Source organism: Thamnophis sirtalis, unplaced genomic scaffold, assembly GCF_051295495.1.
Source record: "Thamnophis sirtalis isolate CommonGarterSnake01/CBP01778 unplaced genomic scaffold, rThaSir2_p1.2 scaffold_2, whole genome shotgun sequence".
Classification (NCBI taxonomy): Eukaryota; Metazoa; Chordata; class Lepidosauria; order Squamata; family Natricidae; genus Thamnophis; species Thamnophis sirtalis.
Genome location: NW_028261382.1, coordinates 70193550 through 70304286, shown reverse-complemented (window position 1 = coordinate 70304286; position 110737 = coordinate 70193550). Strand labels below are relative to the sequence as shown.

Sequence of the window (110737 nt, the reverse complement as noted above, 5' to 3'; positions counted from 1 at the left end):
CCCTTCCACCCTCCCTGACAAGGCTCCCTTTGTGCCTGACTAACTGGGGGCAGTTGGGAATGGCTGGCAGCGGCCAGAGGATGTGTCAGGCCTCCCAGAGCTCCTACAGAGTGATCCCTCCCAACCTGGGCAACAAGGAAGCTGCTGCAGCCAAAAACTCCAATGGATCCCACGCAGGACTTTCCAGGTGGGACAAAGCTTAAAGCAGTTCCTTTGATGGCTTCCTGCACAAAGGGCTCATTTTTACCCCAGTGACTCCTCTGTATTCCCTGGCTACAGGCCATGCTCAGTTCCCATTACATCCGAGGGAATAACATGTAGCCTTGCCCCGCTGGTGCTCTGGGCTCCAGGGCTCTCAGCCGCTCCAACTCTCACAGGGCAACTGTTAAGCATTGGAAGTTCGGCTTAGCCTCTTGCGCAGAGCCACTCCTGTCCTCACACCTGCCTGCAAGACCACAAGGGCCGAACCTGGGCTGTGGTGTCCACAGGGATGGTAAAAGAAGGCATGAAGGCGGCCATCCTGAAAAAGCAGGGAGAGCTACGGTCCCACCATCATGGCCACCATAGGGACCTCTTTGCTGCCTTCCTAGCCTGAAAAATCAGAAAGCACAGGGAACCTTTGCATGGGATGAAGCCACAGAAGGCTGGAGAGGGGGACCAGTAAAATGAAGCCTGCATATCTTATTGCTGTGCCTGGCTTTGGCTCTCATGCTAATGGTTTGCTCAAACTATATTTTTAAATAAGCCATTATTGGTTAGATTTTTTTTAAATTAAACTTTTTGTTCAGCTCTGGGCAGCTCATGCATCACATTAAGCCACATCAAACAAGTCACACCTGGCCTCCGTTCTATGAACTGTGGTTCCAGAGCAGATAATCGGGGTGCAAAGGGCTGATGTGGTGAGTCTCACTGTTGGGGCAAAGAACCACCATTGGGTAAATATTTTAGCCCTTCCAAGTTCTGAATAAGGGGGGGGGGGCTGTGAAGTGTCAGAAAAGCTCAGCTTGGCCTGGGCAAAAGTACAGAAGTAAACAAACATACACAGAGAGAAAGAGGGAGGGAGGGAGGGGGAGGGGAGAGAGAGAGAGAGACAGAGAGAGAGAGAGACAGAGAGAGACAGAGAGAGACAGAGAGAGAGAGAGAGAGAGAGATCGTCCTCAGAAGATGGGGGGACAAGCAGTGGGGCACTGCGAGACCTTATTCCTGTCTCAACATGAGGTTGCGGTTGCTCAGAGCCTGGATTGGCAGCTTCCACAAAGCCGTTTTTAGCTCCGGGTGAAAGAAAGGATCAGGAGGATTCCCTTCCATTCGGAAAGGTCTGGTGGTCTCCTGGATCACAGCCAGTGGATCAGCCCTGCAGGGTCTTTCAGACCCTCCAGAAAGGAACGGATTTCCAACCGTCTTTCTGGTGCAGTTTCAGCATTGTCTTTTTTTTCTAACTCTGCCATTGTTCCGCAGAAGTTACAGTTCATCATCTTAACTTTACCCATCTGGAGGCTGTTGTGTCAAGCGAATGGCCCTGTTTCTACAACATGCCTCAACAATCCCATTTGTACACCTACATGATAAATGAAGCCTAATCACTGGGTTCTCCAGCCTAGACCAGTTGTGTGAACCATATTCTAGCTTAACGCATTGTGTGATCACAAGCAGGAGAGGTGCCAGGCGAGGCCCCTGGGGAAGAAGCTTGCTTGGTGGCCTCTCCTGTGGCCCCTTCGGAGCCCTGGGCTGCTCTGGGCTGGTGTCCTTTGCCGGCTCCCCTTTTCTATACGAGGAGCCCCAGGGGAGCCACACCCTGCAGGGCCAAGGGCAGAGCACCATCCCCCCAACCCCTCCTCTTTAGAGGAGGGATTGGAAGACGGTGGGGAGGGGGAGTCAGGGCTCACAACCTCACACTTCTTTTTTTTATTGAAAATTTTAAAAAGCTTTTACAAATATTTACCTCCCCTCCCCCATCCTCCCCACCCGAACCCGTTCCCCCCAACCTTCCCGTCCACCCCGAATTCCCAGAGCAAATACAGGGTATAAATCTTTAACAATCATATTCTAAAATAAACTAAAAGAAAGTATCATCTTTCATTTGTGCTTTAACTCCTCTTTTGTTAGGCGGACAACCTCACACTTCTTCACTGCACAGACACCCCCCCCCCATCGAAAGCCAAGCTGGCTCTTCAGCCCTCTTCAGTCTGCATAGCGTGCTAAGCCCCCGTCCCCGAGGCCGTGACTCATGGGAGGCTGGCTGGGAGGGAGCAAGAGGGGCGAGTGATGAAAGGGGACTTGTGGCAGTGTGATGCTAGGGAAGGGCAAAGGGTTGTGACATCACAGTATGTGTTTTGCTGTTTTAATATCAGTGTGGTTGCGAACGACAGTCTTTGAATCATGGCCTGGTTGAGCATGCAGGAGGAAGTCACCAGGCAGCCTCCAGCAGGATGCCATGGGGAGCCCCCCTCCCCCCAGTCTGTGTAAAGTGGTTCTGTGTGCTTGTGTGTGACCTGGTGCATGTTTGACATGTACCCTCCGACCCCACGGAAAGACAGAGATAAACTGGGATGACAGAGCATCCCAGATTGGAGGGTGAGCCAGCACCCCCTTGGCCTTCTGCTCAATGGATGTTTTCTGGCCATTCAATCCACAACAGCTATTTGGGGAGCAATGCAACCACTATAGCAACTAGGGGAATTACAGAGTAGGTCAAAAAAGTCAAAATGGCAGGCATAAGGGAGCAACTGAAGCTCTGCCTCTTGCATACCTGGTGCACGGAAAAAGACATCTTGCCCCGTTTCTCCGCACCCTGCAGGACTTCCCGGTGACAGACAGCCATTTAGTGAAAGCGCCCACCATAAGCTTGCAGGTCCTAAATGTGGCCAGTTGGTTAATATTCCGTTTTCCCAGAATTAGCAGGGGCCCCTGATTTTTCAACTCTTCCTCCTCTGCCTCCTCTGCCTCCATCCCGGCATCAGGCTCTTTCCTGAAAGGGAGGGATTTCCTTTGGCCATCCCTGCATCTCTTGCTGGCCAGAGCCAGGCCAAACGCTGCCCTTAGGGCTGGAAGGCATTTAGACACAGACCCCTTCCTTTGGGGTGGCAAACATCCCGCTGGTCGACTGTGGGCAGAGGAGCAGGAGGAATGCCTCCCGGCCTCTGGAAACATTGGGTTTCCTTCCTGCTCAAAGACCTCCAGACGGACTTTGTTTTGCCTGGTCCAGGAAAGGCCTCCATTTGGTCCCTTTGCTGCCTGGAGAAGCTTCCGTGCCCTGCCCCTTGGGGTGGAACCAAAGCAGGAGCGTCTCCTGTGCGGCTGCTCCCCAACGCCAGCAAAAGGCGCTGCTTGGGGATGGCCAGAGAGGCAAATCACCAGAAAGAAACACCGCATGGAATGCCACTACCTTGGAAGTGCAGCTGGAATGCATGGAATCGGAATGCCCAGAATGGACGGTGTGTGCCTGTGAGGGCTAAAGATAGCAGACGAGGCTTCTTTTCCGGAAGTGGCCTAAAGAAAAGGGAGATCAGCTGCTCAGTGAAGGTGGCAAAGACGCTGAAAGAAAAACCCATCACCTCCTCCTTTGCGGCTGCCTGTTCCCGCAACAGGTGTGTGTCCCAGCAGGCGATTGTGATGAGCCAAAGAAAGAGGCAAGACTGTGTCTTGAGACTGTGGTCAGATACTGCCAATCAGTATCAGGCCTGTTTGGAATCGGGCCATGGAAGCGGTGGGCGAGCTCACATGCATGCACAGCTCCATCTGCACGAGTGACCGATGGGAGGCGCCTCCAACCAGTGGCTCCTCCTCACTAGGAGACTGCAAGACAGTTTCTGTGGTGGTGCTAGAGCTCTGGGAGACAAGGGAATGGCCATCTTGCTCCAACTGGGACCTTTGAAAGGACACTGAGTTTGTATAATCTAATCTAATAATGTAGCTGCATTTGGAAATAGTTTGTTAATTGGTTTTCAGTTATTAGGGACATTTGGCTGGGCAAGATTTTTGCAGCACCAGCCGAGTCTCCTTCAGTCCTTAGAAAAGGAAGTTTTACATATAAGTTTCTTCTAGCAGATGTCAATTAACAAGTATCAGCTTTCATGAGCTGCAATAATGTGGGTCTAGGGTGGCAAAAATAAGGACTCTGAGAAGATCTTTTCTGAAGAATAACTTTTATGCACACACCAAAGCTTTCATGAACTGCATCTCACTCTAATATATGCACATTTTATTTAAAGGATGCAACTTTTTCCTTTGAATAAAAGTTGCATCTGGTGAAATTTGATCTGCAACATACAAAGGCTTGTACGTTTTAATAGCATTTGTCCATTGGAGAAGATGCTACCAGACTCCTTCTGAATTTTGGCTACGGTAGACAAATATAGCATTCTCCTCACCATCCCAGCCATCCATTATATATCTGTGAATTTAAACCAGCTGAGATGCTACTGGCCAGCTTGGGGGCTCAAAGGGGGGCTTGAATTTTTTTAAAATGACATTTTAATGAGGAAAATGCGTGGTGTTAGTATGATTCTTTCCTTTCTAACATATTTACTTATTTTTCCTTAGTAGTTAAAATAGATTTTTGTCTCTGCTGGAAATATGAGAGAAAATGTGGAAATTTGCAATTTAAAGCATTTCATGTGGATTTCTCCGCTCATCTAAACAATGCAGTTTGGAAAAAAAATACTTTCCATTAGAGCATCCTTGGCATTTTTGTTCTACAGTTGGAAAGAGTCACAGCAGGCAACTTCCCTGGAGGCTCAGGGACTTCGCTCTTTCTTGAGGTAACCAGCTCTTCTGAGAGATTTTCCACCAGTGCCCCAGTAACCCCCTGTGAGGAAGAGGGGGGAGAAAAGAGAGCCCCCACTGTCTCTTTGGGAAGAATTCAAGAGAAGAGGGGACGGCCATTTGTCTGAGGTGATGTAAGGTCTCCTGTTTTGGGAAGGGGTTGGAGTAGACAACCTCCATAGATGACACTGGAGAGGACTGTAGGGCTGTCCCTTCCAGCCCTACAATTCTCTGTCTATGTCTACTCTTCCTCCTTTTCAGTAGGTTTACCAAAATAAAATGGCTGCTGCCTTTTTTTCAGACTCCTCTTGACATTCACCTGTTTTTAGGCCTCAGGTGATGAAAAGATCACAACTGAGCTGGTCAATGAAGCTCCTCCCAGATCTCGGATCCAGCCTTATTAAGAGAGCCCAGCCAGGGCAAGAGGGGCTGTTCTGCCACCGGGTGCAATCTCATTCGAGAGGGGCGACAAGTGAAGGGAGCTCCAGGTGGGGCTGGAGCCGAGGCCTGCTCGGACGTAGCAGATTCCTTGGACGCCAACTTTATTTCAGCCCTTCCCGTCCACATAGAAGATGCTCCACTTATCATGCTCCGTCCTTTTGACTTCAGCAGAACCTCCTTTGGACAGCAGTTTCCACTGTCATCATGTTATGCTTGAAAACTGAAAAGCAACAGGAGAATGGCAGGTACATCATTCCATATGCAGAATTTCAGCCGGGCTTCAATCACAAAAAGGCAAAAATGGAATTCAATGCTTTGTTACAAGCACTCCTGGTGGCTGCCTTAGAATGAGCCTCACTGTTATCCGGTTAAGCCAAGGCTTTCCAAACTTGGGAACTTTAAGACTTGTGGACTTCCACTGAGAAATTCTGGGAGTTGAAGTCCACAAGTCTTAAAGTTCCCAAGTTTGGACACCCCTGGGTTAAGCTCTGGTGTGGTTGATCTGTTGGAGCATCCAAGGGGCAAAAACACCCAGTTGGACCATGAAAAATGATTCATGGTCAACTTGGAAGGTAATCTCTTTTGGGAATAGGATCACCTCTTCCAGCCTCTTTTGGAAAAAGTCAGCATATTTCTAGGGTGCATCACCATTATTTTTAACCCTGGGAGATCTTGTTATGCTAAAAGGACACCAGGGCACTAAGTTCAAATGACACAGGTGCCCTCCTAATTTCTCTCTCTCTCTTTCTCCCCAATATACCTGTGCACAAAGGCGCTTGGCCCTAACCAACACCTCCAGAGCCCCACTTTGAGAGGCACAAAGCAGACCGAGAGCATTTTCCCTAGAGATCCCACTGCAAACATGGAAGCTTGTCTGGCCAGACCAGTGGGGGAAGGGGGGGGCTCCCACAGTGGCACAACATCTGATCCTGAGGCTTCAGAATGCACTGTCCCCCTCCCTCGTTTAATGATGGCCCCCCAAGGGAGGAGGGCTCCAGGCTTGCTCAGGATGAGACTCTGCCTGGGAAGAGGTTGCTGGTAGGCTTCAGTCCAGGCCAGCGTGGCTCGTGGGGAAGGACCGGGTCAGACCCGCCTCAAAGTGCCCCAGAATCTGCTTGAAATGCTGCCTGCTTGTTCCTCCTTGTACCATCCTGGAGGTTTTGGTGAATTATTGAAATATTTTACTCGCACTCATGGCCAATCTGGTTTTGCCTTAGTATGGTTTGTGATTACAAGTGTGGATTGGTAATTGGTGACGAGGGGGGAATTCCTGTAGCCATGCAGCTATCTGTTTGCTGGGTCCCTTTTTGGGGGGCCAAAAGCATTCCTTTCACTCCTTTGAGGTGGGAATTGATAGAACTATTGCGCAATGTGTAATTGGCACAAAGTGACAGCTGCACAACAATGTGGCCATCTAGTTGATGCGGCCCCGCCTTTCTGTGGCTCTCAGCCCCGCCCCAAGCATCGAGGGGGGCCCCAGTCACCAAAGGTTGCTCAGCCAAATATCTGGTGACTGAGTCACCAACCTCTGCTTGAGCAACATTTGTGTGTAAACACAGCTTCTCTTAACCATGTAGTAAGGGCAGTGCATTCCAGGTGCTCCGAGTCGGATATATTAGAACCTGTTCCAGACTGGCTCCTTTGCGCTTCCTGGTCTGCTCTGCTTCCCATTGTCTCAAGCGGGGGAGAACATTGCTCCCCTCCAGCCTCCGGGGGCTTGACTCATTCCACAGGAGTTTTCAGAGTGAATCAGCACCGGCTGGGCGAGATCGACTCCTCTGACCCCTGCATTAAGCCGGGTCCTTCAGGAAACGGGAGCCAAGTAGATTTAAGGCCATTATTCAGCCTTCCTGGTCTCCAGGGATAGTAATGCAGGTGGGGAAGCCACACGGGGCCAGGAGCAGGCCCCATGGTCCCGTCTTGTGCATAACGATACCATCATGCAAATGCGAGGAAAATTCACACTGAGGGGAGTGATGCCCTTTTCTCTCTCTTCCGTGGGACGAGGGAGGTGGGACAGGGGCTGCAGGAGTCCAGGATCAGCCCCACTTCCCTTAACCTTCTTTCCACCTCTATTACTGGGATAATACATTGGACGATGGTTTGTTCAAGGGCAGCATTCCCATGAAATCCTGAATGTTTTGATATTTAGACATGCTTATCCAACAACTCTTGATAGACAATCTGAGTCATGTAATCTGCCTCACCTTTAACTCTAAGGCATAAATCAGGGACATTTTTAGAGCAGAGTTGAAGTAGATAAGTCAGTGCCTGTCAGGTACCACTTTTGATAACCCGTAACCCTGTGATGGCTAACCTTTTTCTAAAGGTGTGCCAAAATTGTGTGTGCACAATTTGCATGCATGATTCCCCCCCCCCCCCCAGCATGCATGTGTGCTCCCTGCACAGCGGGAGAGGGGAGTTTTTGCCCTCCCCAGCTTTCTGGAAGCCTGGGGTGGGTGAAAATGGCCTCCCCCAGCCCTCCGGAAGGCCGAAAATCAGCTGGCTGGCATGCGCATGCACCCCAGAGCTGAGGGCTGCCATGCTGGCAAATATGGCTCCGCATGCCACCTGTGACACACATGCCATAGATTCACCATCACGGCCATATCTGATGGGTCAGGTCTTTAATTGAAGATTCACAGCCGCCATCTTGCCTTTTTTGACTTCTGAGGACAGCCCTGTTAACAGAGGCTGGAGAGTCACCAGTTGGGGAGGTTATCAGCACGATTCCTGCATGGAGCTTGTAGTTTTGATTTACAGACGAAGCCATGCTCTAATCATTGTCTGTAGTCAGCTAGGCCTCTAAGATCCTTCTCAGAAATGGAGCCTCCTTCACTCAGCTTGTGACAGGGAGATCTTTTCTGCCGCTGACTCCTGGGCTGTGTGTGAGATCCGTGTTGCTTCAGAGGGTGGGCGGTCTGCCCAGCCAGATAGGCTCTCGGCTGATGACCTCAGCCTGGGCGCAGCACCGGCAAGGCTCAACCTCAAAGACGGGGATCCCTCTGGAAATGAGCTCACCCTGAGCAGACTTGCGTCTTGGTGGGATCCTGAAGGCCAGAATAAATGGCTCTTTTCTCTCCAGGCTTCTCCTCCTGCACGGAGGCACCTCAGCAAGGCCGCTCCACTACCACTTCTTGGGCTCCAAGCCAGGGGGTGAGAGGTGAGCGGCTCCCACAGCCTGTATGTGGGGAGTGTGGCCTGGCTCCTGCCCCAAAGACTCCTAGTTGGCAAGGGCAGGCCTGCCTCCCACCCGCTGCTGCCTGGGCTGCAGGGCTGGCAGGCTCCATGGCCGGTCAGCTTCCAGGCTCAGGAGGAGGGATGGCTGCCAGCTGTGGGCCTGGGGTGGGCCCGGCCTTCTTTGAGGTGGGAGGGGAGCAGTCTTTTGGTGATGTAGTGGAAGGTCTCAAGGTGGAGTTATGTGCAAAGTATGCCGTGACACATTGCCTCATGCTCAGGATTCCATCATTTTTTCCTCAGCTTTATAGACGTGTGGAGGTTATTTATGGCTGCTTTGGAGTCAATGTTATGTTTTGCAGCTTTTGTAGGCTTCCCAGCAAAGGCTTTGCAGTCACGGAACAGGAAGGAGGGTCCGTTACGAGCCCAAATGAGGCCATCATTGGCCCAGAGATGGGAGTAAAATGACCGATTGCATCCTCCACTTCATTGGCACGATGACCTCCTATGGCTAATGGATTAGATCCCGCTGGACCATCAAGAGCCAGCACGGGATCCTTTGAGCAGATTGTCCATCACAAGGGACGCTTGCCTAGGCCTGTGGGATCCCAGATGCCCTGCTTGATTGTTGGCTGGGAAGAGGCGAAGCAGATCACATGGCCAGCCTTGCCAACTGTGTTTTAAGTTAAACCCGGGCTACTTTTCTTATCACAGTCATTACAATCACTCAGCCACCACTGCCCCCTCTGCTCCCACTGGTCCTCAGGAGGAGAGAAAGTGCTGGAGGGAGGGGCTGTCTCCTTGCTACACCTGTGCCAGGTGTCTTTAACCATTGTGGTCTGCCATTTGGGGTAGAGGGGAGGGGACTCTCCCCAAAATCATTTGTGGCAGCAACCAAAGGATGGCTGGCATCTGAGGGGCTGCCACCTGCTCTCCTGCCCCCTTCAGCCATGGCCCCAGGCAAGAGGCATCCTAGGATGAAGTCATCTGGGCTCTGGGAGTCAGGAATGCGACCCTGCTAATTGTGGAGGTTGAAGTCATGCGAAAGGCACATACTCAGCCCTCACCACCCCACCCACAGCTCCTGGAGACTTTGCAGGCGCTGAAATATCATCCAAATGAAGAAAAAGGAAGACTTGCAGAAAGGCCTCCTCCGAGCAGCTGGGAGGGAATAGCTCACCTCAGCCCCTTCCCTGGACCGCCTGCCCCAAATGGGAGAGATCGTACAAGTTTATACCTGTTCATCTTCTGTGTGCCCTTTTCATACAAATGTGTTGGTCCAGAAAATGTTCTAAAACTGTCCTTCCCTTGATTTACAATACACCATAATCCATTCTCTTATGTAGCAAAAATTGATCCACCCAGATACAAAAAGGGACATCAGCAGATTTGAAGGAGTCTCAAGATTTGAGGAAGCATTTCCCTTTTTTCAGAATTCTTTTTTTAAATTTGGGGAACTTCAAAGCTAGTTTAATCTCAGCAGAAGATACTTATTGGGTACAAAACCTCTGTGCTGGGGGAAGGAGTGGGAAAGTGGCTGGCAGAGGACTGGCGGGGCCTGGGGGCAATTCGGAAGGGCCTGGCAGGACATTCCCTCATGGAGGGGTCCAGGAAGAAGCAGCAGAAGCTTGGGGGGGTGGTTCTTGCCCGGCTTTCCATTGGGCACTGATCCCTCCTCTCTTTCCTGCTTGGGATGATCTGGGAAAACCAAACACACCCAGACGTTGCCCTGGAGATCCTTCACAATGAATATCAATACACCTCTGAGGAAAACCACAGATTAAGGAAGGAAGGAAGATAAGGTCCCCAAGGTCCCCGATCAGGCCCAACAAGCCTTCGATTCACTTCCTTTGAAAACCAATCCAGTCTTGTGATTCCTTACTCATTAAGAAATAGGAGGATGGCATAAACCTCTTGCGTGAGGTAAAGTGGGCCCAGATTCCAAGCCCTTGTTTCATGATATAATCCATGATATCAACTTCACCCTCTTGGGCAACTGTAGATGACCTGGCCACCAAATTACCAAATTGTTCTTATCCACAATTGCTTCACCATTGGGGAGCACAAGGATTTCCAGATTGCAGAAGATGTCAAAATTCTTCTGATTTTGTAGCTAGGTTGTGGACAGGGCCACACAGGCTGGATTACACTCACAAACCAACCATTGCCCTGCAGAGAAGGTGGGATTGCTGTTTCAAGCAGCCGACTGGCCTCAATGCCTGTGGATCTCAAGGGTCAAGTGGGTTTGCTACTAACGTACCTGCCTCCCAACAGCGTTGCAGCAGCCCTCCCCTCGCTCCTTGAGTCGGTAGCCGAGCTGGCAGTTGAGTTCCCCAGGCTTATGGTTCTGGGGGACTTCAATTTGCCTTCGCTCGGTGAACACTCTGATGGAGCGCAGGAGTTCATGGTTTCCATGACAACCATGGGCTTGACCCAAGTAATTCGGGGCCCAACCCACTCGGCGGGTCACATGCTCGACCTCGTATTCCTCTCGGAGCAGTGGAGTTGTGATCTTGGTCTGAGGGGTAGTGAGATCTTACCCCTGTCATGGTCGGACCACTACCTACTAAGGCTTGACTTTCGGAGACCAAACCCCCACTGTAGGGAGGAGGAACCGACCAGGTGGTTCCGCCCCAGGCGACTTATGGATCCCTTGGGGTTCCAGACGGAGCTTGGGGTTATTCCTGATAACTCTCGCCCGCAGTCCGGCGGAGACTCTGGTTGCTGCTTGGAATTTGGCAGCGACGGAGTCTCTTAACCGGATTGCGCCTCTACGGCCGCTCCGAGGCAGTGGATCCAGGAGGGCCCCTTGGTTTACTGAGGAACTCCGGGAGATGAAGCGCCGAAAGAGACGCCTAGAGCACAAGTGGAGATCCAGTAAATCCGAATCGAACCGAGCACTTTTAACATCTTGCATCAGAGAGTACATCCGGGCAATCAGGACGTCAAAAAGAACTTACATTGCCACTCTGATTGCTTCCGCTGAGTCGCGCCCAGCCTCCCTGTTCAGGATAACCCGCTCCCTGCTAAATAGGAGGGATACGGGTGATCCTTTGCAGGGCAGGACTGAGGATTACGTCCAATTCCTCGCGGATAAAGTTGCTCGGTTTCGGGCGGACCTGGACTCCAACTCTGCAGAACCAGCCGAGGCACTAAGGGATAATTTGGTAGGTCATCGCTGGGTTGATTTTCGGGCTGTTACCCCTGAGGACGTGGACAAGGCCATGAGAGCTGTAGGTGCCTCCACATGCGTGCTGGACCCGTGCCCCTCCTGGCTGGTTGTCAACAGCAGGGAGGTGACACGGGGCTGGATCCAGGCGGTTGTTGCCGCCTCCTTACGGGAGGGGGTCTTTCCCCCCGCTTTAAAGGCGGCGGTGGTGAGACCCCTCCTGAAGAAACCATCTTTGGATCCAGCCGTCCTAAACAACTATCGTCCAGTCTCCAACCTCCCCTTTGTGGGGAAGGTTGTTGAGAAGGTGGTGGCCTTTCAGCTCCAGCGGTCCTTGGAGGAAGCCAGTTATCTTGATCCATTCCAGTCAGGCTTCAGGCCTGGCTACAGCACAGAAACCGCTTTGGTCGCATTGACCGATGATCTCTGGAGAGCCAGGGATGGAGGCCACACCTCCATCCTGGTACTCCTCGACCTCTCTGCAGCTTTCGATACCATCGACCATGGTATCCTTCTGCGACGACTGCGGGAGGTGGGGGTGGGAGGCACTGTTTTACGGTGGTTCTCCTCTTACCTCTCGGACAGATCGCAGTCAGTGTTAGTCGGAGGACAGAGATCGACCCCTAGGCCCCTAACATATGGGGTGCCGCAGGGTTCGGTCCTGTCCCCCCTTCTTTTTAACATCTACATGAAACCGCTGGGCGATATCATTTGACGGCACGGGATAAAATACCATCAATATGCGGACGATACACAGTTGTATCTGTCCGCCCCGTGCCAACTCAATGAAGCGATGGACGTGATGAGCCAGGGCCTTGAAGCCGTTAGAGACTGGATGGGGGTTAAAAAGCTTGTACTCAACCCAGATAAAACCGAGTGGCTGCTGTGCTTCCCTCCCACTAATTGGCCAAGTGTTCCATCTCTCAGGCTGGGGGGTCAAATATTACGCCCCTCAGACAGGGTCCGCAACTTGGGAGTCCTCCTGGACCCACAGCTGACTTTTGAACACCATTTGTCGGCTGTGACCAGGGGGGCATTTGCCCAGGTCCGCCTGGTGCCCTACCTGAACCGGGAGGCTCTCACAACAGTCACTCGTGCCCTTGTGACCTCTAGGCTGGAATACTGCAATGTGCTCTACATGGGGCTGCCCTTGAAGAGTATTCGGCGACTTCAGCTGGTCCAGAATGCAGCTGCGCGAGCGATCGTGGGTGCGCACCGTTTCACCCATGTAACACCTATCCTCCGCGAGCTGCACTGGCTGCCTGTTGATCTCCGAGTGCGCTTCAAGGTGCTACTTGTCACCTACAAAGCCCTACATGGTATTGGATCTGGGTACTTGAGAGACCGCCTACTGCCAATAACCTCCACTAGGCCGATACGATCCCATAGATTAGGCCTCCGAATTCCATCAACCGGCCAATGTCGGCTGGCAACTACCCGGAGGAGAGCCTTCTCGGTGGCTGCTCTGACCCTCTGGAACGAACTCCCCGTGGAGATTCGTACCCTCACCACCCTCCAGACCTTCCGCGTAGCCCTTAAGTCCTGGCTGTCCCGACAGGCCTGGGGCTAAAGATTTCAACCCCACTCGAATTGCATGACTGTTGTGTTTTTAATGATGTATTGTTTTCCATGTTTATGACTTGTTTGTCCTCCCTCCCCTTGAGTTGTGAGCCGCCCTGAGTCCCCCCAGGGAAAAGGGCGGCATACAAATAAAGCATCTCAATCTCTCAATCTCTGATCAGAATCTGTAGGAGTCCCAAGCCAATTGCTAGGAGAGTATCAGGAAAGGTCTTGGCTGTTGCTGACTGTCTTCACAATGGACGTCTGGTTGGCCATTATGGGAATAAGACAGTGGAATAAATGAGGCCTTGGTCTCAGCCAGGACATCTCCTACATCTTTGTTTCTCAGTCTGAAGGACTTTGAGAGGTATGGACTTCACTTCCAAGAATTCCCCCGAAATATTGTCCTGCATGTTCTTCTCTGTACTGAAGACTAAAGACTTTACACAACTTGACTAAACTTGGTACTGAATTGATCCATTTTCTCTGCGTGCGCAATACATTGACCCATCAGCTAATTAAACAGGCTAGCTTCACACACTAAGGAGGCACAAAAACACAAATTAAGGTTAACACTAATCAAGCATAGGGTCCTGCATGAACGCATCTGCTAGATTACCAATGGTTTTAATTAAACTTATGTTGGATAGGCACCAGTCTTCAAGTCGGTCAAAAGCCTTCTGTATTTTGAGTCTGTCTTCCAGCTATTGGCTGGAAGTTATTGCCCCTCGCTTGGCGCCATCTGAAAATTTGATGAATTCCCCCTCTTTTCCCTCATTTAAACCATTTATGAAGAAGTTGAAGAGCACCGACCCTCAAACAGAACCTTGAGATAGTCCACTGCCTGCTTCTCTCCATCTAGAAGTAATTCCATGGAGGTACATCTGCTGAGTGCAGCTGATCAACCAAATGTGAATCCATCTGGTGGTGGCATTATCAGTCCCACATTTTTCTATCTTATCCAGAAACAGGCTGTGTCTGCTTTGTTAGGCCTTATGGAATAAAGTAAAGTAAGTACTTACTTTAAGACATGTGGACTTCACTTCCGGAATGCCCCAGTGAGCATGGGAATTTTGCAGAGTTGAAGTCCATTTGCCATTTTTGAAAAAAACTCTGGGTTAGAAGATTGTAAGATTGGAGCCCCAGTTTCCTTCAATTTACAGACATCATGATATATCCAACACCAGTTTCCTATAAAGCACACCCTCCCCCAGGGTAAAGTTTTGGACACACAGTGTAGTGATCACCAATTAATATAAATAGCCCTTGGCTTACAAGCAGAATCGAGAATGAAACTTCCATTGCTAAGCGATGCAGTTCTTAAGTCAGTTGTACCTGTTTTTACAACCTTTTTGCCACAATGGTCAAGTGAACCCTGTGGTTGTTAGGCAAATCTGGCTTCCCTCGTGGATACAGCTTGTGAGAATCCAGAAGTCACAAATGCTGATCACATTTCCCCAGAACGCTGCAGCCAATGTAACTGCCAGTTGCCAAGCACCTGATTTTGATCATATGACTGCAGGGATGGTCATTAAAGAAATGGACGTAAATCAGTGATACAGCTACTGAATATGCAATGCATCCACAGGTATTATAAGTGGCAGTGGTCCCAGAGGCCCTCCCAGCCCACTCCCTCCAGGCTGAGTCCCAATACCCGGCCATATAAGGACTGGCAGCTAGCCAAAGTCTCCCAGCAGGAGCCCTGAAAGCACACGGAAGCCCCGTGGGAATCTGCAGGATGCTCTTGCAATGACTTCATGGCCCTTAATTTTAGAGCATTGTCTAAAGACTCACGGAGGCCCACAGAGAAGACTGCGGGTAACCAGAACCTGGCCTCCGAGGGTCGGGCCTCCTCCTTTGGGTGAGGGGCTATTCGGCCGTTGTTCTGGTGGCCTCTTCTCCCTTGCGTTTCAAAGCTATTTTCTTCCTCCATTCACTGCTGTCATTTATTATTGCACACATTCCTCACATGGGTGGTGGTGGTGGTCTTCCTACCCTAGTGGGGTGGGAGCGGGGGTGAAATTCAACAGGTTCTGACAGGTTCTGGAGAGCTGGTAGCGGAAATTTTGAGTAGCTTGGAGAACCCGCAAATGCCACCTCTGGCTGGCCCCAGAGTGGGAAGGGAATGAGGATTTTGCAATATCCTTCCCCTGCCATGCCCACCAAGCCATGCCCACAGAATCGGTAGTAAAAAAATTGAATTTCACCACTGGGTGGGAGAGAAAAATTATGCAGCAGCAGAAGAAATCCAAAAATCCAGAAGTGTACAATAAAGCACCCAAGGGGCAGAGACGTTTTGGTCTCCTTGGAACAGAGATTGAGGCCTGCTCGGATGATGGAACACGTAGTGGCTTTTTGCTGAGCCTTGAGTGGCTCCAGTTCTGCAGTCCTCTGCCCTCTGCCTTCCTTGGGAAGCTCCCGGGTGGCCCTGTGCCTGCCATCCTCCTGAAATGATTGGGACAAGATTATTTCAGTCAAGGCAAAACATTGGCCCTTGCTTTCCCAGAGGCTTGGATTTTATGGAGGCTCCCAACGGGGCAGCCTTCAGACTTAACAGAGCTTTGAAACCGCCTTCAGCTCTAGTCTTTGTATAGTGCATGTAAAAAGGGGAGGGGGCTCCGATAGTGTAGTTGCACCCACCATCTTGTCTTTTTTTGACCTTCCCTGTTCATTTCAGACATGGCAGCCAACAATGATTTTCTATCTAATCTGAACTTCCAAGGAGCATCACAGTTGGCCTTCCTGAGTTTCAAGCAGAACCTCTCACAGCCACGTCCACCTGCTATGTTCAGAAGAATCAAAATAGCAGCTGGATGGTGTGATTGAAATTGCACATTACGACATAAAAAAATGAGCAGAGCTTCAGTTTCCATCTTGGCCTTCGTGACTGTGCTTTGGAGACCTCTTTGCCGTCTCCTTCCGGGGTCCTCCTTTGAGACAGACCACAGGGGAAGTCAGTGGGCTTCATGACTTCAGGGCCCCCTGGAGGCCTTTCAGTGGCCCCGGAGGTAACTGGTTGGAGACAAGAGATGGGCTCACAGCTGGCAGGCTTTTTCTGTGTTTTGGAAGAAAAGAGCCCAGTTGTTTTGGCTCCCATCATTCATTCCATGGGAAATAAAACCCTGAAGCTCTGGTCAAGCGCTAGTCAAGGGCCTCAGAAGAAGTCGGACATCCAGAGCCACAGAAGGACTTGCTGGCAAAGAAACCAAGGAAGCTTCCAAAGTAAAACCAAAACATTGCAGCATACTTGAAGGGACAGATCCAAAATCCTTATTTCCGGGACAAAACCTTGTATGTGGCTCCCCCTGCTGAAACCCCTTGGTGGTGGTTGGCCCCAATTCCTTCCGAGGAGAAAGGATTCTGTTCTCAGCCCCTGTGGAGCATCTTAGGTAGGTGGGTGAAGGCGACCTCAGAGGCCTTCCAGTTGTTTGCCACCCCCAGCAGAGCAGGTTGAGGTGGAGAGAAATCTGCAGAAATGCTTTTGGCTTCGTGGTGGGAGGCTGGAGCTGAGAAAAGCAGCCGTCATCCTCCGTTTGTGCCAAGGGCAGAGCAGAAGGGCTCCCCACTCTGCCACTGCCGGCCCCACTCAGTCCCCTTTTCTTCGCTCCCCAAAGGAGGGAGCTTTTGCTGCTCAGGCATGCACGGTCATGAGGGCTCATGAGGCACCTGTGGAACAGTTGAAGCAGCTTTCTTCCTTCAGTTTAAGCTGAGGGAGGGGAGCCTGGCATCGGCTTTCAGTTGGGATTCCTGGTTGGAAATCTTTCCTCCCATTCCCATTGCAAGCAGGCAGCCTCCCTCCTGGAGACCCGGGGTCCATCACCCAGGACAGCTGCTTGCAGGGGACCCTGGGGAGAAGACCCTGATTTCCTTTCCAACCAGAGCTCTCTAGGAACCAATCAGAGACTGGCGTGTTTGCCCTGTCTTAATGTTACAGAAGTTAGAGATATACGTGATGTCTATGCGGTAGATATAATGCTCCCTCCTCCTGCTTTTCCCAACAACAACCCTGTAAGGTAGATTAGGGAGAGTGACTGTCTAGAGTCCTCTCGGGAGCTTCCATGGGTGAGGGGAGAATCTGGTCTTGGATCCCAGATCTGGTCTCCCCCAGCCCTAGTCCAACAGCTTCACAGCTTCTTGAACGAGCCCTTCACCATCTCAGCTAGAAACAACAGCAGTGTGCATCTACTTTTCAGAATTTCTCTCTCCAGCCTTTGGGGAGATCACCCATGGAGACAGATAAAACAAAGAAACACAATTATTTTCTTGACATGGTTCCATCAAGCTGGAGCTCACCTTGATCTATTTTCAGAAACTTGGAGATGATTGTCATTATTTTTCAGGAGCTGTGCTTCTTATTTAGGCTGCGAAAAGGCTACAAAGAGCCCTGATTCTATTTAGATTCTATTTAGAAGAAGGAAACACAGCAGTGAGTTTCAGATTTTCAGCAGGTAGCAGCTCCAGAAAGGCTTCACCTGGGCACTTTCCATAAGAACGGTGCCCCACTGAGGACTGGCGTGGAGAGAGGCGCATTGGCTGTCACCCCAGGGATGCGGACTTCAGCGCTGGCCCTCTTGCCTGGACTGGAGCCCAACCTCTGGCCCTGAGTGGGGCCATTGTTCATTCAGGAGAAGTAAATGTGGCTGGGCAACCAGGCCAAGATCTTCAAAGAAAGTCCATCAATGGCTCTCTCAAACCAGAGCAAGATGTGGCCTCAGCTTCCTTCCAGGGTGTCATGTGCTCCGTCTATCTGGGCTTTCCTGAACCTCTTGACCCCTCGTTGCACATACTGGCTCAGTTGTGGGGACTCTACCATCTATTCTGAACTCTTGGCTGCTGCAAATTGTATTTGGCCAGGATGGCAATTTTGCAAGAATTATAAATGAGTTAATGTCTGCAAGAGGCACTTTGAAGACATAATGTGTCTTTTCAGCAGCAACCATCCCTTAGCCTTGCAAGAAAGAGACTTCTCTTCCAGTTTAGGTTCCATCCTGTTAATTGTTCTTTGACATAATACTTAGCATGTACTTCAGGTTTATAAAGTACTCCTGCTTGATTTAGGCAATCCTCACAACAGACCGGTTGGGTAGGCCAACTGTTGCAGATTTCAGCCTGAGGTTAAGGAAGGGGACAAACTTACAGGAAACCTCCCAAAGAGAGGCCTTTCCAGATTGTGCTTGCTTTACAATTGCCATTCCTTCCAAACAGCCTTCCCTTCAAGCACCAAATTGTTTGCTGAGCAGGATTTACTTGTAAGCAAATGGTACACAAGGGCTATGCATTGTGTAGCTCTTTATTTATTACACACACTCTGACTCAATGAAGAAAACTAGACATTTCAAAACAATCACTTAGGCAATCATCAACCAGCTAGTGCAATCTGAAACTCCATTGGAGGCCAAAGGAGAAATAAAACCAAGGTGGAAAACAGGCTACAAAGGGAAGGACAAAAAAGTCAAACTGTAGCTAAACTTCTGCACAAATAAAAGAGGGAACTCTTTGTTGGTGTGATTTGACTCATGACTGTTTCATGATTACATCCCATGAGATAATCATGAAATAATTGTGATGTAATCATGATATGATTACATTACAATACAAATCAGCATTAATTCATGATTATATTGCAATGCAAAAAAGACCCTCAAATCCTAAGAGTGCCAGAAAAGCAGCAAAGATAATTAGGGGGCTGTTGTGGGCTAAAACCTACTGAAGGACAGTTGCAGGAACGGGAAAAGTCTACTTTAATGAGAAGGACTGAGGGAGACATGATAGCAGCGCCACCCCCACCCTCCCCTTGTGGCTTTTCTCCTGCCCTCCCCCACAGGTCAACGTCCGCTAATCGGAATGAGAAAGAGCTGGAGGGGACCTTAGAGGTCTTCTAGTCCTACCCCCCCTCAAACAGGCGACTCTATACCAGTCCAGACAAAAGGCGGAACAGCCCCCATGACTGCTGGAGGGGGCCCGCCCAGGGGACCTTTTCCCCCCCGCAAGCATCACCTGGCTCCTGCGGAGGGGGCGGGGCTTCCATTTGGGGCGGGGCCGACTCCCCCTTCCTCCCCCCCAGCCGGGGCGGGGCTGGCGCGGGGGCCCCTCCCGTCCTCTGCAGCAGCGGCGGCTCGGAGGAGGCGGAGGGGGGGGGGAGAAGGCGGAGGGGGGGGAGGAGGCGGAGGGGTCTCGGCTGCGCTCCCCGTCCGGCATGGCGGAGGCTCAGCAGCTGCGGGTGCAGGAGGCCATCGACGGCATGGTGCAGGGCCTGGAGCGGGAGCACATCCGAAAGATGCAGGTTGGCGGCGGGCGCGGCTCTTCCGGGGGGAGCGGGCGCCGGCCGAACCACGCGGCCTCCCCTCCGGCGCTGGAGCCGGGCGGGAGGCCTGGCCGGGGCCCCGCAGCGCTACCCTCCCTCGGTCTTCGCGGGGGTGGCGGCGGCGGCTGCCCGTCCTTGCGAGGCCTGACAGGGGCGCCGCTGCCTCTCCTTCCCTCCTTCCCTGCCTGCAGGGCCTGATGTTCCGCTGCAGCGCCACGTGCTGCGAGAACCCGCGGGCCTCGATGCAGCAGGTGCACCAGTGCATCGAGCGCTGCCACGCGCCGCTGGCCCAGGCCCAGGCCCTGGTCACGCAGGAGCTGGAGCGCTTCCAGGTGAGCCCCTCTGGCCCCCACAGAACCCCGCCCCCCCTCCCAGGCTTCGGGAAGGGATGGCCGCTCCCCCAAGGACCCCGGCTGGGCCTCGCCTCGGCTCTCCGCCGCTGGGTCTCTGCGGGCCTCTTTGGCCGGAGCGCCCAAAGGCTGGTGGGCCCCTGGTGGTCAGTGGGGTCAAAGTTCGGGCGGGGGTGTTTGTGGGTGTCTGTCAGGCATAAAAAGAGGCAGAGGCTGGACTGGGCTGTCCCGGCCGCCCTCCTGCCTTGCTCTGCTTTCCCTGGGCGTCCTTCGGGGTCTTAGGAGCAGCCCTGCTGAATGAAGGGCTGGCAGCAGAGTCCTTGCATCATTGCCCCTTGGGGGGGGGGGGTTGGGCCTCACCCCAAAGTTCCCCCAACCCTGAATTCCAAGGGAGCCTCTCCTTTCAGGGATCCGGAATCAATCTATCTTCCTGTTGCGTGAGGACAAGATACCCTTTGCAGGGAGCCTTCTGGCTGGGCTCCCCTGTGCCCACTTCTCTGCTTTCCCCCCACAGAGCCGCCTCTCTCGCTGCACAATGCACTGCAACGACAAAGCCAAGGATGCCTTGGACTCGGGGAGCAAAGAATCGCAGGTGAAGCTGCAGCTGGAGACCTGCGTGATGAAGTGTGTGGATGACCACGTTCACCTCATCCCCAGCATGACCAAGAAGATGAAGGAGAGCTTGGCCGGCATCGCTCAGTAATCCCACCCCTGTGCACAAACCCAGGTCTGGCTAGGAAGGGGGCCGTGAACTCAATGAAACTAGGAAACAAGAGTGGGAATAGGTCGGGCGCTTTCTCCAGGGTCAGGTGGCCTAGGATGCGCCTGACCTCGTGGGAGAAAGGCCCCCAGCAAAGTTGTCAGTATGGGAAATGGGTGGTTGGTTTTTCCTTGGCTCAGAAGCCCAGGAAATTACCCTGACTTGTTTTGACCCACTCTCCCGACCCTTGTGCTGATCATGGAGAAGGAGAGGTGAGGAGGTACTTTGTTATCAACCCTAAAGTTTATTCGCTTGTTGTCTTAGCAGGGCAGATTCATTTAGGCCGGTTCAAATTAATACCACAGGTGCTCTATAAAGACACAAAATGGCTATTCCTAAAATCCTGCTCAAAGAGAGAGGTTTGCTCTGGGTCTTGTGATGTAATTGAGTGACAGAAGGTACAATATTAAACCTTTTGAATTCCCCAAAGCTGCTGGGAGCTTCTATTTGTGCTTTCATCCAAATCAGACAGGGTTTTTTTTCTTTGTCTAGGCAGCAGATATGGATTTGTGCGTCTTAATACTTCCTGAGTAGGGGAACATGCACTTGTGTGCGTATCCAAGTCTGGGCGAGATCTAAGCAGAGGTTTTGTCACTGGCGGCTGGCATGTTTTGCCACCCACTCAAGACGAGAGATTCAAGCAGGAAAGGAGCCATCGGAATCTGGAAAGCTGTACTGCTTAAGTTTGCCGAGTGAGTCAGAAATGAAGATTGTAAGGCGGTTTAAAAATGCCACATCAAAATGTGAACTTTGCTGTCAAAATCTGTGAGGCCTTTTTAGTCACTCCCAAACAAATGTTTATTAAATTTTTAAAATCTAGTAGAGTTTCACATTATTTGCCTTTGGTCTGTGTTCATTTCGATATGGAGAATTTCTGTATTTGGCCGAGTAACCTTATTGGCTATTCTCAGGGCACCGTTAGGGTTTCTTGCTTGGAAAAGTGAGCTGGAAAGAATGGTCCCCTCTCTTCATTGCTGGATGTGAGGGCAGAATAAATAGGGGTAGTGCATATATGAGAGGAAAGGAAATGCTGGTGAGTGATTGACAAAAGTGATTATTCCACAGTTTAATGGAGTGAATTGTCATGGTGCTTAAGGCTTTGTGACCTAGAATAGTCCCACTGATTGTGAAGGGGCAGAAAAGTTAGATGTGGAAATAGAGCTGCAATATTAACACAGGGATTTTCTGATCGGTTTCTCTCACCCAAGTCAATTTTCTGACACACGGATGGTCATGGCACACACCTTAAGGCTCCAGCATTCCATTACTTGAGCTCTGCCTGTTACTACTCTGCGTTTAGTTCTTTGCTCCTGGCTGTAGAGTCAAGTGGTAGCTCAGCTCTGGCTGAATGGAAAAGAAACTTGGCTGGATTTGGGGAAGAAATTGAATTTCCTCCCCAGAGACTTCAAAAACCAGGGAATGCTGGTGACTCCACTAAACTTATAGTGATCTGTATTTCAGAAAGATAAAAATATGCCTAAATGCTTCACAGTCACAAAAGGTAAATGTTCTGTTTGTGCAGAACATGTTTATTTAATGCACATCCCATTTCTCTGGCCCCATTTATCTGCAGTGATCTCTGGAAAGTCAAGAGAATTCCCTGAGTCAGGGTTGCATTGCTTATAAGTGTCTTAAGTACTGTGCAGATTGCCTAGACTTGGACAATTGTGCACTGCTCCAATCCACAGTGGATCCATAATCCACAGAACCTTTGGATATTGGGGTTGCTGCTTGGGAATCTTGTATCTTGTTAGTAAAATAGAAAATATTACTTACGTTGGAAAAATATTGATCAGCAGCCAGCTTAAGATCCCAATGTTGATTTAAAGAAAAAATGGCCATCCCTGTTTTTTCCATCTCTTTGAATATAAATTATTTTCTAAAGATGTGATTAAATACACTTTAAATGATTAAACCCTTGTTGCCTGAATTTTCTATGGGCTGCATTCTGATTTCAGCAATTTCTAGATTAATATAAAATGAATTCAATTGCCACGATGTTGGAAGACCTCACAGTGTCCAGTGTCTTCCAAGTCATTCCCTTGCACAGCTGTTAGGGCAGGAAGTGACTTGCCACGGCTTCCAGGATATTTTTCAACCAGGGCTCTGCAGCCGCCTCCATTGAGGTACTAGCCTGGTCTGATCCTTTCTGGGGATCAGCCAGGATTGCCTAGATTGCCACCTCTTTTTAGTGGATTGTAACCTAGTGCTGAAGAAACTTCTTGAATATGTCTGAGATACATTTTTTTTTGTTAAAGCACTAATTATTTACTATGGTATTGGAGGTAGCCGAGGCTAGCCTAAAGAAGGGCTATTTATATACCGATAGTTAGGCTAATCACAACAGACTTAGTACAGCAAACAGTTGAATGAATACATCATAATCTGATTGGGTATGTACATACATGTAAAATAAAAATTTGAAACATTGAAAAATAAAAATACATTATTATTATAAAAAAGATGGATGGGTGAAGAACAAAGCAAGGGGATGGGAGTGGAATCTACCATCAATTCAGTAGCAACCTCCCTCCAACATGCAACTCCCCCATTGGGTCCTAAGTGTTTCAGTCCATTTCTTTTGCCACAATGTTGTTGTTTTTTGTCTGTCATTGTGTAGAGAAATAATTTATTTTGGATTTGTGGAAGGGGGAAGTGACCTGCCTGAATTGATGCCATTTTAGCTTAGTTCAGCAGCCTGAGTGAAGCCAGCCAATGTTTGTTCTTTCCTCCTAATGGGAGACCAGTCCTGTTTGGTTTTCCCATCCTGAATACTCTAGTGGAGGAGAGTCACGGGCCTTTGCTTCTCAAAAGGGTAACTGGAGGTCCTTTCTGGCCCCTTCAAGAGGAGGGAAAGGTAGTCCTGCTTGGAAAAGGTCTCCAGAAAAGCCGCCTGGCTCTGCCTGCTCCCCTCTCCCCCAGAGGAGTCCAAGAGACATCAGGAGGGGAAACTGCCAGGGGAGCCTCTAGTGCTTGGAACTACACCAAGGATGTCCAAACTTGGGAACTTTAAGACTTGTGGATTTCAATTCCCAGAATTCCCCAGCCAGCTGGCTGAGGAATTCTGGGAATTGAAGTCCACAAGTCTTACAAGTTTTCAAGTTGGGGGTGGGGGGAGAAGGTCCAACATGCCGGGAGGGGCGTTGCAACCGGCCTCCCTCGCTGGCAGCGGCCCTTTCTCTCCCGGCAGCCTAGCAGAGAAACGGCAATCACCCAGCATCTGCTGAGGACTGAGAGCGCCGCTGCGGAAGAATACGGGCCAGCAAAAAGAGGAATTCGCGGAGGCACGTGGCGCGGGAGACGCGAGCGCCAGTGTGCGACTTAAAAAGAAAGCGGAGAGCTCGGGGATTGGTGGCTAGGGCCGGATGGCCCCGCCTTTCGCGAGCCTTTGGGCGGACTCCGAGTTAGTCAGTTCGGCCGTCCTTTGCTGTTGCGCCTGCGTTCGAGGCGCCTGGTGATTGGGCAGTTAAGTGCGCGCCGTGGTGACGTCCCAGCGCAGCGGAGACCTGTAGACGCTTCGCCAGACGGTCGTCTTGGAAGAGGCAGGATGAGCAAAGCGCACCCGCCGGAGCTGAAGAAGTGAGTGCGCGCCGCGGGGTGGCGGCGCGGGGTAGCGCTGGGGCACGCCGTTCGGAAGCGCCGCGGGTCGGGGGCGCGGCGGCCAGAGAAGCGAGCGGAAGGACCTAATGGGCGGCGGGAGCACCCCCTCAGGCCCCTCTTCGGCCCGTCATGCATTGCGCGGCGTGTGGCCATAGAGCCACTTCGTTAGAAGTGCCTTCCTCGACCCACGTGCCCCTTCCCTTCTGGGCCTGCGGGAGTTCTGGCTCACCAACAGCCAAGCCCCACCCACCACGGTCCCCTCCCCATTCGCTTCAGCCCCACAAGCGCTGGAGCCTCTCGGCCTGGGAGGGGTAGGAAAGTGGGCATTCCCTCCCCCCTTCCTGGTGCAGAAAGGCCTCGCGGGGGGTCTCCTGCTGCAGAGGGCGGTCTTGGCTGGGGCTGGGCGGCTTTCCTTGTCGGCCTTTTTAAACCTCTGTTCGTCAAGAGACGCTCCTTCCCCCAGTTGATGGATTCTTCAGAACAGCCAAGTTGGAAGGGTCCTTAGAGGTCTTCTAGTCCAGCCCCAATGCTCAAGCAGGAGACCCCATTCCGTTTCAGACAAGTGGCTGCCCAGTCTCTTAAAAGCCTTCAGTGATGGAACGCCCACAACTCCTGGTGGCAAGCAGTTCCGCTGGTTCAGGAAGTTTTTTCTTAAGTCCAGGTTGCTTCTCTCCTTGATTGTTTTCCATCCGTTGCTTCTTGTTCAGCCTTCAGGTGCTTTGGGGGATAGTTTGCTCCCTCTTCACTTTGACTGTCACACAGTCATCTTCGTTGCTGTTCTCTGCACTCTTTCTAGAGAGATGCAACATCTTTTGTGTGTGGTAACCAGAAGTGGTCTCAGGGTCCCAAGTGTGGCCTCACTAAGAACTCATAAAGCAATAGGATCACTTCATGTGATCTTGATGCAGCCCTGAACTGCACTCACGTTTTTGGCAGTTGCAGCACATGGCTGGCTCATATACAGTGGTTGCCCACTAGGACAGCAAGATCCTTCCACAGTTACTGCTCATTTTGAGCTCATTTTGTACCTGTGCATTAGGGTTTTCTTTTCTCACCTCTGGATTGTATTTTGTTGGATAGGGTTCAGTGTTCAAATCTGGTTCTTGAGCCTATCTTCTAAGTGTCACCTGCAAATTTGATGATTTCCCCTAATATCCCCTCATCTAAATTGCTTATGAAGAGGTTGTCCTGAGCCTAAGAAAGAACCTTGGGGTGCCTCACTGCATGTTTCCTTCTATGTCAATGTAGTTATGTTGAGAAATATGCATTGAGTGCAGTCAGTAAGCCATTTATGAATCCATCTGGTGGTGATGCTGTCTATCCCAAATTGTTGTCTCTTGCCATTTGTCAAATGCCTTACTGAAGTCCAGGTATTCTATGTTCACAGCTTATCCCTGATGCACTAATTTAATTACTTTGTCAACGAATGCAATGAGATTTGTCTGGCATGATTTGTGCTTGATAAACCCATGTTGGCTTCCAATAATAGATTAGTATGTTTCTAGGTATTTGCAGATCCCTTACTTTATCTTTTTCAGGATCTTTGAAGATATTGATGGCAGGTTGATTGGTCTGTAATTTTCTGGGTCCCCTTTTCTCATTTTTAACCACATCTGCTCTTCTGCTATCCTCTTAGTTCCCTAGTGCTCCAGGATTTTTGAAAAATGTGGTTCAGAGGTTCTGAGATCACATCTGCCAATCCTTTGGAATCCTGGAATGAAATTCATCTGGTCCTCTTGATTTGATTTAATCTAATCTATCATAGATAGATGTTGTCTTACCATTATTTTCTTGTCTATTTTGACTTGTATTCTTAATCTGTCTTTTACAATATTGCTTTTGTTAGGTTGGATTAATTTTCCCTTTTATGTAAAAACAGATGCAAAGAATGAATTAAGCCATTCTGATTTCTCCCTCCTACCCATCGCTTGCATGCCATCTTCTCTCATTAGTGGAACAGTCATTTCCTTGACTTCTTGTTTTTTACATTTGGAAAAAACTTTTTTTGTTACTTTTGACATTTGTTGCAAGTTTTAGTTCATCCTGAGCCTCAGCTTTTCTGACTTCCGTCTTTGCAGATTCAGGCTATTTGCTATTATTCTGCCTTAGTTTAGGTGTCCCTCTTTCTATTTTTTATACTGGTCCGTAAACTATCCATCTTTTGTTCCTGATTATGTGCCATCAAATAGTTTTTGAATGCTTGGGACCACATATTTTTTTCCACAACCGGACAACTTACAAACTTTATTAAACCAAATATAAATACAACAAAAAAGAACGATGTAATATAAAAATGAGGGAAAAACAATAGAAAACAATTGTTAAAAGCTCAAGGAAGTGGTGAATTAGTGAGATGGCTGTATTGCCTACAAAAACTAACTCTACTACTAGTAGTAATAATGTTCTTAACTGCTGATTTTTTGTGATTTCTTTTTATTCACTGGTCAATCACACCCTGTATAAATAAATATGATTGATAGAAAAGACTACAATTCAGTCCAACATAAAATATATAAATCTCCCAGCCAAATCCCACAAAACAACCCGTCTATATATCCATTGGTAAAACTCTTCTTCGGGGCCTTGAGTCTAAAAGAAGCTGCACATTTGTTCCTGTTCTTGGAAAGGGACAATCTTTCCTGAGAGGAACTTCCTGGTGTGTCTGTGCATTTACTTTTCTTGCACCTCCGTGCGCTCAAAACTTTGGAATTTCCCATTCCTCAGTCAGGAAATGGATACATACAAGGCCAGGTTGCGAAGAGAAATGACAGAAGCTTTGTAAAATTGTTTAATACGGTGGTCCTAGGACAGCTTGGTGCCCTTCAAGACACTCTGAGGGGTACTAAGAAATCAAAATTATTTGCCAGTCTATTTTAAAATGTAATACAATATTAAAATTCCATCAAATAATTGCGAGAAGTGGTGGATCCATCAATTTTAATTTTTAATACAATAAATATTGATAAATATAATTCATGCAAACTTTTCAAAGTGGGATGGGGGTCCTGTGAGAGAAGATGTTTAAGAAACACTGGTTTAAGAAAATGGGGTATGAGTGCAACCTTTCCCCGTTGACAATGAACCTCTTGATTTGTGTCTCATTGCTGCCCAACATGGAGAGAGGCTTTCAACTACATAATTAAAGCAGCGTGAAGTTGAAAGAGAAAAGTCATAGCCTTACCCCAAACAGCAGGTCAAAACAGCAGCCCTAAAACAGCCTTGTGAGGCTAGCAGGTGCATTATCTTTTTTAAAGGCTGTGAACCTGCCTTTATTGAGATAAAACCAGTTAATTTTTCTTTATTATGAACTTGACTTGCATGAGGCTTATTTCTTCTCTTTTGAATTTTTCAGGTTTATGGACAAGAAGCTATCATGTAAGTGAACTGATTATGTTAAAGATTCTGTTTTGCAAGGAAAAAACTATACAATTTATTTTTTGCCTGGTTACCTTGTGTAAATGAATTTCCTACAATGGGATCACTTTCCCTTATTTCCTCTGTTTGTTGAATCTGTTTCATCACTTGTCCAAATATTGGTCTTTTATGCTCTAAATGTTTCATTAATTTTGTATTGCTTTACATAATTCATTAATGGTTTAGTCTCCCTATATCCATTTTCCTGTATCTCTGTCTGTTCTTTGCAGTAAAACTAAATGGAGGTCGACATGTTCAAGGAATATTACGAGGTTTTGACCCATTCATGAATTTGGTGATAGATGAATGTGTGGAAATGGCACCTGGTGGACAACAGAACAACATAGGGATGGTGGTAAGCAAAAATGAATTAAGTTATAAGAATTGTTGAAGCTGCTTTGCCAGGGAAGGGAATGTTAAGGCACTTCTGCATTCTGTTATGGCACAGCACAATATATATACTCTTCCATGTTCAAGAACTGAATAGAGTTGCCATATAAATCAACTTGTGCTGATTCTAGTAGCAAGGAAGCAATTATTTATTATTAATCATTTGCATTTTGTGATTTAGGTCAAAAGTTTCAAATTCTCCTTCAGGCACTTTTGACACTTAAGAACTAGTACCTTTGTCAATACTCTTAGATTGGGGACACCAGAAACAGTCAACAAATTGTCAGCACCTCTTCATTGGGTAATTAGGAAAGAAGACCACGAGACTCCATAGGTAGAAATCAAGTGTACTTTTACTAATTATAAATGATTAAAGGCATAGTGAAGCGAAGTCTGATTATTTAGGCACGGAAGTGATTGATATATAGAATAACCCATTCCCCATCCCTTGGCATCACAGTTACAGTCCAATCATAATTCTCCTAAGTGTCAGGTGTGAGATAACTTCAAAAGGCATCACGAAGATGGAATGTCGGTGCCCTTAGTCTTGGCAGGAACCTCCTACGCATGCGTAATCCGACAGGCAGCAGAGCTCCAGAATCTTCCTCCAGCACAATTAGTAAACCCCTCCCAAATACCATGCCCTCCCTTTCCGTTTCATGGCAGCCGAAGCAGCAGCAAAGCAGAGGCTGACACAAATGCTATCCCAGTGGAGTAAAAATACTCTTATGAAAGACTAAACAATCTGTCATGGATCTTTCTGGATTGCAGTTGTAAAACAGTTCTCCATATCACCTGTCTTTAGCCATCTTGAAACTAGTTTGATTTTTTTTCTTGAAATTCATTCTTAGGTATGCTAATGATAATTATTTGTTCTGATTTCTAGGTAATACGAGGAAACAGCATCATTATGCTAGAAGCCCTGGAACGAGTATAAAAAATGAAGTACTTGCTGTTACTACAGTGTGCGGAAATTTTATTATTATTGGTTCTACAGGATCATTCCATGTTTACATTTTTTTAAAAAATAAATTCTTAAAAGTTGGTATAACTTGCTTCACAACTTCAAAAAATTAATTTGGGAATATATGAAATTTGAAAAAATGACTTTAAATCCATGTACATGAATGGAGATAGGATAATATTAGTGTTCCACATAACACTAATGGCCTAATAAACAAGTGAACAAAACAATTCCAAACAAGTTGAATGAGAAATGAACCTATGCTGGCAATAAGCCAGCGTCCTAAACATTCAAGATCCTGTTTTATGACTTTTGAGAAGTCCTTGACTTAGGACCAGTTGTTAATCATTTTGAAAGTACAACTGCTTGTAAAGGGGCTGTCATAAAATGTTTTGCTTTGGTCCTATGATTGTGATCTGGGTGTTGGCAACCTGGTCACACAACCGTTGCCAAGCAACCTGCAGTCATGTGATAGAAAGGGAGTGGGGGGAGACACACACACACACACACACACAAGTCCCTCATACAACCACAAGGCAGGCATATCCCTTCACCAACCTGCTCCCCCCCCCAGCATTACAAAGTGTGTATATTGTTTAATAGACTGCTAAATTGGCCACGCCTACCCAGTCACGACCACCTAGCCACACACTTCCAGCCCCTCCCAGCAGTCTGAGGAACCGTGAATTGGCCCCTTGTTTAAAAAGTTTGAGGTCACCTGACCTGTATAATCACTTAATGATTGCTGCTAATTAGAGCCAGGATTGCAGTCATTAAAGTGATCATGTGGATGTCTTGCTTAATGACCACTTTGCTCAACAACTGAGAATTTGGTCCTCCAAATTGTAGCCGTAATTCAACTTGAACCTCCCATAATGTAATCCTCTTTGGTTGTATCGGTATGACACCTTTTTAAAATTGTCAATTGCAGATCCTTAGCCACGCATTTGGAAAAAAGACACACCACCACCGCAAGAATGTGTTTCCTTCACTTTTAATAGTTAGAAAGTATACCCAGTCTGTTACCTGTAAAATGCTGCTACCCAGTTCTCTGCCTAATGCAGTCATGAGTGGATGGCATGAGTAGTTCACAGAACCACACACCTGGCAGTAGAGGTATGTTTTTTCCTACTGCTTTTAGGTAAAAGAAAAGCTGCTTGCCAGTACAGTTTTCCTGACTGCCTGAATAAGCATCAAAAGGCACAAAGATAATTTTGATTAATTCTTCTCTCCATTTTATAAATACTTTATTTTCTCTGCTCTCAAGCTATATTTTTTAATATGAAGTTTGATCTAGTGGTGAAGGCACCAGGCCAGAAACTAGGGGACTGTTGAGTTCCAGTCCAGTCTTGGGCCCACAGGAAGGGGTTTAGGCAACAAGCCAGTATCAATTCCCATCACAGCCAAATGACTCAACACTCGGTTGGTGTGCTACTTCTGTGTGGAGTTTGTCAAAAGCCATCCAAAACATCCAATTTCCTTCCCCTTCAAAAAAAGAAGGGGCTTATTCAGACAGATATTTCATAATTTCAGTGTGCTGGAGCAGCTGAATTCTTATAAAATACAAATTTTAAAAGGCATCATTTCAGTTACTTGAACAGCCCAATTCAGATTCAAATTGAGCATATTCATTTTCTTGTGTCATTCCCCAAACTAATGGATTTCAGAATTGTAAAAATATCTTTCAATCAAAAGTAATGAATTGTTGGGAGTCATTATGAAACTAAGTACATGAAGTCTCTTGACAATTTTATCCAGTGGTTTTAAGAAAAATTGCTATGTAAAATACCTAAGTTGTGAGCCCGAAGGCTTTATTCAACGTTTTTCATATGCCCCCCAAATTACTTACAAGTGATTTGCAAAAGAAATCTAGAAGGTACAGTAGTTTTTAAAAGGCTGTTGCCAAGAATTCCCTTTAAGCCTGTTTTCTTGGAGTGCCAAAGTAGGATAAACAGCGATGGTTGCAAACAGAAGCTTGAAACATCATTTTCAAACCCTTTCTTACCTCACTAAATATATTTTGGCCCTTGTAGGAATGTTCTGAGCTTAAAAGTATCCTAGGTACTGCCAAGCGAAGACATGTGAAGCATAACATTTTGGGCTGCAAATGGAGCATTTCAAAGTTCAGACATATTGCGCACTGATACCCAACACCCAAGATACATTGCAAGTTTCCCACACCCTTCAATGCCTCCCCCAACCCTTGTCGCGCCACGTCAAAGCTCTGTCTTGAGTCTCTCATGCAAGTCCTCTTGATCAATCCTATCCATCTTCTTGTACCAGTGGTGGTGAGCCAAGAGGGCCGCGTTTTTGGCAGAGATTGCGCTCATCTCCATGGCGCTGGCTGCCCATTCTATGGCATTGACGTAATACATGTGATCGTGGAGAATGAAAGGTGGGCACTTCTGTGGGGGGCTGTAGTGTGGGTAGGCCAGCCATTTCCGTACTTCCACCAAGTCATAGGAGGAGAAAAGCAGCTTCAGTTGCTCATCTGTCAGCAGCTGACGGGAGAACACTTTCCAGACAGGAGAGCCCAGGTGGGTGTCCTTCACCGGGGAAACCACCCCAAGGCTGCTGACAAACAGGTGAGGATCTTCCATCGTGAAAATGGTCTGCAGGTTGAACTGAGAAGGATCCCGATAGCCAAAAAAGGAAGCATTGATGTGCCCATGGACAAATGTGGCCACCGTCTGGTGGTAGGGAGTAGAGAACTTGGGGATCGGTGGGTCAAAGTTGCGGAAAGTTATGTTGGCGATTTGGCGCTGCAAGGGAGTAGCGATGAGGAGGATGTCGTAGGCACCAGATGTTACTCCAGATGTAGCGTTGTAGGTAACCTCATATTTTTTTGTCAGACCACCTTTGAAACAACCAGAAAAAAATAAAGCAGTTTTGACGTTACTGCAAGTTTTACTGCCTGAGATAGAGGGGTGGGGGGTGTTTTCCCAATGTGAAAGGACAGGAGGCATTTTTGTGCTGGCTGGAAAGTTGACTTTTTTCAGAGAGCAGCAGGGTGCCCAAGGCTGCACGATTCTCAAGCTACTCTGTTTCCCCCTCCAGCCACACTCAGAGATAACTTTCTCCATGTCATGACCGCCGTCAGTATAATGGGTCCCAGGGCTCATTTCACTCTGAAGCCGTGACCCAATCAATTAACCTGTCTGTGAAATTTCATCATCTCAAAAGTGACAGCAAAAGAGTGTTTGCTGTTCAACTATTTGATCTTTGGTGATAATTCTTCCCAACAATCCAGGTGGTTTGAAAGGAAGGAGTGGAAGCCCCTCCAGGTTGTGTTTGGGGGACAGCAACCCCAGGCTGCTCCCTCTTCCCCACCCCTCTTCCACTCTGGGGCTGCCGCTTCTGAGGTTTTGCTCTGGGATGGAGCTTTCCATGATCACTCTGTTCATGGGGTCTCAGCTGATGTCCCACCCAACTTAAGTGGGTTTTAAAATGATTTCATTTTTAAAAATGGGGAGCTCGCCGGCAGCAAAGCCCTAACTTCCAGTGCTGCCTCTTTTCCCAGCAATGACATGGCACTCGCTTAAGACTGCAGAGGCCCATCAACTCCAGCTCTTGTGGCCAAAGAGGAGGGATTGAGGAAGTGGCGGACCCAAAGTTGTGGAGAGCAAGAGATTTCCCATTTCTTTTTTCAATCATGCACAACTTCCATGCTTGATAAATGCATCTCATTTTGCAAATGTGAAATAAATAACTAAACGTGAGACAATCACACCTGCATGGCCCTTCAGCCTTGTTTTTGTTTCTATGGAGATAACAGGACCAGAAATCAGCTGGGCTTTGGAAGCATACAGGAGGCCTGTACACACCAATTTATTGCCTCCTTCTACCGACCAAAGTCCTCCACTTGCTCCAGCCAAAGATACAGCTCCTGCAAAGAAACGAAGCCCAGGAAAAATGGTCAAAGACACCTAAACAAGACAGTAGCTGAGACTAAAGTGATTCAGTGACAGGGTCAGAAATAAAACTAAGCCAAAAATTTAAATACCGCATTATGGCTTTAGAAAATATGTGAACCCAGCCACTGGACACTTGTGTTGATGACTTACTAATGAACAAGCCACTATGGCTTACTGGGTAATGTGCAAAACCACCCATCCTATAATGCAAGAAGGGAAGTAAGTGTGATGTTCCATTTTCAACTGGCTCTCTTGTTTGCTACCTTTCAAAGATGTATGCAAAGTCCTGTTTCGGGGAGGGAGGGATTTGTTTCCCCCATTCATTTTTTTGCACAGGGACATCCAGAAACTGAAGTTCCCCAAAATGCATGCCTGAGGGTCTTGAACCCCCTGCGTGAGAGAGAATGCTGGCTAGGTAGGCTGAGTCAGGCTCTCTTCTTCTGTTCAGGTCAGCTTTATTTCAGTTTTAAAGCAAGGGTTTTTTTCTTCCTTCTGTTCAATCATGTCTGATTCTCTGGACAGGTTGCTGCAGTTTGCAGGACTATCTGGACAGGTCGCTGCAGTTTTCTTGGCCAGGTTTTTCAAAAGTGGAGCAAGTTGTGCAAGAAGCACAAGTGGATGTTCAGTGGTACAACATTAAATTTGCTACTTAGGAAGGAACAAGCGCCTCTTACCTACAAAGCCATTGATGCTGGCACTCTGCCCATAGTTGACTCGCATGATAGGGGTGACCATCTCATTAATGAATGCCTGAGAAAATCTGGCCTTTTGCAGGGACTCATCGATGGTGTGGTTCAACATGTGAAGGAAGTCCGCCCCTCCAAGGGCATGGAGCAGGTTCTCAGGGCTGCTGAAGGCGTAGTCGTGCGACTGGTACCGATAGATTCTGGACAGAGGGGGGGAAAGGGGGGGAGGTGTGAACTAGCTAAGGATCTTGCAACGGTGCAAAATATATTAAGCAGTGGGGCAACATATGCTCTCAATAATGAATATCTGAACTATTTTGAGTTGAGGTTTTTGAAGAAAACAAAACCAGGGCTGCCATTTATTATCCTTTGATAGTATCAAGTAACATCCCCAAGCTGGTCTCCTATCATCCCCTAGATGATGAAGACAGTAGAAATCCACCATACTGGGGCTGTTGTATCGAAGAGAGTCCTGGTTGTGCCAAACCTCTTCCATTTGAGAAGTATGGAAGCCTCTGTGCTTTTAGGAACCTTCAGTGCAGCAGAGGTTTTATTGTAACCTTCCCCAGATCTGTACCTTGCAATAATCCTGTCTCTGAGCTCTGCAAGCAGTTCCTTTTGCTCTGCTACAGTATGCACCGTTAGCTATGAGGCCTTCTACAGAGAAATCCAAATCACCTCCAATCTATTTATTACAGGTCAACTCCAAGATGTAGGAACATATCAGCAACAGTTATGAGAAGTTGGAGACACCAGAGATATATTTCATGTATTGTTGCAAGGGCTCTGAATGCTTATGCCAATGTGATATTTCAGTTTTTTCTTTTTAATAAATTTACAGACATTTCCAAAATTCTGTTTTTATTTTGTCATTATGCGGTACTGAGTGTAGATTAATGAAAAAAATGATTTTTTTTGTAGGCCATTCATTGCCAGTTTTACCTGCTGTTGGTCTTTCCCTTATCTGCAAATCTGGTTTTGTCTCCACCTCTTTTATTGAACATTCAGGGGCTTCATTGTTTGGTGCTCATACTAGAATCTCCTCTGAGCAACCAAAGGCTGTGTTTGAGATTTCAAAAGGCAAAGAAGCCCCCAAGCTGAATTCAGCTCTTGGGGGCTTCGTAGCTTGGAAACTACGAAGGGGATGGCCAGCTTCCTCTTTGGGGTGTTCTTTGTCTCGCCACTCTACCCTGTAGTCTCGGCCACCCATCCAAGTATGAACCAGCCTTGACTGTACTTACTTTTCAGAATTAGAGCAATTCATGAAGCTTTGGTTGATTAATTGATTTAAACCAAGCCATCCTGTGGCCCCCTTCACAATTATGATATGGTAAAACAACACAGCAATTTTAGCCAAGCAATTTCCTGGTCTTTTTCTTTCCATGGCAGACTGAAGCCTTGCTTCCCAAAAATAGAGGGGCCCAGGGAAAAGCAAAGTGCCTTTCATTCGAAAATAGTGAGCATTAAATCAATTGAACCTGGTAACAGGATCACACTCACCCATCTAACCCACTGATAAGAATTTGGGGGAGGGAAAAACTTTGGGGCAGAGGCTGTGCCAGAGAAGCCACAACACCTCCACCCCTCGCCCTGCAGTCCTTTGTTTTGTGCTGCTCACCTCATAAACTTCTCCAGGACTTCCTCCACCCACATGTAGATGCGCAGGGGGTTCAGTCCATAGCGCCACAAGAGCTTCAGGAGAGTCCAGACATACCAGCCGCTCTCCTCAAAGACAAATTCCTCCCCATTGTAAACGCCCATCAGCCCATTGTCGCTCTGAGGCACAGAAAGCCCTGCGGATCCAGAGGAAGAGAAGGCAACTTGAGAGGGAGAAGAGAGACCCGCCCAATGTCCCACCCAGCCTTCCGAGGTCCTCCCTGCAGCCCCTGGCCCTCCACAACCACAGGCACACAGACTAGCCAAAAGAGAAGCAGGACGCCTTCTTGGGTATTACTTGGACAAATACAGATTGTACGTCATTTCAAAAGAATTACACTAAGACATGGAATGAAATTACGGAGAACATATTCATATGGGAGAAACTAAAATTCTCAAAAGTGGGAGGAAATTTCTGTGACAAAAATGATTGTTTTGCCTAAAATGATGTTTTTGTTTCAGATAATATCTGTTTTGACAACTGAAGTACAAGGCAAGCAAGGGCAAAAAGATCTATCTAAATTTGCATGGAAAGGGGAAAAACCCTGTCAAATACAAAATGTTACAAGATGCAAAGGGAAGAGGACTGGATTTACTGGATTTGAAATACATTTTGCAGCTTGTTGGTTTGCTTTGGATGAAAGAATGCCTGTTGCTGAGAAATCAAACTCGTTTAGAAGGGCATCGAATGCCAGGGAATATTGAGGGTAGGATCATTGAAGTTAAAATGGACTTTAAAGACCACTTTTATTAGTTTTTCCAGAGGAAGAATATGGATGCAAAGTAAACCCAAGCTGGGCCCAAAAACCCCTCTGTGGACCTCGGCACAAGCCCTTTACAGAGAAGGAAGAGGCAAAGAGAAACTGCTGACATGGCAGGAATTATTGGAGAATCTCCAGGGGGAAGAAAGAGGCCATTAGATCGGGAGAGCAATTCAGGCAGTTGTCCCAAAGAGCCTGTCTCATCCCAGGCGCCGAGCCCTTTGGAGAACCCGCCGAGCCCCCTTCCTCAGAGGGGGGGATTGGGTAAAGAGAGAGAGAGAGCCCCCCCTTCCAACCAGGGGAGGGAAAGGCCCGGAGGGAGGGAGACCCTCACCCAGCTCCTTCACGAAGTGCTTCAGGTGGAGGTTGAGCGGGTGCAGGACGGCTCCCCCCGCTTCGTAGTCCCTCCCTTCCAGCTGGACGGTGGCCAGGCGGCCCCCCACCTCTCCCCGCTCGAAGACGTCGATCCGCACCTCCGGCCCGAACTTCTGGCGCAGGAAATAGGCTGCCGAGGAGCCCCCGATGCCGGCCCCGATCACCCCTGCAAGAGGCAGCCGCGTCGCTCCCTTCCCCAAAGCCCCCACCGGAGACCCCCACCCCTCCCGCTGGACAAGGCCTTCCTCGCCCCCCCTCACAATCCCCCTGCGAGGTAGGGCTGCCCGAGACCCCACTCGGCCCATCCCCAGCCTCTTCGGCCGGCCCGTCAGCCCTCCTGGGGACTCCGTGCCCGGCGCCAGGCCGCGGGAGAAGCGGAGGCGTCCCCGGCGAGCGAGGACTGCGGGCCAGAACCCCCACCCCACCCCCGCCCGCCCGCCCCGCGCGCCTGTCTACCGATGCGGGAGGGCGGGTGGCGGAGCTCCGGCGGCCCCGAGGCCTCCCCGCCGCAGGAGAGGAGGAGCAGCAGCAGCAGCGGCGACAGGAGCGCCCGTGGAGCCATGGCCGAAGGAGCGCGGAGGGAGGCCCCGCCTCCTTCCCCCTTTGCCCCTTCCCCTCCCCCTGGAGTTGCCCTGGTGACCGATGGAGCCTCCTGGAGCACCCGCCTTTCATTGGGTTGGGAAAAAGGCAACGTTCAGAGTTTCCTGTGTAGAATATTCACTGATTTACAGTTTTTATACTCTACCTATTCTTTGGACTCTAGAGCAGAGGGCTTCAAACTTGGCCACTTTAAGACTCGGGGACTTCAACTCCCAGAATTCTCCAGCTTGGGAATTGAAGTCCCCGAGTCTTAAAGTGGCCACGTTTGGGGAGCCTTGCTCTAGAGGATTCTAAAAGAGAAGTAAGAAATGAGGTTTCCACTTATAAGTCAATTTGGAGGAATACTTTCTTTCTTTAAAAATAAGTGTCTTCTTTTCTTTGCAGAGCCTCAAAAGTATTCTTTTCTTGGAACAAGTAGATTAAAAAATGCACAAAATATGCAGATCGTATGTGTAACTTTATGTCTTCTTGATTTACATTCATTTTTAATGTGATATGAACGTCTTTCACATTCAGACAAGGCATGTTTTTGACACAAAATAACCCTTGTCAAACTGAGAATATTCATCCTTGCCTTTATATCAATTATATCAGTATAATTCGTTCTATTTTTAATAACTGCTATACCTTTTTAAATAACTGAAATATAATTGGACTAAGTTCAGGGATAAACATTTTTAATTAGTAAGCTATCTAAAAGATATGGACATTTTGTGAAGTATTTGGGAGTCTGTGCTTTGACTCTCTGGATTCAAGTGATATTTGGAGATGCTGGAAACTTTTTAGAACAGTATTTTACAAGGCAATTTGGTGCATGAATTTTTGTAAGAATTTTCTATTCAATTTAATATGTAAATTTAGTTCAATTTTTTTCTATCAATTAATTGTTGCTTTCACTTTGGAAGAATTCATTTTAATAATACTGTATCTGAGGGTTTATATTCTTAAAGCCTTTATAGGCAGGTTGATCTTCAGGCCCTGCTTTCTAGACGATTCTTCCCAAGCAAATTTGTAAGAGCGCCGCTGGTGTAGTGGTATCATGCAAGATTCCCATTCTTGCGACCCGGGTTCGATTCCCGGGCGGCGCAATCTCCTTTTGCCGCTTCATTCAGGACCCCCTTTTTTTAGCGCCCATCACCAAATTTGCCTACTTCCTCCACCAAATGATGACTTGAATCTATTTTTTCTTTTTCTTTTTTACAAGAAAGGAAACAAGCGGAGCTTTTGTACAGCAGCGGAGATGCGATCTGTAAAACAGCAGTACCGCGCAGGCGTTCGGGAGAGGCCTCGCGAGATCCGCTGCCCGAAAGGACGCCTCCAGGGGAGGCAGGATTGGGTGAGCCGCTGCGAAGGCGGGGCTTCCTCGGGCGAGTGCACTGGCGGGAGACGTTGCGCGTGCGCGGAGGCGCCTTTCCGTCGGCCGGCCGGGCCTCTCCGCCCAGCAGCGCCATCTTGAGAGGACGGGCGGTGGGTTCGTTGTCCGTCGGGCCTACGTGAGGGCCGCCTCCTTGCCTCGCGGACTCTGCCCGCGGGTCGCCCACGCCTGACCGGTGCGGCCAAGGCGCCGCTGCCGCCGCTATGGAAGATGAGATGCCGAAGACCCTGTGAGTCTGGCGGGAGCCCCGCGCGCGCGGTGGGAGGACCCCGGCCACGTTGTTCCCGCGCCTTCCCGCCGCGAGCCTGACGGACAGGCCTCGGTTCCCGCTGCGGGTGGCCGCCTCCTTCAAGCGGTTCTTCGGCTTCTCAGGCCGGGTCGGGATGCCCGCCGGGGAACGGGGCCGCGGCCTCCCGGGTGGTCCGGCGCCCCGAGACGCTGCTCCGGGCTCGCCTCTCCCGGCCGCACGGGCTGGTTTGGAGCGGGGAGCCTGCGCTGGGCGGTCACAAGGGAGGATCCCCGGCCCATCTAGGAGGGAAGCGGGAGGCCGCGGGGCCTGCTGGGAAGCATGGGGCTCCGTTCGTGGGTGAACCAGGCTGGGCGGAAGAAGAGCGGGAATGGCGTTGAGGCGCATCTTCCCTTGTGGCCTTAAACCTTTCCAGGGGGAAGAGTCTAACTTTCCAGTCCCGCTTACCGGGTTCCGTTTCTTTTGTCCCCAGCTTTCCGTCTCCGTCTTCTCTTTCCTGGCCCCAGCCTCCCTCATGACGGTCCCTCCCCAGGAAAGGGGGAAGTTGGGCTGCTCTGGCGGCCACGCACATGCCCGGCACTCCTGCTCTCCTCCAGGGGTGGGGGGAGTTTCAGAGAGGTCTCTGGCCGGACGGGGATCGCTTTCAGCCAGCTGGGTTGCCCTGCGTTTCGTTGGCGGCTTCGCAGAAATTGCAGAGAGCGCAGCCCCTCCTTTTTCCGAAGGAGATGCCAGGCGCTGAGCAAAAGGCAGAAGACGCCGCCACCTTTTCTGCCTTCTGTCGAGTTGGGTTACGTGTTGTAGCCAGTCTCCACCCCCTCCCCCCACAAAAAAGGTTCAGGAGTGTTAAACTGCGGTACTAAATGCCTTGGTTTAATTATGTCGATAATTCCTTAGCCTATCCTAGTTCCTAATCTAGGTTTTAGTTTATACTACCTTCTGTTTGGTTGCTTTTTATGCTGATCCGTTATATATTCATATTTTGTTTTAAAGAAAAATGTTCAGCATTTTTACCCTATTTTGATACCCAGGAAACATTTGGTGTCTATGAACATGAAGGGGCCCCTCATAGGCTCTCAGACAAAAAATACATTTCGGTCTTTAACTTTCCTCATGTTGACATATTTTTATTGACCCATTTGCATTTTAGTAGCTTATGCTTCTAATTAGTTTTCTCAATTACTTTCTTTCACGCCCCACAGTTTCTCAGCCAGGATGGCCAATAATTACATTATCTGAGATTATGTGGATTGAAGCTGAGGCTATCTGGAATGACTGGATTCATAAGGAATGCTGTAGTTGAAAGATGAGGGGACTTTAACATATTGCTAGTCAAACCTATTAGCACTTTGACATTTTGTTTATTTCAGGAATAACTTAAAAATTAAAGTTCTAATGCAATCATTTAAAACAAATACCAAATATAAACTGGTGTTTAATCAATTATTGGACATAGAGCTTAGAACAACAACTAAAAAAAAGATCTATCTTTAAAGGACCTTTCCAGGTTCTTCATAAAACTTCACACCTATGAGCTTAGTTTTTACATATGATTATTATCCCTTCTTTTAGCATAGCCTCCGTGTTTCTTCTTTAGCAGGCAAGACTCATTTGAGAAGGAGGTATTAAGAATCCAGCCACAGGGCATTAAATCAGTATTGACTGTGTGTGGAATCGTATCTGTAGCCTGTGGAGCAGCTTTTAAAACAGCTGGTACATTTTGCACTGAGTAGCTTTTCAAATCTCGTGCTGAATATATTTTGATGGAGTCATCTGCAGGTCACAAACCATGAAAAACAATAACTAATTCCCTGTCCTTGAATAGGATATGCCTTTATTGTACCAATGAAAGCTTGTAAGAGAAAGTATACCCTCAGAATCTCAATTGTAGCCTGGTCCTCTAAGACTGAAGCTGTTCCCAGCAGTACCAGTGTATGTTTATGCAGAAATGAGCAGCTTCATTCTTGGAATAATTTTGTATTTAATTCATAGATAAGTAGCAAATAAAGTGCAATAATTTCTTAAGACTTAAAAAATAAGGCAAACATTAATGTAAACTTGTGAAACCAAAAGTTAAATTTAAGAGGCTATCAAGTACAATTTTTCTATTGTCCTTTACTTGAAAAAAGTTTAAAATAGTTAAATAACAGGTCTTTGATGAAGAGTTAATACTTAGCAATTACAAATATAGAGCAAAAGAAATCCAAATTTTAAAAAGATAATATCTGAAAGATAAATACAATATGGATACTTTGTAAAAATACTACTAATTTTGTGCATAATATAAGAAATAAAAGTCTTAGAAGTTTTCTACAGGTAGTCCTCGCCTTACAACCATTTGTTTAGTGACCTTTCGAAGTTATGACACAAAAAAGTGATGTATGACCATTTTTCACATGACTGCTGTAGCATCCCCATGGTCACATGATCAGATTTTGGATGCTTGGCAATTAATTCATATTTATGATGGTTGCAGTGTCTCAGGGTTACATGATCATCTTTTTCAAACTTTTGACAAGCCAAGTGGGGAAACCAGATTCACTTAACACCAGCGTTATTCATCTAGCAACTTCGAGAAAGATTGTAAAGGACAAAATTCATTTAATTGTCATGCTTACTAGCAGAAATGTGGACCATAATTGTGGTTGTAAGTCTGTTAGTAAGTTTACTATCTGTAGCTCGAGCAGGAGACCAACAAATGGGTGGCCCAATCTCTTGTTTGTGCTTATTTGCACAGGCTTCATTACTGCTGTTAGATTTTAATTTTGGCTTTGATCAATACAGATTTTCAAATCAGAGTGTAGTTTTGTTCCTTAGCTCAGTCTTCTAAATACCTTCTTAGATATTTTAATAATTACTAAGCTGGAGGACAGTCTGGTGCTCCCTCTGCTACCCTTTTGTTATGTAAGATTTACAAGTTTCAATGTGTATATTTTACAGGTACGTGGGGAATCTGTCAAGAGATGTCACCGAGGCCCTAATTCTCCAGCTGTTCAGTCAGATTGGACCGTGCAAAAATTGCAAAATGATAATGGATGTAAGTTGATATCAGATAAGAATTTTTCATGTGCATAGAACTTGGTTATATATCGGTTAAAATTATAGTGTGTTTGTGTACTCATGCCTATGGACAGGAATATTCTTAATTAATAGTACCTGCTTGGTGTTAGATAGCAGAATTCAAGGGAGGTTGGACTTTCTTCCCATAAATTCACATACTAAGAAAGAAAAAAATTGACCAGATAAATTGCTTTATTTAACCAATATGCCAGGTGTGCAGTCAAAGTCCCGTTTTATCCTAAGTCATGGTTGTCCAACCTTTTGGCTCACTTAGCCTGCATTGAGTGAAGAGGAATTGTCGTGGACCACATGTAAAATATATAAAATAGTTAATCTCTATAATTAATAAGCTTGCTTTGGTTTTTTAATGTTTTTGATTAGCTAGCTATCCAGGACTGCATGTAGCCCATGGGCCACAAGTTAGACGTGCCTACCATAAACATACACTGCTAAATAAAACTAGAATCTTTAATCTAGAGAAGTCCTGGCAAGTTATGGTTTGGTTATGGTTTATTAAACTTGTATGCCACCCTATTCCCGGGGGGACTCAGGGCAGCTAACAAACTCATAGGGGAGGGGTAATACAAAAAACAAACAAGACAGAACAATTACAAAAAACAGATTAAAACTCCTCAACAGCCACAACAATTCGAGTGGGGCTGGGAACTCATCAGCCCCAGGCCTGCCGGAACAGCCAGGTCTTGAGGGTGGTGAGGGGTCCTAATCTCCACGGGGATTCCAGAGGGCTGGAGCAGCCACAGAGAAGGCCCTCCCCCGGGGGGTCGACAATCTACACTGACTAGCTGATGGAATCCGGAGGAGGTCTAATCTGTGGGATCTAATTGGTCGTAGGGAGTTAATTGGCAGGAGACGGTCTCTCAAGTACTCAAGTCCAACTTCCTGTTGCCTGTATCTCATCAACTTTGCGGTACATGTAGGATACTGAATCACATTCAGAATAGTAAAACAAATGGATAATGTTACTGTTTTATACTGTAAAGTTTAATATTAAATAATATTAAAAACTCATTCTAAAAATTACTTGCAAAGGTTCATGAAATGCTGTAATCCTGTTAAAGTAAAAATAAACTAAAATAAATAAGATTACAAAGTACAAAACAAAAGGAATGTGTATCTATTCAAAAATATCTATCAGGTTTAGTGATTCAGATAGAGATGTATAGGCTTGCACTTTCAGTTTGGCTGTTAAAAATAATACATCCATTTAAGAAGTCTAAAATAATTACTTTTGAATACTTTCTTGGGGGATAGAACGATCCTTTCTCTGTCAATATTTTGGTGTGCTTAACAAAGGATCTTCCTAGAGGGTAAGAATGACTTTTTGTCCTCTCTGTTTAAGCAGACAGCTGGAAATGATCCGTACTGTTTTGTGGAATTCTATGAGCATCGTCACGCAGCCGCAGCTTTAGCGGCAATGAATGGGCGGAAGATAATGGGTAAGGTAAGCTCTCAGGTCTAAAGGGGACGTGGAACAGGACTGTGGCTTTAAATAGATGGAGGAAATCATGTTTTAAAAAAGAAGAAAATCTAAAGGTAAACTTTTATCCTGTTTGAGCCCTGTGTATTGCAGAATTGAACTGAGTTCTTAAAAATATTTTGAGCTAAAACTACATGATGACTTCACAAATGAAACTTGGATAAAGTAGCATGGCAAAATAGAGCTTAACATTATAAAAAGGGAAATTAAAGTTACTTGCTATTCAACTTCATTTGTGGAAGAGTCTTTGTTGTTTTTACCACTTAATTGCTAAATACAGCAAAGTCATGTTTTAAATGCTGCAAAATCTCAATGTAACGAGATACCTGTTAGCAGCCTTTGGATTTCATGGATGATTTTTTTGCCTGGATTTTTCCCAGAAGCAGTGGGCAAGTCTGTTACCTCTGAAGTAGATAAATCATCAGTCAAAATTTACGTCAGTTAAATTTATGTTAAGTAATATTAATTGCTGTGACTTATGTCATTTGTATTTGATGGTGTAGCCCACATGACAAATTGCCATGAACGATATGATTTGCAGTTCCCCTGACATTCAGGAACAATGCCTTCTGTCTCCCCCCCCCCAAAAAAATCTGTTAATTCAAGGTTTCACTGTATAATATGTCAAAGCATTGAGAGGACTGCAGATTATATTAATGTTTGTTCTAACTTTCCTGGATATAATTCTAGTAAATATTATTTCTAGGAGGTCAAAGTGAACTGGGCAACAACCCCCAGCAGCCAGAAGAAAGATACCAGCAGTAAGTCCCTTCCTATCCTGAGTCATTACTCTTTATTTGCACAAAAGTGTTTTTAATGTTAAGCAATAAGCATCATGCAAATATTTGCCCTATTATTTTGATCATTATCCTAAGATATTATTTAATGTGTTTGTGTTAATAAACTTAAGAACAAATCTAATCTTTGTCATCAGGTAGTACCGTTGTCAACACACTGCGTTCACAAGGTAATTGTATCTTCTTAAACATAAAATGAAATCTCTCAGGGGTATCTATTCACTAACCGCCTGAAGCTATTGGGGGGGGTGATTATGTTGTCGCAAGCTTTCTGCCTCCTCCTCCTCTCAGATGGATCAGGATGTGGATTGTTGCTGACTTGTAAGCCCTGTGACCCCAGTGGGCGTGTCCCCTCTGAGGGGAAGCTGCTGCCCACGCTGCACCCTCACATTTCTTGTGAGGTACCAGTTGCTCCTCCAATTGGATCTTCCTTCCCTCCTGTTATTCGGCATCCCGGGGCTGCCTCTCTACTTGCCTGGCCTGAGAGCTCTGAGAACTTGGGGAGGATGTAAAGGGATTCTTGCCAGAGCGGTGCTGTTGCAGCACCAGGTGTGCCGTGAAACCTGTTAGAGGTGTGGAAAATTGAAGTGGGCTTTGTGTGACTATGAAGAACCTCCTTAGATATGACACCTGTGTTTCGCCAGTTCTTATGTAAATGGATCTAATCTAAATTATGAAGGGATTACTCTTTCCGTTCTGTTGCCTTCAGTCTTAGTTCACTTGCTCATGGATTTCACATACTTTGAATTCACATGGATTCACATGGTGTAAAGGCTGGGCAATCAAAACTCTTGGCTTTTCAGAAAACTGTCAAATACTTTAACATCAAACTGTTGCAATGCAAGGTATCTTTTTGACTGTTCTTCACAAAATATGAATTAAGTTTGAGCTATATGTAACTTAGGTTCTCTATAACTAGTTGGTGTAAATTTTACTCTCTTGCTCACGGAACCAGTAGATGTGGTAGCTTTTTTAATGCTAGTAACTACAAAACAAAGCTACAAATGCAGCATATTGTTTGCTCTGACTTTGAGCTACATGAGCATAGTTCTCATGGTAATATATTTTCTGCTATGATTACAGATAATATAAAAACAATAAATGTTAGTTTTATGTAAATTTTCTATACTTTTGTACTGCCATGTCTTCTGATGGATATATAATAAAACAATGTTGTATTTTGTTATCTGATAGGTTAATAAAATCTAGTTTTCATATAGTTTCTATTGTGTGGAAATCAGTACAAGATTTTTAAAATTACCATCACCTACACTTCTATGAACACTCTGCAAACTTGTACATTTTTCTCTTTTCTTGAAAAGACCACTTCCATGTCTTTGTTGGAGACCTCAGCCCAGAAATTACAACTGAAGATATAAAAGCAGCTTTTGCACCATTTGGAAGAATATCGTAAGTAACGTCTTATTGTCAGATATTGGGGGCAGTCAAGTATTCAGTTGAATGCTATGAATAGAGTGTTAGCAAGTTAATTTGTATTCTCTAAAGAGAAGCATCTGTTTTGTATTCAAATAATCCAGTTAGTTTTACTAATTGTGCTTAATATTTTAGAAGATACGTACATTTTACAATATTTGAAAGTCTGTGTTCTATGACTTATTTAGTTCACTTTCTAGAGTGGATTCTCATGATAAGTAAGGTCTCTCGAGTGTCTCCTGAGGTATCATATAGTCTCATTAAAGCAGCTTTCAAATTCATCGGGTTTCAGAGAAAATGTGGCCTACAAGACTTTGGCTTTTTGTGAAATGGGTGCTCTATTAAATAAAATAAACTAGAAATTGGTATCCAGTGTAGTGAATTGCTGCTGTTGCTACAGATGTCCATTGAAGCTAGAATGACATGGTAACAATGTATCCTTTTACTTAATCTGATTTTAGGACTCCCCAAAGGTTGAATAACAATAGCTTGAAAAACTGATTTCCAAATGTAAAACGTCATGAAGTGATTCATTCGTTTTGTAACTTGTGCAGACTTCCTGAGAGCCAAGGGAGGTGACTGGGTCTTTTGTTTCTTCCTCTCGAAGACTGCTCTTCTTATTATTCCTGACTGTTTTAAACCTCAATTCAACCACAATTAGCTATTTTCAGGACTGATAAAAGCCAAGAAAAAGTTGTCTCGTACGCTGCTCACATTGCCTGGACCTGCGCAGTGCAGGGAAATGCTCTGGGCCACCAGCATGCCATCACAAAGGCTCTAGTCAACTGGGAGAAATCACCTCTCAGCTGCTACACAGTTGACTGGAAATCTTCCCTTTATTGCAGATTTTTTAAAAAAAATAAAAATCAGATTGCCCAATTGGTTAGCATTAGTATAGATGAAATTAGGGTGCAAGCTGCCCTTTTTGCTCGTTTCTTCCTTTGTGGCATGGGCAATGATTAAAGTGGAGACCAAGGGGAGAGCATTCCTAAAGCAGCTGGTCTCTGCTGGCAGCAGGATGAGAGAGTTCGCTCTCTTGCACCGGTTTGCATGGTACAAATGACTTGAAGAGACCACTTGAGCCTCAAATAACTTAGATGCTGCTCTGAGCAAAAAAGCCGCCTGCTGAGTTCAGTTGTTCATATGATGCGCAACCCCCACGTCTAATTAGGGTTTCTCCATCCATTTTGAGTGGATGATAAGAGGCTGCCTGTTCTTGCCCACAAAGCTATGCGGAAGATCTAAGGAATACTTCCCTTTGCAAGGCCTCTTGCTAGTGCTTCCCTTCATGAAGTCCCATTAAAGAAAAATAGGATCTATGAGTGCTCCTGGGCCAGCAAAAGGAAGAATGGGGCTGTTTTTTCCCCATCCCTAGAGAGGTCTCTCTCTGTGCCCATGGCAGACTTGGGGCAGCCCTCTCTGCCTTGCGCCTAGCTGTCAGCAAACGCTACGGCAGGATTCCCTCGTCTTAAAGGCCCCCGTCTGTTTCTGGCTTTGGGGATGTTGGGAGTCCCTCAAAATAGCTGCTGTCATAAGCATGGCCACCCTTTTTTCAGACAGCAGATATGTGACGTTCTTCCTCTGCCCCTTGTAAGCGATTCCCCTTCTGCCCCAAACGAGTTGATCCAGACAAGAGGCTTCAGCTACAGCCTGGATCCTGAAGCTTGTGCTCCTTTTCCTACTATCATGAGAGCTTTTTAATTTACATATTTATTTAGCCACAGGTATTGTGACTGCCTAACTTCAACAAATAACAAACAATACTTAAGAAGCCATGTTAATGGAAAGCAAACTTAAACAATATGGAATTCCGTTAAGAATAACCATAATTCTCTTACAATACAGTATGTATTTAATAATTGAATTTGTATAGCCGCCCATCTCACAAAAAGCGACTATATTACTTATTCTGAAAAAAGCAGAGTATCTTATGTTGTAATTAGGCAGTAATCCTAGTGCGTGTCAAGGGATACTGTGTTGAAAATTAAAATACTCTGATATGTTTTGAGAAAAAGTTTTTCTCCTGGGGGAAAAGGAAGCCTTTGACCAAAGTTTATTCTTAGTGGTCTTTTTCCTAAAGAACTTTTGGTTAAAATATTTTGGCTGCTGGGATTCAGAAGGAAAAAGTTTAATGTGTAAACATTCTTCTCAGATTTATACACTAAAAATCACTTCCATTTTTGTTTAAAGGATAAACTAGTTTGATGTAGTAGTTAAGACATCAGGCTAGAAACCAGGAAACTATGAGATCTAGTCCTGCCTTGGACATCAAGCCAGTCACTTCTCTCAGCCCTAGAAAGGAGGCAGTGGCAAACCACTTCTGACATATCTTAGCAAAAACCTGCAGCGACATGTCCAGGCACACACTGAGAATTGGACACAATTGAATGGAAGTAAAAAGCAATCTTTAATATTTATGATGCATTGAATACCAGCATAAAATGTGTTGTTTGTCAGCTGCAGTTGAAGTATCCGATTCATGGGCCCTTTCAGGGACCAACCCCTAATGTCAGTGAAGGGCATGTGCGCTCCAGTCCCACCCCTCGGCCTCCATGAATGAGGGGGCAGAACTAACCATAGATAACTTGAGCTGCACTGGTTTGCCATTCTCACAAAGACAAATCTATTCAGTTGCATGTGGTTGTAGTTCCTCTTTAGATCTTCCATATTCACATGGGAGCCTATGGGATGGAGGAGGGGAGGGCATTGGCTCCCCTCCCCCCTGCACTGCTACAGTTACACCTGTTGGCCTTTAAAGAGTACAGTACTTTTGTGGAGATCTCTGTAGCCCTTAGGACTGCCGAAAGTGGTCTGTCCTCTTTTTGGAAATAGTGATTTTGATTCAGACAGACTGAGATAGAAAGAAGGTGATTCAGTGAATCTACAATTGCAGCCCTTAAGTTCTTCCTCATTCAAGTGTCCAGTCTATTTTTCTCCAGCATTCTGGACATCATTTTATTCTATTTTGAGACCTGAGATTTTCAGGATGCCAGAAACCAGGCTTCCTAACCCACGATGGCTCAATTTTCACAGCAGGATATATAGGATATATAAACACAAGATATATACAACTTGCTGATGGCTTGGTTTGTGGACTTGGCCAGTTGAAGGCCTAGAACATATTCCAGTTCAAAATTTGCCCATGTTTAGTATTTAAGTTTAAATTTCTGCAATCATAACAACTCTGTTTTAAATATGATAAACTTGTAAACTTCAGGCAAGAGTTAACTTTAAAAGTTCTGCTAATGCTGTGATGTAAGTCTGCAGTTGACTCTTGAAGGGAAGGCCTGTGTGTTACCCACCCCAGCCAGCTTTGTTCTAAGTGATGCTCAACAGCTGCATCAATATTAGTGCCAGCCTAGATGTAGGAAGGGCAGAATAAAGACTCTCTACACATCCATCCTCGAAACGAAAAACTTCTGCCCCACTAGCTCGTGATCCAGAATGCTGGTGCTAATCCTAACACACACAGGGTTAGTGTGGCCAGTGTATTTATATTACATCAGTAGCCCAAACTCTTGTTCCTTAACCTCTGAAGGAGATGTGACAAGGACAGAACATCATATTTAAAAATAAAAATATAATCAGCAGGTGGTCTTTCAAGTTTCCTTTATCTAATGCAGGAAGTAGAAGTAGAAGAATATGTACTCCATCTGTTATTTTTATAGCTGATTTGTAATGCTACATATTTAGTATACTGAAAACGTTAAAAACCTATTTTATTCTCTTGATGGGGTAGCTTTCAATTTTTGGGTGAAAATAATTTCTGATATTCTGATAGTTCCAGAAGTATTGATTTGAAACATTGAGTATTTATATAAACTTTAATATATACTTAGAACAAATTGATAATTGTACAAATGCATTTATTCTATCAGGGTTTGACTAGCATGTCTATGTGTTTGTGGTTTGGGTTCTTATTTTAAAAAATGGCAGTTAAGTGCTAAGTACAGAGACTCATCCATGTCATTATGAAATTAAATGTTCCCTGCTCTAACTCAGATAACTAAATGTTTAAGGCAAATATCCTTTTCTGCTGGATTATTCAGTTATTTTCTTTCTTATGGAGTAATATCTTTAATGATCTTGATAACTAGTTGGCTGTTTCAGTGATTTTCCAATTCCTTAGCTTCTTTCCTGTATCTTAAGTACCAGAAGGTAGATACTGAATGTCTATAGAAATTCTTTGGAGGACTGATTGGCATCACCTGAAGCCTCTTCCAGCTTGAGTGTATGGGACTGGGTCTTTTGGGCACCCTGCATGGCCTTCTCCCTGGCTTTACTCTGTGATTGTGTGTCTGTGCGTGTCGTGCCTAAATCGTGTGGGTTGGGGAGGGTAGAGATGGCTGCGTGTCTTCAGCCTTCTCGATAGTGCACCCTTCATGCATAAATTATCTGAGATGCCTTTAATTAATGAAAAATGGCATTTCTGCCAGTGGGGTTTAGCTATTGTAGCTGGGTCTTTGTCTTTTTTAACTCAATCTCAAATAATAGGGCTCTGGTTATTTTGCAGAATGTCTCTGAAGAATGGACAGCATTGCCATGGCTAACTGCAAGCTACAGTTCACAGTGGACAAACGTTGTAGTTTTTCTATTTACTTTTATAAATTTTTACTTTATATATTTTGTAGTTTTCAATCAGTCCTGTATGATTGTTAATTACGAATGCAGTTTTTAAAAATTATTTAATAGTGTATAGTTTAAAAAACATGTTAGTGTTTATTTTCTTCCATAATGCAACCATTTCTGAAAATGTCAATTTCTCAAAATTTACAGCTGCCCAAGTCCAAAAAGGGGGTAACGAATTGACCTGAGAAAATTAAAGAATTCAGTTAACAGGCGACGTATGCCTTTTAATTCCTATTTTTTCATTTTTTCTATTTTCTATTTCTAATAAGTAGGTAGAATGTGTTGGCCAATAGTAAGTTTATAAATTGCATGGTTCAAGAGAGCCTGTTGCTAATATGCTAGCCAACTACATGCCCTCAGTTATTCCTTTGAATAGCTGCTTTGACCATGCGTAGTGTTTTTAATAGTATATAAGAGCATTGAACTGTGAACCAACCACTGTAAAATAGTTGTTTTTAAAACTATTGATTTTGCATGTTTACAGAATTAAGTTTAATTTTTGCTATCGTGATAAGACTTTAGTAAAAGGGAAAATTGCTTTGACTGTATATTGCTGGTGCATTTAAGAAGTTCATTTTATTAAAGGAAAACATGAGAAATGAGCTGCGTGTGAGACATTTTTGACTTGGATTCTGTTCAGTTGATGCTTAACTGGCTTTCTCTTTCCTTTCCAGGGATGCCCGAGTTGTTAAGGACATGGCAACAGGAAAATCAAAAGGATATGGCTTTGTTTCTTTCTTCAATAAATGGGTGAGTTCCTGCGTTTTGATTGATGGTTTTACACCCAATACACAACTGGTCAAACATATCTAGCAACTATTACGAAAGGTATCTTGGTGAAGCTGGTTGTGCAATAATGTGCAACAATGAAAATGCTGAAATAGTTAGATTTGCTCTATTTCAGACCTCTTGTGGCAGTAAACTACACCGTGTTACTAATAATCCAGAACCTGACAAGATGATTCACAATAATTAACAGTCCAGATGTACTATGTGGTTTCTTAGCAGTAAAGGTCCGGCATCATAGCTTTCCACTTGCTCTAATTTCACAAGACTATAACATTTCATTGTCACCACCCTAATTCATTCACCCCCTGAAGCAGAAATGCAGATTCTCTTCTGATCTCACTCTAGTATAAACCTGAGCAAGATTTCAACTTAGTGTTTGTTTATGCTCCATTTTGGGAATGGTGTTCTCAGTGAGGCTGAGACAGAGACTGCAGGAAACTCTGCATGTGGAGAACAGAGGAGATTTGGGGGAGATGTACGTAAAGCTTTACACCATTTATAAAGAAAAAGTAGGCATCTTCAGGCAAAAGGGATGTTTGCTTACAGTGTTCTAATGGCTCCTTCTTAGGCAGTTTCAGTTCTTGAACTGAGTTCCCCAAGAAAGAATAAAGGATGAAGGATATGGCTTGGGCAAAATAAGCCAGGGAAGGGACTCAGAGTCATTTGCCCCTTGCCATGTATGTATGTGCATGAAAGGCCATTCCCCCCCCCACCTGTTTACCACCATTCTGACTGATGGGCTATTGGCAATGTGGCTTGAGCAAAGTGCTCCCTCAAAGCTGCTTTGGGAAGCGACATGACACTTCCCTTTGCAGCCCCTTGCCAGTTGCCCAAAATCCGGCTCTGGCTTTCGCAGGTGTCACTTGATTGGTGCAAATCTAAGTCACCTCAAGCAGGTCTAACATAAGTTTGCCCACGTTTGGTTAGACAATATTTGCTCATATGTTATGCCCTTTCCTGAATAGGGAGACTCCATCACTCATGCCTTTGTCATCCCGTTTGGGTCATTGCGATGCATTCTGAATGGAGCTACCCTTTAAGAGTATCCAGAAGCTTCTACAGGCACGCAATGTGGCCCCATAGGTAATTTTAGGGGCCCAAAGAAGGGTGCATGTAACACTCAGCTCTGTGAGCTGCACTGGGTGCCAGTTTGCTTCCGTGTCCAGTTCAAAGTGTTGGCTGGGTCCTATAAAGCCCTACATGGCTGGGGTGAGGTTACCTATGGAACCAGGTTCTCCCCATCACATTGGCTTGTCCCACCTGGTCAGGCAGGGGAGGCATGCTGCAGTCAAAGGATTCTGGGTCTAGGAAGAGGACATTCTCTGCCGCTGCCCACGCATTATGGGACCTCTGGCCCCAAGAGCTGAGGAAAGCCTTCAATCTCCTGGCCTTCCACAAAGGGGCTTTGGGGGGCACAGGAGACCACCCAACTGTCGGGCTGCCTGGCCCCAAGAGAAATAAACAACCCCCGACCCCACCCCCATATTAACTAATGCTAAATGTCCATCTTGAATTTTTTACCTTTTTGAAACGTTACGTTTTTATAATTTTTAATCTTAAATTAATGTTAATGTTGATTTTATACATTGTTTGTGTATTGATTGTATTGATCATACCCAGAAAACCTCTCTGGGGAAGATGGGCAGTTTAGAAATAGGAAATATAAATCAAGCAAGCAAGCAGACCGAGCCCAAGTTACCTATCTTGCATGTTATCCCTCTTTCCCTTATTATTTTTTTAAATAGCCTTTAAAATTTATTTCAATTTATATAGTTGCCCGTCTCACTTACATAGATATCGGGCCGCATATGAGTTAAAACGAAAAAGACAAACCCCCATAATCAAAAGTAAATAATTAAAATAATTAACCAGAAATGTAGCAGAATAAGAACTGTAACTGTGGGGCTGGCTGGGGTCTTGAAAGTCCTCCCTTTAATCTCTTGCCCCTCTTACAGTTTTTAGATTTTATATATACCTTTTTATAGATACATGGGAGGGAGGGATGATCTGGATGCAAGAACAGCAGGGCAACTGCAACACTTACCTTTGTTGGGTTTTGGAATAATGATCAATCTTGTCTTCAACTAACACAATGAAAGTGAAATTGCCTGCAATTTGTGGAATTTCACTTCATAATGCTTGTACATGAACATTTCTTTCAAGATAGATACTGCTCTTTTCTGAAAAGAAGCATAATCTTTCAGTCTTCATTTGTTAATAAATGATTCTTTTAAGATACAATTCTTGAAATACATTGGAAATGTAGACAAGTATGGTGAGCTACAAATAAGCCTTTTGTAAATCAGAGTGATTTTATTCCTTTTATTCCTTAGATGTGATACAATAATAAATGTTTATGACAAAGAATCATCTATGATTTAGCATTCTTCGAAGGGTTTTTAAATATGTATATATTTCTGGACCTGGATAGGATGCAGAAAATGCAATTCAACAAATGGGGGGACAGTGGCTTGGTGGAAGACAAATCAGGACTAATTGGGCAACACGCAAACCTCCAGCTCCAAAGAGTACATACGAATGTGAGTAGCCTTCAAAATAAACCAGACATTTCCAGCTATAAGAAAGAAGCTTTTCTGAATCCAAAGGGACTTTCCTTCGCTAAGGATAATGGTATCTGATTAATGGGCTGTTGCTGGGGCTGAGCAATTTAATTCTCTACATTTTCAGAATAGGCCTTGAATTCTTACCACTCTTACATTGTGAACTAAATATTTCAGAGATTGAAATTAATGTCATTTACAGTTAATTATAAAAGGAAATCAAACCCCAACTGCCCTTTGGAAGGGCAGAGATTGAAGCTCAAATATTTTGACGACTAAATGAGAAGAGGGTACTCATTGGAAAAGACCTTGGGAGTGCGGGAGACTGAAGGCAAGGAGAGGAGGAGGGCAGAGGAGGAGAGGCTTAGAGAGGGGCATCGATGCATATTTGTGCAAAGTGGGGTGGGGGGCTGGCATGCTGTGGTCCATGGAGTTGCGAAGAGTCGGACATGACTCAGCGACTGAACAGCAACAAAAAGAAAATCCTTATGATAGAAAGGGATAGTTTTGGAAAATAGTTTTCCAAATGTCATTTCTTGTGTTTCATTATAGCCAATATTTTAGACAATTTTTGTTTTATTGCAAAACACCTTTGTGGTTTTTTTATATAGCAAATGCCAAACAACTCTCCTACGATGATGTTGTAAATCAGTCCAGTCCAAGCAACTGCACTGTGTATTGCGGTGGCGTAACTTCAGGTCTGACAGGTAGGATATGCCATCAGTTTAGAGTGACCTTGTGGAAGACAGTTGAGGTGCACATTCTGAAATCTTTTTGATCTTCTTGTTTGCAGAACAGCTAATGCGCCAGACATTTTCTCCATTTGGGCAGATAATGGAAATTCGAGTCTTTCCAGATAAAGGGTACTCCTTTGTACGGTATGAAAACATTTCTCTTGCACACCCTATTTGTGTTTTCAGAAGTTTTATAAAACCTCCAGCTAGACTTCAACTAATATGCAAATTCACATTCATAAGTGATTTGTAGAGAAACAGAGGTATATGTTCCTGTGTGTAAAATATTTTTAGTACAAAGTTTCATTCACATTTGAAAAACGCAGCTGAGCGGAGGCTTTGGCAAGCACTATAAGCACTTTGACCAGTATGAAGGAGTTGGCTGGAAAGAGCCCTGGACCACCTTGATGGCTCCATCAAGGCAAATGCTGTGGTTCCCTTGTTTCAGCAAAAGGGGTGATGTTGCCTTTGGAAAAGCAGATCTCTTTCTTCACCCAGTCGTAGAAACAACTCTCTATTTTATTCTATTCTTACATCCAATTAAGTCACTTGGGTCACCAATTAAGCTTGATCTACCACCTCCTTATTCTAGATTGATGTTTCACAACGTCAGTAACTTTATAACATGTGGACATCAGCTCCCAAACATCCCCATCCAGTATCTTGGATGTCCACAAATCTTAAAAGTTCTGAGGTTGAGGAACATCAATCTTGAATATTTCCATCTTAGCCTATATCTGTCTACAAAACTACGAAGAGAAAGAAGAGGAAGGAAAGCAAACCCTGAAAAGGTTTGAGAAAGAAAAGGAGATATCTTGATACTGAGCTGGAAAAGTGAAGTGCAGACATTTTCTTTCAGATAAAAAGGCTTTCCAAGAGTCCATATTAATCTAAAAGCTCACTGTGACACCAGATACTTGTTAAAATAAGTCTGCTGTATTTTCTACTTAAAGTACTGTATTCAGTATTTTAGAAGTCTCATAGAATAACAGAGATTAGGGAAACCTAGAGGTCTTCTAGTCCAACCCCCTGCTCAAGCAGGCGACCATATACCGTTACAGTCAAATAACTGCCCAGGCCTTTCTTAAAAACCTCCAGTGATTGAGCACCCACACAAAACTTCTGAAGGCGAGCTGTCCCAATGATGTCACTGTCCGGAAATTTCTGTCAAACATACTTTGCTCTTTCGAGACCACATGACCCCCTTGATAGGTTGTCCGGTCTACAAATTTCTGGTTCCATTCCTCTGAGTAGTGAGTCTTTTGCATTTGATCTAGATGTTATAGCTGTTAAAATCAGAGCATCGGAAGGATTAAATAAAATAAAACAAGTATTTTTGTCATGATGCTGTGTGACTGAGTATTCTTCAGACTTACGTTCTGCCGGATTGGCCGAGCTCTCAGCGGCAGCTCCAAACGACATTTGCATGGCCAGGGAAGGATGGCCAGAGAGGACGGTGGCAGGCAAGCCTTTGTTGCCGATCCCGGCAGGCGGAGAGACCTGCGCGTGCATCTGGAGACGCTGGCCGGTTGGCTGCGGATGGTAGACCTGGAGAATGAGGTTCCTCCCCTTCCTCCAAGATACAGGTTCCCGGATTTGCTACTGGGAGATCAGGGAGGCAGAACGACGAGAGATGTTCCTTCTGCAATTGTTTATTGTAACAATTGGCTACGCTGACTTAATGTCTCAAAAAGAAAGCAGATCTTATTGTTTTGATTCTTATACAAGTTTGGCAGGAAAAACCAAGACTCATTGACATTTAGAAAAATGCTGTCAGTTCCCAGGCAGAGACAAGCCGGGAAGAGAAGCCGGCCTGGACGGCTCCGAGAGTCCGGTCTCGCAGAACAAAATAGAGGGGATTCGGTGAGGCAGCTCATGGGGGAAAATATTGCTTCTGGAAGAGCTGTTCTCAGAAAACGCTACCGATCCTGCAACTATCCCACCAGCTCCGGTCGCCATCTTACCGGCTCTAGTCGTCGCGACTGCCATTTGGGGCACCGACCTGGCTTTGTCGTGTCGGAGGAACCACCGGTTCATCGCTGTCCCATCTGTCGCTGTTCCATCTCTCTCCAGCCACCGTTCCATCTGCTTTGGTCTGTTTTGGTCATCGTAGCTGCCGTTGGGGCGGCTGCCAACCTACCACCGCCCTGCCTGCTCCAGTCGCTGCAGCCGCCGCTCTATTTGTTTGAGCCGCTGCTTCTTGGCCTGCAGCTCGGAGGAGACCACCGACCTGCCGACCGATGTTTCATTCGCTCCAGCCGTCGACCTGCCCCTGCTGTCTTAGGGGGCAGCCAACTTGCCGCTGTTTTGCCCACCTGGCCACCGCAACTGCCGGCCCAACGCCACCGGCCCGGCTTTGCCGCTTGGGGGGGGGGCTGGATCATGCCGCTATGCCTGCCCTGCTGCCCATCGAGCCTTGGAGCTGCAGAAGCCTGCGTTGGTGTGACCTGGGGCTGGGCGGCTGGCCTTTCTGCTGCCGCCATTCCATCTTGGATGCAGCTCCCCCTCCCTCCCTCCTCTTCTTCTTCACTGTGGCGTTGGTTTGGACATCGTTGCCACTGGTCGTTTCGATCAGTGTGCGCCCTTCTTTCGTCGCCGCCCCGGGAGGACAGGGTCAAAGAGACTGGGAACTTGCTCCTTTCAACCAGCACCAGCCTTTCCAGTCCCCTCAGACTTTACCATCTTTTCCCAGACTGCGTGGGGGAAGAGTGAGGAGTTGCCCCCCCCCAATTTGCGCTGACCTAAGAATCTGCGTTTTAACTTGTGTGTTGAGTGTATGATAGTATGATTGTGAGAATGAATGCGCCCACTTTTAAATTATTTATTTATTTATTTTTATTGTTCTGTATTTTAACGATTATTGTGGGGTGTGTTTGTGTGGAAATGCCTGTTGAGTGAAAGTGATGGGACTGGGGGTGCGACCTGGAGCCCCCTTCACTGAGTGCAGAAGCAGAAGTGGATGGGGGCCCGGGTCCACCCCTCGCCCTAGAGTGAATGCTGTGTGTGGCCTGCCGGGAAGAATGGGGGCCATGGGAGGGGGGGGGTCTTCGGGTGGGGAAGAGGGTCGGAGCATTTCGGTCATGACTGGGAGGGGCAGATATGACGGGAGCCGTAGGGCTAGCCATTACCAGGGAAGAAGGACTCGCTACATTTTAGCGATTCCTTGTTCCGGCCCTTCAGGTTCACCTCAAGAACCTGGTGGCAGAGGAGTTCAGGACCCTGGTCTCAGGTTGCTGTTGCTAAATGCCAGGTCTGTTGTGAATAAGGCTCCCCTCGTCCAGGACTTGATATTAGACGAGGGGGCAGACCTGGCATGTATAACTGAAACCTGGCTGGACCAAGAGGGAGGAGTCCCCCTCTCAGAAATGTGCCCAGATGGGTTTTGGGTGCTTCACCAACCACGACACCAGGTAAGGGGTGGGGGAGTAGCAATGGTTGTCCGGGAGTCATTAGTTTCTCGCAGGATCCCTGCCCCGGAGATTGCGGGGTGTGAGTCCCTTCTCTTGAAGTTGGACCTAGGGGGTCAAGTGGGCTTGTTCTTGATGTACCTACCTCCCAGCTGCGTCACAACAGCCCTGCCTGCGCTGCTGGAGTCAGTAGCCAGGTTGGCAGTGGAGTTCCCCAGACTAATGGTGCTGGGGGACTTTAATCTACCGTCTCTTGGCAAACACTCTGAAGGAGCGCAGGAGTCCATGGTCTCCATGACAACCATGGACTTGACCCAAATAGTTCAGGGCCCAACTCATAGAGCGGGACACACACTCCACCTTGTATCTCGGGGCAGTGGAGACGTGATCTGGAATTAAGGGGAATAGAGATCTCGCCCTTGTCATGGTCAGATTATTCCTCGCTGAGGCTTGATTTCAGGACACTACTCCCCCACTGCAGGGAGGTGGAGCCGATTAAGTGGTTCTGCCCCAGGCGCCTGATGGACCCTATGGGATTTCAGAGGAAGCTTTGAGAGATACCTGACTCCCTTGCCCGCAACTCGACCGAATCCTTAGTCGCTGCTTGGAATGCTGCGGCGACTGAGGCATTAGATCGGATTGCGCCTTTGAGGCCTCTCCACAGCAGTGGATCCAGGAGGGCACCTTGGTTTACTGAGGAACTCCGGGAGATGAAGCGCCAAAAGAGATGCCTAGAGCGACGTTGGAGGTCTAGTAACTCTGAATCTGATTGAATACTGCTAAGAGCCTTTATTAGGACTTATTTAGTGGCGATACGGGCAGCAAAATGCACTCATTTTTCCACTCTTATTGCGTTTGCGGAATCTCGCCCAGCCGCCCTGTTCAGGGTGACCCGCTCCCTCCTGAAAGGCGAGGGGGTGGGGGAACTCCTGCAGGGAAGAGCTGAGGAATTTGTTCAGTTTCTGTCGGACAAAATCACTCAGTTTCGGACAGACCTAGACTCTGCTTGGGCAATACCAGCTGAGGTGCCGAGGGCAAGTCCAAGTCGGTTTTCCTGGGATGAGTTCGATTTTGTCACCCCTGAGAAAGTGGACAAGGCCATGGGAGCGATGAGCGCCTCCACCTGTTTACTGGACCCGTGCCCCTCGTGGCTGGTTTCGACCAGCAGGGAGGTGACACGCGGCTGGCTCCAGGCAATCACCAGCACTTCTTTGCAGGAGGGGTCTTTCCCGCAACCATTAAAGGAAGCGATGGTGAGGCCCCTCCTCAAGAAGCCTTCCCTGGATCCAACCGTCCTGAAAAACTACCGTCCGGTCTCCAACCTCCCTTTTTTGGGGAAGGTTGTTGAGAAGGTGGTGGCACTTCAGCTCCAACGGACCTTGAATTAAGCGGATTATCTGGATTCCTTTCAGTCTGGTTTCAGGCCTGGGTACAGCACAGAATCCGCTTTGGTCGCTCTGACCGATGATCTCTGGCGGGCTAGGGATATAGGGCACTCCTCTATTCTGGTGCTTCTTGACCTCTCAGCGGCTTTCGATACCATCGACCATGGTATCCTTCTGCGACGTCTGGAGGAGGTGGGAGTGAGAGGCACCGTTCTACGGTGGTTCTCCTCCTACCTCTCTGGTAGGTCGCAGTCGGTGTTGGTTGGGGGACAGAGGTCGACCCCCAGGCCCCTCAATTGTGGGGTTCGGTCCTGTCCCCCCTCCTATTCAACATCTACATGAAACCGCTGGGTGAGATCATACGACGGTACGGGATAAAGTACCATCAATACGCAGATGATACACAGCTGTATCTATCTGCCCCGTGCCAGCTCAGTGTAGCGGCGGACGTGATGTGCCGATGCCTGGGAGCTGCCAGGATCTGGATGGGGGTAAACAAACTCGTACTCATTCCCGACAATACCAAGGGGCTATGGATGCTGCCCCCGAAGGACAGTTCAGACAGTCCATTCTTGATCCTGGGGGGTGAAAACTTACACCCCTCAGAGAGGGCCCGCAATTTGGGGGTCCTCCTGGATCCACAGCTGACACTGGAACACCACTTGTTGGCTGTGACCAGGGGGGCCTTTGCCCAGGTTCGCCTGGTACATCAATTGCGGCCCTACTTGGATCGGGGTGCACTTCAAACAGTCGCTCACGCCCTTGTCACCTCAAGGCTGGATTATTGCAATGCGCTCTACATGGGGCTACCCCCTGAAAAGCGTTCGGAGACTACAGCTAGTCCAGAATGCAGTCATGCGAGTGATATTGGGTTTACCGAGATACACCCATATTACACCTATCCTCCGCAAGCTGCACTGGCTGCCAATTGGTCTCCGAACGCAATTCAAGGTGTTGGTCATTACCTTTAAAGCCCTACATGGCTCAGGACCAACGTATTTGCGAGACCGCCTACTGCCGCATACCACCCAACGGCCGATAAGATCCCACAGGGTGGGCCTCCTTAGGATGCCATCAGCCGGACAGTGTCAGCTGGCGGGGCTTCGGAGGAGGGCCTTCTGTGTGGCCGCTCCGACCCTGTGGAATCAGCTACCCCCAATTTTAATCTTTATTTTTATTTTGTTTGTTTTTCTTTTCTTGTTCTGTGTAAGCCGCCCGGAGTCCTCCGGGATTGGGCGGCCTATAAATCTAATAAATTAAATTAAATTGTGTCACTTAGGATGTCATCTGACCTCCAGCACAGGGTCAGCAAAGCATTTGGCTTTAGATTCTGTCTTTCAACTTGTCCTCAAAATGTGACTTTCCCAGCATTGTCCTCTTCCGTGTGGACAGCACGTGCATCTTCCTATTAATAGAGAATTGTTGCATCGTCTTTTATTTGCTGTCTCATTAATGAGGGTGATTATGTTTATTTTCTCCCTTGTACTTGCTTTACAGGTTCAATTCTCATGAAAGTGCTGCACATGCAATTGTTTCAGTCAATGGCACCACAATAGAAGGACATGTGGTGAAATGCTATTGGGGCAAAGAGACACCAGACATGATCAACCCGATTCAACAGGTAAGAGTCCTTTGCTGTTGCTACTTGTTCCGTTGAAAAGCATTCCCAAAATTACTATGCAGATATTTCCTCAAGATGGATTCCCCATCCCTTTTCTTTGCTGTTTTATTTATAGTCTGGTGATCATAGTTGGAAGGTGGGTAGAAATTAGCTATAATATGTGTCATAGTGAAGAAATCATCCAAGTTCCAATATGAAGTAAAATGATTTCCATGTACCATATTTTTCAGAAGATGCACCCTTTTTCCTCAAAAAAGGCTGAAAATCTGGGTGCGTCTTATACAGCATTTTTTGCCTCCCAAAGCCCTGCCCCTTTAACCAAAATGGCTGTGCATAGCCTTATGGAGGCTTTCAGAGAACTCCTGGGCACTGGGGAGGGCAGAAATGAGCAAAAAATGGGCTTTTTTGCCCCCCCCCCCAGCAGCACTCTATAAGCCTCCATAAGGCTATGCATGCAATTATTTTTGACAAAAGCCCATTTTTGTGAAAAAACAGTCGTTTTTTGCCCCCCTCCCCGAGCATTCTGCAAACCCCCCCAAGGCTATTCATGCCTTTTATTTGGGAAAAAAGAGAGGCCGTTTTCAGAGGTTTGCAGAGTGCAAAAACTTTTTCCCCCTTTTGGAAAGCTCTTTAACTGATGAGAATTACATTGATCAAGTGCTGTCCCAGCAGAAACAAAGTCTTAAGTTTGTCAGCGATTTCCTTCTCCAGCACATGGATAAATACACGTGGAAATATCTACCTACCTACCTACTCTCTCCCTACTTACCTACTCTATTTCTCTCTCTTTCTATCCCTCTACCTACCTACCTACTCACTCTCCCTATCTACTGTATTTCTCTATCTCTCTATCTCTATTTCTCTCTCTCCCTATCCCTTTATCTACCTACCTACTTTTTTTAAAAAATTGCCTCTTCAAAACCTTGGTGCGTCTTATACTCTGAAAAATACGGTACTTTATTAGGCATGAATTTGCAAAGCGATTTTGCCTTGGTGACATGCTAACTTTCGACCATCGTTTTCAGCAGAATCAAGTGGGCTATCCACCACCTTATGGGCAGTGGGGCCAGTGGTATGGAAACGCCCAGCAGATCGGCCAGTACATGCCTAATGGCTGGCAAGTCCCTGCATATGGAATGTATGGGCAGGCATGGAACCAGGGATTCGGGTAAGTGTTGGGAGTTTGCCAGGGCTTCCTGACAGCAATGAAAACGAAAGCACACACAGTTAGTTAGAGCACTATTTTTTTCATTTTTAACATGTTCATAGATTACTATTATGTGCTTGTTTGAAAAACAGCATTTGTGTCTTCACCAGTTCAATTATTTTTATATATTTGTAGGCTGCAGAAAAAGGGATAGCATACTAATTTAACCAGCATTAAAAGAAGCATACTACAAAATTAGACCATTAGTAAAGTTACAATTAGTAAAGTGAATCACAGTTGTACTTGGAATACCAAATAGTAATAAATTTTATTCACCAAAAGTTTGATTAAATAAACAGCTCTTAGAAGCTAGTAGCAGTGGAGCATTTGATGAACTGAGTTGCCTTCAAACATGTCCAGTTCATAGTTACAGTAGTCTGAAAATATGAACGGGTAGTTACTTAAGGCACTGGTTGATAAGAATGTTGTGATCCCAGGCTTCCGATGTTACGGAAAACATACAAGAAATACTCAACATGATTGCTTGCTTTTGTCTTCCTATTACAATGCAAGCTTTATCTAACCTCATTTCCTCTTCCATTCAGTCAGACACAGTCATCTGCAGCATGGATGGGTGCAAATTATGGTGTACCACCCCCTCCTCCGCCCCCCCCTCCACCACCCCAGGGGCAAAATGGAAGTGTTCTAACTAGTCAAACTGGATATCGGATGGCAGGTTTTGAAACACAGTGAGAGACAGAAGGACTCTGGAATAGAACACCTGTGGCTTTGAGGCTGTATGGAGCATTGTAAAATCCTTTGTTTACTTAAAAAAAAATCTATCCAATCAAGTCAGTGCAAAAGTCAAACAGTATTTATTTTTAATCATGAAACTTTGTTGTTCACGCTTTTTTTTAAAAACACACAGGAGATACTAGATGCTGGATATCTGCCAACTTTTGCCTTCTTTTCCTCTTTTGAGATGTGTTTCTTAAGATCCATGTTTGAAACACAACTAATGCAGGGATTTCTGCCACTTTTAGTATAGCGGCAGGAAATTGCACAATATCAAACTTTTTTTTTCCACTGAAGTAGTATGCAGTCTAGTTTGCATTCCTAATATGACTTAAATGTACATGAAAGAAGTTATATGAGAGAAAAAAGACACGCCAAAACTGTGTGAATTCTGGGGGTTTATTGAAATCTTCAGTTTGTGCACAATTCTGTTTTAAAGAGAGCCTGATGTATAAAGTGTCCATCTCCTTGCTTTTGTTATACTGGGATTTCAAATATAACTTATTCGTTTACATTATTTTGTATCTAAACATTTTTCGGAAAGTGGTCTTTGCCTTACTGTCACCATTCAATTATGAAGTAGGAGCCAGGATGCGGGCAAGTGCCTCGTGTTCACAGAACCCAGCTCTGCACTCTGCTCGGTGTCAGGAGGTGCCGGGTGTGTGTGTGTGTCCCTGTTCATTGACTGATGAACATAAGCTCAATTCAGATCTTATTAAAATGTGACACAATCTTAGGAGCCAGCTTTTTAAAACCTGTCCATTTTTACATTTACATGTATCCTTTATCATGTCAACTATTTTAGCAAATTAATATTTTCACAAAAGTCGCTCAGCTTTTGTATGTCTCCGTTGAAAGAGTAAGAGACAGAAAGACCTCTACATGACTTAATGGCTATAATTTAAGCTTTGACTTTTGCATGTGAATATTCTAATACACTGTTAGACTTTGAATAAACAGTCATGCTCTCATTTTCCAGAGATATAGATACATTGGTCTTAGCAGCTTTTTACTCACCTGGAGCAAGTCTGACTTGATTTAACATGTACAGATAGAGCTATTAAACTATATAGCATTGTGTGTATCAAGCCAGGAGTAAAAGGGGTGCTCCAACTAAAGCCTGAAGGACCAACTGGATAAAGCATTTTTTAATTCAGAGGCCAAATAATAATAATAATTAATAATAATAGCATTATCCTACCTCCTAGCTAGCTTTCAGAAGATGTAGAAAGAGCGCTATCCTGGGCGTAGTGATTATACCCCAATTAACATCTGGGCACATGGAGGTGTTTGCTTTCCGTTCTGCATTGGTTGTAGTGGAGCAACCAATTGAGAAGTTGCTGATATGCACAAGACAGTGAGCGGCCACCCTAATTTCATGGAACAAAAGGGGCCAAAACCAAAGTAGAGGGTTGGCTGCTGAGAAAACAAATTGTTGTCTTATAAACGGATCCTGGCCCTAACATTTTATAAATAATGCATCCCCAAAAGATGCAACTTGTACATTAGTTTCACTTCATTAATTGTCTGCTTCCTTTAAAATTTGTATAGGCCTGTCTTCTTTCTGCTTACTATCTCTGCCTGCACAATTCTTTTAAAAGAGAAATGTGAATAGGTCTGAGGCGAGCCTGGTGCCATCTGGGAATTTTTCTTTGTATATACTTTCAACAGCAGAATTGAGTACAGATTTCCTTCACAGAAGCCAGCTAAGATCTCACAGTCAGCAAACCAAGAAAGCTTTCAACATTTGGACAATATTTGTGGTCCTTGGAGTATCGTCCCTTGAGTTGACAGCAACTCAAGCTTTAATGCTTTCAACAATATGTAAATATTTGAAAGGGGAAGGCAAAAAAAAAAATTACAGTATTTTTAAAAAGTTGATTACTGTTTTAGTTAGACAATACTAGAGAGCAGTGGAAGGGCCCTTCCCTTCTGAGCCTCTGTGAGCCCGTTTCTTAAGCACCCCTGTTGGCGTCTCCCTTGTTGCTGTAACCAGACTGGGGCTCTAAGGAAAAAGGATGGGACCCTTCCTTCTAGCTGCTGCCCCCTTTGCCCCAGTTTCTCATCCAGGCATCAGCTTTGTTACTCTGGTGTGCAGAGATAAAGTGCTGCCTGGGAGTGTTGTTTTTTTCTAAGTAGCAGCATTTTGTTTTTGTTTTAATTTCTGTATGAATTTTGGAAGCTTCATTGAAACGAATGTGTTTTGATACTTATGTACAGAAGTTGAAGAACTTCACTCCAGAAGCCCTGACTTTGGAAAGCCATTCAGATGTTAATAAAAATGTGAGCTCGCGTTTACCTTGTTATATTTTAAATGGTTTGTTTTGTTTTTAGCTATTCCAAGCTTACTTTGGGGGAAGAGGCTGGCAGCCTTTGCGTGCTTTCATCGGCCGAGGCCAGAGCCATGGGGGGGGGGGGGAAACAACGGAGGAGCCCTCTCAGCTCCCGCGGGGCTAGAGGCGGCTGTTGAGTACCACGTGCCTCTTCCGGACCAGCGGGGCCTGGACTCGGTCTCCCGTGGTGCTCCGCGCTGCCCGCCCCGGCCAATGAGAGCTTTCGTTACAGAAGGATTTCGCGAGCCATTTGTAAGAAGCCATCGTGAAGGCCGCTCGCCGCTTTTCCTCACCGGCCGCCGGGCCGGGGAGGGGGACCGCCAGGTAAAGGCGACGCAGAGGGACCCGCGGGGGTGGGGAGCGAGGGCAGGAAATGACGACGCGCGCCCTGCCGGTCCCGGGTTGCCAGGGCGACGTGGAGGGTGAGCGGCGGTAGTGCGTGACGTCAGAGGCGGTCGGAGCAGTTTCCGGGTGTTTGTGGACTCCACCTCCCAGAAACCTCAGCAGGGCCGATGCTGACCAGGGCATTCTGGGAGTTGAAGTCCACCCATTTTATAATAGCCAGTTTGATATCAACCAGGGAGTCGCGGCTCCTGGGAAGCGTTCCGGCTTGGTTGGGCCTTTCTCGCTCAACACGAGGGAGGCCGCTCGGCCGGGAGAGGCTTCCCGAAGGTCTTGGTGCGAGGCGAGGCCGCCTTCCCATTGCCTGGGCCCGAACTTCCCAGGGCGGGAAACTCCACCTCCCAGAATCCTCTCCGGTGGCCGCGCTGGCTGTGGGATTGTGGGAGAGGAAGTCCACCCAGTTGGAGCCGAGGCGAGCTAGCGATCCTCTCCCCCGGGCCCCGTTCAGGCGCAGGGAAGGGATCCTTCCTCCCGAGCAGAATTTCATCGAGCATAAAAATCGTAGGGCCGGCGGGGAGCCCAGAGGTCCTCTAGTCCAACCCTCTGCCCCAGGCAGGAGGCCGCAGGGCGTCGCAGTCGAAGGCCCGGCCGTTCTCCTCTGGGAAGCTCTCGGCCCGGTGGAAACGCTTCCCGTCTGGCGCTGCTGGCCCCGAGGGAGAGAGGGAAGGGGCCGCTGCCGCCTCCCTTCCGCCCCCGAGAGAGACGGGCCTTGTTGCTCCCGGTGGGGATGCCTGGGCCGGGGAAGGGAAGAGGCTGCTTCACCTCCTCCCCCTCAGAAAGAAGTCCATGACGTAGGCCTCTTCTCCTGCTTGAGGAGGGGGCTGGACTAGAGGACCTCCAAGGCCCCTTCCGGCTCCTTCCTTCTGTGTGTTCTAATTGCCTCCCTGCAGAGCCTCTTTGGGGTGGCCAGATTGGAAGCTTTGCAGATCCTTCACTCCTCAGACTTTGGCCCCTTTTCCACCTGGGCCTCCCCTCAGCCAGCCCCTCTGCAGCCCTGGCTCTTGGGAACAGCGGGCGACCCTTCTCCCAATTCCGCCTTTCCTGCATTGGGGACCCGCTGAAGGCAAAGCAGGGAGAGCCCAGCGGTTTGTGCCTGTGGGCGGTTCCATCACAAAACCACGTTCGACTAAACCGCGCTCGACTAAACCGTGTAGCTGACGTCATCAACAGGGCGACAACAGCGCGGGGACAGAAGCACGCTGTAAACGCTAAACCTAAAATTAACCCCTAAACCTAACCCCCCTAAACCTAATCCTAAACCTAACCCTAAACCTAACCCTAAACCTAATCCTAACCCTTAACCTAAACCTAAACCTAAACCTAACCCTTACCTTAAGTTGAGTCGGCTTGCTTTCAAAGCGCTATTTAAAGCGCCCTTCTTTCTCCGCGCTCGCTGTTGTCGCCCTGTTGACGTCAGCAACGCGGTTTAATCGGGCGCGACTTAGTCGAGCGCGGTTTTGTCGTGCCACAGGTGGAAACCTCATCCCTATTTTATTTGCCCCTTGCAAATAAACGTTGCATGTACAAAGGATCACACTAACATGGCCTTCATTGTGGCACACAAACACACACACACACATACCACCCTGGTTAGCCATAATCTTGCACCAAAACTAGTCTAGATCCTTCCTTGATAAAAGTCTGCTCAGCTTTTGGCCCTGAATCCTCTTAATGCTCTAAAGGAGAGGTGCCTTCCTCCAGGGGCATGGGGTGGGGGGGCATCCTGCTGGTTTGAGAAGCATGGAGAGTGGAGGGAGACCTCCCCACCTGAGGCTTCATTGTGACACCAGCAGAATCCTGAGGGGGATGCCTGGCATTCCGCCCTTTCCCGTCCCCTGCAGGGCTAGGAGTAGCTCGGAGCGGCTGCCCCCAGGCTCTCTGCTCAGGGCTGGACCACTCGGTGAATCCCACCCAATCTCCTGGCAATGGTGGGCCACCAGATGATGGGGAAGGGGGAGGGGTGGGGAGGGGTATGTTTTCAGCTTCTCCCTGTTGCTTTTTAGGTCTTGGGTTTCTTTTCCTGCAGCTTAGGTCAGCTGTGAAGTGCTCTCCTCGCTCCATTTTAGGAGATGGCACACTAAGGAAGTGATCGGATTTGGCCAACCAGGAGCTTTTTTTCCTGACCTCCTGAGTTTTGTTGTTCTTCTGGTGACCAGCTGGATGGAGGCAGGCTGTGCAGAGTCTGTTGGGGCCAGTTTTGTAAACCAGCTAAGCTGGGTAGGGAGCTCTGCTGTTGGGGCCAGAAGGCTCAGTCCTGGCAGCCAAGGGGTGGGGAGTCCAAGGGGTTTCTTTGCATCTTGGAGGCAAACTTTCTGTTCCTCCATTGGAGAGGCCAGATGCCTGTGTAAGGTAGGCCATCTCAGGTGCTGTGTGTGGCAATTACATCTGGCTGATGGCTGATAGATCTCTCTAGGAAATTCTCCTCTGCAAACCATGGTAAATTGAAGTAGTGGAAAAGGTCTTTTAAAATAAGCTCTGTTCTGTCACTATCTTTAGGATAATTCCCCAGTTGGAGGTGCTTTTTTTTAATTGGCTTACAGTCCTCTGAAATATCCCACCTTTGGTACTAGGATTGTTCTCTGCATTCCATAGAATGACAGAAATAATAGAGTTGGGAGGGACCTTGGAGGTCTTCTAGTCCAACCCTCTGCACAAGCAGGAAACCCTACCGGTCCAGGCAAGTGGCTGCCCAGTCTCTCCCTGAAAACCTCCAGTGATGCAACCTCTGGAGGCAAGCTGTTCCACTAATAGTTTTCACAATTAGAGAATTTGTCCTTAGTTCTAGATTGCTTCTCTCCTTGGTTAGTTTCCATCCATTGTTTCTTGTTTTGCCTTCTGGTGCTTTAGAAAATAGTTTGACCTCCACGTCTTTGTAGGAGCCCTCAAATCTTGGAACACTGTTATCATGTCGCCTCTACTCCTCCTTTTCACTAGAATAGACCTGCTCAAATCCTGCAATCCTCCTGTGTATGTTTTAGTTCCCCCCCCCAATCATTCATGCTACTTTTCTTTGCACTCTTTCCAGAGTCTCAACATCTTTTTTCATTGTGGTGACCAGAACTGGATGCATTATTCCAAGTGTAATCTTACTAAGGCTTTGTAAAGCAGTACTAACATTTTCACATGATCTTGTCCCTGTATTAATGCAGCCTAGGATTGCATCGGCTTTTTGTGCTGCTGCCATAGACTTTTGGCTCATATTTAAGTGACTGTCCATTAGAACGCCAAGATCCCTCTCACAATTACTTGTTTTAAGCCAAGTTTCATCTCGTCTGTACCTATACATTTGGTTTTTCTTACCTAAGCGTAAAACTTTAGTTTTATCTATGTTGAATTTCATTTTGTTAAATAGGGCTCAGTGTTCAACTCTGTTAAGATCTTTTTGGATCTTGAACTGGTCTTGTGGACTGTTGGCTATTCCTGCCTGCTTTCATGAGTTGCCCTTCAAGTCCCTAATTTAGATCGTTTATGAAGATAATGGTATGCTGCCAAAACAGAACCTTGGGGTATGTTTACTTCTCTCCAGGTGGATGGAGTTCTATTAAGGGCTACATGTTGAATACTATTTGTCAACCAGTTACAAACCTGTCCAGTGGTAGTGCTGTTTATCCCACATTTTTTCTAGCTTGCCAAGAAGTAAGTTGTGGTCTACTTTATCCAAATGTTTTGCTGAGATCTAAGTATATTCCGTCCACAGCATTTTGCGGATCCACTAATTTCTCCAGTCCATTTCTGGTGCTTTTCTTAGATGGCAAATGTTCCCGGGAAAACAGTTTAAATCCATCCCAAAAGGGGACACCCCCCCCCCAAGAACTCAGGCAGGGATTTTCTGCTGATTCCACCTTTCCCACCCCTCCTTGGCCCAGGTTCCCTGAAGGATGGAATCTGGCTCCCTGAGGAGTAAAGTCCCGGCCTTCTTATCCGACCTGGGCAAGGCGACCTTGAGAGGCATCAGGAAATGCCCCCGGTGCGGCACCTACAACGGTACTCGTGGGCTGAGCTGCAAAAACAAGACCTGTGGCACCGTCTTCCGCTATGGCTCCCGGAAGCCGGCAGGCGTTGACGCCGTCAAGATTATCACCGGCTCAGACCTGCAGGTGTACTCGGTGCGGCAGAGGGACAGGGGCCCCGAATACCGGTGCTTCGTGGAGCTGGGCGTCTCAGAGACCACCGTCCAGACCGTGGATGGGACCATCCTCACCCAGCTCAGCTCCGGCCGCTGCTACCTCCCGGCGTGTCTGAAGGCAGCCGCCCAAGGGGTGGGGGAGAACCAGTGCCAGCACCTGAAACTGGCCATGGGCTGCCAGGCAGAGGCCACCCCCTTGACCCTGAAAAGCTCCGTCCTGAATGCCATGCAGGCCTCAGCCCAGACCAAGCAGGCCCTCTGGGAGCTGGCCACACAGCCCACGGGGCCCCTGGTCCAGAGGGTCACCAAGAACGTGCTGGTGGTCAAGGGCAAGGCCGGCCCTAAGCACAGCCTAGGCTACCTCCACATCACCGTTGCTCCCAGGTCTGCCCACACACACCTGGCAGGGCCCCGCTTCTTCTGCCCCTGCCAGTCCTCGAGGGCCAGCAAGGCCTCCCCGCCTGCCCAGGAGGGCAGCCAGAAGTGCCTCCATTTCTTCGCCTGCCTCTGTGCCTTCGCCAGCGACGAGGCTTTGGCCCAGGAGTTTGGGGACTTCCTCAGTGATGAGCCTGATGGTAGGTATGCAGGGGGGCTGGGCGGCCCCTGGGTGGGGAGGGGACACTCTAGCCCCCTTCAGCCTCCTCAGCTCAGCACTGATTAGTGGGCAAGAGAAGAGCCCAGGCAGGCCTGGCTTTTGGGGGACCGCTGGGCCGAAGGTTACTGGCACACAGGACTGTGGTGCTGCAGCCGCTTGCCAGGTTCTCCCAAGGAACTCCGGGGAGGCTCCTGGGCAGCCCTTGTGCTTTCCCAGCTGCAGGTTTGAAATCCCCAGCAAGAGCTCCGCCTACTTGCCAACCGGACTCCCCTTTGCCCTCGGGAGACCCCGCAGCCTCCAAAGCGAAGCGCAAGAAGAAAGACGAGGGCCTGGGTGAGGAGCCCCCCCCCCCGTTCCCTTGTGCCCTGGGTGGGTCCGGGTTCCACCCTGGGAAAGAGGCCAGGAGGGATGTCCTGAGGGTTTTCCCTTTGGCCTTTCAGGCTTGCAGGCCAGCAGCCCCCTCTTGTCCCCAGAGGTGGCCAGCAGCTCCTTGCAGAAGAACGGGCTGAAGAGGGCGCCTGTCACGTCCCTGAAGAGGCAAAGTGAGTCCATTCGCATCTAGGCTGCAAAGGCCCCCATCCCCCCTGCGCCAGCTCAGGCCAGGCTCTCTGGAAGGCTGTTCAGGGCCTGAGCGTGGCTGAGGCAAGGGAGGCTCTCGGCTGGGAAGTGTGAAGGAGCCACAGGCCCATTTCCCTTGAAAGCCTCCCAGGTGGCAAAGAAGAAAAGCCTGAGGGAAACCTCTTTTGAGAGCCTCTCTGCACCAGGTTTTCCCTCAAATAGGCGCCTGCATGTTGAAGGGTGCAAGGGGGTGGGCCTGCCCCGCTCCCTTGGGGGTCCTGCGGCAGAGGAGAAGAGCGTCGGGAGCTGGTCGAGGATCCCCCCCTTCTTTGGCATGGAGTTTTCGGTTACCTGACAATACAGGGGACTGGAGCTTGTGAAGGGACTCTACCTTCGCTTGACCAAAAATAAAGAGCTGGGATAAAAATCTCATCAATCACTGCTTCAAATGCAGCCCTCCCGCCAAGAACATGTCAATCTCAGAAAGGAAAGGGTGGGAGGGGGAGCCAGGTGTGCAGCCGTCCATTCTTGCCTCCCTTTCACTCAGCTGGCATCCAGGGGCTGGAGGAGTCGCAGGTAGCATTGTCCTTCCTGGAGTGGCTGGCCAGCGTCACGGAGAGGCTCCACCAAGCCATGCACTACCAGTTTGACGGTGAGTCCTTCCCCCCCCCCGGCCCCCAGGAAGGCCCCTCAGCAGAGGGGGAGAGTGGGGGGCAGAGGGAAAGCAGGGCTGGAGGTTAGGGAAGCCCTTTGGACCTTCCAAAAAGTGCTCAGGCCCTGGATCCTCCCAGGGGAAGCTGGAGCTTTGGGCTCTAACCATTGAATGGTTTTGGATGGGAGCGTCTCAGGTTGACTCAAGATGAGAGGCTACAAAAGCATTTTCAACAGGTCAATTCAGTACGTTTCCTGAACTGCCTGTGGGGGAGCCTAGGTGGGAATCTTAAGAAAAGCCCACCACCCAAAGGCAATTTCTGGTGACCAAAGGGAACATTGGGGCCCCCCTGACTCAAGGCACCCTTTGCCTGCTCACTGCCTGCACTCACACCCTGCAGCATAAACCTTCACAGCAAGGTTGGGGGGGGCGGGGCGGAATTGCACCGTCCCCTCCAGGGGTTCTGTCTGAATCCTGAGACTTTCCAGCCTTTCCGCATTCTGAGAGGCCCTCAGTCACCCCAGGCTCCTCCTGTCTTTGCGTGTTTCCCCCAGGCAAGCCGGAGCCCCTCGTCTTCCACATCCCGCAGGCCTTCTTCGAGGCTCTCCAGCAGAGGATTGGCCTTGGGAGCGTCAAGATGCGGCTTCCCAACTCAACGACAGGTGCTGGCCTTCAGGGCGTCCCCCTCTCGCTTCCCCTCCTCACGCCCCCCACCCTCTCCTGGGGCTACACACAGGCTCAGCCAGTCAAAGCCCTCTGTGGCCGGTGGCATTTGTGCAGAGGACATGGATCAATTTAGTTGCCTCTGCTTCCTTGCCCCTCCCTGAGTCTGACCGCCAAGGCAAGGCTGCGATTGGCTCAGTCCACAGGGGGGGAGCCATCGTCCTTGCTTGACTGACACAGAGTTGGATGCTGATGTGCACCCTCAATAGGACTGCCTTTTCTGGGCAGTCCCAACCCCAAGATCTCTGGGGACGCTGTGCCACAGAGGATGGCGCTCGTTTGAACCCGTGTTCCCCAATGGCTGGCTTTAAGACAGGTGCGGTATGTTGGCTGGCCACTATTTGGGGCTGATGGAAGAGGCTGCTTTGGCCTCCTTCTGCAGAGAACAGCGGGCGCTTGGCTGGCGGGAAGAAAGCCCCTGGGGGAAATGGTTGCTGGAAGGGCCCAAGTCTTGGCTGCAGAGGGCAGGGCGTGGGGGCTTCCTTCCTATCCTACGGAGGTACAAGCAGGCCTACTCTCCATTGCTGCTGCTGCTTCTGAGTGGACGTCTCAGCTGCAGGATCTCCCAGGGCCCCTCTCCTTCCCTTCTCAGCATCCTGACTGGTCAACATGAGCCGGAGAAAAAGGGATGCTGGAGCCTCCCCCTCATGCAACGTGTGCAGCCTTTTCCCCAAGAAGGGGGCGGGGAGACTGCCTATTGCAACTCCTTTCTTCCACCCATACAAGAGGGCTCTCTCTCTCCTCTTTCCTCTTGGCCAAAGGATGCTCCGTTTTGTTTGATGGTCCCATCTGATTTGGGTGCAACTTTATGATAGCTGGACAGCCGTTTTTATTTGGGTGGTTTCGAACAGCTTTGCCCTGCTTTTATTTAATATGTTACTATATTTTTAATCTTACGAGCACAAAATGCACAGAAACATAGATACAATTATACCTCACTGATCAATTTTTTGTTTCCAGCTTTTGTCCGCAAAGATGCCTTACCACTGGGCACCTTTTCCAAGTATACGTGGCACATCACCAACATCTTGCAGGTCAAGCAGATCTTTGACACCGTTGAGGTGAGGCCCATCTCCCCTTCCACCTCCCCCCTTGCAAGCTCTGCATCTCCCAGCAGAGAAAGAGGAACCTGGCCTTTTTGTGGAGAGACGAAGAATGGAAGGGAGTCTCTCAGCCACCTCCCGTGGCTTTAGACCAGGAGACGAGAAAAGCCTCCTTCTCTCACTTGCTCCAAACTTTCTGGAATTGCTCTGTTCATCTCCCAGAACCAACGCTTCCTCCCGCCATGAGGTGGGGGGTGGGGCGGGGGTGGGCTTTCGGGGGACCTCCGCTCTTCTGCTCATCTCCTCTCTTTCCAGATGCCTCTAGAAATAACGCGCAGCTTCATCCAGAACCGGGATGGGACCTATGAGCCTTTCAAGTGCCCCAAAGTGGAGGTGGAGAGCATTGCCGAGACCTACGGACGCCTGGAGAAGCAGCCAGTCCTTCGCCCCCTGGAACTGAAAACTTTCTTGAAAGTTGGTAAGTGTGCCCAGAGCTGGCTTCCCCTAGTGTGACCTGGGAAGTGGCTCTTCTCATTTTCTTCCCCTCAGGTAACACTTCCCCGGATCAAAAGGAACCAACGCCTTTCATCATTGAGTGGATCCCAGACATCCTCCCCCAGTCCAAAATTGGCGAACTGAGGATCAAATTTGAGTACGGCCACTACCGGAATGGCCATCCAGCCGACTACCAGGAGCAGCGTCCCTCCCTGGAGCAGGCCCTGGAGATCATCACCTTCCCTTGAGCTCCTCGCCTGCCTCTTTGAATGTGCAGCCGCCCAGGGCCCCTTTCCTAGCCAGCTGCACTTCCCTGCTCCCTACCAGCCACTGACCGGAAGAGCTGCCATTTCGTGTGACTTTGCCACCCACGTTCTGTTGTCAAGGAGCTTCTCGCTCAAGCCTTTCTCGCAAACAAACAGCCACCTTCCAGCCTTGCCAGATAGTGGAATTGGCCCTTCCTGAATGCCCAGGCTGGCTGCCAGCTCCAACCAACCCAGAGCGCCTCAGCTGTCTTCTGCACTTCCTCCCTCCCTGAGGTGTGGCTGTCATCCCAGTAGCTCAAAGGGCTGGGGGGCTGAATGCTACAATCCGGCATATTTTACAATATATTTTTAAAATAAATTAAATTAAGGCCATGGCAATGTTGTGAGATTAGTCCTGCGTATAAAAGAAAGTGAATCCATTCCCTTGGCAGCTGCTAGAAGTTCAACAGGTGATGCCACGTGTATGTTTACCTTCTCCAACGACTGGTAAGGCTCCTCCCCCGAAGGAAGCCACCTTCAGTCCCTCAAACAACAGGGCCTACATAACAGAGCACGTCCGCTAGGTAGGAGCATGTTCCCAGAGCAAGGTCCAGGGTCTCAAGTCCAGTCCACTTGGCTGAGCCACTCCACCAGGCAAACTAGCCAACAAGACCCAGGCAAGGCAGAAGGCAGAAGTCAAAGCCGGCTGAGCATAAGCCAAAACAAATCATTGTTCCTGACAAAGACTAACACCCCACGGCTTCTCCTGAAGTCAGCCCACTCCTGGTGGTCCTGGTGAGCAGGAGGGGGCGGCCTCCTCCCCAGTCACCTTGCCTGCCTTGGATGGACTGGGGGAGGCAGCTGTTCCTGCTCAGAAGGGATTCACTGCCTATCAGCAGCCGATTCTCTCCAGCAGACTGGCTGCTCCCCTCACAGACCCAGAATCAGCAGACGATTCTGGGTCTGTGAGGGCAGGCAGGTTGACCCCCTCCCCCAATGCCTGAGGGTCCTGGGACAGCATTGTGCTCAGCCCCTGGCCCCTCCAGACACGCCAAGGGAGACGTGTCACGCCCATTGGAGAATCCTCCCCCCCCTCCTCCTCTGAAGTGGGCTCCAACAGGGCCATGACAGGTAAGAAGGGCTTCAGGAGGCCGGAGATGCCCAGAGCTCAAGACAAGGTGCCTCAGTTGGCGGGAACCTTCCTGGCGCCTGTCTGGAGAGGCTGTGGTGAGAAGCATCTAGCCAGGGTAGACTGCTCCATCACATGGATAAGCAGCGTCTGACTTTCAGCCAACTTTGCTGCAGTCCAGATGTTTCATTGGGGGGTCCCTGCAGCTGCTTCCACTAACCTAACTTGCTGGGGGAAGGCCCATTTGCTCTAAGGGAGTGAAATGGCTTCAGGTGGCCTGGAACAAACGGGGAAGGCTGCTTCTGCCTTTCATCGCTCCCCAACTGAGAGAGTGAAGCCCACTTCCTTACAGTCACTGGTCTCTACAGGGAGGACGGCGGGAGGATCCAAAGCCACATGCGGCTTCCAGGATCTTCTCATCAAGATCCACAGGTGCCTTTTTTGCTGCTTATGTTAACAAAGAGGAGGGAAACAATTATGTGCAAGTATATTTGTGCACATCCAGGATGGGACAAAGAAGAAATTGAAATAAATATAAGCTAAGATGAAGAGGTGGTTCATTGGTGAGCAAACGTTTTGAAATGTCTTCATGGAATGTTTTCAATCTAAGGCACAAAGAGACGCAGGGATCTCGTTCCCCTGAAACTGGAGCTCTGCTTGCTGGAGCTCTCTGTTCGGCAGCAGCCTCCCATTTTCCCTGCTCTGCTCAACTGCCCAGTAGGGGGCGCTCTAAGCCACTTTTTCAAGCTGAGTGGCAGCAGTGGGTGGTGGTGGCTCTTCCTTCCGACCAAGAGACCAGGGTAGAGTTGCTTTCCAAAAGAAAATAGCAGCTCTTCCTAAGAGGCAGGAAGTCATCTTGACAGAAGATTTTATTCACGGCCAAGAAAACCTTTGCGCAACTTCAGGTTGTGCGCCAGTTGTGGCCTTTCTTCAGTCAAGAGCCCTGGTCATCTCAGGGCTGGACTGGTGCTCTACATGGGGCTACCTTTGAAGGCCCTTGAAGCTGCAGCTGGTGCAGAGCGGCAGGGCAGGCGGTTCTCAGGGTCCCAAGGTGGCCCCTGTAACACTGCTGCTCCACCAGCTGACCCTCTCACCCTAGTGGGACTGTCCCCCCACATGCGCCAGCAATGTGAGCCCCCTTGGCCAGGGGGTTCCTCTGCCCTTCTTTGCCCCCCCCAGAGTGAGGTTGGCTCCAGACCTCCAGAGCTTCTGTAAGAGCTGAAAGAGCTGGCTCTGGCGGTTGGCCTGGGGCTTCAATGGGGGGGCATCCCCTCCCCTCATCTTTTTAGCTTGGTTGATTTTTATAGTATTGGTATTTATATTATTATGGGGCACGGTGGCTCAGTGGTTAAAGACACAGAGATTGCCAGCTGGAGTTCAAGTCATGAGCTCTGCACAATGGGGTGAGCACCCTTACTAGCCCAGCTGCTGCCTACCTAGTAGTTCAAAAGCCTACAAATGCAAGTAGATTAACAGATATCATTTCAGTGGGCAGGTATGGCATGCTGGCCATGTGGCCACGGAAATTGTCTTCAAACCACCTGGTTTCCTCGGCCAAGAAACAGAGATGAGTCCCATGCCCTGGATGACTGACAGGGACCCTTTATTAAGCTTTATATAGTTTTATGCTTTTATATTGTAAGCCTCCCAGAGTTGCCCTGTGGTAAATGTAATAAATAAATCAATTTAATGAATAATAAATAAATAACTGCCCCAACATCTGTTGAGAGAGACGCTCTGCCTGGGATGCCCTTCCTAGAAATGATTGACTTGCTCTGCCAACCATCCCGTCAAGCCCAAAGAAAGTCCAAAATGGCATAGGATCTCCTGCTAGGGCAGAGGGGGTTGGACTAGAAGGCCTCCAAGATCCCTTCCAACCCGATTATTCTAACTGTCCCCTTCCAAGGGTGGAGACATGAGGGGATCTGCTTGCTCAGGTCGATCCCACAACTGGATTGAGGAAAGACAAGAGGAGGGGAAAGGAAACTGCCAACGGGATAGGAGCAACAGAAAAGAGTGTTCTCCTGTGTGCTGCTTGGGGAATCCAAGCATGGGTTAACTTTGTCCATTAGCCTAGATACTGAGTTATGCAAATTGGTGACCACGCCTCCTCTGACTGGATGGGTCAGTTTTTTAACTCAGTCCAGCCAGACAAGACGTATACCAATTTTCTCCAGACTAATGAGACAAATTTAGGCTTCTGATTGGATTCTACAAGTGGATGATCGTGATTGAGTTTGATTCGTTATGGAAAGACAAAGGAGAGGCGGCAGTTCGCTGCCTGCCCAGTCTTCCCGTCCCTTATTTCTTGGTGGCAGGTAAATTACTGGCTTTTACAGCCGCTGCGTTTGGGCTTGGAGGCAGGCTCTTGGAGCCGTTGGATTTGGGCTTGGCGCCAGGCTCTCGAGACCATTGTTTGGGGCTTGATGAGTGGAACTTCTGCAACAAGGTTTTTTTTGCCGCTAGCTCCGCTGCTGCACCTAAAGCCTTCCAGCCGCATCGGATGCTCGGGAGACACCCGCCGTTTGCGGCGCATTTATCCGGAAACAGCTGCGTACCACCCGTCGTTCGCGGCACAGTTTATCCAGCTCCTTGGTCACTGAGCGCGAGGGAGTGCGTCGCCAGCGCCGCCGAATCACTCCACGTTGTGGAGTCTCAGGGCGGTTTGCTAGCTGAAGGGCAAGTTTGAATTTGGTGCCCGAGTTGCGATCGCCATTTTGGGGGCCGTTTTTAGCACATGCACCCTAGGCAGCTAAGATCGAGGCATTGTATTTCTTCGCGCCCGAAAGGCTGCTGAGTCATCGCCCCTCCCACTTCCCTCACTTCGGTCCTGGTCGCCCTGGTGAGAGGATCGTGCTACCGCTGCCTTTGCTGACCATGCGGCTCACCATTCTTGCATAGTAAAACCTGTGCTTTTTGTGCTCTTTGAGTCTTTTCACTTCTAAAGTTACAATGGCTGACCAATCCACCTCAGGAGGTATTGTAGAGCCCTCTACCAATGATGCCCAGCATTCTGCCCAAGCGGGGGTTAGCTCGAGGCCTGGCAGAGCCGCCTCTAGAGCCACTAGTCAGAGGCCCAGGGAGGCCTCCGGGGCTCCGGATAAGGCCCATAAGAAAAAGGATAAATCCAAGACGGCATCTAAGGCTTCTGGGGAGGGTAGGAATTCTCCTCCCACGCTATTTCCTCAGCATGTTTCACCAGCTCCTATTCCGCAGCCAGCAGGACACCAGGCCTGATCTCCTGATCGCCCCTTGCCTGTTATTTCTGAGGCTGTGGGGGGGGGGGGGTTGGGGATCCAACTACCCCCCAGTCATTACTGAGGTCCATGCGGTCCCGGCCTACTCGCTGCCACGTGCTGGGCCTTCTGCCACCTTTACTCCTACTGCTGCAGGCCTGAGGAAGGCCATGATCAGGGACTTTCTCCAGACCTTTACCAGATGATCTCTGCAGCTATTTCCAGGGGGGTGGATGCTGAATTGCTCCGTAGAAATCAGGGCCCTGTGGTTGCCAGCGCCCAAGGGGGACCTACTCTCCAGGCTCCACAAATAGATCTCCCCAATCTTCCAGCTGGGCCTTCTTCGCCTCTTCCTTCTACTTACAGCGAGGATTCAGCTTTGGTGGAGGAAGGGGAAGTGATAGATAGAGATTTCTCTGATGATGAGGGCTTGATATTTGATCAGCCTAATTCTTCTGGCTTGTTTCGCCCCACGCTATTCAAGTCCCTATTATATAAAGCTAAGGCCACTACCCATATGGGGGAGATGGCCCCCAAGGACAGTTCTGCTGTAGGCCTTGATATTACTGAGCGCCTTTTTGCTGAACCAGTCTCACTGCAGGAGGTTATTCCTTCTCCAAAGCTATTTATGGATCTAATCCAAAAACAATGGGACCAACCGACTGCGGTTGCCCCACCCAGCAATGGGGACAGGAAATTATACACTTCCACTCCTGACTTGGAAGGTATTTTGCAATTCCCAACTGTGGATCAGCCAGTAGTTGCCCTGGTCTCCCAGGCTCTAATTCCATCAGAAATTTCTGAAGGTCTGAAGGCAGAGGATCGCAAGGCTGAGACGGTCATTCGTAAGACCCACCAGGCTGCAGCCTGGGCCTTGCGCGCTGCTACTGCGGCATCGTTCTTTAATAGAACTTCCGTACTTTGGCTCAAACAGTTGCAGGAGAGACTAGCCCCTGATGAGGTGCGTCTTCACCAAGACGTCACCAAGATTATGGCTGCCCTGGAATTCTTGGCGGATGCCACTCTTAATGCGGCCAAGTTTGCTTCCCGAGCTGTGGTGTCCAATGTGGCGTCTAGACATCTGTTGTGGCTCCGCCATTGGCAGGCGATGTTAAGTCTAAATGGCGCCTGGCGTCCACACCCTTCAAGGGCGGGGCATTATTTGGATCTGTGCTTGATCCCATACTCATAGAGACCAGGGACAAATGCAAGATTCTTCCCTCCACTGGGGGGCGCAATAACAGGAGGCAGCAGCCATATAACAGGTGACAGTCCTTTCGGGGCGGTTACTCTGGATACACAGCAGCTCCCTTCGTTCCCCATTACAACAGGGCTTTCCACCAGCCACAGGACCATGGCCAGGACCATGCGGGGGCCAGGGATAGGGGGTGCCAGCAACATCAGGCGCAATCCCACAATAGGAGGTCCTTTCGTGGATCTGGGAACCGATCCTTTCAGAGGTACCGGTGACTCCCACGGGGAGGAGCCGGTGGGTGGGTGTCTCCTGGTCTTCGCTCATAAGTGGGCGGAGACCACGTCTAATGCCTGGGCCCTTCAGGTGGTGAGGCTGGGCCTCACCCTAGAGTTTCTCTCCATCCCCCCGAGACGGTTCATCAGGTGCCCCGTCCCCAGATGCTCAGTGAAGCGGCGTCTCATGGAGGCCGAAATACATCATCTCATCTCCATCAACGCCATAGAACAGGTTCCCAGAGGGCAGGAAGGCCTAGGATTTTATTCAATCTTATTCCTGGTACCCAAGAACTCAGGGAGATGGCGGGCCATTCTAGATCTGAAAAGACTCAATTGGTACATAAAGTATCAGAAGTTCAAGATGCAGTCCTTAAAGAGCATCTTGGCATCCATCCGCCAGGGCAACATTATGACATCAGTCGACATCAAGGAGGCGTATCTCCATGTGCCCATCCATCCGGCACATTGGAGGTTTCTTCGCTTCCATTTCGTGGGCCATCATTTCCAATACCGGGCCTTGCCTTTCGGACTTTTATCGCCCCCCCGCACCTTTACCAAGCTCCTAGCGGTGGTGGCGGCCTCGCTTCGCTCAGTCCCGGTGGGAGTGAATTGTTACCTAGACGACATCTTGGTCCTGTCGCCGTCTCGGGAACAGGCCCTATGGGATCTGCAAGTAACGATGGCCTCCCTGCGGAGGCACGGCTTCGTACTGAACCTTCCCAAGGGCCATCTGCAGCCAACTACATCGCTGCTTCACTTAGGGACCATCATCAACTCCGCCACATGCGAGGTCTTCCTGTCCCTGGAAAGACGACAGAGCATCCAACGATTGGCAACCCAGGTGTCAACTCTGCGACTTGTGCCCTTGGCCCTACTCTCTCTCAGCTGTTAGGGAAGATGATTTCTTGCATCAACATCGTTCCCTGGGCCAGATTTCATGCACGTCCACTGCAATGGTTCCTGCTCCCCTATCAGAGGTCCCACACCAGCCATTCACAACTCAAGGTTCGACTTCTGCCCAAGCCTCTCAGATCCCTTCGGTGGTAGGCATCCTCCAAGCTCCTCAAAGGGTGCCCATTCAAGGAGCCGGACCGCATCCAAGTTATGACGGATGCCAGCCTCTTCGGATGGGGCAGCCATGCCCTGAATCGGGTGGCACAGGGTCGTTGGTTGCATCAGGAGCTGACCAACAGCATCAATTGGCTAGAGCTCCGGGCCATCCGACTGGCCTTACGAGAATTCCGGGACATTGTGATTCACAACCACGTACTGATCCTAACCGACAATGTGGCCTCCAAGGCACATGTCAATCGCCAAGGGGGCATGCACTCCAGGGCCCTCATGTTGGAGGCGGAGAAGTTGCATTATTGGGCGGAGTCCAGACTCCTTCGGGCGGAATACATATCGGGCGACTCCAATGTCCAGGCAGATTGACTGAGCAGAGCCACGGTGGATCATGCAGAGTGGCAACTCCACCCCAACCTCTTCCAACAACACTCTCGCTGGTTCGGCCGTCCGGAAGTGGACTTGCTCGCGCAGCCCCACAATGCGCAACTGCCCTGTTTTTACTCCAGGTACGAGACTCCCGAGGTGGAGAGAGTGGATGCCTTGCGCAGCCCGTGGCTGGCCGGCCTTCTTTATGCCTTCCCGCCACTACCGATTCTTCCGGCGGTCATCCAGAAAATACTGACGGAGCAAGCGGAGATCCTCTTAATGGCCCCAATGTGGTCCCGGCGCCCCTGGTACGCCGACCTTGTGCATCTGTCGATCTCGCGCCTGTGGAGGATTCCGGACGACCAGATCCAGCTGAACCAGGGGGCCCTCATACATCTTAACCACCAGTTGCTGCAGTTAGCCGTGTGGCACGTGAGCAGGCTATTTTGACCGGCCTCCACTATTCCAGCGAGGTCATTGACACAGTCCAAGCGGCCCGTCGTCCCTCCACCACTCGAATTTATGAGGCCACCTGGCAGGCCTTCTGCAGGTGACGCCGCCGTGCCGGGGCGGACCCCATCCAGGATTCAGTGCCCCAAGTCTTAGACTTTCTGCAATCTGGACTTAACAAGGGCTTGGCGCCCAACACACTTCGCAGGCAGGTCACGGCCCTCGCCACGGTAATTGGGGGTGGTCAGGGACGTTTCTTGTCTCAACATTCACAGGTCAAAGCCTTCCTGAAGGGGACGGCCAACATCCGGCCTCAGACCGTGCACCGTTACCCTACGTGGGACTTGACATTGGTACTCAGAGCACTTATGACCTCTCTATTTGAACCTATTACATCCATCAGTCTTCGACTACTGACCCTTAAGACCGTGTTTTTGGTGGCTATTACATCAGCCAGGCGGGTCTCCGAATTGGCAGCGCTGTCAGTTCGGGCGGATCTCTGCATATTCCATCCCAACAGAGTTGTCCTCCGTTTGGACTCGGCCTTTCTACCAAAAGTCAACACGTTATTCCACAGGGCTCAGGAGCTCATCCTTCCGGGCTTTTGCCCCAACCCTTCTCACCTGCAGGAACGCCAGTGGCATCATCTGGATGTGCGCAGGATTCTTCATCGCTATGTGAAACGCACAGCATCCTTCAGGCGATCGGAAGCACTTTTTGTGTCCTTTCAGCCATCATCCATGGGACAGAAGGTGTCTTCCCATACCATAGGCCGATGGTTGAAGGCGTGCATCGCTCTTGCTTATGACAGCCAATCTCGATCGGTTCCCAGGCGCATCACTCCTCACTCTACCAGAAGTGCGGCCACCACGGCGGCCTGGGCCACGCAAGCCTCGGTGGAGGAAATCTGTAGAGTGGCTACCTGGTCTACGCCATCGCCGTTCATCCGACACTACAAGGTTGACATGTATGCCTCGGCTGAGGCTTCCTTTGGGCGGCGAGTTTAGCAACGGGTGCTTCCCTCCACGGGGGACCCTGACCAGCCTGGCTCCCGCTCTGAATCTTAATTGCTTTGGCATGTTCCATGCTTGGATTCCCCAAGCAACACAGAGGAGAACGACTGTTGACTTACCTGAATGTTCCTTCTATGTGTGCTGCGAGGGGAATCCAAATCCGCCTGCAGCTCCGGCTGGCCAGGGCTGTCGTGACATTAACTATGGCGGATTCCTATCTGACTACTGACATTGACTATGTCTGACTCTTACCTGACTTATGACTTGTATTATTCTGATGTGACTTTTCAACTATTGGGCTATGGCCATCATTGACATTGTTATACATGATTAACTGGCTGACTTCGTACAAAACTGACACATCCAGTCAGAGGAGGTGTGGTCACCAATTTGCATAACTCAGTCTCTAGGCTAATGGGCAAAGTTAACCCATGCTTGGATTCCCCTCGCAGCACACATAGAAGGACCGTTCAGGTAAGTCAATGGTCGATTTCCAAATCATGGGAAATAATACTTCTGTTCTGTTCTGTCCAGGTGAGATCCACCTCAGCTATCCGGTTCTGATGTGGAGAAGCACAGGGCAGGTGGCCGGGGGGCTCTAGAACAACAGCAGACAAGGGGAAACTGAGGCCCCATCTGGCCTCGGAGAAAGGCAACCTCAGGCAGAACCTAAGAGTAGATTCCAACCACCTGAATGGAATAATGCCTTTAATGACAGGGAGGCAGGTTCCAGGGAAAGGCTAAGGGAAGACGTGGCCAGGACGAATGAGGGCGGGTCTGAGGCCAAGCTACTGCCTCCTAAGGGCGCTTTAAGGGGGGTTGCAGTCTGCACAGGTAATGGCCACGGATGGCCCAGAAGGGGCCCGCTCTGGGACTCTCTGACTCAAGGAGGCCTCTGCGCCTTGAGGAACAAAGCGAGGTTACACTTGCTTCACTCTGACACGGAAGTAGAAGAGGGATCCTATTAGGACAGTCGTGGCCCTCCAGAGGTGGCAAATGCTGAGGGAGCTACTTTCTGCCACGGCTGGTGGTAGGGGCCACCCACGTGCTCCTTTGGGTGAGGCCACCTTAAAAGCTGTGGAAGTTTCAGCATAAAGCCGAAAGGGGTGTTTTAATCATTGGTTGCAAGCTCCAAGTGGATAAGCCGGTTGTGCTGCCTACCCCCAAATAACTACATGGTTCAATCTGACAGGGCAGACCTTAAAGATTGTCGGTCATCCAATTAAACCCAGAGATAAAAAGATAATGCACTCTGCAATTGTGTAGGTGTACTGCCTTTCTGCTCAGGTAATTGAGTTTGTTTAGACCCAGAATTATACATAAAAAATGTATGCAGAAGTGGAGGCTGTAGGTTGATTAACTATTCCACAATGGTAAATATATGTCCCAGTAGGTTTCTAAAATCCTCCACCAAGGCTTGGTTGCTGAATTCCTTGGGAAAGTTTTGCATCGGTTAAAAATATTACTCAGTTTTTCCTTGCACAGAGTATGATGCAACACCCTTTATGGTCAAAAGGAAGGAAATGAGTTAAACAAAAGCAAAACATTTTTTGCAATGGCTATGATGTCACAAGACGGCCCCAGGAGAACTTCCTCTGTCCTTTACCATTTTGATATCTGGAATCTGCTTTCCTGTAACTGCAATCTGTTTGAAGGATCTTCTTTGGGCCTTGCTGGTTTCAATTGTGCAAAAGAAATTAATGCAATTTATGCCATTTGTTAATCCATCACAGGAAAAAGTATATACATGCATGGAGAAAGACAGGCGCAGCCTGAAGCGGGAGGAGAAAATTAATTGAAACAATGCATTAAGTAATTGGGACGTTCCTTCAAGGGCATTTCACAGGTAAACCTGCCTTAATCTCTTTGGATTGGACCACAGGGAGCGATTTCATCCTTTGTTTACAGATATTCCTTTAACTTGTGCAAAACAGGTAAGATCAGCAAGAAGGATTAAAACCAGTCTAATTGCAGCCTGGAGGAGTTCTGGTCATGTTCTAGTCAGCCCACCAGTTCTAGACTGCACTTTTTCAACCTTAGCAACTACAAGATCCTGGCTGAGGAATTCTGGGATTAAAAATTCACACATCTTAAATCATACTGGCAGGGGCGGGATTCTAACATTGCCAAGACTGAGAAACGCTGCTTGCTCTAAGCCAACATCCACCCCCCTTCTTCTTTCTCCCCTTCCCCAATAGGAAGTCAACATTCTACAGCTAGGGGAGGGGCAGGGAAGGGGAAAGTGATGTCATTTGTGCAGTGATGTCACAATGCAGGTAACAGCACTCTGTGTTTATTAAAGATCCCACAATTCTTCCTTTCCCCCAGCTCTCCCCCTCTGCTTCTCCTTTCTTGTGTGATGGGGGCTCAGGTGGAGCCCCGAGTGTCATTCTCCAGTGTGCAATTAACTTTTTGGAGAGCTCCAGTGTAACCTACTACTAATTTACACACAACTAACTAACAAACAAACAAATAAAGTAACCTGCCATAAATCACCCCCAGCAAATGGGGCTGCAGCTCACTCAGCAGGAGGTGAAGAATCCCCCTTTGCAATGTGCATCATCCGAAGACCCTCAGCTTCTATCCCTCCAATGCAAAGGTGGCCTCTTTGCTCTCTCGCCTGTCCCCAGCATCCTCTCAAACATGCCAATAATACTAAAGGAACCCTGATGAAAAAAGTCCTGATACTGAAGCTGCTGACTGCCCGGTCTTCATGGGGGTTTCTCCCCCTGCCCCAGTTCATCTTCTACTGCCTCAGCTGCTGGCCTTGCCTCTTCACTCCTCCTGGAAATTTATAAAACACATCCTGGTTGAATCAGAGCAGCAGACAAGGGTCTCAAGCACTCCCAGCACCTTGGGCAGGACAGATGGTTGGGGGTGAAAGGAGCATTTCCTTCTGGGGAAAAGGGTTTGGTTGGTTCAGTAGCCCTTTGAGTTGCAGGAGGGCAAAAGGCTCTCTCTGAAACCAGAGAATCCCCAGATCTTCATGTTGGCAAAGCCCAACTCTTTCCAAGAGGGAAGTGAACTGGCTTCAACAGGCAACAGAACGACAGAAGAGCCCAAATAGTGTTTTTACAGCTTTGCTTTCCAAGATCCAAACTGCTCAGTTTTTCAGCCTTCCAGTTCCAGGGCCCCCTTTGCAGACTGGCCAGGGAAGAGAAGTCCAAAAGGGCATAACTTCACTTAAGCAAATTAGACTACTAGATGTTGTTGTTCCTCCCTTGTAAATTTGCAGAGAAGACTTCTTTTTAAGTATCTGTTCGATACACAAATTCTGCATATTGGAAACTTTGCCCAAGGAGGTAAAATGGAAGCTGTTAGATATTCCCCCCGCCACTGATAGAACAGAGGTTGAATTCCATTGGTCAAGAGGTCTGACAGATCCCTTTAAAAGGGGATGTTGTCCGACCCGTCTCCAGCCGGATGTTTACTCATCTTGCAATAAAGAGCTGTTGTTACTGGAGCCTTTGTGTGCCTTCCTTTACCCGATCTAACACTGGCCATGAGGATGGAATCAGAAGGCAACTAGGCGAACAAAAAGAGCAACCAGAATCTTGCAAGTACATCCAGCCCAGAGTATCCTGTGTGGCATTGAGCAAAACACCTTTGAAGACGAAATTAAATCAGGATGGCTATACACGCCCCATCAACTCCATATGATCCAGCCACCAAGCACTGGGAATCGTACGTTACGATTCAAGTGTTTCCTCGAAGCGAACGATCTCACAGGCATTCCAGAAGCCCATAAGAAGAACATGTTTTTGGGTTACTGTCGCCGGGAAGTGTTCGAAATGGCGAAAAACCTCTCGGAACCAACTCCGCTCCAAACAGTGTCCTGGTCTGCACTGCAACAAATGCTGAAGACTCACTAAGCGCCCAAGCCGTCCAAATAGGTTCGCCGGCACGAATTTAACATCCGGAACCAGATGGAGGGCGAATCTAACAATGAGTATGTAGCAGCACTCTGAAAAGCCGCAGCCTACTATGAGTTCCGAGACCTGGATGGGCTGATTCTGGACCACATAATTTGCACTGTGTGAGACATTACTCTGCAGAGGAGGCTACTCACTAAGTCTAACCTCTCTCTGCAGATCGCACTAGACGAGGCTAGGGCATCCGAATCAGCTGCCAAATTGACAGAAACCCTACAGTGCCAGAGCGTACCTCAAGACGCGCGGAAGAGTACTCACATACATCGCAAGACTACTGAATCTGAGAGTTCCGAAAGTGGGGTGGGACGACAGCTATCGCATGAACAGTAGCCCCACCAAGCCAGCATGAAAATTCAACTCGCAAGCTCCATCCTGTGCCAGCTGTGGAGGAGACCATGCCCAAGCATCCTGCCATTTTCGTGAAGCAACTTCCCAGCGATGCAAGCGGAAGGGGCACATCACCAAGGTGTGCTGCAGCAACTTCCCTACTGCCACCAGACAGCCCAAGGGTTCACAAAGCCACCAACAGCGGTCCAAACCAGGGGCTTGGCAGAAGTACCCACGACAGTCAGATCTCCAACCACATGTCTGTCACACAAATCCGCTCCGGGCGCCTAAGAAAGCTGAATGTCACTGTGCCAGTTAGACAAATCCACACCAGGCGCCCCAAAGAGCTGAAAGTCACTGTCCTCATCGAGGACTCTCCATGCGAAATGGAGATCGACACTGGATTGTCACTGACCATGGTCAGTCCTCAAGCAAGCGATCCCAAAGCTACAGAAGCGTCACCTCCAAAATCCCGACGTCCACCTGCGTGACCTACCAGGGGAACCAGGTCCCCATCATGGGTCAAGGCACCTTCCGCATGAACTACAAACGATTCAGCAGTAATCTCCCCATGACAGTGGTCAGCGGAAATCTTCAAAGCCTCCTGGGGCTTAATTGGTTCCAAGCTTTGGGGATGGAAGTGACTGGAATCAACTCGGTGAGGGACAAAGGTGCTGAAGCCATCTTTAAAGAGTTAGAGGACGTTTTCAGCACTGACACTGAACCCATATTTAAGGAGTTCAAGGATGTTTTCGGCACCGGTCTGGGTAAGTACAAAGAAACCCTAATTTCCTTTAGCTTGGATCCCACAATAGCCCCAATTAGGCTAAAACCCAGGAGAGTACCTTTCGCTCTCCATCCTAAAATAGACAAAGAAATTGACAAGCTTGTGAGCCAGGGCATCTTAGAACCAGTCGATAATGCATGCTGGGAGACGCCAATTGTGACACCTGTCAAGCCTGATGGGTCTCTCCGCATCTCTGCGAACTATAAGTGCACAATTAATAAAGCATTACAACAAAGCGCATACCCTGTACCCATTGTACAGCACCTTTTACATTCGCTCGGCCCAGGAAAAATATTTGCAAAATTGGACATGGCGCAGGCATACCAACAATTGCCAGTAGATGGCACTACCAGGGAGGCCCAAACCATTGTGAGGCACAGGGGTGCATTCAAATGCCAGCTTTCCGGCTGGCCCTGTCATCTGAAGAAGCTGCTTTCCTTTAGCAGCTCCAGTCCCGAGATTGTGTTACCTGGACAGCATTCATCAGCTGTTTGACAGTTTGATTACCTCTTCTTTGGGCGAAGAAGGGGTTGAGCAGCTAGGCTTGGGAAGAGCTCCATTAACCCCCCCAGGAGATAATTCTGGGGTGTGGAAGGTGTGAGCCCCCTTGCAACTCAGTGAACTCCACACCCGGGATTCATTCTGCTTCTCTGCAGAAACTAAGGCACACGTTCACCCCTTGCTCAACGTTTGATTTATACTTGAATCCAAAACAGGCAGAGCAATACCGGAGAACTTACAACTGTATGTATAAACAAACTTTAACTCAATTTTTCTAAAAATTCCTTCTATTAAACTAACGTGACAGAAGATAAAATGGCGCCAAAGAGTCCTAAAGGCGGGGTTGTGCTGTAAAGTTAAAAACTACCACAGAGCTTAAAATCACTTAAAAATCACTAAATCAGCCGTGATTTGTTACCAAGCTACAGAGTAATAATTGGAACAAGCGGTTTGTCTGGACTTATTAATTGGGTGGAAGATAAGATTAACTGAGGAAATGGCTTCAAAGCAAACTAAAACAACAATGGCTTCCAAAAGTGTGGGGAGTTCCCCTGCCCCGACAAGTAAATTACAGTCATTGCTACCCCCGCAACCCCCCGTCCTCCTGCTGGAGAACCTTTAACTCAAGAAGTATTACAAAGAGTCTTAAATTATGCTTTAAAAGACCATGCAGCCGCGTTAGAAATTAAAATACAGGAGAAGGTTTCTGCTGCTTTTAAGGAGATCTTGGAAGAGGTTAAGGGGCTAGTTCAGATTCGTAACAAAGAAATTAGAGAAGATATTTTAGAAGCTTTTAAATGCTTATCTGGCTATGTATCTGTATTGGAGGAAAAAGTGGAAGAAGCTAATGAGTCCAATATTTATCTGGTAACTAAAATGGATGCGATCCAAGGCAAGGTTTACGATGCAGAAAATGAAATCACAATGCTGCAGTACAGACAGATGGAATTTGCTCTGAGAATAAGGGGTCTTAAAGAGAAAAATCAAGAAAACCTGAAGGAGATTTTTTTAGAAGCCTTTGATCAATTGGTGGACCGGTCAAGAGGGGACTTTGACTGGCAAATAGACAAGATATATTGTGTTAACTCATGGATTGCTAGACAGAAACAACTCCCAAGAGACATTGTAGTGTATTTTGCCACAAGAAATTTGATACAACAAGACTCTTACAAAACCATGTTGCAGATTGCGGGCCAGGAGGTGATAGTTTTGAAGGAAATCCCACCCAAAATGTTGAGATCTAGAAAAGACTATGCATTCCTAGTGGATGAACTCAAAAACTGTCAGTTACAGTTCAGATGGGAAGCTCCAGCTGGATTAGTGGTTAACTACCTGGGACAAAGATATCGTCTTAACTCAGTTTGGAAGGCTAGAGATTTTTACAGCAATGTACTAAAGGCTGGACAACCCTGCCTCCAGGACCCAGAGAAAGGGAGCAAGAAGGACAGACCAGACAGCAAGATACTCAAGGATCATTGCAGGTGGACCAAGTTCGGACCCCTCTGGTGGAATTAGAAGGAGCCAAGGAGCAAAGACAAACCCGAGTAGTCACCAGACGTATGGAACAAGAACTAAAGAAGCAACAAGCTCTGCAACAAACTCACGCAATGGCTAAAGAAGCCACAGAGTCTAGCTCAGAAGCAGTGGGAGGAGCCAGGCTGAAAACCAAACTACAGGATTTCCAGATGGCTCTTAAAAAGCTTCAGGGAGCTAAAGATGATAACTAAATTCTTAACTTGGAACGTCAATGGCTTAAATTCACCACAGAAAAGGAAAAAAATAAACCATTATTTGAAACAGTTCAAGAATGATATAATTTGCCTGCAAGAAACACATATTAGAACAAATGACCAGAAATATTTGATGAATGCAAGACTTGGACAACATTTTGTAGCCTCCGCCTCAGAGAAGAAAAATGGTATAGTTATATACCTACAAAAGGATATGAAAGCTGAACTAATTGAAGCAGACTCTCAAGGAAGATATATTGCAATAGAACTATTATTAGAAGGGAAAAAGATACTCTTAATGGGAGTATACGCCCCCAATCAACAAGACAAATTCTACAAGATGCTCCATACCAAGTTAATACAATGGGACTATAGATCCTGCATATTAATGGGTGACTGGAACAGATTTTGGATACCAAGAAAGGCAAGAAGGGTCTTTTGCAAAATATCCAAACGCATGCAAAATTATCTAAGTCTTTCTTTGATATGATGGATGATCTGGAGCTAGAGATATCTGGTGAGAAAGAAATGCTAAAGAACAGGACTTTACATTCTCTTCTGATAGACATCAATCTTTTTCTAGGATTGATTTCATATTAACTACAAATGATTTACTTTCCAAGGTAAAGAAGACAAAGATATGTTCCACAGCCTTAACAGATCATAACCCAGTTTGGATGGAATTGGAATATGGGAAGGAATCTAGAAGGTGTTGGAGGTTAAATGAAAATTTATTTAGATATGAGAAAAATGTCAATGAATGTAAAAAATTGTTGAGAGAATATTTTGTTTTTAATATGCACAAGGGCACATCTATGGAAATGGTTTGGGATGCAAGCAAAGCGTACATGAGAGGAGTCCTAATAAATTTAAATAAGTTACATAGACGTAGAGAGGGGAAAAAAGAAAGGAACTAGAGGAAGAGATTAAGAAGAAAGAGTAGGAGTTAATATCAAACCCAGGAGATAAGAAGATTAAAGAGGCAATTGCCCTATTACGAGTGCAATTTTATATGCTGATGTCAGACCAGGTGGCTACTAATTTGTTATATGCTAAACATAATATTTTCTGCAATGCAAAAAAATCAGGTAGATGGTTAGCATATATGACCAGGAAGAAACAAAAATCTCGTAATATACAAAAAATATATTATAAAAGAAAAGAAGTTTATCAACAGGATATGATTCAAAAGGCCTTCCTTGAATTTTTTACAGGATTGTACACGGGTGATAAAATACAAGGCTTAGATACAGATAGATACCAGGACAAAGAAAAATACTATAGTTAAGGATGAGTAAAGGGAGAGATTGAATCAACCAATAACTTCGGGGGAAATCCTCCAGGTAATTAAACAGTTAAAGGCTGGGAAAGCACCGGGCACAGATGGTTTGACAGCGGTTTACTATAAAAATTTACAATTAGAAATGGTAGATTCCCTTAAGGAATTATTTAACAAAATCCAAATGGAAGGAAAGGTACCTCCATCTTGGAGAACAGCTTTCATATCCTTGATACCCAAAGAAGATCAAGATCTTAGTCAACCCAAAAATTATAGGCCTATATCATTACTCAATACAGATTATAATTTTTTTATCAAAATACTAGCGAATAGGTTGATGTTGGTTATTCAGCAACTAATTCATAATGATCAAACTGGTTTTATACAAGAGAGACAAATGAAAAGTAATGTAAGACAAATTGTTAATATATTGGAGTATTTGGGAAAGAATAACCAAATCCCCGCAGCGCTTATATTTCTAGACGTTGAGAAAGCATTTGATCGAGTGCATTGGCAATTTTTAATGAAAACAATGCAAAAGATGCAAATTGGAGAGTATTTTCTACAATCAATCAATGCAATATATCAGGAACAAACAGCACAAATTATAGTCAATGGAAGTTTAACAGAATCTTTTAAAATCGAGAAAGGTACAAGACAGGGTTGCCCCCTATCGCCGTTATTGTTTATTATACCCCTGGAGTTATTGCTGAATAAAATACAAGGGTCAGATGATTTACAGGGAATTAAGATTAGGCACCAAGAATATAGATTACGAGCATTTGTGGATGACTTGGTTATAACTTTAACCCAACCAGGGAAATCTGCCAATTACCTCCCAAAGTTCCATTAGATCACACGGGGTTGGCCTCCTCCGGGTTCCGTCTACCAGCCAATGCCACCTGGTTACTACCCGGGGGAGGGCCTTCTCTGTGGCAGCTCCGGCCCCCTGGAATGAACTCCCCACAGGGATTCAGACTCTCACCTCTCTCCAGGCCTTCCGAAAAGCCGCCAAAACCTGGCTTTGCCAGCAGGCCTGGGGTTGATGAGTTCCCCTCCCCTCTCGACTTGTATGGTTGTGTGATTCTTGGTTATTTTAATTACTTGTATTCTGTTTTATGTTCCCCTTTTCCCCTTTTGAGTTGTTCGCCGCCCTGAGTCCCTCCTGGAGAAGGGCGACATACAAATAATAAAATTCAATTCAATTCAATCTACCAAGGTTTAATGAATATGATTAATCAATATGGCCAAGTATCTGGGTTTAAAATAAATCTAGGGAAAACAAAGATGTTAGTTAAAAATATGAACACTAATCAAAGGGAAGAATTAGAAAAAATAACAGAAGAGGTTGGGTATTTCAGCAAAGCAATGCAATTGAAACCCAGACCAGCTAAGAAGCACAGGAAAGTAACAGTGTTGAATGTCTTCAAAATTCAGATGGGAGATTTAGAAAAAATAACAGGATGTGAAATAGTTAAAAAGGTTAAATATCTAGGAGTTTACATCTTAACCTCAAACGGGAAACTATATGTATAATTATGAGCCACTATGGCATAGTATACAGGCAGAGATGAAAAACTGGGAAAAATTACAATTATTTATGCTGGGAAGAATAGCAGCAGTGAAAATGAATGTCTTGCCTAAATTTCTATTTCTTTTTCAAATGATACCAATACTTAAAAAATATGCAAATTTGCTTGAATGGCAGAAGGGTATTAACAAATTTGTATGGGCGGGGAAAAAGCCGAGAATAAAACTTAAAATAATGCAAGATGTACGTGAGAGAGGAGGCTTGAAAATGCCAAATTTAAAACTATACTACGAAGCAGTAGTTTTATCAATAATCAGTGACTGGATCAATTCAACAAAGGATAGAATACTTAATATCGAAGGGCATGATTTGGTATATGGTTGGCATGCTTATCTGATATATGACAAGAAGGTGGATAAGAATTTTAGAAGTCATATTTTAAGGAGTGCTCTATTGCGTGTCTGGAAAAAATATCAACACAAACTAAACGATAAGATACCTATGTGGGCAATTCCCAGACATGCAACAGAGAACATAAGTATAGCACAAAAACAGGATTTAACCACATATAGACAACTTCTTACTATAGAAAGAGGTGTATTACAGTTAAAACCCTTGAATGTACTAAAAGAGGAAAAGGCAATTCAAACATGGTTTCAGTATGGACAGTTACAGGCCAGATGGAAAAAAGATCAGAAAATTGGTGTTATGCAAAATGAGGACAATCTAATAAAACAAATTAGGGATCAAAGGCAAATGCATATAAAAAGGTTATATAATGTATTAATAGAAATGGATTCTGAAATGAAATAAAATTAGTTAAAGACTGTATGATAAAGTGGGCACAAAATTTTGAAGAACCAATAATGCTGGATACATGGGAAAAGTTATGGGTAAGAAATGTAAAATTCACGCAAGCCCAAAATCTGAGAGAGAATTTTTATAAGATGTTTTATAGATGGCATTTAGAGCCTAAAAACTGGCTTGCATTTATCCGAATATACAACCTAAATGCTGGAGATGTGATTGTGTTAATGCTACATATTACCATATATGGTGGACTTGTAAAAAGGTTAAAGCATTCTGGGTAAAAATTTGGTGGATTATGCAAAATATTTTTAAAAAGAGGATAAAGTTTACCCCTCAGTTATTCCTCTTAGGTATAACTACTGATTATACTGTTATAGAGACTAATTTGATTTTGAACCTAACAACGGCAGCAAAACTGTTGGCGCAATACTGGAAGAAGGAAGATTTGCCTACTATTCAAGAATGGACATTAAAAGTAACAAACTTAGCAGAGATGGCTAAAATATCAGCATATCTTAAGGATCATTCAGATGAGAAATATAAATTGGAGTGGAGAAGATGGATTGACTATATTCAAAATAAATACGTGACTAAGAAATTCCAGATAGCTTATGACTGAAAAATCAAGGAATCACATAATTTGTTTAGAGTTAGCTTAACAAAAGAGGAGTTAAAGCACAAATGAAAGATGATGCTAAGTTTCTTTTACTTTATTTTAGAATATGATTGTTAAAGATTTATACCCTGTATTTGCTCTGGGAAGTCCGGGGGTGTGTGTGCGGTTGGGGGGGGATATGGGTTTGGGTGGGGAGGGTGGGGGAGGGGAGGTAAATATTTGTAAAAACTTTTTAAAATTTTCAATTAAAAAATATGAAAAATAAAAATGCCACCACCTGTAATTTGGTGTTAGTATCGCCCCTGGGCTGTTCCAAAGCATCATGGAATGACTTTTGCAGGGGATTCCGGGAGTCACCCCTATTTCGACGACATCTTGGTATCGGCCGCAAATGAAGTGCAACTTTTAAAATGTGTATGAACAGTTTTGACCAGAATTAGAGACAAGGGTCTCCACCTCAAAAAAGAAAAATGTCAAATTAATGTACCAAAAGTCAAATTCCTTGGGTACCTGATCTCTGGAATCCACTGACCTCACAAAAAATTAAAGCTATTGGGGGAAGAAGGCGGGGCTGAGCAGTGAGAAGACGGAGTTTCAGGCTATCCCTGAAATTCCTCTATACCGAAGGATTTTTGGACGGGTTTTTTGGACCCTAGCTGTCCCGGAGACGACAGTGAAAGGTGAGGGGAGACCCAGGACCTCAGAGACATTCGCAAAGTCTCTGGGGGGGGGGTATTAACCCCTCGTGCCAATTCCTTTCTGGATTAGCTGCGTGCTAACTGAAACTGCAGGTTGCCCCTAAGAATGGCAGAAGTGATGTCATCTGGTAAGCTGATTTTATTATTCAAGAGAGACTGTCCGCACTAAAAGCTTAAGCTAATTGAAACCAAAGAATAGAAGAATCTAGCGGCAAATTGGTTTTTTTTTAATGGATTTATGGCTGGTGGCTACTTTATTTCTTAAACGCTTCAAGGAACTCTTCGGCAGCCCTCCCCACTGACTCTTTCTAAGTGGATCATAAAGTCAATTTTCTACTAATTAGCCCTTCACGATCTGACATTTTTATTACTTGGCTGTGTTTACGATCAGATAAGATTGCACAGTTTCCAGCGTGTTTCTATTTGCAATTTCTAACTGCGACACATCATGGCGCCTGAAAATACTTCTAAGGTCTCATTCCAGATTCTTTTTTCCACATGCCGAGAGCTTTTTGACTCTTTTCAGAGATTGGAAAGAAAATTGGATCATCTGATTTTAAAATATGAAGGAAAAACTGAGATCGTTGAATGTTTGAATGTTCCTGAAATACAAATGGAAAATGTGAGAAATGGCGTCTGGTCTATCTCAGAGGAAGAAAGGAGGGGGGGAGCTATAAAGAAGATTCATTTAAAGAGACAGAGTGCAGGAGAAATGAAAACTCCACCCTTGAGAATTAAAGTCAACTTGAAAAGTTTTACAAGCCCGGGACAACATTATTATTTCATCACTGACATTCAGAGCCAAAAGGTGCGAAGATATCTTTGTTTGGACTTGCTTATAAAAACATTTGGTAAATTTATCCAATGAATGGCAATTGGTTTGAGAAAATTTTGCTATTGGAGGGACACAGGCTGACAGATGGAAGAATACAATTTAAAATTAGCTAAATCTGATTACTTTAACTTGTAATAGATATAGCTGAATAATAATTGATATTGATGGTAATGTATATAATGTGGAATTGGCTGATAGATTGAAGAATACAATTGAAAACTAGCTAAACCTAATTGCTCTTTTTGTAACAGATATAGCTGAATAATGGTTGATATTGATAGTAATGTATGTGATGTGGAGTCGATATGATAAATAACAATTCAATATGAGAAAACATTTTTGGATTATACATAAAGAGTATTAATTACAATAATTATCACTATTATAAAAACTAAATAAAATACATATAATCAAATGTTAATCAATACTGGGAAAATGCTGTGATATATGATATGATTAAATATTGTGGATATTCAGCTAAAATAGGATATGGGGATTTGATGTTGGTGGAGGATTTTATGGGTGAGTGGGTGAAATGTCAGCATGTGTTATGGATTAGTTTTTTGGCATAGCTAAGGATGAAGGATGTTTAAATAACCTATAGGTAATTAAAACTGGAGGTATAATGATGTTAATATGGTAAACATTTGAGTTAAGATATTTGAATTAATATGAGTTAATGGAAGAGAAGCACCAAAGCATGTTGTAACCAGTTGATATACTTCTTCTTTTTTATAATAGATACCTGTGTTTTGTTTTTGTTCCTGCCTTGTCCTTTGTCGTTTTTGTCCTTTTTTGCTTTATTTTTTTTCTTTTTGCCTTTTCTTTTTGATTTTTTCTTTTCCCACTGGTGTGGGCAAGGTATTGTTCAAGATTATTACTTTTATTAATATCTTTAAATAATAATTACAGTCAAATGAAAATGGATATATGATAATGCTTGAGTTAATATGAGTTATGTTTGTTGACCGTGGAGGAGATGTACCAAAGCTTGTCTGTAATCGATTGATACATTTTTTACAGATGTAAAGAAAGATGCTGTACTTGTTTTAATTAAAATTAAAAAAACATTTATTAAAAAAAAAATTAAAGCTATTAAGGACACCCCCACACCTCGCAATCAGACCGAACTGCAGGTGTTCCCTGGGCTCCTTAATTCCTACAGCATCTTTCTCAAACAGAAACCGCTGGGTGAGATCATTCGGAGGCACGGGATAAGATACCATCAATATGCGGACGATACTCAATTGTATCTGTCCGCCCCGTGCCAACTCAATGAAGCGGTGGACGTGATGAACCGGGGTCTTGAGGCCATTATGGACTGGATGAGGGCTAACAAGCTTGTACTCAACCCGGAGAAGACCGAGTGGCTGTTGTGTTTTCCTCCCAATAATTCGATCAGTGTTCCATCGCTCAGGCTGGGGGGTCAAATTTTATACCCCTCAGAGAGGGTTCGCAACTTGGGAGTCCTCCTGGATCCACAGCTGACTTTTGACCATCATTTGATGGCTGTGACCAGGGGGGCATTTGCCCAGGTCCGCCTGGTGCGCCAGTTGCGACCCTACCTGAACCGGGAGGCCCTCACAACAGTCACTCGGGCCCTTGTGACCTCTAGGCTGGAATACTGCAATGTGCTCTACATGGGGCTGCCCTTGAAGAGCATCCGGCGACTTCAGCTAGTCCAGAACGCGGCTGCGCGAGTGATTGTGGGTGCACCTCGGTTCACCCACATAACACCTATCCTCCGCGAGCTGCACTGGCTACCTGTTGATCTCCGGGTGCGCTTCAAGGTGCTACTTGTCACTCATAAAGCCCTTCATGGTAGTGGGTCTGCGTACTTGAGAGACCGCCTCCTGCCAATTACCTCCCTGCGACCAATTAGATCACATAGATTAGGCCTCCTCCGAGTTCCATCTGCCAGTCAGTGCCGACTGGCAACTACACGGAGGAGAGCCTTTTCAGTAGTAGCTCCGACCCTTTGGAACGATCTCCCCGTGGAGATTCGTACCCTCACCACCGTCCAGACCTTCCGCACAGCCCTTAAGACCTGGCTAGCCCGTCAGGCCTGGGGACAAAGATAATTGCCCCCACCCGAATGATGAATGAATGTTGCTTACTATTTTACTTTTATGTATTGTTTGTGTCTATTGTCTGTATCCCCCCTCCCTTCATTTTATGTAAGCCGCCCTGAGTCCCCTCAGGGAAAAGGGCGGCCTATAAGTATTAATAAATACTCAAATACTCAAATAGAAAGCCACCGTTGCTGAACCATTACATCGCCTCCTAGCCAAGAACACGAAATGGTCCTGAGGCAAAGCCGAGATCACCACATTTACCACAGTAAAATGACTTCTGTCAGCAAATTATTTCCTTGTACAATACAGCCAGACCCTGCCATTAGTGTTGACATGTGACGCCTCTCCTTTTGGTGTCGGCACTGTCCTCAGCCACCACATGCCCAACGGAACTGAAGCCCCCATTGCTTTTTATTCCAGGACATTGTCCGCCGCAAAGCAGAACTAAAGCCAATTGGACCACGAGGCTTTGGCTGCACTGGCCGGAGTGAAAAGGTTTCATGAATACCTCTACGGCCAGGATTTTGAATTAGTTACAGACCATAAGCCTTTGTTGCGGTTACTGGCTGGGGATCGCTCCACCCTGGTATCATTATCCCCTTGAATGACCAGGTGGACTATTTTCCTGGCTGCCTATTCCTACCGCCTAATTCACCGACCCGGCTCCACTTTAGGGCACCTAACATGGACAGGGGAATCGAGGAATGGGTGGCCACATGCACACCCTGTCAGGAATCCAGACCAGCCCCTCCAGAAGCGCCCGCTAAAGAGTGGGAGCGATTACAAGCACCATGGTCCAGGGTGACATTGATTTTGCTGGACCAGTACATGGCCAAACATTCTTCATAATTGTGGACACTTACTCAAAATGGTTAGAAGTAGCCCTAATGACTTCTACTACAGTGGAAGCAGTAATCAAAGTACTATGGAGACTTTTCTCCACGCATGGGTTTCCTGATGTCTTGGTCTCTGACAATGGGCCCCAATTCACGGCCTTCGAGACCTTCCTAGCATCTCTGGGAATCAGGCATGCCCTGGTCGCGCCATTCCATCCAGCCTCCAATGGTCAGGCGGAGAGAATGGTGAGATCTGCAAAGGAGGCCCTTGCTAGGATGGGCCCAGGTGATTGGCAGACATGAATTGATCACTACCTATTGATCCAACACATCACACCCAGTGCTATCACTGGGAGAAGCCCCTCTGAGCTTCTCATGGGCTGCTGCCTAAGGTCTCACCTAGACCGGCTACATCCAAATTATTCCACCACATCACCCCTCGACTCCACAAGCAAGGTTCAATCCTTCTCCATAGGTGATTTGGTATATGCACAACTACACAGAGGGAACGTTGTGGATTCCTGCCACGGTAATCGGAATTACTGGTCTTCGATCGTACACAGTAGAGCTTGAGGACGGTAGAAATTGGAGAAGGCACATTGACCAACTCCGTAGCTGGATTTCCAATTCCAAACTTAGGCAACCAACAGTAACTCCTGCACAAGATAGTCAAAGCCACATGAAACAAAATAACAACCCTTCCATGTCCAACTCAAGCCCGAGAATCTCGGAAGACTTATCTAACTTCGATACAGGCCCGCAGCAAGCTCCGAGTGAGTTAACTCCAGAAGCTCCAGCCACGGCCTGTGGAAAGTTCCAGGAGTTTCCATCAGGTAGAACTGCAGAGCAAACAAGTCCGTCTGACTTGTCTGAAGGAACCACTCGTACTGAACTGTGCAGGTCAGGCAGAGCTCCGCAAAAACCCGCCTACCTGCATGACTATGTCACCAGCTGGGTTCATCTATCCTAGAGGGGAGGGGTGTTAGATATCCCCCCCCCCACTGACAGAGGTTTCCACCAAGGTCCTCTGTTCCAGCGGGAACAGAGTTCGAATTCCATTGGTGAAGAGGTCTGACAGATCCCTTTAAAAGGGGATGCTGTCCGACCTGTCTCCAGCCGGATGTTTACTCGACTTGCAATAAAGAACTGTCATTACTGGAGCTTTTGTGTGCCTTCCTTTACCCGATCTAACAGAAGCTTTGGGGCCTTTTCAGAGAGAAGGCAAACTAAGGTAGATGGGATAGGCAAGTCATACGTAGATTAAAAGAGCTCCTCTCAGATAAGTTTTTTCTCCCTTTCCTGGGAAGTTAAAATCCAGGGCCATAGAATCGTACATTTGGGAAGGTCAGTGCGGGCTCCCCTGAGCCTCTCAGATACACATCCAGCCTGGGTGAAGAGGGAAACTGCCCCATTTCTTGGGTCAGCCAGTTTACCGGAAGGAGAGCTTAAACAATCAGGAGCTGTCACTGAGAACCTCGCTTGGCACCGGAAGGACGTTGACAAAGTGGCGCCTGTTGAGAGGAGAGGAGAGAAGGCCACTGCAGTCCTGTTGCTGCATTAACAGATGGATACTATCAAGATCAAAAGGTGGCTCAGTAGCTAAAACACTGAGCTTGTTGATCAGCAGTTCAGCGGTTCGAATAATCCCTAGCGCCGTGTAATGGAGTGAGCTCCCATCACTTGTCCCAGCTTCTGCCAACCTAGCAATTTGAAAGTTCCTAACGTACCTACCTCCCAGCTGCGTTACAACAGCCCTGCCTGCACTCCTGGAGGCGGTAGCCAGACTGGCGGTTGAGCTCCCCAGGCTGATAGTACTGGGGGACTTCAACCTGCCATCTCTTGGCGAACGCTCTGATGGGGCGCAGGAGTTCATGGCTTCCATGACAGCCATGGACTTGACCCAGGTAATTCAGGGTCCGACTCATACAGCGGGACACACACTCGACCTTGTGTTTCTCTCGGGGCAGTGGAAACGTGATCTGGAACTGAAAGGCATAGAGACCACGCCCTTATCATGGTCAGATCACTTCCTTCTGAGGCTCGATTTTCAGAAACTACTCCCCCACTGCAGGGAGGTGGAGCCGATTAAATGGTTCCGCCCCAGGCACCTGATGGACCCTGTGGGATTTCAGACGGCGCTTGGGGAGATACCTGACTCCCTTGCCCACAATCCAACAGAGTCCTTGGTCGCTGCTTGGAACAGAGCGGCGGCTGGGGCTCTTGATCGGATTGCGCCTTTGCGGCCTCTCCGCAGCAGTGGATCCAGGAGGGCCCCTTGGTTTACCGAGGAACTCCGGGAGATGAAGTGCCAAAAGAGATGCCTAGAGCGACGCTGGAGGGCCAGTAACTCCAAATCTGACCGAACACAACTAAGAGCCTTTATTAGGACTTTTTAGTGGCAATACAGGCGGCCAAAGGTACTCATTTTCCGCTCTTATTGCATCCGCAGAATCTCGCCTGGCTGCCCTGTTTAGGATAACCCGCTCCCTCCTGAAAGGGAGGCATGCGGGGGAACCCTTGCAGGGAAGAGCTGAGGAATTTGTTCAGTTTCTGTCGGACAAAGTCGCTCAGATTTGGATGGACCTGGACTCTACTTGGGCAGTACCTGCAGAGATGCCGAGAGTGGGCCTTGATTGGATTTCTTGGAGCGAGTTCCAGCTTGTCACTCCTGAGGAAGTGGACAAGGCTGTGAGTGCCTCCACCTGCCTACTGGACCCGTGCCCCTCCTGGCTGGCTCCAGAGGATTGTTAATATCTCTCTGCAGGAGGGATCTTTCCTGCTTTCTTTAAAGGACACGGTAGTAAGACCCCTCCTTAAGAAGCCTTCTCTGGATCCAGCTATCCTTAAAAATTACCGTCCAGTCTCCAACCTCCCTTTTGTATGGAAGGTTGTTGAGAAGGTGGTAGCCTTTCAGCTCCAACGGACCTTGGATGAAGCAGATTATCTAGATCCCCTTCAGTCGGGTTTCAGGCCTGGTTACTCCACCGAAACTGCTTTGGTCGCACTGACCGATGATCTCTGGTGGGCCAGGGATAGAGGACATTCCTCTATCCTGGTGCTTCTTGACCTCTCAGCGGCCTTCGATACCATCGACCATGGTATCCTTCTGCGACGACTGGGGGAGGTGGGAGTGGGAGGCACCGTTCTATGGTGGTTCTCCTCTTACCTCTCGGGTAGGTCGCAGTCGGTGTTGGTTGGAGGACAGAGGTCGACCCCTAGGCCCCTAAAGTATGGGGTGCCTCAGGGCTTGGTCCTGTCCCCTTTCCTATTTAACATCTACATGAAGCCTCTGGGTGAGATCATTCGCCGGCACGGGATCAAATACCACCAATACACGGACGATACCCAGTTGTATCTGTCCACCCCGTGCCAACTCAATGAAGTGGTAGAAGTGATGGGCCAGTGCCTGGAGGCTGTCAGGGTCTGGATGGGAGTAAACAAGCTGGCACTCAATCCAGACAAGACCGAGTGGCTATTGATGTTGCCCCCCAAGGACGGTCCAGATATTCCATCTCTCAGCCTGGAGGGTGAAACTCTACACCCCTCAGAGAGGGTCAGCAACTTGGGTGTCCTCCTGGATTCACGGCTGACATTAGAACATCACTTGTCGGCTGTGACCAGGGGGGCTTTTGTCCAGGTTCGCTTGGTGCACCAGTTGCGTCCCTACCTGGACCGGGAGGCGCTTCAAATGGTCACTCATGCTCTCATCACCTCTAGGCTTGATTACTGCAATGCGCTTTACATGGGGCTGCCCTTGAAGAGTGTTCGGAGACTACAGTTGGTCCAGAATGCGGCCGCATGAGCGATATCGGGTGTACCTAGATACACCCATGTTACACGTATGCTCTGCGAGCTGCACTGGCTTCCCATCGGTCTCCGGACGTGCTTCAAGGTGCTGGTCATGACCTTTAAAGCCCTACATGGCTTGGGACCTGAATATCTGCGGGACCGCCTCCTGCCACATACCTCCCAACGACCCATAAGATCTCACAGGCTGGGCCTCCTCCGGGTGCCATCGACCGGGCAATGCCGGTTGACGACCACTCGGGGGAGGGCTTTCTCTGTACCTGTTCTGGCCCTGTGGAATGATCTCCCCGCAGAGATCCGGACCCTTCCCACTCTCTCGGCCTTCTGAAAAGCCACTAAAACCTGGCTGTTCCAGCAGGCCTGGGGCTGTTGACCCCAAAATACGGTCCAGCCCCATCTAGAACTGAGTGCATGGTGTGTTGTTTTTAAATCTATCTTTTCTTTTTCTTATATTTCTGTTTTGATTTTATTCTGCATTGTAAGCCGCCTGGAGTCCTACGGGATAGGGCGGCATATAAATGTTATTAAATTCAAATTCAAATTCAATACGTAAAAAAATGCAAGTAGAAAAAATAAGAACGACCTTTGTTGGGAAGATAACAGCGCTCCATGCGCCATCAGCATTTAGTCATGCCGGCCACATGACCATGGAGACCTCTTCAGACAGCACTGGCTCTTTGACTTTGAAATGGAGATGAGCACCGCTTCCTAGAGTTGGGAATGACTAGCACATATGTGTGAGGGGAATCTTTACTTTTACCTTCTATCAAGATGACATGAAGTGTTCAAGTGGCTTTATAAAGCCTTGATAAGACCACACTTGGAATACTGCATCCAGTTTTGGTTACCATGATACAAAAGAGATGTTAAGAGTGCAGAGAAGAAGAACAAAGATGATTGAGGGGCTGGGGGACAAAACAGTCACAGAGAATAGGGGGTCAACCTACTCTCCAAAGCACCTGAAGGCAGGACAAGAAGTAATGGATGGAACTAATCAAGGAGAGAAGCAACCTGGAATTAAGGAGAAATTCCTGACAATTAGAACAATCAATCAGTGGAACAGCTTGCCTCCAGAAGTCGTAGGTGCTTCATCACTGGAGGTTTTCAAGAAGAGTCTGGAGAACCATTTGTCTAGAATGCTATCAGGTCTCCTGCCTAAGCAGTGGATTGGACTAGAAGACCTTCAAGGTCCCTTCCAACTCTGTTATTTTGTATTCTGTATTTGTATTATTCTCTTTTCTCTGTTTGCTTTTTTTCAGAAAAAAAAGCAGGAAAGAGGGGGGAAGGAGAAAAAAATTAAACTTTTTATAAGAAGACATCCCCTGTGCAGGACGAAGAAGCTGAAGCTTGACCATCTGTTTGGGACAGGCTGGCCAAATGGCCCCAGATTGGGAACGTCTAGATTAGGGTGAGTTGATGAACTCAAAGATTTTGTCCTAGTCAATCAGCAAAAATCAGGGGAGTGATAGCACCTTCTCTAACCAACAAATTCCGTCCAATATGTTAAAGTTGCCATTAGATTCTTCCTGGAAGTGTTCAGAGTGGAAGAAGGTTTAATCAGCTGGTTTTTACACCCATCTCAACCCTGAGATCACACTTTTCTTGTGATCACAAAACTGTTGAGTCACCCGTCTGGAATTCCCTTGAAACGTGACTCTCTGGCTGCCTGCATTGGCTTCCTCCAGCTTCCTCGAAGTTGGCTGACGGCTGGGGAAGCAGTGTTTCCAGAGCAGAGTTTCCCAACTTGGCAACTTTAAAATGTGTGGTTTTTGAGTCCCAGACCCTGCGGCCAGCAGGCCAATCTGAAAGTTGCCAACCTTGAGTAACACTATGTTGGAGGTTTAAGATAGTTTGTACATCTCGGCCCCCAATCACTTAGAATCATGGAATCACAGGGCTGGAAGGGACCTTGGAGGTCTTCCAGCCCAACCCCCTGTTCAAGGCAGGTGACCTTATGACATCCTGGACAAATGTTGTCCAATCTTTTCTTAAAAATCTCCAGTGATGGAGCACCCACAATGCTGGGAGGCAAACCTTTCCACCATTAATTGTTTTCACTGTCAGGAAATTACTCCTTAATTCTAGCTTGGATCTCTGTTTAATAATCTTCTACATGTTATTTTTTGTCCTGCCCTCAGGTGCTTTGGAGCATAAGTTGATCCCTTCTTCTCTGTGATAGCCCTTCAAATATTGGGAGAGAGCTATGGTGTCACCCCTAATCCTTCTCTTTGGCTAAGCACGTCTAGTTCCCTTCACCATTCATCATATGGTTTAGACTCCAGTATCAGCCTTCTTCTTCTCTGTACAATTTCTGGGGCTGCAGCATCTTTTTAATATCATATATCATTCTCCTCTTCCTCATATTTCCGCAATGGCTCTTACGTTGACCTCCTCCTAGCGCCACACTTGGCCTCCAGCCAGTATACTTCAGATGTGCTGGACTACACCTTCCGTCCTACACCCTCAGGATGATGGTTGGAAGGATGGAGCTGACTGGCCCGGAGGGCATCCTAATTGAGAAGCCAATCTACCTTCCCAGGTTACTCTCCCACACATGGCCAGCCAAAGGGGAGATGTGCGATGCTCGCTCCCTTCTTGGCACCGGAAGAAGCCCTTGCCACTTCTCCTGTGAGGCAGGCAGGGGAGCCCATGCCTGGGAAGGGGCCATTCTGGGCTCCTCTTCCCATAATTTTGCCCAGCCCTGGATAGTTCTGCTCTGCTTGCTCACAGGCTGGAGTTTTAGGCTAAGTGTGGGGCAGGTGGCAGGACAAAGGGCGGGGCCCCAGGGACACGGAAGATGCAGCCACAGCCCCACCCCTGCCCAGGGCACAGGGTGCCTCCGATCAAGTCTCCCTGGGGATCAGACAGTGAGTCAGGCGGTTGCAATGATCAAAACAGAAAGACAATGCAAGGCAGGCTGAAGCAACCCCCTCCCCTTCCCCCCAAAAGAGGGTGAGGCCGGGACAGGAGTCCTACCGCATCTTGGCAAAAAGAATCAGAAGGAGGCCTCGAGTCCCAAGGAGGGTCAGGAGGAGACATGGAGGGCGAGGGAGATAACAGGAGTCGGCTGGAACCAGCCCTTTGTGGGCAGGGGGAGCTGGGGAGGGGAGGGGCACGGTGAGGACTCTTTGTGCTTGGGGACGGTTCAGGACAGGCATGTTTAGCCTCCCGACCCCTCCAGAGTTGGGCTGGCGGACTGAATGAGCACGGCCAGGCTGCCATTCAGTGGCAGGAGATGGGGAAGCAGCAGCTATTGAGCCCCCCACCCCCAGGCACGAATCTCCCTTGTCCAAAGGGGGCTGTGCCAGTGGGGCCTGCAGTGCCAGGGCCCTTCAGCCACCTCCTGCTCTTCCATGAGCCCCGCACAAGGGTTGTCAGGGCTGGGTGGGAAGCCGGTGGAGGGCAGAGGGCTCCAGGAGACGCAAAGAAGGCAAGAGGCCATGCCTGGCGTTTTCTGCCTGGGCCTCCTGGGTGGGCCCTTGCTGTGCTTTTGCCAGGCTGATCCTATTAGTGGGGGTTCTTGCTTCAAGGTGGTGGGAGCTGTCTGCCCAACTTGTAGTGGTTGTAGAGGTCTGGGGTTCCAGGGGCTGCACACAAAGAACACAGAGGCCCCATTGTGACCTGGGCTGCTGGCTCTCCATCCCGGCTTCAAGTGGCGTCTGTGGGGTGTGCAGTCAAAAAGAGTCAAGGTGGCTTTTTCCTCATTAAAGAGAGGAAGCAGGGATTTGATTGTGCGGATGTGGCCATCATCTTGACTATGTTCGGCCTCCAGCCCTGGGGCAAAATTATCCCAGTTGTGACTTTAGTGACCAGGCTATGAAAATGGTGCTGGGAAACTTCGCTGGCAACTGAAGTCTATCCACCTTCCACCTGCCCACCTGAATCCAGTCCAAGGACCAGCCAGGTCAGGGAGAGAGATTAGCCTTGCTTGGCTTTTCAAGACCATCCGCGATGCTGCATCACCCTGGTGCATCACCATCAGTCGGCTGTCCTCCAGAACAGACTCCGGTAAAAGTTCAGAGCAATCGTCTCGCGGAAGAACTTTCAGGGCTCCCATGCGGCAGACGGCCTGGCATCACAGGGCAAGGGCCAGGCCACGAAAAGCATCGAAGCCGAACAGTTTCATTTAGGGGGGTTTCTACTGCCCGGGCTGGAGGTTCCCCTGAAAGATGAGGTACAACTGTCAAGGTACCCCGGCAGCTGTCAGCTGTAAGGGCCCCACAGAGCTTCCTGTCTGCCTCCAGTCAGGGACCAAGAGCATGGCTTGAGCCTCTTTGGGAGGGCCGGCCTTTCCCTCTCCAGCCGATGAAGGCAGCTGGAGCCCCAGCATGGAGGGGGAGGAGGGATGATCTCACTCTCTCCCAACTTTAGACGGCCGGCCACCCATCTTGAAAGTGACTTTGGTGGCACATAACAAAGAGAGCTGCAGTTGTGTAAGTGGCCAAACCTTACAAGTGAGGAGATGGCTCCGGAGACTTTTTCCTTCCAGGGATTACTCAATAGTAACATTAGTCGTGACTGTAGTAATGGTGATAATTCTCAAGGCCCCTTAATCTCAGAGGGTTGTGGGGGAAGACCATGGTATGGCTCTGATGTGGAGCAAGCGCCTCTTTGTAAGAGAGCCTTGATGGGGAGAGATGCTGGGGAGCCCTCATTTCCTCTTGGGAAACACCTCACATTCCCCCCCCCCCGAAGGAGCTCAGGAGCCCAGGGCCATTTCCTGCCTGTGTTCGTTCGTGTTGGCTCACCAGGGAAGGAGAGCCACGTCACCAGTGGGCTGATCTGGCAGGAGGGACGTGGGTCAAGACTTATAAATAAAGGCAGGAAACCAAAACTCGCTAGCTCGTGTGTCATTATCCCTTCAAAAGGAAACACCTTCGTGAGTCATGGTTAGCTCAGAGCCTCACGGGTGCTCCTCTCAAGACAGAAGGGGAAACAGCCACACGCCAGGCGATGAGAAGAGAGGCCAGGCTGCTCCTCAGCACAACTGGCCAAACCAGCTGCCCCAGCTCTCACAAATATTGACACCTGCCTGACAGGCAAGAGAAACACCATCTCCACTAAAGGCTGAAGCTGGGAATTCGGTTCCTTTCCTACAAGCTCCCTGGAAGCTCCAAGATGACGGGCCAACTGTGCCCATCTCTGCTCCTGCCAGGGAACATGGCTGTGTCATTCACGGAGCTGATGGACGGTCATCGTAGCTTGACCGTTGCTATTGTCTGATCCCTGAGCTTGGCATTTTAGGCAATGAAATGCTTGCTTACGTGTCAACTCCCCCTTCCTTTATCCGGATCTTTGGCCACCCTCAACTGTTAAAGCTTGTCCACAGAGCCTGTCCTCACTTCCTGCTGAGCCTGGTTCACACACACCCCTACCCGGAGTGGCCTTGTTTACAGAGACTCCTGGAGCAGAGAAGGACGGCTATGGACTGTGGTGCCTTTTTTGTTGTTGATCATTTCACAAGGAAAGCAAAATAGAAATCATCCTACCAGCCAAGGATACTGACAAAATGTAACTACCAGATAGTTCCTGCTTAGTTCAGGTGTGTGGGGGGAAGATGCTTGGAAACCTTTTGGAAGAATATGCGCCGCCCCCTCCCCACCGGGAGGAAAACCCACCGAAGTAGCTGAAATGGTCAAGTGCATCTTCCAGGCATTAAAATGATTTTGTGACCTAAACTGCTAAGGGTCGTTTCAGACTTTGGGTTTTCCCAGACACCCAGATTGGTGGGGGGGGGGGGAGGAATCATCTGTAGACTTCAGAATCAGCTCACAGGGCAGGTACACACAGGTAGTATCACCTGGATACACTTCCTGCCTGAGATTAAAGTCTCTCACACACACACCCCTTTGAGGCCATCTCAGTCATGTGATTTTGGAACGTGACACCTGGCTGCTACACAAACAGGCATCACAACAGTGCGACTCACTTCCGGAACACCTCTTGCTGGAAGGCTTCATAGCATCACAGAGCCAGAGTTGCTGCCTCCTTCCCTCCCCAGGCATGGCACAGCTGCAGAGGAGGCTCAGATATTTCCTCTTCATCTCACCCAGTCCACCCAGTTCTTTCTCTCTCTTCATAGTCACAATTACAAACTCAACACACTCAGGGTCTCATCCTCCATGGAAGGATGCCTACATGCAAGGCAGCATGCAGGAGGACTACAGAGGGTTCTGTCCTGGGCCCAGGACTCTTCCCTATCTCCATAAATGATCTAGATGAGGGGTAGAAGGGAAACTCATCAAATGTACTGACACCACCACTCTGAGGGAGAATAGCCAGCATCCCACATGATCGGCTCAAGATCCACAGCATAGGAGCCCTGGTCCCCCCCAACAAAACCCAGTTCAGTGGAGAGAAAAGTAAGACCTCCCCCTCTTAGGCAGACAAAAACGCAAATGCTCAGCCTGGCCTGGCCTGCACCTGAGCTAGCAACGCTGTGGGGTCAGCCGAGGGCAGCCCCTGCTCGCCTTGCCTCAGGGTCAGGAGGCTGCAACTGAACTGCTCAGGTGGCTGACCTGAGGCTTCCCCCTCCCTTGAGGGGAGAGAGTTACCTGGGTGAGGAGCCCATTCGGAGCAGCAACATCAGCACCCCGATAAAGGATGGGACCTTCTTCAAAGCATCTGAAGGACGCTGATCTCTGCCAATAATCCTTGACCAGCCCAGGGGACCCAGGGGACATGGAGGTCCCAGAGTGCATGGCCTCATTTTCATCCCTCCCGCAACCCGAGGATGTGTGGGACCTGATACTGGTGGGACCCTCATGCCCTGCAGGAAATGAGGATGAGGTCCGGGGGTGGGGTGGGGGTCTGCAAATGCATGGAAAGAGCCAGCATTCGGGGTAGCCGGGGGCACTGCAGGTTTTCTTCTTGTTGGCACCTTCAATTTGAATCCTGCCTTGATGAAGCCACTGGAAGGCCTTCTACCCAGCAGGAAAGGGACTCCATCTTGCAGAGTTTCAGGGATGAGGCACCTGCAGGTTTCCCGCTCCTGCTAGCCACACTGCTCCTTGCTGTTTCCAGAGAAGTGTCTGCAATGCCCTGCAGGAGGGCTCCAATTCCCCACCACTCAGCTGTGGCCAGTGGCTGGAACAAAACGATCCCTGTGGTTTGCAGTGGCTGCTCCTTCCTGCACCTTCTCTGGATCAGGGAGAAGAGCACAGCTCCAAAGGTGGGCTCTTACTCCAAGGGAAGCCCAGAACTCCTGGTACAAACAGGTGCTCTGAATCTGGGGGGGGGGGCGTTTGCTCCCACTTCTGCCATGGAAAAAGGGCTGGCTTGCCAATGTGCAAGATTCTGGACAAGGGTTCAAGTCTCACAACTGCCTCTGGAAGAGAACACCTGGAAGGGGAGGCCGGCCGAGGCTGCAGCCGTGGAATCAGCTGTGGGTTGCCTAAGTGGAGGGAGAGCAGTAAAACCGAGCGCTGGCTCTCCCCATCTTCAGGACAGAAAGGTCTCCGCCACCCAATGCCGGCTGCCCTTGCCAAGTACCAGGGCTTGCTCCCCGGCCCAAACCTCTGTGCTCAGGGCTGGGTCAATATAAAACCCATCTGGAACAAAAGCCTCCTGACTTATCTTCTCCAAGGATCCCTGGAGGATCATGGCTCAAAGTTGGGCGGCATATACATTTAATACATTCCTAGAAGCCCAGGGAGGCTTTCTGGGAGCCTTGAAGGACAAAGACGGACAGAAGTCGTGTGAAGGGGAGGGAGGGTAACATTTGGGGCAGGATTCAGCTTCGGTGGAGAAGGGGCTAAATCAGCCACTCCTCCTCCTGGGTCCTCATCCTGCACCATCAGGCATTCCCTGGAGCAGACCCCCGCTCCCTCAGAGTGCCCCAGCCCCTGCTTGCTGCCTCCTGGCTCAGTGTCCTCCTCTTTTGAGAGGTCTTTTGAGAGACCTTTCCCTGCCCATGCAAGAAAAGAAGGAGGTAAAGGAGGAGCAGAGGAGCAGAGGGGAGACTCTCTTGTACTCAATCCAGACAAGACCGAGTGGCTGTTGTGTTTTCCTCCCAAAAACTTGGTCAATATTCCATCACTCAGGCTGGGGGGTGAAAACCTACGCCCCTCAGACAGGGCTCGCAACTTGGGGGTCCTCCTGGATCCACAGCTGACTTTAGAACACCATTTGTCGGCTGTGACCAGGGGGGCATTTGCCTAGGTTCGCCTGGTGCACCAGTTGCGTCCCTACCTGGACCGGGAGGCACTCACAACAGTCACTCACGCCCTCGTGACCTCAAGACTGGACTACTGCAATGCGCTCTACATGGGGCAGCCCTTGAAGAGTATTCGGAGACTTCAACTCGTCCAGAACGCAGCCGCGCGAGCGATTGTGGGTGCACCTCGGTACACCCACGTTACACCTGTCCTCCGCGAGCTGCACTGGTTACCGATCAGTCTCCGGATACGCTTCAAGGTGCTAGTCGTAACTTATAAAGCCCTTCATGGTATTGGATCTGGGTACTTGAGAGACCGCCTGCTGCCAATTACCTCCCACAGACCCATTAGATCTCACAGGGTTGGCCTCCTCCAGGTGCCATCTACCAGCCAATGCCACCTGGCTATTACCCGGGGGAGGGCCTTCTCTGTGGCAGCTCCGGCCCTCTGGAATGAACTCCCCGCAGGGATTTGGACCCTCACCTCTCTCCAGGCCTTCCGAAAAGCCGTCAAAACCTGGCTTTGCTGGCAGGCCTGGGGGTGATGAGTTCC

At 47.8% G+C, this 110737-nt stretch overlaps 5 protein-coding genes and 1 non-coding gene across 14 annotated transcripts; 5 read left to right on the top strand and 1 right to left on the bottom strand.

Annotated features, from left to right (window-relative positions):
* The first annotated feature begins 19249 nt into the window (after positions 1 to 19249).
* Positions 19250 to 21344, top strand: TIMCC (TIM double twin CX3C motif chaperone). Its single transcript, XM_014058392.2, has 4 exons — positions 19250 to 19394; positions 19607 to 19747; positions 20280 to 20492; positions 21018 to 21344. Exons 1-3 carry the CDS (start codon positions 19308 to 19310, stop codon positions 20466 to 20468), a joined length of 417 nt encoding a protein of 138 aa, XP_013913867.1. The 5' UTR covers positions 19250 to 19307; the 3' UTR covers positions 20469 to 20492; positions 21018 to 21344.
* Positions 21345 to 23959: 2615 nt separating this feature from the next.
* SNRPG (small nuclear ribonucleoprotein polypeptide G) lies at positions 23960 to 28980 on the top strand. Its single transcript, XM_014058404.2, has 4 exons — positions 23960 to 24104; positions 27478 to 27500; positions 27770 to 27894; positions 28816 to 28980. Exons 1-4 carry the CDS (start codon positions 24073 to 24075, stop codon positions 28864 to 28866), a joined length of 231 nt encoding a protein of 76 aa, XP_013913879.1. The 5' UTR covers positions 23960 to 24072; the 3' UTR covers positions 28867 to 28980.
* Positions 28981 to 29871: 891 nt separating this feature from the next.
* On the bottom strand, positions 29872 to 36870 carry PCYOX1 (prenylcysteine oxidase 1). Its single transcript, XM_014058403.2, has 6 exons — positions 36742 to 36870; positions 36245 to 36451; positions 35112 to 35286; positions 33482 to 33693; positions 32624 to 32779; positions 29872 to 31750 (listed from the first exon to the last, which is right to left on the bottom strand). Exons 1-6 carry the CDS (start codon positions 36845 to 36847, stop codon positions 31110 to 31112), a joined length of 1497 nt encoding a protein of 498 aa, XP_013913878.2. The 5' UTR covers positions 36848 to 36870; the 3' UTR covers positions 29872 to 31109.
* A 1032-nt stretch (positions 36871 to 37902) lies between these two features.
* TRNAG-CCC (transfer RNA glycine (anticodon CCC)) lies at positions 37903 to 37973 on the top strand. The gene has a single exon. It is a non-coding gene; the product is annotated as a tRNA-Gly (tRNA).
* A 333-nt stretch (positions 37974 to 38306) lies between these two features.
* TIA1 (TIA1 cytotoxic granule associated RNA binding protein) lies at positions 38307 to 64676 on the top strand. 8 transcript variants are annotated; one of them, XM_087705982.1, is made up of 13 exons: positions 38307 to 38489; positions 41445 to 41541; positions 42928 to 43026; positions 43769 to 43823; positions 43997 to 44029; positions 45182 to 45269; positions 50597 to 50672; positions 53143 to 53251; positions 53884 to 53979; positions 54066 to 54150; positions 60296 to 60419; positions 61448 to 61587; positions 62172 to 64676. In XM_087705982.1, exons 1-13 carry the CDS (start codon positions 38464 to 38466, stop codon positions 62317 to 62319), a joined length of 1176 nt encoding a protein of 391 aa, XP_087562108.1. In that variant the 5' UTR covers positions 38307 to 38463; the 3' UTR covers positions 62320 to 64676. The 8 variants fall into 8 exon arrangements, with proteins under 8 accessions (XP_087562108.1, XP_087562106.1, XP_087562107.1 ...); XM_087705980.1 differs by having other exon boundaries at positions 61445 to 61587; XM_087705981.1 differs by having other exon boundaries at positions 42925 to 43026.
* A 255-nt stretch (positions 64677 to 64931) lies between these two features.
* CUNH2orf42 (chromosome unknown C2orf42 homolog) lies at positions 64932 to 73932 on the top strand. 2 transcript variants are annotated; one of them, XM_087705978.1, is made up of 9 exons: positions 64932 to 65018; positions 68963 to 69797; positions 70034 to 70150; positions 70291 to 70359; positions 70923 to 71027; positions 71582 to 71689; positions 72711 to 72811; positions 73109 to 73271; positions 73343 to 73932. In XM_087705978.1, the coding sequence occupies exons 2-9, from the start codon at positions 68975 to 68977 to the stop codon at positions 73534 to 73536; spliced, it is 1680 nt and encodes a 559-aa protein (XP_087562104.1). In that variant the 5' UTR covers positions 64932 to 65018; positions 68963 to 68974; the 3' UTR covers positions 73537 to 73932. The 2 variants fall into 2 exon arrangements, with proteins under 2 accessions (XP_087562104.1, XP_013916060.2); XM_014060585.2 differs by having other exon boundaries at positions 70258 to 70359.
* Positions 73933 to 110737: the final 36805 nt, after the last annotated feature.

Bases quoted from the DNA above. Each gene is read 5' to 3' on its own strand.
- TIMCC (XM_014058392.2), top strand. From the start codon at position 19,308: ATGGCGGAGGCTCAGCAGCTGCGGGTGCAGGAGGCCATCGACGGCATG. The intron at 19,395-19,606 runs GTTGGCGGCGGG...CCCTGCCTGCAG, and splicing joins AGCACATCCGAAAGATGCAG to GGCCTGATGTTCCGCTGCAG. The intron at 19,748-20,279 runs GTGAGCCCCTCT...TTCCCCCCACAG, and splicing joins AGGAGCTGGAGCGCTTCCAG to AGCCGCCTCTCTCGCTGCAC.
- SNRPG (XM_014058404.2), top strand. From the start codon at position 24,073: ATGAGCAAAGCGCACCCGCCGGAGCTGAAGAA. The intron at 24,105-27,477 runs GTGAGTGCGCGC...TGAATTTTTCAG, and splicing joins CACCCGCCGGAGCTGAAGAA to GTTTATGGACAAGAAGCTAT. The intron at 27,501-27,769 runs GTAAGTGAACTG...TGTTCTTTGCAG, and splicing joins TATGGACAAGAAGCTATCAT to TAAAACTAAATGGAGGTCGA.
- PCYOX1 (XM_014058403.2), bottom strand. From the start codon at position 36,847: ATGGCTCCACGGGCGCTCCTGTCGCCGCTGCTGCTGCTGCTCCTCCTC. The intron at 35,287-36,244 runs GTGAGGGTCTCC...CTGGATCCGCAG, and splicing joins GCACTTCGTGAAGGAGCTGG to GGCTTTCTGTGCCTCAGAGC. The intron at 32,780-33,481 runs GTAAGAGGCGCT...GTTTCTTTGCAG, and splicing joins CAGCATCAATGGCTTTGTAG to GAGCTGTATCTTTGGCTGGA.
- TIA1 (XM_087705979.1), top strand. From the start codon at position 38,464: ATGGAAGATGAGATGCCGAAGACCCT. The intron at 43,027-43,768 runs GTAAGCTCTCAG...TATTATTTCTAG, and splicing joins GGCGGAAGATAATGGGTAAG to GAGGTCAAAGTGAACTGGGC. The intron at 50,673-53,142 runs GTGAGTTCCTGC...GGACCTGGATAG, and splicing joins TTTCTTTCTTCAATAAATGG to GATGCAGAAAATGCAATTCA.
- CUNH2orf42 (XM_014060585.2), top strand. From the start codon at position 68,975: ATGGAATCTGGCTCCCTGAGGAGTAAAGTCCCGGCCTTCTTATCCGAC. The intron at 69,798-70,033 runs GTAGGTATGCAG...GTGCTTTCCCAG, and splicing joins CCTCAGTGATGAGCCTGATG to CTGCAGGTTTGAAATCCCCA. The intron at 73,272-73,342 runs GTAAGTGTGCCC...TCTTCCCCTCAG, and splicing joins GAAAACTTTCTTGAAAGTTG to GTAACACTTCCCCGGATCAA.